At 36.6% G+C, this 108,473-nt stretch overlaps 1 protein-coding gene across 1 annotated transcript; it reads left to right on the top strand.

The window, feature by feature from the left end:
* The first annotated feature begins 1,957 nt into the window (after nt 1-1,957).
* On the top strand, nt 1,958-98,250 carry DPY19L2 (dpy-19 like 2). The gene is made up of 22 exons (XM_058724611.1): nt 1,958-2,500; nt 6,909-6,933; nt 8,273-8,360; nt 10,413-10,550; nt 22,774-22,894; nt 25,440-25,533; nt 30,038-30,095; nt 31,727-31,818; nt 33,003-33,102; nt 46,824-46,901; nt 47,722-47,808; nt 54,565-54,624; nt 59,783-59,863; nt 62,071-62,172; nt 63,250-63,321; nt 66,351-66,397; nt 77,268-77,292; nt 84,985-85,104; nt 86,030-86,204; nt 89,110-89,209; nt 90,539-90,664; nt 96,194-98,250. Exons 1-22 carry the CDS (start codon nt 2,125-2,127, stop codon nt 96,342-96,344), a joined length of 2,316 nt encoding a protein of 771 aa, XP_058580594.1. The 5' UTR covers nt 1,958-2,124; the 3' UTR covers nt 96,345-98,250.
* The last annotated feature ends 10,223 nt before the right edge of the window (nt 98,251-108,473 follow it).

Genomic DNA, 108,473 nt, shown 5'->3' on the forward strand with positions numbered 1-108,473 from the left:
ATTAAATGAGGAAATATTTTAAGCACCAAACACAGTGCCAGGAATGTAGAAATGCTCTTTGAAAAAAACTTACAAGACAACAAGTTAATAACAGTACTTACTGAATTTAAATAAGTGACAAGAGGAATACTATGGTCAGTAGTTGCTTTAGACCTTCAGAGAAGGGGGAATTCATGTGGGCTGGGGCTTGGAAGGTGACAGAATTCAGATTTGCAGGGAGAAATGGATGAAAAAGCTAGGGGATACTTTCTGGTATGAGCAAAGGGATAGATAGTTATAGAGTCTCATGCTCCGGACCTTACTCAAAATTACTGGAAAGTTTGTGTCCAGGAAAGTGGGAAATTAAAGTTGAAAAGGCAGATGGGGGCCGATTGTTGAAAGCACTGATGAGTAAGCCAAGAAGTTTACATTTCATTTGTGGGCTATGGGAACCATGAACTTTTTTTTTTTTTTTTTTTTTTTTGAGAGAGAGAGAAAGAGAGAGACTGCACTCATGTAAGCAGAGGAGAGGGGTGGGGGATGGGGAGAGAGACTCTTAAACAGGCTTCATATTCAGCACTGAGGCCCACGCAGGGCTCTATCCCATGATCCTGGGATCATGACCTGAGCAGAAATCAAGAGTCAGACGCTTAACGAACTGAGCCACCCAGGCACCCCTACCATGAACATTTTTGAGAGATGTTGCATCAGGAAAATTAATCTGGCCAAAATGAGCCATAGATTTGATGGGGGAGGTGGGGATTAGAGAGTTCAATCTGATCCATCATAAAACAGATGGGAAGTGAAGAATGTGTGGACTCCAAAGATGCCAAAGAACATGGAAAATGACAATGAATCATGTCCATCTTTGCCAGACGCTGTGGCATCGTGTTTGCCTATGTGGTGACTGTAGGGCTGGGTAGGGTCTGGTTTAGCAAGATGAGAGCGCTGAGGACAATGATTCTATGCCCAAGGAATTCTGTCTTAGCAACAATTATTAGTTGGGACACACACTTCCACTTGTGAAAATTAATAGAAGGAAATCTCATTTCAAACGGAGTCTAAAGGCCAGAAGGGGGAGCTACCACACTGTACCACTGGAGGTCAATTACAGACCCCAACAAAAGACGCATCAATAAGAAAGAATCATCAATTCCAAGTCCTAACAGAGAAAGAGGTACATTGTATCTCCCACAAAAAACATCGGTAAACAGCAAGTCCGCTAATGAGAAATCCTCATGCACTCTTAATGTTCAAAATAACCCCTCCCAACTGTCTCCTAATAAGTTCTCTGTTGCATTCACCTCTGGTTTTGCCTATAGCTTGCATTTCTCTGATATTCCTAAATCAGCCCCCCCCCCCTTTTTTTGGCTGACAAAACAACTTTAAATTTCAAGGTCCACATACTTCAAGAATGGATTCATAAATGCCGCCCTCCAAGGGCAACCGCGGTGTCACTGAACTCATGCCAACCTGAGGCCTCGAGGCTCAGCCTGCTCTGCCACATGTTGCCTATGGCCTTCGACCAATCCCCTCTCTGTAGGAGGCATTTAATGTCCAATGCAAGGTGTGCGTAGGAGGGGAGGAGAGATGTTCCCAAAAGTGCCTTACCTCCCTCTCTTTCTATGGTTCTTTCTTTCAACTAAACTCTCTTTCCCTTTTAATTACTTCCCGACGCACAAGCTTTTGGTTGAAATAACAAAGCTAATAGGAAAAAAAAATAATAATAATTAAATCGGAATTCCTCCTGCTTCCCCTCCAGCAGGACCATGGAGCCAAGGTGTGCGCAGGGGCGGCCAGCGTCCCAGGACGCGCGCAGGGATTTGAGTGGGGCAGTGAGCCTGTGCTGCGCGCGGGGCTGGTTAGGGCGACAAGGGGTGCTCCTGGGGGATGCGCGGGATGCAGGGCGCAGGGGCTGCGCGCGTGGGATGCGCGAGGGGACCGCGCGCGGGGCCAGGGCGGTCTGGACCTCAGGCCCCTCCCTCCCGGTTTTCCGGTCGCCATGACGACCGGGCGGCCCGCAACGGCGGCGGAGGCTAGTCGTTGAGGCCGCGACCCGAGCCAGGCCCCAGCGGATCTCGCCCGACTGGGCTGGGCCCGCGCCAGCCAGAGACCCAGCTCCATCTGAACAGGGACTATGAGAAAATGGTCGGGCAAACGAGGAGTAAGCTCAAAGAAGCGGCTTCAGAGCCGGTGCAGTCCTCGCGCTCCGTGCAGTCCCGGCGGCGGCGCCGGGCCACCGGAGCCGGGGAGCCGGAGATGGAGGAGCCGCAGGCGGAGACGGAAAAGCGGCAGCCGCCTTTGCCGGTAGGCGGGGGGAACCTCCCGGGGGGCTCCCGGGATTACTCGCCGCGGAGGACCCGAAACCTGAACGCGCAGAATTGCATGCAAATGGAAGTGGTCGCCAGGACCCTTCTTCTCGGCCGCTTCCAGTTCCTCAGCTGTTTGCTGGAGCAGCTCCGGGATAAGGTGCTGCAGTTTCGGAGACGACAGGTCAACAGCAGGACCTCCTTCGGCATAGGTGAGCAAAGGGGGGCGGGGGCGCCCGTGGCAAGGCCGGGAGAGCCTCTGAGCCCGGGTTTGAAGCGGTTTGGCTGAGTGGTCAAGATCAGTTTAACAAACAAGCTTAGCAGTTCTAATGACAAGGTCCAGCTCTGGAAGATCGCTGAAGAATTCCAGCCCCCCTGGTTCTTGTTTTAAAACAGAGTCCCGGGTTTGGGGGGGGGGCATCGTGGTCACCCCCTGTGCCACCACCAAAATGTCGTTTTAATCAGGGCAGCCATTTATCACGGGTTCTAAAAACGATAGGCTACTTCTTGGGGGCACCCATGTTCCTCTTGTACCTTAAAGCAAAATAAAGTGTTGGTTTAATTAGCTGAGAACCTTTAATAGTTTACTTCCATCTTGCTGTAGAGCTTCACTGCTTGGATTTGGGGAATTTTTTTTTTTTAAGGCACTTGAAAGATTGTTTATTTACATTCTTCATTTTCTGTAGTTTAAGAGTTAATTTAAATGTTGCCGTTTCAGTAAAATCAGATTTGAGCCTAGTCCTCGTTCAGATGGGCTACTGATGTAGGTTGAAACATGGAGAAATGTCTGCTAATGTAAGTTGTTGTGATTTCTTTTAGTCATAAGCTGACTGCTGATGTTAGAGAAGAATGGGTTTCCACATGTGGGGTATTAACAAATACGAGAGGAATAATAGATGGGAATTCACACTTACATTTTATCAGATGTGTAGTTGTGGCAGCACATACATCCCACATCCAGAATCAGCGTGGACACCACGCTGTTTCACCAACCCAAACACCAGCTCCTGAGCACCCATGTCTGGCACACTGAGGGCATTCCCTGAGTCCTGGGTGAAGTAAGGACTGAATATATTAAGTGCTAGGAGAGTTCAGAAGAGGAAACTAACACTTTAAGATGGGAAGTGGGAAATAAGGCCAGCAAAGACTTTTAGGAAAAAGTGGGATTAGAATTGTGATTCAAAAGTTAACATCTGGCTGTGTGCGGCAGAGGACAGCAAGTATTAGAGGCCCGAGGAATGGCATAATTGAAGTGGAGGGAGTAAGAAAATATAAAGGTGAAGTAAGACTGCAAAGGAAGGTGACAAAAGTGGGAAGTAAGTTCACAAGGTGGGCTGGGACGAGCAGTGGAGAGTCTAACCCAAAACTTGGGTTAAGGAATTTGAACTTCATTCTGTGGAAGCAACTGATGGATTCTTTAAGGAAAGAAAAACAAAACCAACTTTTTTTTAAGGAGATGAAATGCCCGTCATATAAAATTAACCATTTTAAAGTGAACAATTCTGTGGATACATTCACAGTGTTAGCCTTGAACAATTTTAAAATCGAGTGACACGATTAACATGGTAGTGGTTTGTAAAATGGACCCATGACGGATGGAGAAGAGCAGAAAAACATGATTGGAATACCAGAATCAAGGCAACAGTGGTCTTAGCGAGGGTGGCAACAGCAGGACTGGAGAGAGGAGATCTCGAGAGGAGGGGAGGGGAGGGGAGAGGAGAGGAGAGGAGGAGAGAGGTGAGAGTCGATGGAAGCATATTGTGAGGGCTGGGTAGGTGGTGAGGTAGACGAGGTGGGAGGACAGGGAGAGAGAAAGTTCAGCAATGAGGATTATAGATTTGGGAATTATCCATGTAGAAGTGAGCTGAAACTTGAGGATTGAGATTCCCAATGAGAGAAAAGTGGGCAAAGCAGAGATACTTGAGAAAACCCCTTCTACTTAGTTTTCAGAGAGGAGAGGAAAAGGAAAAGCCAGATACGCATATAAAAACAGAGGCCAGAAAAACTGGAAGAGTTGGTGTAATAAAAGATGAAGAAATCTAAGAATCTGGTCCGATGCTAGAGAGAGGTTTGAAAAGCATAAGAATTTAAAGAGGCCATTGGTCATTAAAAAAAAAAAAAAAAAAAAAGACCAGGAACATAGAAACATAAAAGAAAGACGTCGTGCAAGAATCTTGGCAGCAAATGGGGTTATGGGTGGGGGAGAGAATCTGTCATAGTTTGAAGTGAAGTGCTATTAGATCAACCAAAGTGTTTTAAGGCTTAGGAGAATTGAAGGCCGGAGGGAAAGATCAAGGGGAGAGGGTGAGATTCAGGTTCCAAGAGAGGAAGTAGTTGAAGTCTTGGAATCTTTGAGAAGAGTGGAATTAGAGGCACAATTTGGGAAGCTAACTGGAAAAGAGAGAGATAGTTGCTTTGCTGAGATAGATGGTAGAGAATAGCAAAGCAAGGATTAGTATATACAGAAATGTTAAAGTGGGTATAGAAGAAGTTAGGAGTGCTTGTATCAGATGATCTCCATTTCAGTGAAATATGAGGCTAGGTCACTTTCAGAGGTGAGATTGACAGGATACAGGATCAGGAGACATGCTTTTTATCACAGCTTTGGAAGGGACTGTGATAAGCACTTCATGCGTTTAGAATATTGGCTTCATCACACCTTATCATTTTATCAGGTGTGGAATGTGGGGTAAAGGGAAGGAATGAGAGGCATAAGAATATTTTGAAGATTTTTGGAAGGCTAGATGGCTCAAGTAGGATATTTGATCTTTTCCCTTTCCTTAAACACCATTTTTAAGAGTTTTTGCCACTATATGTAATTGCCTAGAGAGTGAGAAAGAGATTATAAATATAAGTTGAATGAGGTAGTATGTGTTTATCTTAAGGCTAATGAAACCTTATCAAAGGGGCATCTGTTTTAAGGTGAGAGAGCAGGTATAGGTTTAATTTCAAAGTGGTTCAGAGTATATTACATATGAGATAGAAAGAGCTAACATATGTAATAAATATATACTTAAAAAAATTTTTAACGTTTCTTTATTTTTGAGAGAGGGAGACAGAGTGTAAGTGGGGGTGGGGCAGAGAGAGAGGGAGACACAGAATCTGAAGCAGGCTCCGGGCTCTGAGCTGTCAGCACAGAGCCCGATGTGAAGCTCGAACTCAAGCCGTGGGATCATGACCTGAGCCTAAGTCGGACGCTTAACCGACTGAGCCACCCAGGCACCCCTGTACTTTTTCTATAAAGAGCCAGGCAGTAAATATTTCAGGCTTCACAGGTCACGTACAGTCTCCATTGCCTGTTCTTCTTCCATATCTGTACAACCCTTTACAACCCTTTAAAAATGTAACAAGCATTTTTAGCTTGTGGACAGTACAAAAACAGACCATGGGCTATAGTTGCTGATCATGTAAAATCAAGTAAATCTTCTGAGAAGTATTAAAGAGTGGTTGGGACCAGATGGTTTGGAACATGGAGAACAAGAGCTGGAGAAGCATGGCTGGGAATTTTTTTCAAAATTGCAATTTATTATTATTACTTAATTTTTTATCGACTTAATTTATTTTGTTAGTCTAAGTGAGTAATTTCTTGAATTTTTAAGAGGCTCAAATTTGTGGTTTGCTAAAATGATTTGCCAAGCATATTTGGGACAACCATAAGAAATATTATTATAAAATCTTGGAGGGGAGACAGGACATTAGGAATAGCTGAGTGAATTCACTCCTCTGTGACAGTAACAAAAGTACTTGGAAAATTGTCAGAATCAATTTTTCAAAAATTTACAAAAATAACCAAAGGGTTACAGTACTCTAGAGAACATGTATTCAAAAAACGACTGCAATTCTGTAACAACAGCAGAGTTTGTGGCGTTTTATTTAGGCCTCATCCCATGCCCCTTCCCCAGCTCCGTTGTATCCTTGAAAACAAGCAGTGTTCCAGCCACCAGAGGAATCATTGTTTGGAGCTCCTCAAAAAAATCTCCATACCCACAGGAGTGTCACTGTTTGACCTGTCTCCTCGCCCTCTGTTAAAGCCTCATTCATAGGGCGCAGACAGGGCGGCTCTAGATGGGTCTCCCAGGCCAGGTGTCTGGGAGCAATCAAGCTCCATTTATAGGGGCTTTCAGGTGTGCTGCTGAGGAAGGCATTTCCTGCATTTAACCATCTTCTGATGAGCGTGAGGGAAAGTGGTCTATGGTGGCTCCTGTAGGCTAGATTCACTTCTGAAAGGATTGAGCTGAGCATAGTGTATATATGCGCTTGTTTTCAAAATTTTATTGTAAAGAAATAGAGAATAAGAGGGAGAAGAGAGAATAAACTGAAAATCACAAAGAAGCACAAAATCAGTAATTTCATCACTCTTTTGCAATTTATGTGAATGAGATCTAGTCTTCCAAATCTTCCTTTGCTCCTCGGCCCTCCCTTGCAGAGGTGAGAACTATTCATAATTTGTTCTATGTCTGTTTGTAAATTTTTCCTATTTTATACAGATGGAATCATTTAGCCATCTTGCTAAATATGTGTGCTGTCCTAAGGCATAGAAGGGAATGCATTTGAAGTAGTTGTTTTAAGGGTATATTACGATAAAGCAGCTTTTAATGACTTTTTTGTTTGTTTTTCCAGCTGCCTTTGTGGGAGTTTTGCACTGGTAAGATTAGTTACAGTTTTAAAAGAATAAAAACATTTGGATTCAAAATTGACATTGCTGTTTGCATACAAACAATAAGACAATAACCGCTTGCTATGTGTATATAATATCTGTATACCAGTTTACACAAATTTGTTATTTAAAATAAAATATGTGAAGCAGCATTTACAAAATAGATGCATTAAAGGAATAGTACTTATGAATTAAAATATTTTTGTGTTACCCAAGGATTCACCACTATATTTCTTAAATATCTAGCTTTCTAGTGTATTATGCATGTTTATTTCATCTAAAAAAATTCCCTTATCTTACAGTAAATGTGTGTTGTTAGTGACGTAAACATAAGTTTCAAACATAAAACATAAACATAGTGACTAAAACATAAGTTTTAGTAACACTTGTCAGCTGGAAATCAGGTAGAAATGAAATTGAAGGTGCTACTGTGGTATTACAGAATTAAATGAGCACATGTACCTTATTTTACACAAGTGACCTGTCTATAAAAACTATATGTAATTTAATATTTTTCCTCTGATGTATTTTCATTTCTATAAGAGCTCAGGAATTTTTACTCTGAGGAAGAGTGGGATCTGCCTCACATATTTTCAGTGCTGTTCTGGCCAGTTTGCAGGGAGATTTTGATTTTAGAACTAAGGCTGTAATGGTAAGAAACATTTCTTATAGCTACTGTTACCCTGACATATGTATGTCTTACGTGTAAATCAAGGTACGTGAAGACAGGGTTGATATATAGAAGTTTGCTTTCTGTGTATTTGGAAAGCATCTACTCGGTAAGTTAAGGATAGCAGAATTGCTGACTAATTATTACCACACGTGCTCCTATTTTCACTACATGGCTGTTTTCTTGCGTCTCACTAATAAAATATCTTGACATACAGTTCTTTGTCTCTTTGGCACCTGAAAGTCGATCCCTTTTATAGTATTTATTTTAAAACTGCTTTAATCTAAATTTATTTTTTTTTTAATTCTGCATGCTTTTTGATAGTTACAGAGGCATTTCTCCAACCTGTTACATTAGAATCACTTGTGAAACTTAAACAGAAACTTGCCTCTGTTCTGATTTAGAGACCTGGAGTGGAAGAAGGGTGGTGCAGAGAGGGAGTTTTAGATATACAATTGTGGTTAAGGAATTTCACCTCTGTACACACTGAATTATAAATGCCTAAAAATATACAAATTATTAAGCAAATTATAAAATTATCTCATTTATTACAAAACTTTATTTTTTTCATGGTTTTTGTACTTTAATACTTTAGTAATGGTTCTGAAATGTTCTTATTCTTAGAATGCGGTGCATCTTTTTTTTTTTTTTTTCTAGGATGCATTTAGTAACACTTTTTGAAAATGATCGTCATTTTTCTCACCTCTCATCTTTAGAACGGGAGATGACTTTTCGAACTGAAATGGTTAGTTTCTTATAAATTAATTTGTAGTTTAAGAATAGTAAGACTATAAGGTGGAAATATATTAGGAACCGAAATGAATTTTTGTTGAATTGCACTGTTTCTCAAGCTACAACTTAGGTTTAATATTTAAATAGAAAATGTTTTAGGATTCTTTTACTTATGTCATTACCTACTCTTCTAATGCACACTTCTTTTAAAGATAGTAAAGATCACTCAGAAGAGCTGGGGAAGAAGGAAAACAAAGACAACATTTAAGAAGTGATATAGGCGTGCCAAATGTTACCAGAAATTTCTTATCCTCACCACCGTTCATTTCCAGAACTTTTTTTATTATCCCAAACAGAAACTATACCCATTAAAAACACCAACTTCCCATGCCCCTCTCCCCAAGCCCCTCATAATCTCTGTTCTACTTTCTGTCCTTGCAGATTTATCTGTATACAATTTTTACCTCACCCACTGCTTTTTGAATCTCACCCCAATAGCCTCCTTAAACCTTTGAAGAATTGGATACATTTAGCATATTTGTGGCATTTAAATTTTTAACATCCTCCAAAGGGAGGATATAAAATACTATTAAATGAATTGTGTAGCTGTGAGTAGGGTGTGGGCTTTGATGACAGTAACTGGATTCAGATAGCAGGTCTGTGCTTTGTTGTCTGACGGCTTGTCAGTCAACCTCTCAGATTCTCAGTAATCTCATCTGTCATCTAGAAATAATTCCAGCTTTACAGGATTTTATGGAATATGAAGGGAGATCATGAATGAAGCACATAACACAGTACCAGGCATAAAAATAACAGCTGTTGTTAACAAAAACTTATTTTTATATTTTTCTATTTCTCTAAGTATAAGACTTATGCATATTAAATATTCTTTCATTGTAGTGTTGTCTTGCCCTCCTAAGGAGAAAGGAGCAATCCTTATATGAACTCCTATTTTAGCAATCAGAACTATGGGGAAATGCTCTTTCAGACATCAGCTGAAACAGAACTTCAATCTAGTAGCCTCTAGCATTGCTTGATCTGTTAGTAACAAAGTTTTATGAAGCAGGAATGAGTGTAGAGTTGAAAATTATTTTTAATGTTTTTGGAAGCATGTACTACAAGCAACATGGCCCTTTATTTGCTTTTAGATTTTAGGAAGATAAGCAGGAAATTGATAAGGAAAGTAATATTAAACAGCATGCTTTTGTTAATCTCTGAATTTTAACTAAACAGCACTTTTGCTGGCCTAATAAAGTCCTTATTTCCTATGCTAGCATAATATGCTCAGATAATCCCCTTTTCAGGACTGCGTTTGTGTCATGAACGGTGGTCAGTTGACATTTAGTTAGCTTTCACTTTGTGCAGAGCCATTAGATGGAGCTAGGAAGTAAGTTGCAAGCCTGAATCCTGTCTCATCTTTGCTTGTGACCATTGTATGTTGTTAAGGGGTGGAAAAAAGCATATGCAAAGTTGTACAAGGAGATGAAGGCTTCTCTGTTTATGCCAGAATTCATCAGATTTCAGCCTCTAGGAATCTCATAATGTGGGGGCAAAATCAGGCTTGCTGGAATTACAAATATATTGTATTCCTGTTTTTGTTTTTTTAACATTTATTTATTTTTGAGACAGAGAGAGACAGAGCATGAACAGGGGAGGGGCAGAGAGAGAGGGAGACACAGAATCTGAAACAGGCTCCAGGCTCTGAGCAGTCAGCACAGAGCCCGACGAGGGGCTCGAACTCACGGACCGTGAGATCATGACCTGAGCCAAAGTCGGACGCTTAACCAACTGAGCCACCCAGGCGCCCTTGTATTCCTGTTTTAAACCATAGCCAGAAAAATTCCTTGCAACATTTAACCACCCCTCCACCTGTTTTCAAGCATACAGAAAATATGAAAGAATAGCACAGCGACAACCTGAAAATGCATGTCTTTTTTTTGAGCCCAAGAATGCAGTAGCAAGGAGAAATTAGGAAGTTTTACTATTGACTTTTTCCTTTTATTCAGAAGAAATTGTTCTAAAAACTTTCATATTTAATTATATCAATAATTTATACTTTTTAAAGGGACTTTATTATTCCTACTTCAAGACCATTATTGAAGCACCTTCATTTTTGGAAGGACTGTGGATGATTATGAATGATAGGCTCACTGAATATCCCCTTGTAATTAATACAGTGAAACGCTTCCATCTTTATCCAGAGGTGAGTACTATTTGGGAGAAAATATTTGTAGATGATCCTTTTTTTATCAGATAAAAGTAGTAAGTAAGCACAATGATGTCATAAAAGGAAGGAGACCTTTAAGGCTTGTTGACTGTGTGTCCTTATAGTTGAGCAGAGAATCAAAAATTCCTCTCCTAAATTTTAAAGACTCCAGAAACTAAGCTGACATAAACTCAAAGAAATGAACGTTCGTGTGGAAGTAATGAACAGCATACTTAGAGGAGCCAAATGGGAAGGAGTCAAGATGTGTCTAAATGGGGATAATCTGTTGGCTTTTGAGACCCTGCAAATGGGCAATACTGGTCTCATGAAGGGACACTGAAAGTCATGAGCACTAACAGCGACCTTGGAGTTACATTAATAAAGCAAGATTTATTTAGTTACATAGTCAGAGGTCTATGAATATCTTCTAATGCTTAGCTTAAAAGAGTATGGATTTTCTAGTCTGCAGATTCTAGAAATTGGAAAAACAACAACAAAAAATTAGTTCAATTTTTGAACTCTTAAGATAAATGCTAATTTAATGTCATGGTATGCACTACTTTTGAGTTATCTCAGAATCCAGCACGTTTGTTAAAAATTAGTGCTTTTTAAGCCTATTTCATATTGTATAGCTTTAAAAAATTATTATTCCTTTGATTTTGAAATGTTGAAAATTACAGAAATTTAGAGAAAAGAAGTGAATGTGTGATCAACCACTTAGAATAAATAAATGCTATTCTTTTGTAATTTTTGATTCAGGTATGTTAAAGCATTATAAATATAGTTAGAGTCATCTTTATTTTGCTTCCCAGTCTGGTTTGCTCCTTCACCACTCCCACAAGCATCCACTACATGAGCATAATGTGTGTGTCCATCATTCCTGATTTTCAAGGATTGCTTCATGTGTTTTTATAAATCCATACAAATGCTCTCACACTGAGTAAAGCACTCTACAGCTTTTTCCTCACATTATATTTTTGAACCCTGTGTATGTGTATATTTTTTCTTTAATTTTAACCATTTTATTAATTGCAAAATTATTTGTCCATTTTCCTCTTTGTGGATATTTAATTGTTTCCATTTTTTTAAATAGTCCCAAAGTATATATTCTTGTATATTCATAGTATATGTTCTCTAATTGTGTATAGGTGCAAGATTTTTTGGTAGGATATGTTCTAGAAGTAGAATTACTGTGTTACAGAGTATGTGTTTAGTCAACTTCATCAGATACTGCTAAATTGCTCTCTGGAGTAAATGTAGCAATTCACACTGCTATGTAGGAGTATGTACTTTTCCTCTATCCTTACTAGATTTCAGTTTATCAAAATTTCTGATTTTGCTCTTCTAATTGCTGTGATATGCTATTTATTTTAATTTGGACTTGTGGAGCTAAGAATATTTTCATGTTTAATAGTCATTTGGGTTTTTTCTTTGTCACCACTTGATGGATGTTTTCTTATTGCTTTTTTGGCAAAATTTATATATGTTGTAGAGTAATCCTTAGTAATATGTGTTATACATATATTCTCTCTGGCTATTTTTTGTTTATTTAATCAGTTTTGCTGAGGTATAACTTACATGCAATAAAATACATTCATTTTTGAGTGTACAGTTCTTTGAGTTAAACGTTTGACAAATGTGTAAAACTGTGTAGCCACCACAATTGAATTCTGAAACATTTTCATAATTCCAAAAAGTTCCTGTGTGCTCCTTTGTGCTCCCCCCACTGAGTTGTCTCATCAGAGGAGCAGTGAGATGGAACATCCTTACTTTGTTCCTGATCTTAGTGGGAAAGCTTCAAGCTTCTCCTCAGTAAGTATAATTTTGCTGTAGTTTTTTTGGTAGATATTCTTGATCAACTTAAGGAATTCCTGTATTCGTAGTTTACTGAGAGTTTTTTTTAAAAGTCTTGAATAGTTGTTAAATTTGTCAATTGCTTTTTCTACCTCTATTGATATAATCTTGTAATTTTTCTTCTTTAGCCTGTTGATATGTTGGATTATAGTAATTCAGTTTCAAATGTTGAGCCAGCTTTACATACTGGCAGTAAATCTCACTTGGTCTGGGTATGTAAATCTTGTTATACATTGTTGGATTTGATAAGCTGATTTTTTTTTTTTTGAGGATTTTTGCATCTATGTTCATGAAAAATGTTGTTTGTAGTGTAGTTTTTTTTGTAATATCTTTTTCTGGTTACCAAACCAAAAATGCTGGCCTCAACAAATGAGTTCATAAGCGTTCCCTCTGCTGTATCTTCTGGAGGAAATTCTAGAGAACTAGTATACTTTCTTCCTTAAATGTTCGGTAGAATTTAGTAGTAAACCCATCTGGGCCTGATGCGTTCTGATTTGGAAGGTTATTATTGTTAAATTTATTTAATAGATATAGTCCTATTCAGATTGTCTATTGCTTTTTGTGTGAGTTTTAGCAACATTGTGTCTTTTAAGAAATTGGCTCATTTAGATTGTGAAATTTATGTGCAAAGGGTTGCTCATTACTTTATTATTTGCTGAATGTCAATGGGATCTGTAGTGATGTCCTCTCTTTCCTTTCTGATATTAGTAATTTGTGTCTTCCCTTTTTTTCTCAGTTAACCTGGCTAGAGACTTATCAATTTTATTGATGTTCTGTTGTTAGATGCACGCATGGTGAGGATTATGTCATGTGGAATTGACCCCTTTATTATAATGTAATACCACTCTCCACCCGTGACAACTTTTTTATGGTAAAGTCTGCTCTGTTTGGGATTAGTATAGCTACTCCCACTTTCCTTTAATTAGTGTTAGCATAGTATATCTTACTCCATTTATTTTTAATATATAGGTGTCTTTATTTTTAAAGTTGGGTGTTTTTTTTCTCTTTTTTTTTTTTCTTTTTTTTTTTTTTTAATAATATATGGTTGTGGGGCACCTGGCTGGCACAGTCAGTAGAACATCCGGCTTTTGATCCCAGGACCATGAGTTGAAGCCCCACTTTGGGTGTTAAACCTACTTAAAAACAAAAACAAAACCCACGTATGATTGGGTCTTGTTTTCTGATCCTTTCTGACATTCTCTGTCTGTTGATTGGTACATTTAGATCATTGACATTCAAAGTAATAATTGATAAACTTGGACTGATATCTACTATGTTTCTTGCTATTTTCTATTTGTTGTCTTTGTTCTTTTTACTATTTTGACCAACAGTCTTTCTGTGCCTTTTGTGGTTTTAATTGAACTTTTACATTATTACATTTTCTCTCCTTTTTTAGGGTATCAGTTATAATTCTTTTTTTTTTTTTTTTTTTACTTTTTTTGGTTGCCATAGAGTTTACAATACACATTTAGACTAATCCAAGACCACTTTCAAATAACATTAAATCACTTCCACGGTAGTGCCAGTACCTTATAATAACAAAATAATGGTAATTCCTCCCTCCCAACCCCTGAATCCTTTCTGTCATTAATGTCATCTATTCATAAGCTTACACGCATTCATAATGATACATAGTTGAATACATTGTTGCTATTACTATTTTGAACAAAACTTATATATGTTAGATCAATTAAGAATAATAAAAAGGAAACTTTTTATCTTCACTTTTCTTATTTTGATGCTCTTTTTTTTCCTTATGTAGATTCAGTATCTGATCTATATCTTTTTCTATCCCCTCTAAAGAACTTTTTTACAAAGTTCCTCAATTTTTGTTTGTCTGAGAAAGTCTTTATTTATCCTTCACTTTTAAAGGATATTTTCACATGATACAGAATTCCATGTTGGGTTTCTTTTTCACCCAGCACTTTAAACATTATCAGTCCAGTTTCCTCTTGTTTGAATGGTTTCTGAGGAGAAGTCAGATGTAATTCTTTGCTGTACTCCTGTGTAAGTAAGATGTGTTTTTTCTTCTCGCTTCTTTCAGAATTTTTCCTTTGTCTTCGATTTTCTGTAGTTTAAATAACTATATGTGTAGATTTTTTTTCTTTTTTTCTTTTTTTTTTTTTTGGCATTTATCATGCTTGGTGTTCTCTGAGCTTCCTGGATCTGTGGTCTGACATCAATTTGAGGGAATTCTTTTCTTTTTTATGTTTGTTTATTTTGAGAGAGAGAGAGAGGGAGAGGGAGAGGGAGAGAGAGAGAGAGCACACAAGCAGGGGAGAGGCAGTGAGAGAGGGATAGAGAGAATCCCAAGCAGGCTCCTCACTGTCAGCACAGAGCCAGACGTGGGGCTTGATCTCATGAACCCGTGAGATCATGACCTGAGCTGAAACCAAGAGTCATACACTTAGCCTACTGAGCCATCCAGGTGCCCATGACATTAATTGGAAGGAATTCTGAGCCATTTCAAATATTTCTTCTTTTCCCTTCTCTCTTCTCCTTCGGGTATTCCCATTATATGTAGGTACACTTTTTGTTGTTGTCCCACGGTTCTTGAATATTCCAGGATGTTTTTTTGTTATTTTTTTGTTTTGTCTTTTTTTTATTTTTGCTTTTCAGTTTTGAAGTTTCTATTGAAATATATTCAAGCTCAGAGATTCTTTCCTCATCCATGTCCAGTCTACTAATAAGCCTATCAAAGGCATTCTTGATTTCTGTTATTTATTTATTTATTTATTTATTTATTTATTTATTTATTTATACATACATACATACATACATACATACATACGTACATACATACATACATACATACATACCTCTAGCAATTGTTTTTGGTTTTTTCTTAGGATTTCTCTTTCTGATTACATTACCCATCTGTTCTTGCATGCTATTTACTTTATCCATTAGAACCTTTAGCATATTAATAATAGTTGGTCTGAATTCCCAATTTGATAATTACAACATCCCTGCTATGTCAGGTTCTGATGCTGTTCTGTTTCTTCAAACTTGTTTTTGGCTTTTAGTACGGCTTGTAATTATTTCTTAATAGCTGGACCTGGGTGAAAGAACCACTGTCAATAAGCTTCCAGTAGCATGGTTATAAGAGGCATTCTATAATCCTATTAGTAGGTGTCAGTCTTTTATGAACCTGTGCCTCTGGGCTGTAAACTTCACAAGTGCTTCTCAGGTTTTTTCCTCCCACTTAGGTGCAACAAGATGGCTAGATAGGGCTGAAATTTGGTATTTCCCCCATTTCCCTGTGTGTTGGGCTCTGATAAAACCCTAGCAGGTTAGGCTCTAGTAAAATAATTTCTCCTGAGACAGCCTTTGTTAAGAAAAACACAGTGCTCTGGTCCTTTTTCCACTTCCCCTGCCAGAAGTGGGAGGGTATTTTTCTCTGATAGTCACTGTAAGAACCTGTTGAGCTCATAGAAGTAAAACTCATAAATATCTGGCACTTCCCTATTACTGGGTCTCCCTGGAGTTTGTGATTCTCAGACTTGTCTACCCTGTGCCTCCAGCAATTTATCAATTATAGTTTAGTTTTTCCTACTCTCCAACTGGTTCCCATGGAGGTTTTTGCTCATGGGTTTCTGTTCCACTAAGTTGTGATTCTCTCAATTTACCTGTCATTTTCAAATTTGGGGAGCAGGAGTTTGCCTTGTGACCTAACCTCTCTTATGGATCTAAGAATTACTGAACTTTTAGTTTGTTCAACTTTTTACTCGTTAGGATGAAGTTGCAACTTATGAGCTTCTTAGATGCTGGACTTGGAAACTTTGTATTTCATTTTTATTCAATTTAATATATATATTTTTATTTCCCTTGAGACTTTCTGTTTGATCCATGGATTTTTTAGAAGTGGGTTTTTTAGTTTCCAAGTGTTGGGAGATTTTCTTTTTATCTTCCTGTTACTCATTTGTGGCTTAAATTCGTTGTGTTTTTGATTTTGATTCTTTTAAATTTGTTGAGGTTTGTTTTATGGCCCAGAATATGGTCCTCTTGATATATATTCTGTGGGCACTTGAAAAAAGTATGTATTACATTATTATTGGGTGAAGTATTTTATAAATGTTGATTAGATGCTGTTGGATGATGGTGGTGGTGATATTTTCTCAGTGCTTGCTGATTTTCTGTCTAGCATCTATCCATTGTTGAGAGAGGAATGCTGAAGTCTTCAACTATAATTGTGGATTCATCTATTTCTCCTTTTAGGTCTATCAGTTCTTCATATATTTTACAGCAGTGTGTGAAGTGCATAGGCATTTAGGATTGCTGTCTTCTTGTTGGATTTTTATTATTATATGATAATCCTACCCCCTTCACTTATAAATTGTTTGCTCTGAAGCCTACTTTTCCTGATACTAACATAGTTACTTTTTTCTTTTGATTAATGTGTACATGGTACCTTTTTTCATCCTTCTACTTTCAGTCTGCCTTTCTCATTATATTTGAAGTGAGTTTCTTGTAGATAGTTGAGTTATGTTTTTTAATTGTCAATCTCACATTTTTTAATTTTGTATTTTACCACTTACATTTAATGTAATTATTAATTTGTTTCAGCTTGAGTCTGTTATTTTTTGTTTTCTGTTTGTCCTTGGGTTTTCATTTCTCTGTTTTTTTTTTTTTTTTGTCTTCGTGTGGGTTATTTGAAGATTTAAAAATTATATTTTGATTTGTCTATACTTCTTGAATGTATCTCCTTATGTAGCTTTTTTAGTGGTTGTTGTAGATATTACATATATGTAACTTATTACAGTCTATTGCTGTTATCATTTTACTAGTTCAAATAGTGCATAAAACTTACCCCCTTTTACATCTCTTTACCCTTCTCCCTTTATAACATCATCATCTTAAATAATTCCTCTACATCCATTTAAAACTACATCAGACAGACAGTACTATGATATTTGTTTTAGCCTTCAAACTTTTTTTTTTTTTTTTTTAATTTGAGAAGGGAAATCTATTTTATTTTAGTCATTAAAAATAATTCCCTCCTTGGACAGCTGGGTGGCTCAGTCAGTTAAGCATCTGACTTTGGTTCAGGTCATGACCTCACAGTTCATGGGTTCAAGCCCTGCATTGGGCTCTGTGCTGACAACTCAGAGCCTGGAGCCTGCTTCAGATTCTGTTTTTCCCTCTCTCTTCCCCTCCCCTGTGCTCCTTGTCTCTGTCTGTCTGTCTGTCTGTCTCTCTCTCAAAAATAAATAAACATTAACAAATTAAAAAAAAATTCCTTCCTTCTTGATGTTCTAAGATGCCTTCTTTTAGGGTAAGTCTGCTAGCAACATATTTTCCTAGTTTGTTGTTTGGTTTTTTTTTTGTTCCATCCCTCATGTCCAACTCCCTTTAATTCTTAAAGGCTGTATTTTGCTGGTTATAGGATTTTAGGTTGACAGTTTTTTCTTTCAGCATTTGGTAAGGGTGCCACTTCATTCTGGCCCTTCATGGTTTCTGATGAGAAATCTGTCATCAGTTGAATTTTTTCTTTTTCCTTTAGGTAAGATTTTGTTTTCTTACTAGTTGCTTTCAATATTTTTCTTTTTCAGTTTTCACAAGTGTTCAAAAGTGTGATGTGTCTTGGTGAGAATTTCTTTGGTTTTATACTATTTTTTGTTTGCTCAGCTTTGGTTTCCTCTTTTCTCTTTTCAAAACTTCAGTGATAAAAAATGTTAGATTTTTTTGTAATAGTCCAAGAGATCCATAGATAACCTTATTTTTTTCAGTCTGTTTTTTTTTCTGTTATTCAGATTGAGCAATTTCTATTGTTATATCTGCTAGTTCACTGATTATTCTCATCTATCCCCCTCATTCTCCTGTTAAGTTCATCCATTGAGTTTTTTTTTTTTAATTTTTTTTTTTTTAACGTTTATTTTATTTTTGAGACAGAGAGAGACAGAGCATGAACAGGGGAGGGTCAGAGAGAGAGGGAGACACAGAATCTGAAACAGGCTCCAGGCTCTGAGCAGTCAGCACAGAGCCCGATGTGGGGCTCGAACCCACAAGCTGTGAGATCATGACCTGAGCCGAAGTCGGACGCTTAACCGACTGAGCCACCCAGGCGCCCCATCCATTGAGTTTTAATTTTGGTTATTGTATTTTTCAGTTCTGAAATTTTTTGTTTGTTTCTTTCATATCTTCTATTTTTTTTGCTAAAACTTTCAATTTCTTGACTAAGACTTTTCTGTGTTTTTATTTGTTTCAAGTACATTCATAATTGACTCATTGGAGTCATCTTGTTACTGCCAGATGGGTATGGAAGTCCATATTCTTCCCCTGGCCTCTGTTAACCCCAAGGTGGGGGTACTCTTCATTGCCATTGAAGGGATCAGAATCTGACTAACTCTGTGATCTCTATAGACACCATAATGTGGATGGCTTTGTTACCCCTGGGTGGTAATGAAAGCCCTGACTCTTCACTAGGCCTCCTCTGACATTACCCCACTGAGAAAGGAAAGGGTTAAGTTATTTCTGGTTAGGGTAGAAGTCCAGGCTCCCTACATGGTCTATACTGACACCATGAAGATAGAGAGCTTCCTAGTTGGTTTTCTCCTACAACATCCCAGTGGGTAAGTTGGGGTGACTTGTTAAACCCTAAAGAAGGTTGAAGTCTCTTCTCAATTTGACCTTTGTTGGTAGGAGTGGGACCACATGTTTTTATTGTTGTTTTCTGTGGTTTTTGGTTGAGAGATATTATTGTCTATAAAATTTTTATGTATTCCTGGGCCTCTGCTTTCCTGGTCCTTTAGCTAGAGAGAGAAGGCTTTTGTTGGTTTTTTTTTTTTTTTTTTTTAATCAAATTTATTACCACGTGTATTCAAGTACTATGACCAAGGGTATGAGAATAGATTGGCTGTGTTTGCAACTTGTTTACAAAAGCCATTCAAGGAGTTAGGTTCACACATTTTCATTTTGACTCGAGAATATAGCTTTGCATATTACCTAGAAAGACGCCATGCATAAGCAAAGGTCATGATTTTTAAAAAGTGCTACATCTCCTTTCTCCTCATTTATTTTTTATTTTTATTTTTTCAATATATGAAGTTATTGTCAAATTGGTTTCCATACAACACCCAGTGCTCATCCCAAAAGGTGCCCTCCTCAATACCCATCACCCACCCTCCCCTCCCTCCCACCCCCCATCAACCCTGTTTGTTCTCAGTTTTTAACAGTCTCTTATGCTTTTGCTCTCTCCCACTCTAACCTCTTTTTTTTTTTTTTTCTTTCCCTCCCCCATGGGTTTCTGTTAAGTTCCTCAGGATCCACATAAGAGTGAACACATATGGTGTCTGTCTTTCTCTGTATGGCTTATTTCACTTAGCATCACACTCTCCAGTTCCATCCATGTTGCTACAAAGGGCCATATTTCATTCTTTCTCATTGCCACGTAGTACTCCATTGTGTATATAAACCACGATTTCTTTATCCATTCATCAGTTGATGGACATTTAGGCTCTTTCCATAATTTGGCTATTGTTGAGAGTGCTGCTATCAACATTGGGGTACAAGTGTCCCTATGCATCAGCACTCCTGTATTCCTTGGGTAAATTCCTAGCAGTGCTATTGCTGGGTCATAGGGTAGATCTATTTTTAATTTTTTGAGGAACCTCCACACTGCTTTCCAGAGCGGCTGCACCACTTTGCATTCCCACCAACAGTGCAAGAGGGTTCCCGTTTCTCCACATCCTCTCCAGCATCTATAGTCTCCTGATTTGTTCATTTTGGCCACTCTGACTGGTATGAGGTGATATCTGAGTGTGGTTTTGGTTTGTATTTCCTGTTGGTCTTTTTTGTGTCTGCGCCCATTGGTGTTTCTGTTGCCAGGATCTTTAACACCAATTCTCTGAGAAAATGAGGCAAAAAGAAAGTCCCGGAAACTCATCACCATTTTGTGCCTTAGGTCGGTCCTAAGATCCCTCTCTAGCTTGCCTTTTCTCTACTTTTCAAAGTTTTCTTACATTTGATTTATATAATTCCCAAGAGCTTTAGTCTCACTTAGAGAAATAGGAGAAAGTACATCTACTCCATCTTTCCCAAAACAGAAATTCATAGTATTTAAACATTTGTATGTTGTTTTTTCATTTTGGTTCTGTTCAAGTTATTTTTTAATTTCCAATATGGTTTTTCCTTTGACCCATCGTATATTTGGTATTGTGTTATTTAATTTTGGTTTCTAGATTTATTTTTCTTTCCTTTTCTTTTCTCTTCTTTCCTTCTTTCTTTCTTCTTTTCTTTTTTGATTTCTGTAAGTACTTCTCAATGTCATTTGCAATAGTAACAATTGTATAGTATGGACCTGCCTGAGATCTAAGATGAAAGAAGCAGTTTTCTGTACCAGCTTTGACTATTTCCCAGCTAACCCTTCAGAGACACTCTTCTGTTCTTACTTCTGTGATTACCTGTGTAACTATAGCATGAATGCAAAAATCAAAAGACAACCTATTTCTTGAATCTTCCACTTTAGTTGATGTTGACTTACTCTGTGTGTAGGATGAGGATTTAGTTTACTACACTAGCTCCCTTTCTCCCAGCGTTTGATACCTATTTTCACTTTTTTGGTTATTTTTAGAACTTTATATAGTAAAATCTCTGTTTCTTGTTTCCTTAATTTCCAACACTATGGTCTCTTAGCTAATTTTTTTCTTTTCACTTGTTCAGAGATACTTATTGAATAATTAGCAGTTTTCAGTTTCCTTGATGTTATGAAAGAGTAATCATGATAATGTGAACTTGATAGCATTATAAGGGACGAGGCAACAAGGAGTCATTCAATCTCATTTCCCGTTGCGTAGATACAATGTGGAGATTTGCATGCAACCTTCTCTAGTACTGCAGTGTTGAAGTGGACTTCCATACTTTTTGCGTTCATCAGGGGATTAATTTCTCACCTACAGCTGAAAGTGTTAAGTGTGGAACAATATGTTTTAAAAAGGCAAAGCATTTAATGCTTAACTGTATGCCAGTATGTAATTTCTCATCTCCCATCACTCTTACAAGATGGTTATCACTAATGTCCTTTTAGAGATGAGGTTTGTGAGGTTCAGAGGTTGAAGGATTGGTTACTTCAGACTATCAAAACCATAACTTACAGAGTCAGAATTTGAGTTTAATTCTGACTTCAAAGCAATGCTTCCCTATTATATCAAGCTACCTTCCAGAAAGGAGTATAATTCTAGATTTAGCACATGCATTTAACGTAATAAAGTTTTTGTACATGGGTGATAAATACACAAGAATATATAACTTTTTGCATAAGGCCAGTTTTATACAAGTAAGTGATAAAACAGTAAATCTATACTTTTCATATATGGAAAGATGTTTATTATGTTTGGTGATGCATATTACATTAGCATCTTAGATAATATATAATCCTGAATCACTTTAGCTCTGTGTGTGTTTTTGTATACCAAGGGGGAAACTGGAGGGATGATCACCAAAATACTAAAAATAGATCTAGGTGGTTTTCACTTTCACTTTAAACTCTTTATTTATTTATTTTTTTATTTCTTTTCCCAATGATTTTGTATTATTCCCAAATCTATAAAATTATTTTTTTTAAATCTCCCAACCATGAGCATTTTGTTGTAATTTTCTGTTGTTGTCCTTTTCCCTTGTCTTTAAACTTCACCAAAGTGGATTGCAGATTGGGAAGAATTAGTTAATTAAATCTGCTTGGTTTAAGTTTTGTTTTGTTTTTTTAATTTTTTTTTATTTTTGAGAGAGAGACAGAGACAGAGACAGAGTGTGAGCAGGGGAGGGGCAAAGAAAGAGGGAGACACAGAATCTGAAGCAGGATTCAGGCTCTGAACTGTCAGCACAGAGCCTGATGTGGGGCTTGAACCCACGAACTGTGAGATCATGACCTAAGCCAAAGTTGGACACTTAACCAACTGAGCCACCTGCTTGGTTAAAGTTTTAATGGGCGCAGGAGCTATTATCCCATATGCAGTTGGTTTTATATTTTGTAGACTATAAAGAAAATAAATTCAGTAAATGTTATGAAATATTCCCGTAAATCATTGTATTTTGCTATTAATAACCACCATATTTTAATTATGTACTATTATACTTGATTTTACAGCTACTGTTATTTATGTTGTAGAATTGATTACAAGAACATATTACAGAGATATTGATCATAACATACATTTTTGTAGATGTGCATTAATTAGTAATATACAACTTTAGTTTATTGTGTATATATATATAATTTTAAAAGGACTGTTTTCCAAGTGAAATGATTTAAATAAATTTGTCAAAAGTTTATAATGTCAAAGGAAGCCATCATAAAGTAGTATTTTGGAAAAAGTTTTCTTATGAAGATATTTTTCTCCATCATCTCTTTTTGTTTTTGTCTTTGTAGGTGATTATAGCCTTCTGGTATCGTATATTTGTGGGAATAATGAGTTTATTTGGGCTAGAAGCTAAGACCTGCTGGAATGTCACCAGAGTAGAACCTTTAAATGAAGTTCAAAGTTGTGAAGGCAGGTTTCTTTCTAAATGCTGCCATGTTGTCATTAATATTTACAAAAATGTTTTATAGAGTTGTGACTCATTTTAAGAATTATAAATTACTGTGATTGATTTGTTTTCTTTAAAACACTGTAGAGCTGGGGCGCCTGGGTGGCGCAGTCGGTTAAACGTCCGACTTCAGCTCAGGTCACGATCTCGCGGTCCGTGAGTTCGAGCCCCGCGTTGGGCTCTGGGCTGATGGCTCGGAGCCTGGAGCCTGCTTCTGATTCTGTGTCTCCCTCTCTCTCTGCCCCTCCCCCGTTCATGCTATGTCTCTCTCTGTCTCAAAAATAAACGTTAAAAAAAAAATTAAAAAAAAAAAAAGAAAGAAAAAGAAACAAAACACTGTAGAGCTGATTAAAAGAGTATAACTAGAATAAAAAGATTTAAAAAAAGTTTTGGGGTAGTTTAAATGTATAAAATTGGGGGGTGTAGAGTAAACAGTCAAATATCTACCTGTAATGGTTCATGTAAAAATTTGGTTATGCATACATACATAAAAATCAAATGTGCAATTAATAGATTGCTTTAGAAATACTGTTTCTTATATTCTCACAGTTCGTGAATAGTTCTACTTGAACTCTCCGTATACATCTTCATTGGCACCTTTGTCAAAGAACCCTGTTTGGCATCCTCAGTTTCCCAGGATCTATAATTGTCACTTCTATTTGAGATATTTGTCGTTTAGCACTTTTAAAGTCTAAGAACTTTATTCAAAGTCACATTTATCTACTTGCATAATGTTTGCATTTTTTATTTCTTCATATTCTCTACAACATGACTACTTAACTGTATTTTATAAATATATTTTTTAGATTTGTTTAACATTTATTTCTTAGAATGTCCGCTAAATCTGTGTTTTTGTATTTTCCTTACATTTTTCTAATTTTCTCAGCTGATCTTTGTAACATCTAAAATAGCATTGATAGGGGATAGTTGAGGGGCGATTAGACTTTTTTTGTACAAAGTAATCAAGAAAATGTTTCATAAAATGAGAAACTTTGTAATGACTCAGCTTAGAAGTTAACATTTTTTTCTGAAGGATGGGGAAAAATTGCCATATATGTGTGTGTGTATATATGACACATATATATATGTACACACACACATATATGATGTTTATTAAGTTGCCACTAAGTGATAGGTTATTGTTTGCACTTAGAACCCAGATGAGCCAGGTAGGCATAGACCTTACCCTCATAGAGTTTACACGTAAGAGGGGTGTTAGTGGTTACGACTGTGATGGATATCGTAAATAAGAAAATAAGGTTGCTGAGTTTAGGAGTAAAGGAGAAGTGTTTCAAGATTAGGAACCAGAATATTCAGAAGTCCTGAGGCAAGAGAGAACTGAAAGAAGGCTAGACTTTTGGGAGCAGAGAGAGAAACAAGAAAAAATGGTGTGAAGTGATGCTAGCAATGTAAGGAAGGGTCAGAAACAAAAGGCCACATGCTGGTTAAGGATTTTGTATTTTGTACTTTATTCATTGAAGAATGTTAGCAGATTAACATTTTAAAAACATTATTTTGACAGTTATATGGAAAATAGTAAAGGACAAAAGTGGGTTTAGTGAGACCAGGAGGAGACTATTAAGCTCTTAGCAAGTGATTGCGGTTGGGGGAGGCGAGGGGGGGGGGGGGAGGGGGCGGGGCGCGCGGGGAGATAACTGGGAAATGCAGAGATTTGTGGGATATTGGAAGTAGAATTGACAAGATTGGGTAATCGATTGATGGGGGAGGGGAAAGTGAGTGAAGTCCTGCTAACTTTGGTTTCTGGCTTAAGTGATAGTTTCTTTGAATGGAAAAAAACTTTTTAAAAGTAGCAGATTTGGGGTGCCCGGGTGGCTCAGTCAGGTAAGCTTCTGACTTCAGCTTAGGTCATGATCTCATAGTTTGTGAGTTCAAGCCCTACATCAGGCTTTGTGCTGACAGCTCAGAGCCTGGAGCCTGCTTCAGATTCTGTGTCTCCCTCTCTCTGACCCTCCCCCACTCATGCTCTCTCTTTCTCTCTCTCAAAAATAAATAAACATTGAAAAGATGTTTTAAGGAGCAGGTCTGAATTGCTACATTAGTTTGAGATACCTAGGAGACCTGAAAGTGGGGAGGTCAAGTGGCTACCTGCCTGGATACATATAGGAAGAAGAAAGTCACAAAGGATAAAAATAATGCAGTAGGTTTTCTCCTGTAATACATCAAGTGACTTTACAGAGAATTCTAGATACTGAACAATAGCAACATCACCTAAACAAAATAATACACCACCAACTAATCATTGCAGTATAATAATACTTCATTAGGGCAAAGTATAAATGTAACTACAATAAAGTGTAAAATACAAATGTAATAATACCTGATATAAGGGGAAGGTACTTATGTAACTATTAAGTAGAGCAGCAATCTGAAAAGCAAATGTTTTCAGCAAGTTCTGAACCCTTGAATCCAAGGCACTGAGACAGTTATGCCCAATTGCCTTATAGTCATTTATTCATGAAGTACTAATAATCTGTGTCTTTTTTAAAGGATTGGGAGACGCTGCTTGCTTTTATGTTGCTGTGATTTTTATTTTAAATGGAGTAATGATGGGATTGTTCTTCATATATGGTGCATACCTGAGGTAAGATTACTGTGTTAGATCTTTCAGTGGACCTATAAAGACTGGCTGACATTTTCTGATTAAATGAAAAGGAAAATTATGAGATGAATTGATTAATAGTATGAAATTTTATACATTTATTTTATTTTTTTCAGAAACTTAGTTAATATCACGCAACCAGAAACTAAAGCTGTCACTTAAAGGCCTCTCTTTTAATCCTTCTGGGTTTTGTTTTTGTTTTTTTTTTGTTTGTTTGTTTTTTTAAGACTAAGATTCCTTAACAAAGCCTTTAGTGAGAATACCACCAGACCATATGTAAAATTATTATAACACTAGAGGAATCTTTGGTTGGCATTAGTGACTGATTATTTCTAATTTTAATGGCTGTATATGTGAAATTAAGAAAGTATAAAAGAAAACATATATCACTATGGCAGACACTTATATTTGATAGCCTCTGTTTCTTGTTAATGGTACCACAATTTGGTTTAGGGTAGCAGTGTGTCCAGTCTCAGGTGATAGGTTGAAGTTAATTATGACAATCATGTAATCTGCTTCCCACTCTCCATTGCTTCTTGGGATGGCCATATGAGTTAGTTTTTTCATCGAAAAATACGATGAAATCAGTCTTGTTTATACTTAGGAAAGCATTTGTCTTTCTGACAGAAGGATAGATTTCAGCTGTCTTTTCTCTGTCTTCTGCTTTTAAACTTTAGGGTGATGCTTAGAGTTGCTGCACTCATCTTGTGACCAAGAGGGAAAGGCCACAAATATAGCACCTAAGTCTGCTCTAACATCCTTGTGCTGGTGAACCAATGCCAGCAGACACTTATCTTTCATTTTTTTAATTGAATGATATCAGCCACTTTTGTTAGGTTTTATTTCTTACAGCAAAATATATTCCTAACTGATCAGCAGCTTTCTTTATAATGTTATTCTTGAATTTAAAGTTGAAAATCTAGGGACACCTGGGTGGCTCAGTCAGTTGGGTGTCTGACTTCAGCTCAGATCATTATCTCGGGCTCTGTGCTGACAGCTGGGAATCTGGAGCCTGCTTTGGATTCTGTGTCTCCCTCTCTCTCTGCCCCACCCCTGCTAATGTTCTGTCTCTGGCTCTCAAAAATGAATAAACCTTAAAAAAAATAAAGTTAAAAATGCAAAGACCTAAAGAAATGCAAAAGACCTAAAATAGTGGAGACATTCTTGAAGAAGATAGGAGGACTTGCTTTAGTAATCATTTCTGTATTATAAATCTGATGTAAATAAGGTAATGTGATTGTGGTATGGGGGTAGGCAGGTAGATCAGTGGAGTAAAGCAGGTCTCAGAAACACTTGGCCCATTTAAAGACACTTGATGTATGCTAAGAGTGGATATTGTCCATCAGTAGGTAAGGACCAGCTTCTCAACACATGGTCCTGGAATCACTGGAAGATCATAAGGAACAAAGAGAAGTTGAAACTGTACGAAAATTAAATCCTAGTTAGAGTAAAAACTCAAATATGAAAGAAAAAAATATAAAATGCTTAGAATGAATATCAGTAACTTGGGATAAGAAAAGATTTCTTTAAACAAGGAACAAAAGTTTAGCCATGAAGAAGAAAACTAATAAATTTGATGGGAAGAATTAAATTCCTCAAGGCATTATAGAATGAAAAGATAATCTACAAACTGGGAAAAGACATTACAAAGCATATAACCAACATTGTATCCAGACTTTGCAATCACGTGGCACTCCAGGTGCCAGGAATACAAAACAACCTCTGTCCTTTTAGAATTTATATTCTAGAGAGTAGACAAGACTAAGAAGACAGACAACCCAATAGAAAAGTGCACAGAGTATTTATGATCAGACATATATGAGAAGAATTCCAAATTGCCAATAAACATATGTATAGTTGACTACCATAATTACTTATCAGAAAAATACAGATTTTATCCACAAGGATATTTCACATCTACTAGATTGGCAAAAGGAACTTTTTTCTGTGGCAAGTGGACATACAAATTAGTACAACTATTTTGGAAAAATAGTGTGCATTAATTTAGTAAAGTTGAAAGTGTAGATACTTTCTAACTCTGCAATTCCAATTTAAAATATATACACCTTTAAATACAGGGAACAAACTTGGTGTTTGCCACTGAGGAGGGGAATAGGGAATGAGCAAAACAGATAAAGGAGAATGGGAGATACAGGCTTCCAGTTACGGAATGAGTAAGTCACGGGGAGAAAAGGCACAGCATTGGGAATATAGTTAATGGTATTGTAATAGTGTTGTATGGTGACAGATGGTAGCTACATCTGTGAGTATATCATAATGTATAGAGATGTTGAATCATGTTGTATACCTGAAACTAACATAATTGTGTGCCAATTATATATATATGCCTAAGAAACTTTTACATGTGTACACCAGAAAGTATGTATTGCATGTGACACCAGCAGTGTTGCTTGTAAGAGCTGCAAGCTGAAAACAACTCTATGAACAGAGAAACGTACCCATTACAGTTTATTAATAGCGAACTACTACACAACATTGAGAATGAATGAGCTGTAGCTGTACACGTCAACATGGACAATTCTAACAAATAGAACGTTGAATGAATGAAGGCAAGCACAGAATTAAAGAAAGGCTGCATACTTCCATTTGAATACAGTTTAAAAACAGATTAAAGTAAATCATAGTATGTGTATAGATGTGGTTATATTAATACTCACAAAAATCAGGATAGTGGCTTTTGAAGGGGTGTCAGGTGGGGACCCAAGGCGTGATCAGTTTTCTGTTTCAATGATATATAGTGGTTGAAAGGATGTTCACTTTATAATTGTTCTAGAAACTAGAAAATTTTATGTACGTTTTAATATATGTTTTTTAGGAAAATATAAGCTCATCAATATTTTGATGGAAAAGAATTACTTTTAGATTATGTTGGCAGCTTTAAAATGTTCTATTTTTGAAATTATCCATATTATTCTTTTTTTATATGGAAGATGTTATACAAGACTAAAATTTTTCAAAGTTAATATTTTTCCCTGGGAGAACTACCCAAGAGGTTATAGTCTTCTCTGAATTGTTTACACAGTTCAGGAATATCAAATACATTATTTGGCTCCAGTCTTTAAAAAAAAGGATATATAGATAAAACATATGTTGGCTATAAAAGTGTTTACCCCCAAAATCAAGAGCACACTGTATATACACTGTATGTCAGCTAACTTGACAATAAATTATAAGTTAGCTGACATACAGTGTATGTATATATATATATATGTATATATGTATGTATATGTGTATATATATATACATGATTATATACATATATATACATATATATACATGTATACATATATACATATATATATATGTATATGTATATATGTATATATAGTGTCACCAATATTGTGACGAGAGCAGAAACAATGGCATATGAGAAACAAAGAAATAGGAAGCGGGGGTAAATTTATATTTCTTACCCTGGCTACCCTCGCCGTTGGCAGCAACTTGGAATGTAGCTATTCCATTTCTGTTCTTTTGGTGGTTAATAATAAAACATTAACATGCTTATCTGACTTTATCAAGTCTAAAATTAATTGAGATATTTCCCCTTCTTACAATACAAGGAATTTGAGGACACTTTGCTTCAAAGCAGCCCCTCATATCTTACAATTATTATCGTAGTTTAGTGCTACTATTTCCCCTCCATAGCAGTCACTGTTATCGCCGTTTATGTTGTTGAATCTTGCTCACATTTATATCCACATGGTCCTACTTTCTGTATGCTACAGTCTTCTGCCTCTCACAGGTTCCTCCTCGCAATTTCTTTCTTTTCAAAGGCATTCTTTGAATTTTCTTTCATGAAAATCTGTTGATGGTTTATCACTTCCTATTAGCTTTCCTCTGCTTGTTGTTTTGAGCTCATTTCGTTAGTTCTTCAGTCATTCGTGTGATATTGTCTTCCAACTGTGAAGCTGTGGATACAGTGATGACAATGTACAAAGAAAAGGCAACTTTAAGAAACAGTTCGTAATCTTTGATGATTATCAGCCATCTGGGATCTAAGTTTTGCATTTTGCATTGCTGTTTCTTTGGGACTTAACAAAAGAAGGTTTGTAGTAGTTTAGATAGTTCAGAGTTACTGCTAAGTGAAACTTTTGGGCTCTTCATCTCCCAGTCACTGAAATCCAATTTCAAAAACAAAACCTGGCCTCCACTGAGAAAATTCAAAGAATGCAATATAGGCTTTGAAATGCTGGCCTGTAAAAAACTTTTATGTTCACATGTATTTTGTTTAGAAAATATTTTAAATACAATAAATTATAAAATTCTGATTTCTTTATATGTATACTTTGTATGCTTGTACATTCAAGATTAAAATATTAACTACATGGGTACTTTTGAAATTGTTACTATCATTTTATATGGTTCAGTACTGTGGTGTCTTAAATATGACTTTAAATTGTAAGAGATAATTTTGTGAGAAACTATATTTTGCATGAATTATGAACGTATACTCTTTTTTTAACAGTGGGACTCAACTTGGAGGTCTAATTACGGTATTATGCTACTTTTTCAACCATGGAGAGGTTTGTTTTCTAGAAAATAATTTTTAAGAAATAGAAGGGGCTGTGTAGGAACAAGGAAATACATTCATCAAAACAATATATAATTGCATGTTACTTAGGACTTCGCAATATTTTAAAGAACCTTATGTTGTAAGTTTATATATTAATCATGTTAATCCACATTTTTACATAATTAGAATTCATGATGTGAAGTATCTTGCTTGGTTTTTAATATACCTACATTTTGTAGAAAAAGCAAATACTGTACTTATTGAGTTCAGGCACTTGATAAATATCTCATTTACTCATACCACACTTTTTTGGAAGGTAGCTGTTCTCACGGTAGAAGATGTGAAATTGTAATTTAGGCTGGTTGTTACTTATGCAAGATTTCACATTCAGTACCTGGTGAAGCTGGGTTTCCCATTCTCCATCTGTCTTGCTCTAATACCTTGTTTCTGTTATTACATCAGGCTGCCTTTTTCAGTTACACAAAATGCTGAATTCAAAATAGAAATTTACTAACTCAGTCCAATGGGGTATAGTCTACCTACAAAGAGCTCATAGAAACTTAGAGTATGATAGATTCATTCAACAAAATACTGAGTACATGACCTATGCCAGATTCTGTTCGATGCTGAGGATGTGGCAGTGAAAAGTGAGAGAATATGACTGCTAGCTTTTGGAAGCAAAATATGTAATATGTTTTGGCATGGGTTACATAGGGTTGAAGTTTCTGTTACTACTGGGAAAGGCGGACACTTGGTGAGTTTTAGAAAACTAGTTAGACAAGGGAATCATAAAAACTATACATAAATATCTTTAATGTATAAACTTAAACGAATACATTGTCATTCACCAGGTGTTAGTATAAAGGCAAGAACTTTTCTTTGAGTATGCCAAACTTTCTTAAACATACCATAATTAATCTTCCAAAGTTTATAGTTTTGGTTTCTTAGAATAGGAGTAATAAGAGTTTATAAGAGTTATGATTTTCTCTAGAATTTTAGAATTCTTGACATAGAACTTTTATAATATTCTCACTCGTGTCTTAGAAATGATTAGTTTTAAAGCCTGTACAAAATGTTAATACTTTCATTTATGCATCACATTAGTGATTTACAAATACTTCCAGTTGTTTTTAGAAATTTGCAGTTAACTCTTTTAAAGGTATATTTCACCAATTCAGAGACCATCTTAATTATTTGTACTGTGTGTCTGTACTCATTAAACTTGTTATGTGTAAACTCTCTTGGTGCTTGTGCATGCCCTTGGTGACATTTGGTTAAATATTTTTCTGGGCCACAGCCCTGGGATGCCAGGATCATTAGTGCAGAGCTAGAATGTGGATCTGGTTGTCAGTCCCAGAATCCTCACCACTCCTATGCCTGTCATCTTGTTTGTCCTTCAGGTTTTCTTATATTTGGCATGATACATCTTTCACTTGCTTCTGGACTTGCTAGTCAATGGCTCTCTACCTAATGCCTGTATGCCCATTAAGCGAGCTCCATAAACTGAGAAGCTATCCCAGCTATTCAGAAATCAATGAGTCTGGTATTAAAAGTATTAAAACCAGCCTACCCATGATTTTTAGATTAATAATGTTTACTGTAATGGAACATAAAGCAAAGTAAGCATTTTATTGATTTCAGGCTACTCGTGTAATGTGGACACCACCTCTCCGGGAAAGTTTCTCATATCCATTTCTTGTACTTCAGATGTGCATTTTAACTTTGATTCTCAGGTAATTTTTGTCTATAAACAAATCTAAATAAATTATGTAAGCTTTCTTAAAATATGCTTCAACTTATTAAGTTATAATTGTCAAATTTAGTTTTCCTTTTATTTATAGTTACTTTAAAATTAAATTGAGTATCTAGTTGAGAAAATAATCTAAAATTACGCAAATAATTGCTTTCCACTTGAGTCTAGACTACAGATTTTTGGTAATCTAAATTCCTAGAGAGATGGTTTCTTTTTATATTTTTGAAGTGATTTTAGTCTGACCAGTCAGGGGTTTCCTGGAATGAAATGTGTTACTACAACATTTAGGATTATACCCGTGAGTGCATGTATTATATACTCTGTACTTTAGCCAAGAGTCATTTTTGTTTGGTAAATATAACTGAGTACTTAGTGAATATATTTTGTGATAATATAACAAAACAATAGGAACATTTAAAGTTTTGCTTTTGAAAATTTATATAACATAGTGTAAGGATTTATCAAAATCCAGTATACCTTTTATAAAAAAGAACGGCTACAATTTTATGATTTACACAAAATGTTGTACGTTTCTTTTTCATATTCTAAAAGATATTAACACTATCTATGGTAAAAGGTGTTGGTTACTGATATTTCATAATTGCAGACTGGACAGTTTAAAACTTCAGTGTGCAGTAGTTTATAATTGCATTCCAGAATTCTCTTTAAGTCATCATTTTAATTTTTTTCTTTAAATTTTTCTCATTGTTAATTTATTACTTCACCAGCTTGTACACTTTTCCTCCATTGCTTTTTGAAATATAAAAATGGTGGTATATAAAACTGTTGCTGCTACTATAGGCTAAGTGTCTTGAGCTATGCAGGGTCAGTTCATGTTCTATTTTCTGACCACATTGCTGGAGTATTAAATTTCTTATGTCATGCACAGTGAAAGGAAAATAAACTTTTATGTTTAAAGTATTTTATTTACTGGTAAACTAGATACAGTATTTAAACTGCTAATTTAGATTGTTTTGTACTAAGCATTTTTATAACAGGTATTTTAAGTTCTTTTTAATGAGTTTTTAAATTTAACTATATTTTGTTGCCTTAGATCAAAGGTAAGGAGTCATTAGATTTTATCATTTTGCAGTTAGCTTTTCTGTTTAGTGATAGGCTTAACTTTAATGGTAAAACTTACTGGTATTAATTCTCTCTATTAAGGACCTCGAACAATAGCAGAAGACATTTTATTGCACTCTGTCTTTCCAATGTTGCTTTTATGCTTCCCTGGCAGTTTGCTCAGTTTATACTTTTTACTCAGGTAAGATGATTTCAAACTAATTTAAGTTGAATGCAAGATGTACTTGGTTGCTTTTATAGAAGTTTTAAAATGTCATGATGTTACTGCTCTAATAGTTTTTTAAAATATGGAATAACTATAGTTCTACCTTCTATTAATGTATTGGTTTAGTTAGGCAGATATTAATGATCAACACGCAAAAGACCTTTTCCTATTTAAGTCACAATTTTTCTTGTTTATTTTTGAGATGATCTCTATAAATTTGCCTGTAGATTTTCCTTTTATCTTAGGAATCATTTTGGATGCCAAGCTACCCAACATGGTAAGGGCCAATCCTATTCTTCATGGTAGGGGGTATCTGCTTCTAATCTAGTTTACCGTTGGCTGTTTTGTCTGAAGAGCAGAATCGTACTGGACAGCGCTTCTCAGAGCTTCAATCGTGGTATTATTTGAATGAATTGGAGGCCATATCCTGCCATTAAGTAACTAACGGCAAGAAACTGAGCTGGAAAAGCAGAGAGTAAAAGGTCAATTTTGATGAAATTTCATGATACCCAAATTTTCCATCAGAGCTCCTTTCTACCTAACTAACTAGCACTGATAATAATAATGTTCTCTATTGCCGATAAGAAATTGTACCAAGAAGACTGGTGTTGTCCATTATCTACAAGGAATGAAATGATAATCTCAGCTTAATTGGTGCTACATGTTTAAAGTATTCTCTGTGCTTTACTTCCTTAGAGTTGGCCCTTCCAGGTTGTAACACAGAGAGTCTGGTTTCCATTATGTGTACGTGCCAGCATAGATTTCTAATGTGCCTCACTTCCTCGCAAAAGCACATGTATTAATCCACTGGTGCTGTTGAGACTGCTTAAGTAGCTGTTTGGGTAATTTTGATATCGCTTTAATGATTTTTGATCCATTCAAATGATGTGCTAGGCTTTTCTTTCTTTCTTTTCTTTTTTCTTTCATTATTGAGATACAACTGATGAGCAATAATTTATAAGTTTAAAGTGTACAGTGTGTTGACACCTACTCACTTTAAGGCCACTGTCTGCAGAAAAGAAGCCCGTTGTCTACATTTTCACAACAGAATGTCGACTCTGTTGCTTGTATCTAATGAGAGGGCTCTCTTTTCAACCAGAAATTCAAACAGCAACATTTCAGCAACTGAGCAGAATTTTCTCCCCTTCAGTGTTTCTCTTAGCCACAGCTTATTTGTGATACTTAATAAGTGTGGTCCAGACTTGTGTATCCTAATGATACTGGTCTCTGAGAGGAAAGAAAGGGAGACTAACATATGCCAGATTTCAGTTTCACAGTTGATCATTTAATCCTCAAGGAGTCCAGTCAGATGGGTATTATAGATAAAGAGAGGCTCAAAGATCAAATTCAAATCAAGTCTATCCAACTGCAAAGCTCCAGCATTTTCCAGTTTATTTTTGTTGCATGTCTAAGGCCTTTGAACTCTTCTCTGTTGAAGGCTGCACACTTGGCTATATTATCTTACTTCCTTGCTAAAACGCCTTCAGCTTTCATGCAGCAGTAATAAAAGAAATATGCATTTGAAGAACATTTCTGTACCTTTTGTGAAACTATAATTAATTGAGTGTACTCTATTATCTAATTGCTTTTCTATATAAGTACCTATATGACACATTTTTCATAATTAGTGTCAAGATTAATTTTCCTCACAAGGTGAATTTATGAACTTCCTTTTAACCACTGTATCATATTAAATGAGCTGGACTCAAAAGGAGACCGGCAGAAAGCAACTGCATTTTTTCTCCTACTGCCTCTTAAAACCTTCATTCTAGACTTGTTTCTCCCCCATATTTAGATGAAATTTCAGGAGGTTCCATACCTATTACTTTCCTTTTCATTTTGAAGAAGTTTCATTTCAGTAAAAAAAAAAAAAAAAAAAAAAAAAAAAAAAATCTTTAAAATCTTGTGTTTTCTGACCACAAAACATGATATATATCCATTTAACTAGTTCTTGTTTAGTTTTCCTTAATAATGTTACATAGATTTTTAGAGACCTTACAGATCTTTCATTAGATTTATTCCCAGGTATTTTCTATTTTTGATGCATTTTAAAAGATTGGGTATTTTATATTTGTTAGGTATATAGTTCTACATATGTTAATTGGGCAAAGTTTCTTAATTATGCTATTCAATTTTTTTTTGTTATCTACTATTTTTGTTTGGTTATTTCAGTTACTAGAGGGGGAATGTGTTAAAATCTTCTACTTTAACAGTCGATCAATATCTATTCTTTAAATGTGTTGATGTAATATTATGATATGCACAGTTGTTAAATACTCCTTTTAGTTGTTATTTTTTTTAATATCAAATTTGTTGTCAGATTGGTTTCCATGCAACACCCAGTGCTCATCCCAAAAGGTGCCCTCCTCAATACCCATTACCCACCCTCCCCTCCCTTTCACCCCCCATCTGCCCTCAGTTTGTTCTCAGTTTTTAAGAGTCTCTTATGCTTTGGCTCTCTCCCTCTCTAACCTTTTTTTTTTCCTTCCCCTCCCCCCTGGACTTCTGTTAAGTTTCTCAGGATCCACATAAGAGTGAAAACATATGGTATCTGTCTTTCTCTGTATGACTTATTCCACTTGGCATAATATTCCTTTTATGTAATGTGCCTTCAAATTATTTTTTTTAATTTTTTAATGTTTAGTTTTGAGAGAGAGACAGAGACAGAACACAAGTAGGGAAGAGGGAGAGGGAGACACAGAATCCAAAGCAGGCCCCAAGCTCTGAGGTGTCATCACAGAACTCACATGCCATGAGATCATGACCTGAGCCGAAGTCAGACGCTTAACTGACTGAGCCACCCAGGCACCCCTGTGTCTTAAAAAATTTTAAGTGCATCTGTGTGTGGTAAGAACACTTAACATAAGATATCCCATCCTCACAAATTTGTTAAGTGTAGATAGAATACAGTATTGTTATTTATAGGCTCAGTGTTGTACAGATCTCTAGAGTTTATTGATATGTCATAACTGAAACTTTATATGCATTGATTAGCAACTTTCCATTTCTTCCCCCACCCCCCCACCCCCACCTAGCCCCTGGCTATCACTGTTCTATTCTTTGCTTCCATGGGTCTGTCTATTCTAAATACCTCATATAAGTGGAATCATGCAGTATTTGACCTTCTATGACTAGCTTATTTCACTTAGCATAATGAAATTATGAATTATCCTCATTCATATTGTGCCATATTACAGGATTTACATCTTTTTTTAAGACTTATGATATTCCATTGTATGTGTATGACACATTTTTAATCCATTTATCCATTGATTGTCATTTAGGTTATTTCCACATTTAGGATATTATGAATAGTGCTACAGTGAGCACGGGAGTGCTCGTATCTCTTCAACATTCTGTTTTCAATACTTTTTTGTTTGTTTGTTTTTGTTTTTATCTTGTTTTATTTTTTATTTTTTTTTAATTTGCATCCAAATTAGCATATAGTGCAACAATGATTTCAGGAGTAGATTCCTTAGCACCCCTTACCCATTTAGCCTATCCCCCCTCCCACACCCCCTCCAGGAACCCTCAGTTTGTTCTCCATATTTATGAGTCTCTTCTGTTTTCTCCCCATCCCTGTTTTTATATTACTTTTGTTTCCCTTCCCTTATGTTCATCTGTTTTGTCTCTTAAAGTCCTCATATGAGTGAAGTCATATGATTTTTGTCTTTCTCTGACTGACTAATTTCACTTAGCATAATACCCTCCAGTTCCATCCACGTAGTTGCAAATGGCAAGATTTCATTCTTTTTCATTGCCGAGTAATACTTCATTGTATATATATACCACACCTTCTTTATCCATTCATCCATCAATGGACATTTGGGCTCTTTCCATACTTTGGCTATTGTTGACAGTGCTGCTATACACATGGGGGTGCATGTGCCCCTTTGAAACAGCACCCCTGTATCCCTGGGATAAATGCCTAGTAGTTCAATTGCTGGGTCATAAGGTAGTTCTATTTTTAGTTTTTTGAGGAACCTCCATACTGTTTTCCAGAATGGCTGCACCAGCTTGCATTCCCGCCAACAATGCAAAAGAGATCCTCTTTCTCTGCCAACATCTGTTGTTGCCTGAGTTGTTCATGTTAGCCATTCTGACGGGTGTAAGGTGGTACCTCCTTGTGGTTTTGATTTGTATTTCCCTGATGATGAGTGATGTGGAGCATTTTTTCATGTGTCTGTCCGCCATCTGGATGTCTTCTTTGGAGAAGTGTCTGTTCATGTCTTTTGCCCATTTCTTCACTGGATTTTTTGTTTTTTGGGTGTTGAGTTTGGTAAGTTCTTTATAGATTTTTGGATACTAACCCTTTATCTGATAGATCATTTGCAAATATCTTCTCCCATTCTGTCGGTTGCCTTTTAGTTTTGCTGATTGTTTCCTTTGCTATGCAGAAGCTTTTTATTTTGATGAGGTCCCAGTAGTTCATTTTTGCTTTTGTGTCCCTTGCCTCCGGAGACGTATTGAGTAAGAAGTTGCTGCGGGCAAAATCAAAAAGATTTTTGCCTGCTTTCTCCTGAAGGATTTTGATGTCTTCCTGTCTTACATTTAGGTCTTTCATCCATTTTGAGTTTATTTTTGTGTATGGTGTAAGAAAGTGGTCCAGGTTCATTCTTCTGCATGTCGCTGTCCAGTTTTCCCAGCACCACTTGCTGAAGAGACTGTCTTGGATATTCTTTTCTGCTTTGTCAAAAATTAGTTGGCCATATGTTTGTGGGTCCATTTCTGGGTTCTCTATTCTATTCCATTGATCTGGGTGTCTGTTCTTATGCCAGTAACATACTGTCTTGATGATTACAGTTTTGTAGTATAGCTTGAAGTCTGGGATTATGATGCCTCCTGCTTTGGTTTTCTTTTTCAAGATTGCTTTGGCTATTTGGGGTCTTTTCTGGTTTCATACAAATTTTAGGATTATTTGTTCTAGCTCTGTGAAGAATGCTGGTATTATTTTGATAGGGATTGCATCGAATATGTAGATTGCTTTGGATAGTATTGACATTTTAACAATATTTGTTCTTCCTATCCAGGAGCATGGAATCTTTTTCAATTTTTTGGAGTCTTCTTCAATTTCTTTCATAAGCTTTCTGTAGTTTTCAGTGTATAGATTTTTTTTTATCTCCTTGGTTAGATTTATTCCTAGGTATTTTATGGGTTTTGGTGCAACTGTAAATGGGATCGATTCCTTGATTTCTCTTTCTCTCACTTCGTTATTGGTGTATAGGAATGCAACCGATTTCTGTGCGTTGATTTTATATCCTGCAGCTTTGCTGAATTCATGAATCAATTCTAGCAGTTTTTGGTGGAATCTTTTGGGTTTTCCATATAGAGTATCATGTCATCTGCAAAGAGTGAAAGTTTGACCTCCTCCTGGCTGATTTGGATGCCTTTTATTTCTTTGTGTTGTCTGATTGCAGAGGCTAAGACTTCCAATACTATGTTGAATAACAGTGGCAAGAGTGGACATCCCTATCTTGTTCCTGACCTTATCCTTCTGTCCCTACTTTCTTGAGGGTTTTTATCAAGAAAGGATGCTGTATTTTGTCCAATGCTTCCTCTGCATTTATTGAGAGGATCATGTGGTTCTTGTCCTTTCTTTTATTGATGTGATGAATCACATTAATTGTTTTGCAGATATTGAACCAGCCCTGCATCCCAGGTATAAATCCCACTTAGTCATGGTGAATAATTTTTTTAATGTATTGTTGGATCTGGTTGGCTAATATATTATTGAGGATTTTTGCTTCCATGTTCATCAGGGAAATTGGTCTATAGTTCTCCTTTTTAGTGTGGTCTCTGTCTGGTTTTGTAATCAAGGTAATGCTGGCTTCATAGAAAGAGTTTGGAAATTTTCCTTCCATTTCTATTTGTTGGAACAGCTTCAAGAGAATAGGTGCTAACTCTTCCTTAAATGTTTGGTAGATAGAATTCCCCTGGAAAGCCATCTGGCCCTGGACTCTTGTTTTTTGGGAGATTTTTGATTACTAATTCGATTTCCTTACTGGTTATGGGTCTGTTCAAATTTTCTATTTCTTCCTGTTTCAGTTTTGGTAGTATATATGTTTCTAGGAATTTGTCCATTTCTTCCAGATTGCCCATTTTATTGGCCTATAAATGCTCATAATATTCTCTTATTATTGTGCTTATTTCTGTTGTGTTGGTTGTGATCTGTCCACTTTCTTTCTTGATTTTATTTATTTGGGTCCTTTTTCTTTTTGATCAAACTGGCTAGTGGTTTGTCAATTTTGTTAATTCTTTCAAAGAACCAGCTTCTAGTTTCATTAATCTGTTCTACTGTTTTCTTGGTTTTGATAGCATTAATTTCTGCTCTAATCTTTATTATTTCCTGTCTTCTGCTGGTTTTGGGTCTTATTTGCTGTTCTTTTTTGAGCTCCTTAAGGCATAAGGTTAGGTTGTGTATCTGAGATCTTTCTTCCTTCTTTAGTAAGGCCTGGATTGCTATATACGTTCCTCTTATGACTGCCTTTGCTACATGCCAGAGGTTTTGGGTTGTAGTGTTATCATTTTCATTCGCTTCCATATACTTTTTAATTTCGTCTTTAACTTCTTGGTTAGCCCATTCATTCTTTAGTAGGATGTTCTTCAGCCTCCAAGTATTTGTTACCTTTCCAAATTTTTTTCTTGTGGTTGATTTCGAGTTTCATAGCATTGTGGTCTGAAAATATGCACGGTATGATCTCAATCTTTTTGTACTTACTTAGGGCTGATCTGTGTCCCAGTATATGGTCTATTCTGGAGAACATTCCATGGGCACTGGAGAAGAATGTATATTCTGTTGCTTTAGGATGGAATGTTCTGAATATATCTGTTAAGTCCACCTGGTCCAGTGTGTCATTCAAAACCATTGTTTCCTTTTTTGATTAGATGATCTGCCCACTGCTGTGAGTGGGGTGTTGAAGTCTCCAACCCTTTGCAAGAGGGTCTCACCGAGCAATGGCCGAATGCCAGCTGCACCCAGGAACGCTTGCGGAACCCTGCTGCTGCCAATGCCCTGAGGCTGCGGCCAGGTGCCAGCCCGCCCCAGAAAAAGTTCACGAGATAGTGTAGCAGCAGCGTTTCAGGGATTGTGGAAAATCACACCACACATCTGGCACCAGGCTTCACCCTTAATGACCTGGTTCCAGCACCAGCGAATGTGGTTTTCTGGGGTCTGCTGGGACCAGGTGGCTTCAACAGTCTCCACCAAATGTCCTTCCAGCAGTGGAACCGCTTTTCCCCGTGTGGCCTGGGAACCTCCCGGACCCCACTCAGTTCCTGGGGATTCGCCCTTCCCACCAGAGCACCGCTGGTATTGAGCTGTGGAGTTGCAGACTTTGCACTCCCCTTGTTTACAGTCTTAATGGAATTTAAACCTTCTCCTTTCTCCTTTCTCTCTTTTTAGTTTAGTCCCTGCGGCTATTTCCAATTTTCCACTTTCTCTCCAGCTGCTTTTGGGGAGGGGTGCTTTTCCCATATACTTCCCCGCCCCCCAATCCCCCGCCCCAGTCTCCATCCTCTCTCCGCTCACAAAAGCACCCTCCTTCCTGCACCTTCTTGCTCCCTAAGTTCACTTCTCTATGCCATTTACCTGCTGAATTCTGTGGTGCAGGTTGTGCAGATTGTTGTGTTAATCCTCCAGTCAGTTTTCTACGTGTGTAGGATGGTTTAGTGTTGTTCTGGCTGTGTCTCATGGATGCGAGACATACAAAAAACTTCCATGCTGTTCTGCCATCTTGGCTCCTCCCTGTTTTCAATTCTTTAAGATAAATACCTAGAAGTGTGATTGCTGGATTATATGATAATTCTATTTTATATTTTTTTGAGGAACCTTCATACTGTTTTCCATAGCAGCCATACAATTTTGCATATGTATCAACTGTGTGAACTGTGTGAAAGAGTTCCCTTTTTTCCATATCCTCATTAATACTTGTTGCCTGGTTGTTGATAATAACCATCCTAATGGGTGTGAGATAACATATCATTGTGGTTTTGATTTGTATTTCACTGATAATTAGTGACATTGAGCATTTTTTTGTATATATATTATCCATTTGCATATCTTTGGGTAAATACCTGTTCAAGCCTTTGCCCATTTTTTAATAGCATTATTAGTTTTTCCCTAGAGTATTAGGAGGTTTTGTTTAGTAATAAGTATTTTGGATATTAACCTTTTATCAGATATATGGTCTGCAAATATTTTCTCCCATTCTATAGATTGCCTTTTTACTTTGTTGATTGTTTCCTTTGCTGTGCAGAAGCTTTTTAGTTTGATGCAATGTTACTTGTCTATACATCTGACAAGAGATTAACATAAAAAGATAAGAGATAATTAGTGTTGGAGAGGATGTAGTAGAAATGGAGTGAATGCTTATGCTCTGTTGGTGTGAATTTAAATTGGTGCAACCACTATGGAAGAGTTTGGAGGCTCTCCATGTAATTAAAAATAGAGCTATTATATGATCCAGCAATTCCATTTCTAGGTGTATATCCAAAGGAAATGAAAAGAGATTATCCAAGAGATATTTAAATTTCCATGTTTGTTACAGCATTATTCACAATAGCCAAGATGTGGAAACAACCTAAGTGACTTTCAACACATGAATGGATAAAGAAGATGGGATACACACACACACACACACACACACACACACACACACACACACACAGTGGAATATTCTGCTATGAGAAAGAAGAAAATCCTGCATTTGTGCCAACATAGATGGACCTTGAGGGCCTTGTGCTAAGTGAGATATGTCAGGCAGAGAACAACAAATACTGTATGATACCATTTATATGTGGAAACAAAAACAGCCAAGCTAGTAGAGTTGAATGGTGGTTACCAGTATGTGGGGGTGGGAGATAGGGAGATATTTTTCAAAGAACACAAACTTGCAATTGGAAGATGAATGAATTTGGGAGATCTAATACACAGTAGAGTGATTACAATTAACAATATTGTTTTATATACTTGAAAGTTGCCAGGAGAGTAGATCTTAAATGTTCTTACTACAAAAATGAAATGGGAATTTGGTGACATAATGGAGGGAGATATTAGCTAACACTGAAGTGCTAATCCTGTTATAATATATAGGTGTGTCAAATCAACATGTTATATTATACACCTTAAACTTACATAATGTTGTGAGTTAGTTACATCTTAATAAATCTGGAAAAAATAGGGGGTTCCTCAGTAGAGATTGTAACCATAATAAAAAGGATAAAATTCTTAAGTCTAGTTAGGTTCTGATTATCCATTACCTGGTATATTGCTTGGAACTACATTCCACTTGTCTTATCTCTTCTGGGGAAGGAGGTGGGTAGTAAGGTATTTAGGCTGAGAGAACAAGAAATGACAAAGGCTTTGACAGTAAGATATTAGCCTCAAACTCCCAAGTTCTGGATAGTTGATTTATAGAATAAACTTGTAATAGTTTATGCATTCTTGAACTGTGAGTTTTGATGGTCACCTTCTGTTTTATGAGGCACTTGATAATGTGTTGAAAAGAGGTTTGCTGAGCTATTTGTATCCTTGCCTTTTTTTCCACACCACCAAGTAAGTACCTTTTAGGGTGGAGATAGCTTTGGTACTCTAGTATCCATTGATAGGATTTAAATTTATAGGCTTGTCTCTACAAAAAACAAACAAACTTGTATTTGAAGCTCTAAGTAGCTAAGGTATGACAAAGCACTGGAAAACTGTATTCAGGTAAATTGTTTAGTACTTGAAAGTATTACCATCTTCAGCTTTGTTTAACACAAACATCTCCTTGGCACTCTTGAATGAATTACTCATTGTTTCTGTGTTTACAAATTTTTTTGAAATTGTACATACAATGAACTCTTAACCTCTTTACTACTGAGTGTTAAATTGCATGGGACTTTTCTGTTCAAAGGCCCAAACTAAAGAATTCCTGGGCTCGGTCATAATAATGACTGTGAATACCATCCTCTAAAATATAAGCAATGGTAATACTGTACTTTGCAGTAGAGTTCTGCAATCTTTAATTGAATAAAGTATAACGAAAATAAAATGTCAAGTAGTTGGAATCATAGAGCACGTTGCCTTTTCACCCTAGCTTCTTTCACTTAGCAATATGCATTTAAGTTTCTCCATGTCTTTTCATGACTGGATAGCTCATTTTTTTTTTTTTTTTTTTTTTTAAATTTTTTTTTTCAACTTTTTTTTTTTATTTATTTTTGGGACAGAGAGAGACAGAGCATGAACGGGGGAGGGGCAGAGAGAGAGGGAGACACAGAATCGGAAACAGGCTCCAGGCTCCGGGCCATCAGGCCAGAGCCTGACGCGGGGCTCGAACTCACGGACCGCGAGATCGTGACCTGGCTGAAGTCGGACGCTTAACCGACTGCGCCACCCAGGCGCCCCAAGGATAGCTCATTTTTTAATACTGCTGAATGATATTCCATTGTACAGATTTACACAGTTTGTTTATCCATTCACCTTTTGAAGGACATTGTGGTTGCTTCCAGTCTTGGGTGATTCTAGAAACATTTGTGTGAATTTTGTATGCATATAAGAATGTAACACAATTGGGTACGTACTCAGGAGTGTGATTGGTGGATTGTATTGTAAGACTATGTTTAGTTTTGTAAGAAATTGCCAGTTTTATCAGGTTTTTGGATTTCAGCCATTCTTATAGGTGCGTAGCAGTATGTCCTTATTGCTTTAATTTACAGTTACCATTTTTATATGTGCTTATTTGCTATCTGTATATATTATTTGATAAGGTAATTGTTTGGATCTTTTGCCCATTTTTAAACTGGGGCATTGTTCTCATTGCCCCAATTGTTCTCTGGGGCGCCTGGGTGGCTCAGTCAGTTGAGTGTCCCGACTTCAAGTCAGATCATGATCTCACGGTCCCTTGAGTTCGAGCCCCATATTGGGCTCTGTGCTGACAGCTCAGAGCCTGGAGTCTGCTTGGGATTCTGTGTCTCTCTCAAAAATAGATAAACATTAAAAAAAAATTAAAAAAAATAAATTGGGTTTTCTTATTTCTGAATTTTAAGAGTTCTAAATATATTTTGCATACCAGACCTTTATCAACATGGGTTTTGCAAAGATTTTGTCACAGTCTCTTCCTTGTTTTTTAATTTTCTTAATAGTGTCTTTGCAGAACTGAGGTTTTTAATTTTAAGAATGTTCAATTTATGAATTTTTTTCATGGGTCATGCTTTTGGTTTTATATCTAAAAACTCATTCTCAAATAAAGTCACCTAGATTTTCTCCTTATGTTATCTTTTGGATGTTTTATAGTCTGCGTTTTAAATTTAGGCCTAAGATCCATTTTTTTTTTAATGTTTATTTATTGTGAGACAGAGAGAGACAGAGTGTGAGCAGGGGAGGGGCAGAGAGAGGGAAACGCAGAATCTGAAGCAGGATCCAGGCTCTGAGCTGTCAGCACAGAGCCCAATGCAGGGCTCAAATTCAAAAACCGCGAGATCATGACCTGAGCCGAAGTCGGACCCTTAACCGACTGAGCCACCCAGGCACCCCCCCTAAGATCCATTTTGAGTTAATTTTTTTGGAGAGATGTAAGGTCTAGGTCTAGGTTCATTTTTTTGTGTGTGCATGGACTTCCAAGTCTTCCAGCTCCATTGGTTGACAAGACTATCATTTCCCTACTGAATTATCTTTGCTTCTTTGTCAAGCTTCAGTTGCCTATAATTGCATAGATCTGTCTCTGGGCTTTCTATTTTATTGCATTGATTAATTTGTTATTTTTCCAATATCATGCTGTCTTGATTACTGCAACTTTATAGTAAGTCTTAAAGTCAGTGTCCAGATTTTTAAAGAATTTTTCTCTTTGCCTTCGGTTTTGAGCAGTTTTGACCATGATATGCCAAGTGTGGTCAAGTTTTTGTTTGTTTTAATGTATCCCTTGTTGGGGATTTGTAATACTTTATAAATCGATGCTTGATTTTTTCTGTAAATGTTTGGAATTTCTCCGATATAATCTCTTTAAATATAGTTTTTATTTCATTCCTATATCCTTTTCTGAGACATAAAGTAGAATATATTAGACCTTTACACTGTATGTTCTGTATCTATTATATTCTTTCATATATTTTTCATCCCTTTGTCATTCTTTTTTCTAAATGTTTTCTTCTGACCTACCTTCGAATTTATCACTTCTTTGGTTGTATTTAACCTGCTTTTAAATCCATCTTTCTTGGGGCACCTGCGTGGCTCAGTTGGTTGAGCGGCTGACTTCGGCTCAGGTCATGATCTTGCGGTCCGTGAGTTTGAGCCCCGCGTCGGGCTCTGTGCTGACAGCTCAGAGCCTGGAGCGTGTTTCAGATTCTGTGTCGCCCTCTCTCTGACCCTCCCCTGTTCATGCTCTGTCTCTCCCTGTCTCAAAAATAAATAAAAATGTTAAAAAAATAAATAAATCCATCTTTCTTAATATCGATTATTCTAATATTTATATTACATATAAATTTGTGTAATACTTATGTAATAAATTTATTTACATATTTACATATTATTTATGTAATCAATTTATATATTTCAACTTCTATTATGGCTTTCAGAACTCTCTTGGAAATTTGAAAAATTTTTAAAGTTTATTTATTTTGAGAGAGAGAGAGAGAGAGAGAGAGAGAGAGCGCACGAGTGGGAGAGGAGCCGAGAGAGAGAATCCCAAGCAGCCTCCGTGCTGTCAGCACAGAGCCGATGTGGGGCTCTAACCCACAAACCGTGAGATCCTGACCTGAGCTATTAAGTCAGATGCTTAACCAAGTGAGCCACCCATGCACCCTAGGAAGTCTCAATTTTATCTGTTATTTCCTTCCACATATCAAAAAGAAAGTTTATTTCTGATGATGCCAGACATGTTTTTGAGTAGTTTACAAGCTGACTGGTTTTTACATTTTTAAAGTGTTATTAAAGAAAAAAAAAATAGATGAAGAATATACAACAGAGACTGTACATGGCCCACAAAGCATAACACATTTACTAGCTGCTTTTTACGTAAAAAGTTTACTGACCCATAAAGTAGATTCTTTATATATCTGTTTCTATTATCATGGTGATAATAGATATCTCCTATATCTGGTTGGTTTTGATGTGGTATTGGATATTGTACATGAACAATCACAGAGTTACTTTGGGACTAGGTTGATATTAACTTCTTCCAGAGAAGATTGAAATTTGTTCCACTAGGCAGATAAAGGCACTACCAATCTTCAGTCACCCTCATACAATGAGAGAATGAGCTGATTCAAAGGTGGACTTCCATCTTTCTGAGGGCTGCTTGACTTCTGCTTCTCTCTTATATCCCAAAGCAAAGCTTGGGGACTTAGTGAGGATCTCGTTCTTTGTGTCCCCTGAGTACTGAGTCCATTGAGATCTTTCAACTACCTCTATTAGAATCTGCTTCTGTTGGAATTGACAGCTACGTCTGGGATAAAAGCAACCCAAAATGTCACCCTCATCACTAGGTTTCCATCTCTTCTCTGGTTTTAACTTCCTAATTCTTTTTTGCTTTGTTAATGATGTGTGGCTTTCATACAGGTTTTGAAATATTTTTTCTAGCTATTCTAGTTCTTAATAATGTTGGTTCAAATTATTTTGATTATCATTATTGGAAATAAACTCTACTCTTATATTTACTTATAGGTAGTGAAGTGTTTGTTTTCTGCTTGTTTTCACTTGTGCTTTTTTGCTATTTTTATTTCAGATAGCTTCATTATTTCCCATGTATGTTGTGGGGTACATTGAGCCAAACAAATTTCAGAAGATCATTTATATGAACATGGTAATATTTTTAACTTTTATAAGTCAAATATTAAAATAAGATTTCAGGATTGATAAAACAGAACTGACTCTATTTTATGGGGGTACATCCTCCAAGTAGTATTTAATGTATATGATGTTGATATTATCCAGAAGGAAAAATTATACTATTATATATCTACATCTATAACATCAGATAGATTACACTCTATCAACTAGACTATAGATGTTTTATGTTCTGTGAAACTTTAAACATTTTTAATGTTTTATTTATTATTATTATCATTACTTTTGAAACTGCCTTTTCTCCCTGAGATCTGAGATTTTTAGCACTTTGCATTAATATGACCCTGTAAATTTTATGTTTTTGCATTTTTAAAATCTTACTTTCTAAATACATTTATATATACTTCAGCTAAGAAAATAAAATATGGCCTTGTTAGTTATGGAAATCTTCAAGTAGTCCAACAAAAATAAGATTAGAAAATTAATACTTTCTTACTATATTCTTTCTATATTCTTACTATAGTCTTTCTTACTATATTATTCCATCATTGAATCAATAGAAACAATAGTGTTTTTTCTGTTTTCTTTATAGCAAGTAGCAAATAGAGTAATAAAATGAAATTCTCCCGTATATAATTTATGGTGTTGAAAATACTTAAAACCTATCAGTGTGTTGAAATTCTATTATCATTTGAACAAGATCTACTTATCTATTTATCAATCTTATTTATGCATATAACATTTGTATTAGAAATGACTATGCCTGTAGACAAAGTATGCATCATGCTGTTTATCTAATCACAATAAAACAGATGTTTCTTTTCCTCAATTTTCAGATTTCAGTTCTCCTTTGTTTTGTGTTGATGTTTGGAAATCCAATGTATTTATCTTCTTATTATTCATCATCTTTGTTAATGACATGGGTAAGTGTTTGCTAAGCTCCTGAAGATTTGTTTTTACCTGTCAAATAGTAGGTTTACCCATGTGATATAAGCTTAGGAGAATAAATAGTGCCCTTCCCGAATTATTGCTCACATGAAAAACTGTTTTCCAAATGCTTTCTATCTTATCCTTGAAAAATGAATACAATCCAAAATTTACCTCTTTAAGGCAATGCCCAAGTAAATATTTTAAAAACAATCATAAGCTAATAAGACTTACTTTAAAAATATGCCATCTATGATAAAAATTAGTTATTTCTTTCTATGTCAGTTTAGTACACGAATTATTGCAGTGACACTGCCGTTGCCCAAAGCATTTTTGAACTCCTCTGAAATGCCTTCACAGACACAGATGGTGGCACATTCTTTTGAATATCCTCAATGGTGGCAAATCTTCATCTTTCAAGGGTGGATTTAATTTTGGGAAATGACCAAAGTCTTGTGAACAAGGTGGGTGATTAGATCTTGGGTAATATAGATCTTGATCGAAATATGGTGTGACAATAAAGTAATTAGACTGATTTTCTTGCATCATAAATTATCTCTGGAAAAAAATTTATCTCTGAAGGCAGTTTAGAAAGAGGAGCTTCAGACTGTTTTAAGCAATGGCAACATGATGAGAATAATGCATGTGACTTACTTTCATGGGATAACACTCATCTGGATTATGTATTTGGAAGGGTGGTTCAGTAAATTCGTTTTATTACTTTAGAGTCACACTTCTAATATTCATGAGCCAGAGCATGGAGTGTTTTCCTCCACTGGAATGTTATTGGGGTATTCTCTTTTTGTAATGATTAGAAATGATATGAACCACAATAATACCAAAATGTGGCACTTTTCCACATATGGTGCATAGATGGACTCTTGGGATTTCCCCTATATTTTAATATTTTGGTCCCCAGCCTCTTTTTCCCCCCAAATAAGTAATCCCTACTTTTTCTCTCTCCCCAAAAACCTTTCAGCATTTTGTCAAATTTTGTCAGTATTACAACATAAAGTACTTGTAATCATCTACCCCTTTTTATGAAAGCATTTTGTTTTGAAATATAGCACACGTGTAGAAAACTACATAAAACAAATGTTTTATGTACTTAGTACTGACTAGTAGTGATAAATACTGACTAATGAACTGTTATTTGACAAAGTAACTTAAGCTGCCATCAAGTCAAAATTAGAACTTGACTAACCATTCTAGAAGCCCTCTGTGTGTCCTGCCCAATTATAACTCCCTTGCACTGCTCTAAAGCAGGAATAGCTGTCTTGATTATGGTAATTACTCCTAGCTTTCATTTATAGTTTCATCAATTAATTTTCTATTTTTACCTACAGCTTTTCTATATATCTTCCTGGTTTTGTTTCCAAGAAATTTATTTGTTAAGAATTCAGGTCATTGAACACAGCACAGGAAGGTGCTGTGTTCTAGGTTTTGCTCTTTGAATACTCATTGGGTGACTTTACGTCTTCCTTTGCCTTCTTTATTTATAATACAGTTTATCTTCGAACAGTGCAAGGGCTAGGGATGTTAAATCCCCACGCAATTAAAAATCCACATATAATTTTGATTCCCCAAAAACTTAACTACTGGTAACTAATGTTGACTGGAAGCCTTGCTGATAACATAAGTAGTCAATTAACATGTATTTTGTATGTTATATGTCTTATGTACTGTATTCTTAAAGTAAGCTCTAGAGGAAAGAAAGTGTTATTAAGGAAATCATAGGAAGAGAGAATACATTTACAGTACTGTACTCTACTTACCAAAAAAATTTAAGTTGACACATGCAGTTCAAACCTGTGTTGTTTCAGGGTCAACTGTATATTAGTAATTAGATCTAAAACTTAGACAGGTTCAGATTTGATTCCTTTGGCAAGTCCATAGTATTGTTTTTTAGCAGGAGGCACATAATATCTGGTGCCTCTCTTTTTATGGTGGCAGCCATCAATGCTTAGTACCAGATCCACTGATTAAATAGTGGATTTAGTGGATTGCAAAATGGTGATATATCAATCCCTCACTTACAGTTCATATAGGAAAATAAAGTACATGTCCAAATGAGGGAAGTTGGGAGGAGGTAGAAAAATATTTGAAGAAATAATGGCCAAAACTTTTCCAATTTGATGAAAATTACCAACTGAGATACGAAAAATCTTGTTGAATCTCAGTACAAGAAACTGAGAGAAAGCTAAATAAGGCACATGATAATCAAATTGCTCAAAATTAGTGATAAAGAGAAAATCTTAAGAACAGCCAGAGAAATAAGACCTATTAAATGTAGAAGAACAGAGGGTAAGGATGTCAAAAGATTTTTCATAAGAAAAATAATGCAAGCAGTAAGATAGTCAAGCAACATCTTTATAAAATACTTAAAGAAAAAAAAAAATTGGGAATTTGTAATTATATACCCAGACAATATATCCTTCAAAATGAACACAAAGACTTTATGACCAGCACATTTTCACTAAAATAAATGTTGAAGGGGGTCCTTCAGATGGAAGAAATAATATATTAGATGTCCGTCTGGCTCTACACAAATGAAGGGCACACGCAATAGTAGCTAAAGGTAAATATGTAAAGTTTTCCTGACATTTTTAAAAATATTTATTTATTTTGAGAGAAAGAGAGAATGTGTACGTGTAGGGGAGGGGCAGAGAAGGAGAGAGAGAATCCCAGGCAGGCTCTGTGCTCTCAGCATAGAGCCCTTGTGGGGCTCGATCTCATGAGTCCATAAGATCATGACCTAATGTGAGATCGTGACCTGAGCTGAAATCAAGAGTTGGACGCTTAACCGACTGAGCCACCCAGGTGCCCCCCTGCCATTTTTAACCACATTGTTGGACTTTGGGGGCATCATGCTCTGTGAAATAAGATAAATACTGTCTTTCAATTTGTGTCTTTAGTTTCTTTTAGCAATGTTTTGTAGTTTTCAATGTATTAAGTCTTTTACCTGTTTGAGTTTATTCTTAATACTTTTTTTTCAGAGGCTATTACAATTACAAATGGGATTATTTTCTTAATTTCCTTTTCAGAGTTTTCATTTTTAGTGTGTAGAAATACAAAACATATTTTTTCATGTTGATTGTGTGTTGTGCTTCTTTGCAGAATTTATTCCAAGTGTGTGTGTGTGTGTGTGTGTGTGTGTGTGTGTTTTCTATGTAGAAAATCACATCATCTGCAAACAGAGATAATTTTACATCTTCCTTTCCAATTTTTTATGCCTTTTATTTCCTTTTCTTGCTTAATTGCCATAGCTAGGACTTCCAGTACTATGTTGAATAGAAATGGTGAAAGTTGGCAACCTTGCCTTCTTCCTGATGTTAAAGTAAAAGCTTACAGTTTTTCACCATTCAGTATGATGATGTTAGCTGTGGGATTTTCAAATATGGCCTTTATTGTGTTGAGGTAATTTCCCTCTATTCCTAGTTTGTTGAGAGTTTTTATCATGATAGGACACTAATTTTTTTCAAATGCTTTCCCTACATCTATTGAGATGATCTTGTGATTTTTAATCCCTCATTCTGTTAATGTAGCATGTTACATTAACTGATTTGCATATGTTGAACCATCCTAGCATTGCAAGATCTCATTTAATCATGGTGAATGGTCCTCTTAATGTGTGCTGTTAAATGTGGTTTGCTTGTATTTTGTTAAGAATTTTTCCATTTATGTTCATCAGGGATATTGGTCTGTAAGTTTTCTCAGTGTCCTTGTCTGGCTTTGGTATCAGGGTCATGCTGGCCTTAAGAAATATGTTTGGAAGTATCCCTCTGCAGTTTTTGAAACAGTTTGAGAAGAATTGACATTAATTTTTCTTTAAATGTTTGGTAGGATTCATCAATAAAGTCATCTGGTCTTTGATTTTTTTCTTTGTTGTGAGGTTTTTGATTATTTGTTCAATATTCTTACTAATTATAGGTATGCTTAGAGTTTCTGTTTCTGTATGATTGTGTCTTGGTAGATTGTTTGCTTCTAGGAATGTGTGTCTTCTATGTAATCAATTTGTTACTATCTAACTGTTCCCAGTAGTCTCTTATAATCTATTTTGCTTGAGTTTAGTTATTTCAGATGGGAGAGTATGTGTGATTCCTGTTATATCAACTTGACCAGAAGCAGTAGTTCCATCCTGATTGATTTTAATTACTTACTTTATTTTGGGGGTGAAATATTATCATGTTTCTAAGAATAAGAAATATATAAAAAGTTGTACTCAGAAAATGTCACTCCCTCTCATTCCCTCTACCTTTTCTCTCCAGTTTTCTTTTCACCTTGGTCCTGCCTTTCCTGTAAGATATCTCATTGGTTTTCTGGTTTTCCCATTTAGTTGTTTTTTCTTTTTTACACTAGCAAATTATATATATATATATATATATATATATATATATATATATATATTTATCATATCTCCTCTTACTTACATGAAAGGTAGAATACTTAGATAGTCTTCTGCACTTTGGTTTATCAGCCTATTGTATATATCATGCAACAACCTATCCTGGATACAATCCCATATAATGTCATAGAGATCTTCTTCATTCTTTATATAGTTTCATAGTACTACACTGGGTATGTTCCGTAGATAATTCAAACACTGTCCTATGTCTGGGCATCTAGGTTGTTTCCTATATTTTGAGCTTACAAACAGGTTGCAGTGTGTAATTTGGTGCATTTATATTTTCTGTTGTTGGAAGCTCAGGAATCCTGGCTCACCTTGAGCTAACTAGATGCTGCAAAATTCTACTCCAAATCTAAGTAACACACAGGCCTAAGATTTCGGTTTCTTATAGGAAGCTTTTTCTTCCCACCCCAAACTCAAATACCTTGTGAGCTTGTAGCAATGGCAGGAGGAGTATTCCTAGTCCTTGAGTATCTTTGTCAGTTTGGGTTGCTATAGTAAAAATACTATAGACAGAAATTTATTTTTCACAGTTCTAGAGGCTAGGAAGTCCAAGATCAAGATACCAGCCAATTTGTTTCTTGGTGAGGGCTCTCTTCTTGATTTACAGACAGATGCCTTCACTATATTCTCACATGGTCAAGAGACAGACATCTCTCCCATGTCTCTTCTTATAAAAGCACTAGTCCCGGGGCACCTGGGTGGCTCAGTTGGTTGAGTGTCTGACTTTGGCTCAGGTCATGATCTCACAGTTTGTGGGTTTAAGCCCCACATCGGGCTCTTTGCTGACCGTTTGCTCGGAGCCTGGAGCCTGCTTCGGATTCTGTGCCTCCCTCTCTCTCTGCCCCTCCCCTGCTCACACTTTGTCTCACTCTGTTTATCAAAAATAAATAAGTGTAGGGGCGCCTGGGTGGCTCAGTCGGTTAAGCGTCCGACTTCGGCTCAGGTCATGATCTCGCGGTCCGTGAGTTCGAGCCCCGCATCAGGCTCTGTGCTGACCGCTCAGAGCCTGGAGCCTGTTTCAGATTCTGTGTCTCCCTCTCTCTCTGACCCTCCCCCGTTCATGCTCTCTCTCTCTCTCAAAAATAAACGTTAAAAAAAATTAAAAATAAATAAATAAATAAATAAATAAATAAATGTAAGAAAATTAAAAAAAAAATAATAGCACTAGTCCCATTCATGAGGGCTCTGCCATCATGGTCTAATTACCTCCCAAAGGTTTCATCTGTTACGTCAGAGTGAGGATTAGGGTTTCAGCACATACATTTGGTGGGGGACATAAACATTTAGTTGATAGCACTCAAGGGTATGATTTTTGAGGACCCCAGCTTTATTCATGTCTCAAGTCCAATTTCTTACCTTCCATAGCCCCAGGCCCTTTTCTGCTTTTGATGTAAGCTCATAGTTGCAACTTTATTCTGCAGTCCTTCTTGAAGACTACCCTAAGTTTTCTCCTACATGTTTGTTTTTTAAAGTCATCTGCTTTCTCTGGCATCTGGAAAATTCATTTTCTTTCTTATAAGTTCAGTTAGGTATGTTTTTAATATTTTGTTTTTATTTTTATTTCATCCCACTACAATATTCAACCCACACGGCACAATGCCTGGTGTCCAGCACCCATAGTCACTCTAGAGCACTTCTCCCAGTCCCCTTCATCTAAATAAATTTCCAGTTCTAACAGATTCTGTTTTTCCACAGCTGTGTGCTTCCCATCCCCAGGTACCTCTTAACTGTTTGTTTATTTGAGAGAGAAAGAGTGAGAGAGAGCATGCAAATGGGGGAGAAGGAGAGAGAGAGAGAGGACAGAGGATCCTAATCAGGCTCTGTGCTGACAGCAGACAGCCTAATGCGAGGCTCAAACTCACAAACCGTGAGATCATGACCTGAGCCAAAGTCAGACGCTTAAATGACTGAGCCACCCAGGTGTGCCCAGTTAGCCATTTTTTTAAAATTTAAAAATATTTTATTTAGGAATTTGGGGAGGAAGGCTTTTAGTGTTATTTTAGACCACTAATTTTGCTGGGCGACTTAACATATATCCTTGCATGGACACACCTCCCACAAACAACCCACACCCTCAGAGGAGTAACCTGCACAAGGCATCACAGCTAATTCAGTGAGGAATTAACTTGATTCTAGAAGCAACTTGCTGGTACATAAAGCATTGAGCTGTCACTAAAAGGAAATTTGCCATGTCCAAATTTTGAAAAATCAACAATTAAGAAGGAAAATGACTGGTGATAGCCAAGATGGAAGGGGGTGGCTGGGTAATTTTTAAAATGTATCAGTCATATAAAATGTCAATTTTATTTAATTGTTTAATTTTATATCATGTGCATTTCAGGTGATAATTCTAAAGAGAAATCAAATTCAAAGATTGGGAGTGTCTGAACTCAACTTTTGGGTAAGATTCAACATTTTTAACCATTTCTTCGAACTTTTTATTTCTGTAACTGAATACAGACAGTATACTTTAAAACTCAAATGACTTATAGTCAATAAATCTTATAAATACCTACTAATATGGGGCAAGAAATAGTCCTTAGTGACATCTACAAGTCATTATCAGAAACGAGTTCATCTATTTCAGTACCACTCTCACGCCTCTCTTCCTTTACTTTTCACCCTGCTATATATACCCTTACTGCCTTGCTTTCTAAAAGAATTTTTTTGCCTTGAGTTTCTCCCTTTAGATTTACTAACCTTCTCTTCAAAATAACTCAGTCTGTAGTCCTGCCCCCACTTTCTGTTTTTCTTTTCTCTACATCTGTCTGTCATCTATCTGTTCTTCTGCTTCCCATGTTAGACTATTATTTTTGTCCCTGTCACATTTTCCCTACAGTCTCCCAGCCCCTTCTTATATCAACTCAGACACCACCTAATCTTCTTTTGACTTCTTCCCACACATGCAAATGGATGGCCCACGTTAATTCTATGTTTGTGTGTTTTGTTTCCAAGTAAACTCAGTATGCTGTTAGGTAGACACTACAATTACTAATTCTCGTAATATTGGACAGGTGACACTCCTTTTTTATCTCTTGATCTTTGATGTAGATGTACAGCTATGAAAAAGTAAAACCTGCCATATTGAAGAACTATGTGATTACATATGATATATTAATAGGGGAAAGCTGGAGAAGTTATGGTAAGATAAGGTAGATTTCTACTCAGAATGCAAAAGGACAAAGTGGATTGAGTTGCCAGTTACTCGCTACTGGAGGCTTTCTCTAATGGTGAAAATATAGAAACATTTGTGCATTTGAATTAGTGGATGATATGACTCTTCTAATATATGATTTTTTTAGTTCACAAAAATTAGCAGTTTTTTCCAAGATGAAGCCAGGAAATTGATGGAAAATTCAAAGATCTTCATTTAATAACTGAACTCAAAGTCAAAATTTCTATTACAAACTGTTGAAAAATGGCAACAAACAGAATAGCATCCATGGACATTTAGGAAATTCTGCCAAAGCTGTACTGAGATTTATTCTCTTCTTTTCAGTTTTAGACTGGAAAAAGTAAAAATTAAGCTTTCAAGTCAAGAATTCAAAGAAACATCTAAGGAGAAAAAAGTTGAGATATAATTAATGTTCAAAACATTTATTTTGTTAAAGCTGACAGAATTGATGTCAGTCTTTTGCAAAGGGGAGAAATAAATTTTAGTTATCTAAACAATACAAAGGATATTCTGGCCTTTTATGGCTTTTTCCCCATAAAAGGCAAAAAGGAAAAGCAAAGATATTTTGTGAACTAACACTTTTTCTTGCAACCCCCTTCCTCCCAAAAAAGCTTGGCATTTTACTATTCCAAGTAATTCTTTCATACCTGTGGAATAAAGATTATATTGCATATCTTACTCCATATAGTATTTAGAAGCCAAGGTCTGAATGCTGAGTGTTCTCATTGCTACACTGTTTCCTTGCTTCTAGACCCATACTTCTAGACCGATATAGATACATATGCATACATACATCTAATATTTGTACCATTGAAATTCCACAAGGAGAGGTAAAAGAGAGTGGGGCTGAAAAATTTTCAATATGTAATGGCTGAAGACTTTCCAAATTTGGTAAAAGACATAAATCTACAGAGTCAAGAAATGGAGTGAATCCCGAGTAGGATAAGCCCAACAATATCCATGCCAAGACACATCATAATTAAATTTCTGAAAACTAAAGACAAAAAATCTGAAAAGCAGGCAGAGAGAAATGACATGTTGCCTATAGGGCAAAACTGATTTAGATTACATTAGCCTGAAACTATGGGGCCAGAAGGAGATGGCGTAACATTTGTCAAATGCTGAAAGATTTGTCAACTGCAAATTAAATGTCCAGGGATAGTGTCTTTTAGGAGTGTAGGGGAAATAAAAGACATTCTCAGATGAAGGAAAACTAAGAGAATTTGTTGCTAGCAGAGCAACCCTTAAAGAATAGTAAATGGAAGTTCTTGAGGCAGAAACTAAATGACCAGAAAGAATCTTAGAACATCAGGAAGAAATTAAAAAAAAAAAAAAAAAAAAAAGAGAAAAAGAAAATGGATACATATAAAGGAGTAAATGTAATATACTATTCTTGTGTTTTTCTTTTCATGTGTTTCCTCTTGGCTTATTATTTAGCTAGATGTTTGAATCAAATTTTAATTTATTTTTTCTCTCATTTTTATTGATATGAGTTTTTGAGGCCATGGATTTTCTTCTGATCATTGTTTTACCTGACTTTCTTCATTCCTAATACGTAGTTTTCATTATCATATTTGAAAAAAAAATTTTTGTTTCTCTTTCACTTAAGACCTGTTTTAATAGTAAGTTTGTTAATTTCCAGGAGGGAAGGACCTTTTTTTCTTCTTTGTTATTAATTTCTAGTTTTATTACATCACGATGATAGAAGATTACATTTTTAGTTTGTGGACCCACTGGATGCTTTCTCTCTGACCTAATGGATGATCATTTTTTTGTGAATATTTTATGTGTGCTTGATGAAGGTGTATCCTTTATTAGCAAGACATATTTTAATAAATTTATCCACAAAATTTATTTTTAAATGTTTTGGTCTTTTATATCTTTATTATTTGCCCACTGACCTCTCTTGTATTGAAAAAGTGTATTTAAGTCTTTTAATATTAGCGTGTTTCTGTTTCTCCTTGAAGATCCAGTAACTTCTGTTTTATAAAGATGGTTGCAATACATAGATATTCATACTTAATTATATTTTCGTCATGAATTGTGTCTTTTAGTGTCAAAATAATTTCTATATCTAATGCTTTTTGGTGTGAAACTTAGTGATGATAGGATTATAAGCTTTAGTTTCTTATTAGCTTTGGTACATTTTTGCCGCTGTTTCATTGTCACGTTTTTGAATCTGTTTCAGTACATCTTTGTATAGCACAGGTCAAACACCGCTTTGTGAGAATTTGAAGATTTTTATTTATGTTGCAAATGTTACATTTTTTTTTTTTGTATTTACAATTTCTCTACATATTTCATTACACATTTCTCTTTCATTTTTAACTTTCTATATTCAGGAAAGTTGTTCCCTCAATTATTGCATACTTGAAACTGTTTTTCTGTAATCTTTATACCTGAATGACAGATGGACTAGATATAAAGTTCTTGGTTCCCACTTTCTTGAGTGTCTTGAAAATGCTTCTACACTGTTTTATTGCTTTTATGTTTCTTTTAATATGCATGATGCAAGCCAAATTTTCTTGTCCTTCTAAGTTATGTGCTGAGAAGTGTTACGGACTTTTCTTCATTTTTAAGTTTTACTAGGCTATGTCTCGAGGTAGTTTACCATACTGGTCAATTTTCCCAATTCCTGGTGGGTCCTTTCCACATGTAAGTCCAGGTCTTTTATTTCTAGGAAGTTTTCTTGGATTGTAGTTTGAATACTAGTGTGAATTCATTGCTCAGTTTTTCTTTTTCAGGGACTCCAATTACAAACATGTTGCCTGTCTTCTGTTTCTACTACTTTCTATGATTCTTTTATTTCCTTGTTTAATCTCGTTTTTATTCTTTTGTGGGGTTTTTTTTTACTGTTTTCAGTGCTTTTTTTTGATTTTTATTTAAATCTCTGCTCCTTTAGTTACCTTGAGATTGTCTTCATTTTTCAATGGTTTCCCTCTTTTCTTCCATTTCTTTTTCTATATTTAATAAGTACTCTCAATTTTTTTCTGGTTTTGTCCATTTATGTTCTTAGTTTCAAAAAAAAAATTATGTCTCCGAATGCTTATTTGAGCTTACTTAATTCAGCTTTTAATTCTGCATTGTAGTTTTTTCTGCTTTGTAAGATTTTTATCATTCATTTGAATGGATATCAGCAGCTGAAATGTTTGACTCTCAGTTTTGTTACCTTCTTATAGAAGCTCCATTATAGATCATATAGACATCTTTCATCTCATTAGTTTGTGTTCAGAGCAGATATTTTCTAATCCAGGTGCAGCCTTTTGTCAATGTAACAAAATTTGGTTTTATCAATTATTAACTTCCTTCCTTCATCTTTCAGTGACAGTAGTGATTGTCTTTTGTTTGGTCCTCATTTATTTTTCTGGATACTTGATTTTCCTTTCTTCCTTATTTCCTTATCCACACATTCTTCAGAGGGTTTCTCTCTTTCTTTTCCCTTCCTCTCTTTCCAGAAGTAATGCCTTTCTGAGGTCAGTTCTTCTTATACTGAGCCCTTTAAGTCCCCGCTCTGTAGCTCATTCTCCAGTCACCTGGCTCTTCTCACATGTAAGGTGGACTTTCTCTCCCTCCGGTTATTTCAGTTCATTTTAGGACTCCTCACCTCCCTCTCTCCTCTTCTGCATGATTTTGAGACTCCCCTCATTCTCTGCAAAGGCTTAGATCAGGAACTTGAGGCTTAAGTTTGCTGTATATGTTGTTTCTTTCTATTTACAGGTAATTTGAAGTTTGTACTGTTACCTGTTTTTTGTATTTGTGATTGCATTGTCCTACTTGTTGCATGAGTGTGGAGAGATTTGGATTTAGTCTGCTATAATTTTCCTCAGGCTACCTAGAAGTCCACATCTGTGCTTTTTCTAATCAAGGTTAGCCAAAAAATAAACAAAACAACAGAAACCCCCATGTGAGTTTTAGTTTCTATTTCTCTCTTTAAAATGAAAGCTTAAGTTTTGAAATTTTCCTTTCTTGAGGAAGGACTCATATAATTCTATTTCCAAAAGAGTGGTAGAAGAATATTTTATAATTTAATCCTATTTTTGAAAAAAGGACTTTTCTGCTAGGAAATAATATTTGGAACCAAACATATAACTCCTTTCTTCACAGAAATTGAAAATAAATAACTTGAAAAAAATTCTTTTAGAATTTGTAGAACTCTAGTGTTGTTATGTAGTTTATACCAATGTCATCTGTTTCAATTCTTTGCCTTTAAACAAAATTTTCTAAAGGAGCAACCTTTTTTTAGACCACATCACTAATATAGTTTTCCATACCATGATTAAAATTTCCCATACCACTTGTTGATATGATTGAATTTTGTAGCTGGGTAACTTACGATTTTTAGTGTCTGACTTCTGTCTCTTTCTTTCTTTCACTTACTTTCTAGCTGATTCAAGGCTTTGCCTGGTTGTGTGGAACAATTATTTTGAAATTTCTGACATCTAAAATGTTAGGTGTTTCAGATCATGTAAGTACTTTCTAGTTAAAGCATAAAAATTCCTATAAATATGTAGCTGGATAAAAACTTTAAAACCATCTATTTTTACCTCTTTAGTTTATAGAGAGTAAGTGCCTTTTCAAGGTCCTGGAGTTAGTTATTGGCAGACTCAGTAATAAAACCCTACAGTTAAGTGATCTTTTCAACCCACTAAGAAAAAACTGTATCAATGAATGCTAACCTAGCCATCCAGAAAAAAAAAAAGAATAATATCTTAAGTAGTTATGTGTTTTTTTATTTCAGTTAAAATAGGAATTGGGGCACCTGGCTAGCCAGTCAGCAGAGCGTGTGACTCTTGATGTTGGGGTTGTGGGTTCAAACCCCATGTTGCGTATGGAGATTACTTAAAAAATAAATAAACTCTTAAGCAAATAACCTCATGTATTTAAATAAGTTACTCATTTATTGAAAATGTTAACATATGAGCAGTCTGTACTGAGCTTTGAAATATAATAGTCAAAATCTTAGTGTAGTTTTATTTATGTATAGTTAATAGAGTAAAATTAAGATATGACTTGATATTGTTAAAGCTTTTCTTGTTACATAAAGGAAAGTGGTAAATGTTAAAAATCCTCTATCTTTTCATCTTCTAGAAAATATATGGACCTATCCCTCATGTGTGGTGTGTGTTTGTTTCAAAGCTAGTGTCTTACATAATAGCCCTTGTCAAAGCTTAAGTCCCTACTTAGCTAATCAGTTTAAGGGACAGAAAACAATGCAGAAACTTACTTTTGATTCTTACTTTCTGTTTGGATATGAGCATACATGAGCAAATCACACAGTAACCTACTCTGAAATGTACTTCATCTCATACTATCCAATTAGAACCCTGTCTAATGCTGAAATTTCTTCATCTTTAACAACAGATTATGGTCCTTAGTCTCTAAAAGGTCAAGTGCTATCACTCTCCAGTAGAATTGAGCTAGCATACATGTTCAAGTTAAATAAAATTTCAAAGTATATGGATTTATCTGCCATTTATTGGTAGCTCTGTATGGTGATTTATTAGGTTTATTTGTTGCTGCTGTTCTCTGGTATGTCTGATATACTCCTTTTTTCTTTTCCTTTTTATTCTGTAGGGCTAAACATTTTATGGTGAACTTTATTGAGGCCTCCTAAGTCATCTATTTGTTAAGTTGGTCTATGGGTTTCTTTTCTGCCTTCCTCCACGTTGTCACCCAACTCATTACAAATCTTACACACACACACACCTATCCCCACCCCCCCCCCCACCCCACCCCCGGTACTCTTAAGTTGCTTCGTGTGTGTGACACTTGTGAGAAAGACTTGCAATGAAAGTGGTTTAGTTAAATTATTATTAGTCATCAGGCCCAGCCAAAATTAGAAAAATGAAGTCAATTCTAAATTATCCTTGCTACTGGTAGATAAGGGGAATCATAAATAAATGAAAACCACAGATAATTATTACACTTGATATAAAATAATTTCCTTTCTGTAAAATAATTTGAATTAAGGTTTACATACCAAATATTTTCTCTTTTCTGGCCTTCTGAGAATGCAGTGGAAAAACAATTGTCTCACTGACAGTGGGTAATAAATAACTGAAAATAAGAGTTCTACATTGCGTTTGGTTGGTGATGTTTATTTCAAAGGCCTTGGAGATCAAGTAACTAAATCAAAGTCGTGTGTGTAGTTGTTATAATTCTTATGATCAATAGCTGTTATATTTAATGGCTTGACTGTATGCCTGAAAAATTCAAGAAACACCAAAAATTGTAATCAGTGTATGAAACTTTGTGAAAATGACAACACATAGGAAATTTATTCATGTTTTTCACTGTGTGGTAAAAAGGGTTAATGTGAGATTGTTTTCTTCTTGAGAAATGATTATAAAATCTCATGATTAACTACATGGTGGTTTCTGCCCAGCGATTGTTGATCTTAACTCACTCTTTATATTATCATGTCTGCTTATTTTTTCTGACCTCTTTCTGCTTTTCATTCTTTTGATATTTCTCTTTGTTTTCAGTTTTCTTCATAATTCAGTATATAATAATGTATTGTTCACTGAATTTTTTGTTTGTTTTCTTTGAGGGCCGTCCATGTACCTTGGATTTATCTGCTCTGTAGACTTTGTTAATATTACAACAAATCAATTATTATTGACCATAATTATTAGTGTAATTTTAATTTCTTTTACTTTATTTTCTTCCCAGATTCGCCTGAGTGACCTTATAGCAGCCAGAATCTTAAGGTATACAGATTTTGATACCTTAATTTACACCTGTGCTCCCGAATTTGACTTCATGGAAAAAGCGGTATGAACGGTTTTTTTTGTTTGTTTTTGGTTTTTTTCCTTCTCTACAGGTATGATGGTCTTTTGCTCTTAAGTTTTCCTTTTAGTCTGAAACTCAAACTTTTTATTCAGAGACAACCAACTTTATCATTTTTTACTATAATTTTTACTAATCCTAAGCATTCCTTACCTGTTTTTTATTTATGTGTAAAATGAGTAAACAGTGACCCCTATCTTAAAGAGTTCTTGATGATGGTTGAATGAGATAATCCAGGAAGAGTGCCTACCATACTATTTGATCCACAGTAAATTACTATTAGTACAGTTCAATTACTTTTAATAGTGTATGTCACTTAGAAGTATGGGACTACTCACGAAAAATAAATCTAAGTTCTTGTTTTGGTTTTTAAAAACTTTAGTTATGTTTCATTTAATACATCAAATATTATAAAAATCTTTAACAAAATGGTGCCGAGAAAGATATACTATTAATCATACATTATTCTCTTATCTATCCAACCAGTCATACATTTACTCAAAAACTATTAGCACTAATTATCTGTGAGGCTGTTGGCTGCAAAGAGGAAAATGGCTTGGCTTCTGCCTTCAAGAAAGTATTTAATTTAGTGACATGGTAAATCACTCTGACCACATTAATGGGTCATGAGAATTATTTAGCTGCTGTCATTTCAGTACTTATTCATATTTACAGTAAGTAAGTAGGATGACTTTCTTCCTCTAGTTTCACCAGTGAAAATATTGGAACTTTGCAACCCAAGAAATGATAATATAGGGCCTGGGGATCAGTCAACACAAAATTTAAAAATTAATATATAAATAAAGGAAAGATAAAACCCAAAAGAAGGGGAAAAATAATATATAGCTAATTTTTGTTTTAATAGTTTTTACCGTTAAAACCTTTGGTGCATTTGTATAACTTTTTATAATTTTCATTCTTGTATTAGAAGATGAAGGTTGATAAATATACATAATATTAATGGCAAAAACATTTTTACCTTTATGAAATTTCGTTGTGACATAAGTTTTTACTCAATATAAAATTTAATAAATGACTTTTGAACAATTTGCTTTATTTCAGACTCCATTGAGATACACAAAGACATTATTGCTTCCAGTTGTTATGTTGATTACTTATTTTATCTTTAAAAAGGTATATTTAAAAATTTGTTATCATTTGCTTTTGGGTTCAAGATAAGGGCTATAATAGAATTGTAGTTCAGAATTCCATCTTATCAGAATTCCATCTTATTTTTAGGATGAACCCTTCCCCCATAAAACAGATTTCTTACTCAGATCTTTATCTAGTATTATATGTGTTTTAGAAAGCCTCATTAGAAAAGATATTCTTATTTATTCTTTCAAAAGAAATTTGTCAGTTACCTACTATGTACCATGAACTATATTCACATCGTCAGTCCACTGGAACAAATAAAACAGGCCTGCTTCTATCTTGGAACTTACATTCTTGGTGGGTGTGGGTGCAGGGTGGGGCATTAAGCAAATAATCACACAATAACTAAAGAATTACAATTGTTATAGGTGCTGTGAAAGGAAGATGACAGTTTGGTAGCTTTTAAATATAAAGCAGATTCAAGGAAGTCTTAATCTGCTTTAAGACCTTCACAGGAGAAATTCTACACACATTCTTTAAAAAGTCATTGTGTGTTCACTGTTTTCCCAACAAAAGAAAACATTATTAATGATAGAAGAAATAATATTCTAAAATACCTGTGACAGATTTTCTTGGTCTTGAAGTGGTATATCTGAAAGCCTAAAGAACTTGGGTCTTAGTTTTTTGCAATTTTGAACCATCTTTATGATACTTGTTTACAAGTCGTCTTAAGTCAGTATTATTATGCCCGGAATTCGTGATCCCAAAAGACCACCAGGGAGCCAAGTCCGATGTAAAAGCAAAAGAGCCTTTATTCGAGCTAGCTCGAGCTCAATCCCCTACCTGCACCGACGCAGCGGTGAGATACCGGAGGGAGAGAGAGAGAGAGAGAGAGAGAGAGAGAGAGAGAGTTTCAAAAGGACAAAGGTTTTATTGGGGCCTAGGGGCAGTTAGTGAGGTAATGGCTATGGCCTCAGCCGATTGGCTGGGGAAGGGTCCGAGTCCTGTTAGGCAGGTGAGGGGGGGGTTACTCAAGGGGAGGAGGTGTGGTCAAGGTGAAGGACACAGAACAAGATGGAGTCGGCCAGCATAGGCCCGCCCTTTCAAGTATGTATTTATCATAGACTTTTAAGTAGATAGCAGGAGCATCTCTCTGCCACCATACCAGGGGTGGCCCTGATCCAACTAGTTTTCTATGTGTAAAGTCACGGTGCATACCTTGTATGTGTGGTTGCAATTCCTACATTTTCTCATTCCTGTGTTTTCATGTAAAATGTGAACAATTTATGAGAAGCCTCTGTCTCTACCTTGATCTCTGTTGTTTCTCCCTTGACCCAGTTCCCTAGGGACCACTTGGAAAGAGGATAGAGGTAATGAGAAGGAATGGGTAAACTAGAGCAGTGTCCCCTGGGCTCTACCTAGCTCTCCACTAGCCTGTTTCCATTCCATCATGGCAAACGGTGGTATTCTTCCAAGGCTACACTTAAAGGGGTAATGCAGGAATTAACTCTTCAGTGAGGAGATAGCTGGCATCGGAGAAGATGAGAGCTATATCTACTATTACTATTTTTTAAAATTAAGATCCAAGACTCATAAACATAGTACTCGCCCCCAGACACACCACAGCTCAAATCATGTATGTGCATTAACATGTTTTCTCTCTCTCTCTCTCTCACACACACACACACACACACCCATCCCTGCAGCTTAACTCCTTTCTGCCTCCAGGTAAACCCCTCATCTTTATTTGTCCCATTGTGGTTTCTTTTTCACCTCAAGGATATTTCTGATCTAAATTTACATTTTCACTTGTGTGAAGTCGCTTCTGGGAAGAAAGAAAGAAGGCATATATAGTATGATTTTTCTGTGACACTACAGAATCTTAAACTCCCCTAAGTGCATATATTCTATCAACTATACCACCAAATAGGCTTCGTGCTTGCCTAAGTGACTAGAATCTCATGTATGTCACTTGAAACATTCATCCATAAAAAATGCTCTTGAACAAATGAGAGAAGTTAAAGATTCTAAACTTAGATTTAATTTTAAATTAGAGTTCAAATTTCACTCTATTTTTTTCATTGTTTATTTCTAAGTTGTAAAGTGCATATCCTTCACAGTTTAAAATTTTAAGTTCCCCATAAGGTTTTTATCTTACTGTTTAAGTTGCATAGGATTGTAGCTAAACCCTCCTTGGCCCAATTTAGCCCCTACCTTTCCCTTCACTCCTCCTGCTCTCCTCCCTCCCTCAGCATCTTGTGGTACATTGTCAGAGGTGCTCACTGGCCTTCCCAGTGCTCACTCGTGGCTGAGATCAGGGAAGCAGATATGCCATAACTAATTTTATAATAATCTGGAGTTTCAGTGAAGCAGGAGTATGGACTGCAGTGTATGGAGTATGGAGGGAGGTGGTAGGGGTGGGGGAGAGTTTCCCACTTTGCGTGGAAGGTTAAGATCGTCTCTGAAAGTACATGGGAGAAGCAGCCTCCTTTATAGAAACTAATTCCCCACTTTCAGCCCACCTCCCTCCCAGTAAAATACAAACTTAAACTCTAGTAAAGAGTTGTCCACATGTAAGGGCTTAGAATTTTAATGTTGAAATGGACCTTAAAGATTTATCTCAACAGCGGGGTGCCTGGGGAGCTCAGTCGGTTAAGCGGCAGACTTTGGCTCAGGTCATGGTCTCATGGTTCATGAGTTTGAACCCTGCATTGGGCTCTTCTGCTGTAAGGAGCCCACTTTGGATCCTCTGTCCCCCTCTCTCTCTGCCCTCCCTGTCCCTACTCCCCCACCCATCCCCTTGTGCACTCTCCCTCTCTCTCTCAAAAATGAATAAACATTTTTTTAAAAAAGATTTACTCCAACACTCCTTTCTTTTTTTTAATAGCAGAGGAACTTAGAACGGCAAGAAAATATTTGCCTGGGGCAAAGATGGGATTAAAGTGTTTCTGAGGACTCACTTTAACAATTAAGATACTTTTTCCTTGTGGGGGTGTTTACATTAATGAATTGGAGCATTTTAAATGTCACATAATTCCTTAGAAAAGTTTAATTTATTCTATTCACAGGCTACTCGTGATATTTTATGTGTCTTATCTGCAAACACCTATCAAAGGTAATTATAATTGTTTTTAAATCATACTGTCTTCAGTTACTAAATAACTACTGTAATATTAAATGAATGTATATTAAACCAGCATTTTGATTAAGAAAGACATGAACCAATCTTAGATGTTCTCTTAAAAGACTGAATATATTATTCTTAGAGATTTCTTTTATGTGTTTGGACTTGTTTTGGAGATACTTATATTTGAATTAATTTAAAGTTTAAATCAAGTTAAACTTTAATATATAGCTAGAATTTAAAGTCCATAAACAGAAGTAAGCTAAAGTTTTATTTGGGCAGGTTTTTTTTGACTTTCAGAGAAAACATAATTATTTGTTTTTCTGCATAATCATGAAATAGTTTATTCTCCATTTATTGTAAAGCCATTTGCTGTATCACTTTTTTTTTTTTTTTTGGTGGTTTTAGTGAAGTCACTAGAATTATGGCATAAACATATGTGAGTAAAATAACTCAGATCACACATTGCTAAACATATGTGAGTAAAATAACTCAAATCACACATTGCTACCAGACATGAGAAGTAGATTGTGAAGAAAATTTCCTTCTGAAGAATATCTTAAATTAAATTTTATACTTATAGCTGTATCATTAAATTTGATGTATTTAATGAAATTTATTTTTAGGACAGTTTTAGATTTACGGAATATTTGTGAAGTTAGTACAGAGAGTTTCCATGAGCTCCATACCCCATGCTTGTATTTTCAGTAAAGCATTTCATATGGTTGCTAGAAGAGCTAAACAGAACCCTATGTTTGAAATGGTTAAATCTTATTTGTTGAAATTCAAATCGAGGCGCTTAATAGACCCATGTTCTGGGTCTTAAATCTTAATAGACTTTGTTCTGGTCAGATAGAGATCAGGGAAATATGCCTTGATGCAGTGAAAAGAATGTTTTTAGAGCCATGGGAACTATTCACATAAAGAATATATGATGGCACCCGGGATATTTAATTGGATAATAGAGGATTGAGAAGTACTTTGTGACTGTCTTCAACTATTTGAGAGGGTACAGTGTGGAAGAGGACAGACTTGAGGGGACCAAAGGTTGGAAGATATTTAGCTCAAAGGAAGGAGTTGATTACAGTCCTGAAAGTGACAGCCTTGTGTGTGTGTATGGGCAGAGGAGTTTTTTAAATTACAAAAATAATACATGTGTACAGTAATACATTCAGATGAAATAATATTTCAAGAAAAGAGGAAATGTTTCCCTCCCTTAGAGCTACTACTCATTGGTGCTGATCGCAAATGGCTTCATATGTATCATTCTAGAAAACACTTCTAAAAACACAATAGTTTTATAAAAAATAGAATCAATATTATTGTTACGTAACTTTTAATTTTTATTTAACAGCTTATCTTGGGTATCTGCCTAGATATTCCTCATACTTTGTAGTGGTCTCCACATTTTATTGTTCCTCATATGAGTGATTACCAAGTACTTAGCTAGTCCCTCATCAATGGGCGTTAAGATTATATTTATCTTTTTGTCATAACAACAAGTGCTAAGAGTAATGAACATTTCTGTACATATTTCTTTGCATACTTATTTTAATATTTAGAATATTTAGTATTAGAATATTTGAAATGGGACTTTTGAACCATAATTTATAAATGTTTATAATTTGATAAATCCTGAGAACTTATGATGGGAGTGTCCATTTCTCTGTATCTCCATGAGCACCAGTGTTATCAAACTGAACTTTTTCTGACAGGTTAAAAAAAAAAAAAAAAAAAAAGGTGGGGGGAAGCGGGGGGCTCATTTTCTTTTATCGGTCTTTACCAGGGAAGTTTTACATCTTTCAAATGACTGGTGTATTTGTATCTCTTGACCATTTGAAAATTGATTTGTAGGGTATTTTAATTTATATTATAGACAGTAACCTTTTGCCTATTACATGTATAACATTTCTTCTAGGATGTCAATTTATAGTTTATTAATGGTCTTTGCTTTATAGAAGTTTAGAATTTCTGTACAGTCACAACTATACATTTTCTGTGTTAATTTGTTCCTTAGAAACACCCACATCAAAATCATTAAATTACTTCCTCATATTTTCTTTCATAATGTTTATTTTTTGCCAAGTAATAAGTATATATTTAAAGTGTACAACACAATGACTTGATGTACATATATATTGCAAAATGATCACCACAATCAAGTTAATTAATACATCTAACACCTATATCACCTCTCAGTTACCTTTTTGTATATGAGAATGCTTAAGATCCTTACTCTCAGCAAACTTTAAGTATACAATACAGTATTATTAACTATAGTCACTATTCTGTACATTCGTTTCTCAGAACTTATTCATCTTACAACTAAAAGTTTGTATCTTTTGATGAACATCACCCGCATCAGCCCCCACCCCACAGCCTCTGGCAACCACCATTCTACTCTGTTTCTGAATTTACTTTTTTTTTTTTTCTTTTTTAGACTCCACATATATGTGATACCATAAAGGATTTGTCTTTCTTTGACCTATGTCACCTAGCTTTAATGCCCTCCTGGTTCATCCATGTTGTCATAAATGGCAGAATTCCCTTTTTTTTTTTTTTTTAAGACTGAATAATATTCCCTTGCTTATATATACCACATATTCTTTATCCATGTGTTCAGTGACAGACACTTCAGCTGCTTCTATATCTTGGCTATTATGAATAATGCTGCCATGAACATGGAAGTGTAGATATCTCTTCAAAATATGGATTTTGATTCCTTTGGATATGTTCCCAGGGGTAGGACGGCTGGATCGTATGTCAGTTCTCTTTTTAGTTTTTTGAGGAGCCTCCAATACCACTTTCCATAATGACTGTACCAATTTACATTCCCACCAGCTGTACACAGGGTTTCCCTTTTCTCTGTGTCCTCATCAACACGTATCTTTTGTCTTTGATTATAGCCATTCCAATAGTAGTGAGGTGATATCTCCTTGTGGTTCGGAATTGTATTTCCTGGATGATTAATGAAATTGAGCACTTTGCATTTTTCCTGTTCTCCTTCAGAAAAAAAATGTCTCTTCAGGTCTTTTGCCCATGTTTAAATCAGATTATTTATTTATCGCCATTGGGTTGTATGAGTTCCTTATTTACTTCAGCTATTAACTCCTTATCAGATACACAGTTTGCAAATATTTTCACCCCTTCCATAGGTTGCCTTTTCATTTTGGTGATTGTTTCCTTTGCTGTGCAGAAACATTTTAGTTGATGTGGTCCCACTGGTTTATTTTTGCTTTTGTTGATGGTGCTTTTGGTGTCAGACTCAAAAAATCATTGTGAAGATCGATGTCAAGGAGGTTTTTCCCTGTTTTTTCTCATAGGAGTTTTATGGTTTGAAGTATTACATTTAAGCTTTTCATCCATTTCAACTTAATTTTTGTGAGTGGTATAAAATAGGAGTTTAATTTCATTCTTTTACATGTGAATATCCAGTTTTCTAAGCATCATTTATTGAAGACACTATTCTTTTCCCATGGTGTGTTAGTGCCCTTATCAAAGATAAATTGACCATATACACATAAGTTTATTTGGGGACTCTATATTCTGTTTCATTGGTCCATGTATCCACTTTTATGCATGTACCATACTGTTTTGATTACTGTACTTTTGTGATATAGTTTGAAGTCAATAACTACAATACCTGCAGCTTCATTCTGCTTTCCCAAGATTATCTTGGAAATTCAGGGTCTTTTGTTGTTCCATATGAAATTTGGGATCAGTCTTTCTGTATCTGTGAAAAATGTCATTGGAATTTTGATTGGGATTGCTTTGAATCTGTAGATTGCTTTGGGTAGTATGGATATTTTAACATTAATTCTTCCAAACCAAGAACATAGGGTATCTTTCTATTTGTGTAGTCTTCAGTTTCTTTCATCAGTGTCTTACAGTCGTCAGTGTAGAGGTCTCTCCTTGGTGAAGTGTACTCCTTCCTACGTGCTTTATTGTTTTTGATGCTATTATAAATGAGATTGCTTTCTAAATTACCCGTTCAGATAGTTCACTGTGATTGTGTGGAAATGCAACTGATTTTTATATGTTAACTTTGTATTCCACAAATTTACTGAATTCATTTATTAGTTTTAACAGTTTTTTGGTGGGGTCTTTAGGGTTTTCTGTACGTAAGGTCACATCATCTGCAAACATAGTTTTACTTCTCCCTTTCTTATTTCTTTTTTTTATTTTTCTTGCCTAATTGCCCTGGTTAGGACTTCCAATACAGTGCTGGAGGGAAATAGAGTGGGCATCCGTGTCTTGTTCCTGATCTTCGTGGAAAAGTTTTTGAGGTTTTCAACATTGAGTATGAAGTTAGCTGTATGCCTTTATTGTGTTGAGGTACATTCCTTTTGTACCTAATTTGTTGAGAATTTTTATCATGGAGGGGTTTCGAATTTTGTCACATGCTTTTTCTGTGTCTGTTGAGATACTCAGATGGTTTTTATTCTTCATTCTGTTAAAGTGGCACATCAAATTTATTGATTTGTATGTATTGTACTATCCTAGCATTGCAAAGATAAATCCCACCTACTCATGGTGTGTGGTCCTTTTAATATGATGTTGAATTAGGTTTCTGGTATTTGTTGAAGTTTTTTGCATCTATGTTCATCAGGGATATTGGCCTACAATATTCTTTTCTTTTATCATCCTTGTCTTCAGTATGAGGGTAATGCCAGCCTTATAAAATGAGATTGGGAGTGTTCCTTCCTCTTAAATTTGTTGGAAAAATTTGAGAAGGATTAGCATTAATCCTTATTTAAATGTTTGGTAGAATTCTCCAGTGTAGCCATCTGGCCCTCCACTTCTTTTTGTGGGGAGATTTTTGGTTACTTATTCAGTCTTCTTACTAGTTTTAAGTCTATTCAGATTTTCTATTGCTTTGTAATTCAGTCTTTGTAGGTTGTATGTTTCTAGGAATATGTTTCTTTGAGATGTCCAATTTGTTGGTGTATAATTGTTCATAGTAGTCTCTTATGATCCTTTGTATTTTTGTGGTATCAATTTTAATGTCCCCACTTTCATTTGTGATTTTATTTATTTAAATCTTCTGGTTTTTTTCTTAGTCTTACTAAAGGCTTATTAATTTTGTTTGTCTTTTCAAAAAAACTAGCTCTTAGTTTTATTGATGTTTTCTGTTGTTTCTTGTCTCTTATTTCATTTATTTCTATTATGATCTTTGTTATTTCTTTCCTGTCGGTAATGTTGGGCTTCATTTGTTCTTCTACTTCCTTGAGGTATATAATTGTTTATTTGAAATATTTTTTTCTTAATATAGGCATTTACCAGGATAAGCTCTCCTCTTAGAACTGCTTTTGCTTCATTCCATGTTTTGGTATGTTGTGTTTTTATTTCATTTGTTTCAAGATATTTTTTATTTTCTTTTGATTTTTTCTTTGATCCATCGATTGTTCAGGATTAGGTTGTTTAATTTCCATGTATTTATGAATTTTCTTTCTTTCCTACTATTATTGATTTTCTAATGTCCTACTATTGTGGTCAGAAAAGATACTTGTTATGATTTTAGTCTTCTTAAATTTATTGACCTGTTCTGTGACCTAACATAGGATCTATCCTAGAGAATGTTCTGTGTGCATCTGAGGAGAATGTGTATTCTACTGCTGTTGATGAAATGCTCTGTATATATTTGTTAGGTCCATTTGGTCTAAAGTGTAGTTCAAGTCCAATATTTACTCATTGATTTTCTGTCTGGATGATCCATCCATTGTTGAAATTGGTATTGAAATCCTCTACTGTTTTGCATTGCTTTCTCATTCTCCTCTCTGATCTATTTATATTTGCTTAATTTATTTAGGTGTTTTGATGTTGGATGCATATAGATTTATAGATATAGATGTATATATACATATGTATAGGTATATATGTATATCACACACACACACACACATATATATATATATATATACAGGCATATATATATACACACACATATATGTATGCATATATATATACATATATATATGATGCTTATATAGTATGCATATGTATGTATGATATGTATGAATATGCATATATATATATATATATATATATATATACACACACACACACATATATGATATATAGAGTTACCCCTGCTTTCTTTTTGTTTCCATCTGAGTGGAATATCTTTTCTCATCCCTTCACTTTCACTTTATGTGTGTCCATAAAGCTAAAATGAGTTTCTTTTTTAAAAAATTTTTTATTTAAATTATCTGTACACCTCATGTGGGACTTGAACTCACAACCCCAAGATCAAGAATCACATGCTCTTACAACCATTTTACATATATACGTCTACATCTATAAATCTGTATGCATCCAACATCAAAACACCTAAATAAATTAAATCATGTATAATTTGTTTAGCCACTCTCTGTCTTTGGGTTGGAGAATTAAATTCATTTACATTTAAAATAATTGTTGATAGATAAGGACTTGTTTTGCCACCTAGATGTTTTCTGTTTCATAGTTCCTTTCTTCTTCTCATGCTGTCTTCCTTTTCCATACTGGTATGCTTTGTTTCCTTTCTCTTAATCTTTTGTGTATCTACTGTAGTTGTTTGCTTTATGGTGCTCATGAGGCTTATTACATAATACATCTTGTAAGTGTCTCTTTTAAGCCAATAAAAACTTAACTTCAATCACATACAGAATCTCAGCTTTTTTCTTTCACTTCCCCTTTTTATCCTTTTGATGTCACAATTTAGATCTTTCTGTGTGGTATCCATTAACAAATTATTATGGCTGTATTTATTTTTAAATACTTTTGTCTTTTTACTTTTATGCTAGAGTTAAGTGATTATATACCACTATTACAACGTTAGAGTATTCCTAATTTGTGTAGTTAACTTTACAGTGAGTTTCATATTTTCATATATGTTTAGGTTACTAATTAGCATTCTTTCATTGTGGCATAAATAACTTCTTTAGCATTTTTTTAAGGCAAGTCTAGTGGTGATGAACTCACTCAGCTTTTGTTTGTCTGAGAAAGTTATTTCATTTTATCTGAGGGATAGCATTGCTGGGTAAAGTGTTCTTAGTTGGCAGATTTTTTTTAGATTTCTTATTTTTGCGAGAGAGGAAGGGGGAGAAAGAGAATTCTAAGCAGACTCTGCGCCAGCAGCAGAGAACCCAGCATGGGGCTCAGTCTCACCATGAGATGGTGACCTGAGCTGAAATCAAGAGTCAGGCGTTTAACCACCTGAGCCACCCAGATGTCCTGCTTTGTTGGCAGATTTTTTAGTGTGAGCATTTTGAATATAACATCTTAAATCAATTTAATTTCTTATGACCTGCAAGATTTCTGCTGAGAAATCTGCTAATGGCCTTAGGGGGGGTTCCCTTTTATGAGATAATTACTGCTTTGACAGTTTATTCTTTGTCTTTAGTTTTGACACTTTAATTATGATGGGTCTAGTGAATTTGGGAGGGTGGTTAATTTGTATTGGTACCTGGAGCCTCGTGTGCTTGGATATCTAGATCTCTCTCCAGATTTGGCAAGTTTTCAGCTGATCTTTAAATAAGATTCCTGTCCTTTCTCTTCTCCTTCTTGGACTGCCATAATATAAATATTGTTTCTTCTGATGGTGTTCCATAATTCACATAAACGTTCTTCACTCATTTTCATTCTTTTTTTTTTCTCTTCTCACTGGATAATTTCAAATTAATCACTTTTCAAGTTCCCATATTTTTGCTTCTGCTTGATCAGGTATGGTATTGATGCTGTATATTGCATTTTTCATTTAATTTATTGTATTTTTTGGCTCTAGAATTTGTTTGGTTCTTTTTATAATTTCTAGCTGTTGAACTTCTTGTTTTATTCATGTATTGTTTTCCTAATTTTATTTAGTTGTCTGCACTCTCTGTACTTCACTGATCTTTCTTAAAACAATTATTTTGAATTCTTTGGCAGTCCACAGATCTCCATTTCTGTGGGGTCAGTTACTGGAAAATTATTGTGTTCCTTTGACTGTGTTATACTTCCATGATTTTTCATTTCTTGTAGCCTTGCCTTGATCTCTTCAATTTGATGGAGCAATCACCTCTTTCAGATTTTAGGGTCTGGTTTGGTAAGGAAAGACCTTTACCTGCAGGTGGGTGCAAGGAGCCAGGTAAGGTGTGCTGTTTCCATTCTTGGGGAAGGCTCAACACTGTAGTATTTGTGCAGCTCTATCAGCTGAGGTTAGCATCAGTGAAGATTGCAGGCGTCTTCAATGACCAAGGCTGTGGATGTCTGTAATGGTGGTGATCTGCTGGGATCTGCAGTGGTGAAACTTCTGGGGACCACTTGATCTTTTCTCCCATGGTGCACGTTGTGGTCAAGGTATCTTGACCACCGGTATCTCCTTTGGCACTGGGTTTGTCTTGTGGGTGCCCTTGTGGTCATGGTGGCAGTGGTGTTTGATGCGTGGGTGACCATGGGACAGCTGTGTTGCTGGGGATTGGAACTCGTGTGCTTGCAGAGCAATGGTGGCTCTGGGCTCCAGCAGTTCTGGCTAGCCCCCTGTAGTGGTGAATCTGGTTCCTAAGATGTGAGTGTACGTGGAGCAGGCACAATTCGGGGACTGCAGCCTGGGCATTCATGGAGAAACAATGGCTTCAGGGTGCGGGGCACTGGCTGGCTCACGTTGGTGACAATTTGCAGGACACGGATGTGCATCAAATGACCGCAAGGCTGGGGTCTGGAGTGCAGGCACTCATAAAGCAACAGTGGGTCTGGGGTTCTGGCTAGCCTGCAGCAGCATTGGTTTCACACCTGAGTCATTGGTGTTTGCAGAGCAGCCACAGAGGTCTGAAATGCTGGTGTACGCAGAGTGGCCACGTCTCTCTACCTGATGTGCACAGGGCTTGTGTGAGGGCTTGTGCGGGACGGCAGCCCTGCCTCCGGAGTGGTGCAACGGCAGCTCCTGCTGGGAGTGGTGCCGCAGTGTTTTCCTCCCAAGGGTTTCTGAGTGCTTTCTTGTTTGAAAAATACCTTTACTTAGCCCTCACATTAAGTTGATGGTTTGTTTAATAGGTATTCCTGGGATTTTTTTCAGCATTTTGTAGATGTTGCTTTATCGTTTTCTAGCATTGAGCATTACAGATGAGAATTTTTTTAAGTTTGTTTATTTTAAGAGAGAGAGTGCGAGAGAGTGCATAGGCTGGGGAGGGGCAGAAAGGAAGAGAGAGAATCCCAAGCATACTCCATGCTGTCAGCACACAGCCTGAGCCAGGGCTCAAACCCATGAACGGTGAGATCATGACCTGAGCCAAAATCAAGAGTTGGACGCTCAACCAACTGAGCCCCTACACATGAGAAATTTTATATAAAGTTTTGCTCTCTGGAAATTTATAGGGTTTTAAGATATGCATGTGCATATGTACGTGTGGCTGTGTGTGTACTTTATATGTTTGTTAACTTGTAGGACATTTAAATCTGAACATTCACATCTTTCTTTACCTCAGAGAATTGTAGGGTCTCTTCATCTTGTGCTTAGCCTCTCTTTTTTGAAAATCTGTTGTTGCTTTTTATCAATTTAATTTCTTTAATTTTTATCTATTAATTTTTCTGTTTGCAGATTTGGTTGTATATTCACATTTTAAATTAGCGACTAGATTTATTCACATCAGTGGCTATTCTCAAGGCCTCTCCTCTGCACAAGGCAATTCACTGCAGCATTCTGTTGTGCCCAGATTTCAGGACCAGTGGGAAGCCAGACCCCCTGGCCCCTCCCTCCACTGAGCAAGTCAGGAAGGGGCCTCAATGGAAGCAGAGTAATTTGGTGATTGTAATGCTTTCCTGACAGGCCTTCCTCTGACCAGCCTTTAAAAATAAAAAATAAAAAGTAAAAAAAATCTCTGGATCTGTGTGTGCCCTTGAACTTCCCTTACTTCTTACTTTCTTACTTGAACTGTGTAACTTTTCTCTCCAACCCCAAAATCCATATTAGAAGAAGGCCTCTCTGCATGTAAAACTGAAGTCTCCAGTCTTCTCAGCAGAACAGTGAAATAGTTCTGTACCTGTTGTATGAGTCTAACATGCAGCCTAAGAGAAGAAGGGCAATGTTTATACTGTTTATGCTGTGTTCCCTGCACAGTGCCTAGAGCTCAGTAGGTACACCATACAAATCTTGTAAACTTTTAGACATAAGCTTTTCTAGAAATAAAAATATTTATATGATTTACCCAATAATGTTTATTCTAGAAATTTATCCTGAGGAAGTATTCAGGGATGCTCAGGGTTTTATGTACAAGGATGTTCATGGTACTTATAGTTGTCAAAAATGAAAGTAACTCGGGGCGCCTGGGTGGCGCAGTCGGTTGGGCGTCCGACTTCAGCCAGGTCACGATCTCGCGGTCCGTGAGTTCGAGCCCCGCGTCAGGCTCTGGGCTGATGGCTCGGAGCCTGGAGCCTGTTTCCGATTCTGTGTCTCCCTCTCTCTCTGCCCCTCCCCCGTTCATGCTATGTCTCTCTCTGTCCCAAAAATAAATAAAAAAAAAAAAAACGTTGAAAAATGAAAGTAACTCAAAAGTCCAGCAGTACTTACCTAAAACAATATATATGCTTGTCATGGTTGAATATTTAATATAAATTCTTTTTTAAAAATTCTCACAGAGGTACCATCTCCTGCAATCAGTAAAACCTATTTTATCTTAACCAAAGCATGGCTTTTTTATATACCTTAAATAGGATGACTGTCAATCCTGCCTTCATGTTGCTGTAATTTTTAGTGATATTGTCTAACATTTTTATTTTTTTTTATTCGTGTTACTGAATAGTTTAGAGAGAATCAAATTTTTTAAATCTAAGAACAAATAAATGCAGTTTATTTTTATGTAATCATAGTAGACATTCAATAAATACAGAATGTTTTTTATTCCAGAAAACAGCTCCTTGAACATGGTGAGGTAAGGCTTTCGTTTTAATCTCTGCTATATTTGTGTGTTAAATTCCAGTTCAAGGGTAATTCACAAAGGTACTGCCTTGCACTGTCAGCCGTGCTTCTGTGGTTCAGCACTGGTAATACATTTCGGCGACCCTTCCCATGCTTCCGTCTGCTCTTTTGAACAGTAGGAAGGATTTGAAAACCAGAAGGCTCATTGACAACCAAGGAGCATAATTAAATTACCTTCATTAATTCATTCATTCTTTTATCCGTTCAATAATAAAAGCATTAAATTCCTGGCCCACTGAGCCTATAGCTCTAGTCAGCTAGAGCCTATCCCGGTGGATACCCGTGGCCCTGTGACTGGTGGCCTGCTGCCACACATGGACTTGATGGTCAGTCAGCTACAATCTTAGCAGTGTTCCCGGACACAGAAGGTGGAATAGCAATGTTTCTGCCCTCAAATGTGTATAGTTTTTCAACAGACATGATGCAAACAAGACAACATTTTATATGGTGCTAAATTATTTTGTGGCATATGAAGAGAAAGCTCATCAGGGGCTAGAAATAAGATTTCCTAAGTATTAGCACTTTGAGTCTTAAGGGTAAGGTCAAGTTTACAAGAGAGGGCAATTGAATTTGAACCTAATGAAAACAGCCTATAATGATAATGAATATTTTATAGTAGTTACTATGTGCCATGTACTGTGCTGTTTAATTCTCATAATATTATCCCCGCTTTGCAAATAAGAAAATTATGTTAATTAGATGATAGTAGCTTTTACGGAGACAAACACTAACATTTCATTAACTTAACTCAGTAGAAGTTTAATTGTTGGCTGACATAAAGTTAAAACTAGGAGTTCCTGGTTAGCAGGTGGCCCTCCAACAAGCAGTGATTGAGGAACCCAGATTCCTTCCATTTATAGCTCTGCTATCTTCAGCGTGTGGCTTCTGGGGCCCATGTACTTGTCTGCCTCATGTCAGCACAGGAGAAGGAACAGGGAAGAGCCTGCACTGGAGGATTGATGCGCTTGTCTGCATTGAATCAGCAAAGGAGAAAGAAGAGGGAAGAGGGTGCTCTGGAGGTTTTGTAAGGGCCACTAGGCCTGGAAATGGAAATGTGAACTTCCTGCCTGCAGCTGGAACTCAGGCATGCGGCCACGCCTGACTGCCGGGGAGCTTGGGAAATGAAGTCTAGCTGCCTGTCTGAGAAGAAAAGCAAAGAGGTCTGGGCCTCGGAGTGAAGACCTAAAGAAATTAAATAGCTTTCGTCAGGTCTACAGCTATCTGTTACTAAAGCTTGCATTTGAACACTAGCAGTCCGTCTCCAATGTCCTCAAAGTAGTAGTCAGCCCTTACTGCTTCCTGTGTGCATGGCATTTTGGGGAAGTGATTTATGTCTCTTTATAATTTAATTCTCACAACAACCCATTGAGGTAAGTACTATTATTTTGTATATCTTACAGGTGAAAGAGAACTGAGGCATGGAGAAGTTGAGTAACTTAGGGTTGCAAAGCTGAAATGACCTTAGCTTTGTGGAACCGAGGGCCATGAACCCAGGCCATGTAGCAGCAGAGTCCGTGCTGTTAATCGTTCACCACATGCTACCACCTAATGTGAACTGCTCTTATGCAAGTCAGCCATGTCACATTGTCCACTTTACTTAGTGGTGCACATTCATACTTCATATTTTATCCTACTGTATTTAAAACCCACCTCGGGGCACCTGGATGGCTCAGTCCATTAAGCATCTGACTCTTGGTTTCGGCTCAGGTCATGCATGATCTCACAGCTCATGGGTTTGAGCCCCACATCGGGCTCCACGCTGTTGCCGCTTGGGTTTCTTGCTCACTCCCTCTCTCTCCACCGCTCCCCTGCTCACTCTCTCAAAATGGATAAATAAACTTAAAATAAATAGCAGAATAATAAAAAAAATAAAATCCACCTCTTTTTAGAAACAAAGTATTCCTTAATTTTCTGCCCTCATTTTTCACATTCTTTTGCTTTCTTCTTTCATTTCTCCATTTATCTTTGTTTTATCCATTTTAATTTTTTCTGTTAACTCTGTATACTAATCCACTCAATCTTTATTATGTGCACCTGTACACCAGGTCCGTGCTTTCATGGAATTTAATGTATAGTGGAGGAAGACAAGCAACGTGAACACCTCATTATATGTGCCATGACGGAGGAAGTAGATAGACCAGTAGCGAAGAAGAAGTGATTAAATCTGTGTGGAGGAGATAAGGGTAGTTAGGAAAAGATTTTATTAATGACCTTAGAGGAGGAGTTTTCCAAAGTCAAAGCATGTGTGTGTATAAGGAAGCTGTAAGGTAGTAAGTTATGTTCAGAGCTGCAGGCAAATCAGTATTGCTGATGCATGGAGAAGGCAAGAAGTAGCAGGAAACGACCCAGGTTCAGACTCTGGTGATTTTGTATGCAAAGACACTGGACTGTCCTGGACTTTATTGTTTAGGAGAGGTGGTATAGTCAGATCTGAGTTGTAGATATTTTCGCCCTGTTGGCAGTAGAGAGGATAGCTTTTTAAAAGGCAGTCAGAAGTCAAGCAGACTAAAAGACAGTGACAGCAAATCTGTTAATTTTTTTTAAACTAAAGAGAGTCTGTTAACTCCTGATACATAGATTAGATGTCTAAAAACTGTAGACTTCCGGAAAGAAAGTATGTTGAGCAGTGCCGATGTGGTCTTACGTCTGGCTGGCTCCTCATCCCACTCACACTTGAGAAATCTGTCTCCTTACAAGGCTTTAGAGATGGACTGTTTTCACCTTAGGGATGATAGGGCACAGAAGGCATAGCCCTGAGAAGGGTAGAGGGTGCATCTTACTCTGGATGTGATATGATAACAAAAGTTTCTACATTCCAGCTTGTTTCAGGATTAGGTAAGGAGTCCTTAGGATAATTAGGGAATAAGTTCTAAATTCCTTGCTTTGTGCCAACTCTCTGAATCCGGGGCAGTCCACAACCTTCACCTCATTAAATAAATCCCTGGGTTACCTCTGTAGTGTCATGATAATTGGCAAACTTTGTTAGATGAAAGGATTCTGTGGTGATTTTTTCCTCCCAATTTAATGTATTTATCTGTATTTTATTTATTTCATAAGCTGGTTTCTTTTAACCAATTTTTCTATTTTATGGGCTTAGAAATTGGTGGAGTACCTAGTAATTCGCAGGAAAGAAAAAGAGGGGAAAGAGTTAGAAACAATATTTATTGCCAGAATGTTATAGTATCAATGAGGAGCTACTGTGAAGATAGGCGAGGGAGGGATAACACTGAGGGTGTTCAATCCTGAATATTCTCTTGACCCACTCATACCTCCTTTTGTCCGTGATGGCCAGTCCTGTATCAGCCTTCACTCTTTTCCCAATCCCTAACCAATTTCATTAGTTTATATTTGATTCTTTATATTTTAAGTCAGTTGAGTTTGTGTTTTTTATCATAAGTAAAGTTTTTCTACAGCCGGCCAGAGAGTTTTTTGTGACATAACAGCTGAAGCTGTCTGAACCAATATAGAGATATCCTATTGAAGGAGTGAAGTAATATGGGGGGAGAATTACTTCTTTTGAAGAAATGGATTGAGTGATGTATGTTGGGGTCTGTACAAGTCTGTGTCCATGGACTAAAAGAGCCATGTGGTTGATAGTGTATTGTTTGGAGAGGAAGTATAGTGGTTAAAGACACAGACCTAGGATCTGGCTGGCCTCACATCCTTGTTCTTCCATTTACTGGCTTTGTGATCTTAGCCAAGTTACTTTACATCTTTTTGGGAACAACCAAAACAACAGCAGTAATAACAGCACTTAGCTCATGTGGTGGCTATGGGATTAAATGAGTTCCATGTAAGATACTTAGAATAATGCCTAGTATAAGTTAAACGCTGTGTAAATTCCCACTTTTAAATTTGTGTGCCTTTTGGACCTTTTGTCTGCCCTCTGTTACCTGTGCCGGTGAAGGGCATACCTACCATGTTCTCAAGACGTTTTTACATTGTTGTGGGAGGCAGTTTTGACCAGGACAATCTGCCATTTGGACTGGCCTTCCGTACTTAGTCTTTGTTTTCTTTGTGCTTGGTAGCTGCTACTTCACACTTTACCCAGTTGGCTCACTTTCTCCAAAGATGGGTAGTGAACAGTTCGCTGGGGTTCTCTTCTTTCCTTGTTTCCAGCCTCTAAAAGATGTTGTGGGGATTTTCCTAGTTTTTTATGTGGACAGAAGTACTAATGAATTGACGACACTGTACTTATAGTACAGATTTTTGGACTGTACTTTTTTTTTTTTTAAGTTTATTTATTTTGAGAGAGAGAAAGAGCCGGGGGAGGGGCGAAGAGAGGGATGGCCCCATACCCCCAGCACAGAGCCGGATGAAGAGCTTGAACTCACAAACTGTGAGATCGTGATCCGAGCCAAGATCAAGAGTCAGATGCTTAACTGACTAAGCCACCCAGGCACACCTGAACTGTACTTTTTAATTTTTTTTAACATTTATCGTTTTTGAGAGACAGAGCATGAGTCAGGGAGGGGCACAGAGAGAGAGAGAGACAGAGAATCTGAAGCAGGCTCCAGGCCCTGAGCTGTTAGCACAAAACCTGATGTGGGCCTCAAACCCACGAACCATAAGATCATGACCTGAGCCATAGTCAGATACTTAACCAACTGAGCTCCCCAGGTGCCTCCTGAATTGTACTTTTTGACTGTAACCTTCTGTCTTCCATTTGGTAGTTTAAAAGAAAGCTATTTGATAGTTTAGAAGGTCAAATAACTGGCAAGAGAGCTCCATAGAAAGTCGGTAGCCTGTGAGTAGAAGAGTGGTTGGAGCGTGTGGATGACCATAAAAAAACAAACATAAGTGGTGCCATTTGGGATGGCTGTTCTATGTCATGCACCCACAAAAAGCAGTATGCAGGGAAGATAAGGAAATGGTAGGGATCTTTCAGGTCTCCACATGAAAGCAGAGTCCTTTCAGCCTTTAGATGATAGAGGAAAGTCAAGAAGAATTATTACTTTGGATTTAATTTTGGTCACATGAGAAGTTGGTCCTAAGAAGAAATGATGGAAAAATAAAGTAGAAGTGATGGGATTTAGGAGAGACCATGATAGTCTCATCTGTGGCTCAGAATAACCAAAGGAAGGCGTATTGGGAGAAGTCATGTGTACTTGCATTAATTAGACCATATCTATGGTAGTCTATTTCTAGATGCCACATTTTAACAAAAACATGGGTAGTCTGTACCATGTCCAGAGCAAGGTAACCAGAATTGTGGCAATACAGAACAGCGATCCAAGTTTCTGAATGTTTAGCTTAAAAATAGAAAGCTTTCTAAGGGTAAAGGTGGGGTTAGTGCAAAGTCATGATTACAGTATTTGGATAATAGAGAACTGTCATGTGTGAATGGGTTTAGACTAATTTTGTGTAGTTGCAGAGATGTGGAAATTACTGGAGACACTGGTTCCGTTTTAGAAAAGATTTTCTAACATTTTCAGCTATCCATAATTATAACAGGCACTCCCTTTGGCATATTCCTTTTCAGGAATTAGTGAATACCCAGTTCTTAGATTTATAGAAGAGATCTCTATTTTGGATAGATGATTAAAGAAGATGGCCCCTGTAATCTACCAATCTGTGATTTAATGGTCCTAAACAAAAGGACCTATTCGGGTATGAAATACGTTGATGTCTTTTGTTCTGTCCACATCATGTCCATGATTTTGTCCAAAGAGGAGTTTGACTAAAGAAAAATGAAGGGGGCACCTGGGTGGCTCAGTTGGTTGAGCAGTGGACTTGAGCGTGGATCATGACCTCATGGTTTGTGAGCTCAAGCCCTGTATTGGGTGCTGTACTGTCAGTACTGAGTCGCTTCAGATCCTCTTTCCCTCCACCCCTCTCTGCCCCTCCTCACTGGCACTTCCTGTCAAAAATAATTTTTAGAAAATTTAAAAATAAATAATTTAACCAAAAAAAATGAAGGATTGATTTTTTTTTTTTAATGTTAAGTTTTGAGAGACAGTGCGAGTAGGGGAGGGGCAGAAAGAGAGTGGGACAGAGAATTTGAAGCAGGCTCCACCCTGACAACAGCCCTACGTGGGGCTTGAAATCACTACTGAGCCACCGAAGTGCTCCTGAAGGGTTGATTTTGAAATAAGTCTTCCACGTTCCAGCTTTGGGTTGAAGAATTATGAAAAAATTAGCAAATTCCATTTTTAAACATCTTTACTTAAAAAGGAAAAAAATACAACTTTGAGCACAGTTTTGCATTCTGTTTTGTATATAAATTATATATTTCTAAATATAAAAATAACACTTTAAAAATTTTAGAAAGTTCAGGAAAATCCCCATTCAGGAATAACCCCTGTTCACTTTTTAGGTATATATTTTTATAGTCTTCCTCCCTACCCCCCCATGCGTGTGTGTATGTGTGTGTATGTGTATATACACACACACACACACACACACATATATATATGTGTGATATATACATATATATGTGTGTATACATATATATACATACATACACATGAATGTTTTTCACAAAATTAATATTTTGTAAGTACATAATTATACACACTGAAACCTTTCCATGCCACTATATAATCTTCTAACATGTAATCTTTAATGGCTCTATATATGTGGTAAATGTGGTGATTTACTTCTCTATAATTGGTCACATAGATTGTTTCTATTTTTGCTGCTAAAAATTCACTTCAATGATCATCTTTGTAGAAGCATTTTTTTGTCTTGATTATTCCCTTAGGTTAGAATGGAAATTTAACTCAGGGGGGTTGGCTCCTTAGTAGGGTCTTGATAAATATTGCCAAATTACAGAAATGTACCAATTAATTATTTCAGTGTATGTTTCGTGGCATCTTCTCTAACACTCAGCATTGATTTAATATTTTTCAATTTTATAGATGAGGCTATCTTTAATATTTAATTTGAAAATTAGAGAGAACATGAATATTCAGTTTCCACTTTCGGTTGCATTATTTTTCTAGTGAAGAATCGGTTGATATTTTATGAATATGTCTGTTAGAAAAGTTTTGTCTAAAACCTCTGCTCAGTAGAACCCCATCTTAATAAAAATGGGGAGTCCTAATCAGTACAAATATTGATATATGTAATTCCACTACTTTAACAAAATTGTTTTGCTATGTGACTGAATGACACACAAGTTTGTGAAGCACTGCATGTTTGTATGTGTCTGTGGCTCACTCCTTCACCTTTTGTGGGTCTTGTTCAAATACCACCTCTCCCATGAGGCCCACCCTGATGATCCCACTTGCAGTCTCAACTGCTCCCACCTGGGGCCTTGCTCCACGCCGTGTCCTCCCAGTCTCTTTTCCTTGGTCCAGTCTCTTCTCCACTGAACTTACCACTTTCTAATAGACTCTGTAATGGATCCATTTAGTTGCTATGACCATGTTTGTTTCTCCTTAATAAATGTTCTAAAATGTAAGTCTCCCAAGGGCAGCAATGCCTCACTGTTTTTTGGTTCACTGCTGTATCCAGAGCCCCCAGAACAGTACCTGACATATAATAGGCATTTGATAAATCTTGTTGAATGAATTAATAAATATTAACAACTTATAACTCAATTAAAAGATCCTTATCCTAGCAAATGATAATAGTTTTAATATATTTTATGTTTATTTAAAAATATATAAAGTGAAATTGTCATTTTTTTTTGTTTTTACAGCTGATTTTTCACACATTGCAACTGTTAGCGTTCACTGTCCTTGCCATTTTAATTATGAGGCTGAAGTTGTTTCTAACACCTCACATGTGTGTTGTAGCTTCCTTGGTGTGCTCTCGACGGGTAAGGCATTCATTCTTGTGTAACTGTACTGTAGTAACTGTAGTAACAGCAGGGTAGTTGCCATGGCTTTGCTGAGTAATCCAAAACATAAGAAAACTTGGTTTAAATTATTTAAAATGTTATTTCATGATTAACTCTGAATAACAAAAGCAACTTTGAGTAGCTTTGAAAATTATTCTTAGATTTTAGCCGATACTTTTATGACAACTGAGGAGGCACACTTTCCCCTCTGTTAGTATTCTGTCCACAGACATAGTTTTTTAGAGTTCAGGTCTGTGCAAGAGTTTCTTGACGCATCAAAACTGTCCTCAAATGTTCTAATACTAGAGTAGATACAGGTGAATTTCTCTAGTATTGTCCTGTTTGGCTCCAAGGACCCCTAGGGAAAGTTGTCAGTTTGGGAGTTCTGTTACCATTATATACAAAGTAACTAGAATTTGGGGGCCAGTGCACTTCTAGAAACATCTTACTTAGCTTTGATGATAAGAGTCTTGTCTTAGAATATCATAATGCTTATTTTTCCAGGAGGAATATGTGTTTCTGCTAGTGGGGTTTCCATAGATGACCGCCCCCACCCCCCCCCACCCCCGCCCCGTGAAAGGCAGATGTTATTTAGTTCAAGGATGTTCCATTATTTTGTGATTTACTGAGCTTAATCCTTGGTGGTAAATCAGTACTAGAAGGATAAGGTGTATTTCTGCCTTAATTCTTTCGAGAGGAAAGAAAGTTCCATTTTTAGTGGCCCTCTAATTCCAAAATATTTACTATGTGTAAACAATAGGTGATGGCAGTTCCGTATATTATTAGTGCATTGATCCTATCAAATGGTAATCCACCTTGGTTAAAGTAGCAAGGTGAGAGTTTCTTATTGCCCTATAGCACTCTTCATATAAGAATTAAAAATAAACGGTTTCTTTCATTTCAGCTCTTCGGCTGGGTTTTTTGCAGAGTTCGCTTTGAGAATGTTATCTTTGGCATTCTAGTAGTGATGTCAATACAGGGTTGTGCAAACCTCCATAATCAATGGAGCATAATAGGAGAATTTAACAATTTGCCTCAGGAAGAGCTGATACAATGGATCAAATACAATACTAGACCAGGTATGTAGCTGTCTGGTTATATGTATAGTTAGTGACATACACACATTTAAAAATACACACACATGGTGACATTTATACACTCACAGATTTTGAGCATGCTAATTGCAGCATCCACCAAATCAAACCCTTTCAAAAAACAATTTTGTGCCCTCTTTAAATGCCTCCTAGATAACTCAGGAATTTTAATTAACATGAGGAATTAATGATTGTTCACAGTTATATATTATAACTCTGAGATCATTATTGTATTTTAACTCTACCAATGACAAATAAAAGAAATCTTTAATAACAAAATTCCACACCTAGTTACAGGCCATTGGAAAAGGTACTTCTGACCATGGGAATGTCAACAGCACTCCTTCTCCACTTCAGTCAGTGCTGCCTGTCTGATCCAACTCTGTAAAACCAGTTGCACACAAGAAGAGTTAAAATCTCAGATATTCTTTTTTCTTCACTAAATCATTTCAAGGAGATGACTATAAATCCTACTTTTAAATACTCTAAAATATCGTTTTTAGCTTACCTTTTTTTCTTCCTATCTTTATCCAGACCACCTCAAGCAAAGTTATTTATTTCATGTTGAAAAACCTTTCCAGAGAATAAGTGTTTTCTACAGTATTTTCTATAACTAATCTATAATCTTGTCCCAAACTATTTTTGATATTTAGTAATTTTTTCTGGCACTAGTTGTTCACTATGGCTTCTTTAAATTCATCCTGTGACTCCTTGGGTCAGTTTCCTCTTATCATTTATTTGACAGTTGCCATTTTACTAATTAGGCATCATTTAAGTAAGTTTTATAAGCTTCAGCTCAGATAGTTGGTTTTCAGAGGTGACAGTACCTAAATCGCCGATAGCTGCCAGAACGATTTAATCAGAATTTTTAAATTAATCCTCTTGTGAATTTTCCCTATAGGAGTACCAAGTGTAGGCACTCCCTTTACTCTCCCTTATCCCTTCCCAGTTAGATATTTTTCCCAAGCTTTACCAGGTACCTACTTTCTCAGTATTTTAGTGTGTCTTTCTTTGTTCCAGTGTTCATCTTGGGTTCCTGGCAGAGAGGGCCTACCTTTGGCAACTTCTTCTAAGATAACTCTCACAGACTCCCACCTCAGTTTTAGCTGTCTCTTCTTTGATCTTCTTATAAGTCTTTTTTTCATCCTCGTATTATGAGTTCTTTTATGGTTACCACATGTGTATTAAAATCAGCATGATGCTCCATAGTATGGGTGAGACTAGTGCTTACGTTCAGGTCCCCCATGTAGGGTTGTATAGTTTGTGCACTGCATAAAAGTGCTCAGTTGAGAGGACAAGTGAGAACTGAAATCCAGCCCATGGTCTAATCACCAAGTCATGTATTAGTGAGACTCTGTCAAGTCAGAAGGGATCTTTTTTCTAATATGGTCAGTCGAGTATATGTGGAGACTTCAGTATACATATAGGAAAATATCATATTCTTTCCCCCACCGTGTTCATATTTATCTCACCACCTAGAGTGAAGAGCATATAGAGCATTTCTCCCCATCTCTGCCACAGATCGTTTCTCTTCAGTGATTACAGCTCTTGCTGAACAGGCCTGCCTCGTGTCCTCCTGATTACTGTGGCCCTGGGCTTTGGGTCCCTCTCGCCCAGGTTTTCTCCACCTTGACACTTGATGTTAGGGAGTGTCCTGTGCATCACAGAGTTTTAGCAGCATCCCTTCCTCCTACCCACTAGTTGCCAGTAGTAGCACCTCTGTCCCGCACAGCGAGCCAACCAAAAATGTCTCTGGAAGTTGACCACATGTGTCTCTCGGAAACAAAATCATCTCTGGTTGAGAACCACTGCTCTGGCCTAAGAGCTTTCCATCATTAATTATTGAATCTTGTGATAATAAATACACATTTCTATATTGGTTGACTTAAATATTTGCAAATTTAATTCCTATGTAGAGATTTTCATTTGACGTTACATTTAGAATACTTGTTATATTTGCAAGCGAACAGTTATTTACAGTAGGCCTGAATGACCTGTCTTGTTCTTATTAGTGATTTTATTATGCTGATTAAAAATGATAATAAGCTTCAAAATTATATAATAATGTATTATACAACAGTGCCAGGAGGTCAGCATTTGGTCTTTTTGTCTTCCAAGAAACCACAGTTCACAGCCCATGAAGGTCATTTTAAAAGATGTAGCATGAGACTTGCCCTTTGTAACAGTCTCTGAGTTCTTAGCATTTCAGATTATCAGGACGAGATATGAAATTTTTGTAGTATCATCTTTACCTTGAGCTTGACCATGGCAGGAGGCTGTAGTGAAGCAGCTAAGAGGGTTGGCTCGGACACTGCCAAGGTGTGTCGTCTTGGGCCGGTCACTCTCCCCTGTGATGTCTGTTTCCTCATTTACAAAACAAGAATAACATATAGCCCACTTTATGGAGTTGTGCGGGCTAGATTTTTCAATCCTAGTGAAAATATTTCACACAGTTCCTCGCGCAGAGATAACAAAGTTGGTTCCTATTATAGTCGACAATATTGAGCAAAGAATAAGAACGGTGCCAGTGATGATTATTTAAATGTATTTTGTATTCTTAATTTGAGTTCAAATATTATAGATGAAAAAGAACCTTTGTTCTCTTTAAAATATGGCATTAAGGGGGGCGCCTGGGTGGCTCAGTCGGTTAAGCGGCCGACTTCGGCTCAGGTCATGATCTCGCGGTCCGTGAGTTCAAGCCCCGCATCGGGCTCTGTGCTGACAGCTCAGAGCCTGGAGCCTGTTTCAGATTCTGTGTCTCCCTCTCTCTGACCCTCCCCTGTTCATGCTCTGTCTCTCTCTGTCTCAAAAATAAATAAACGTTAAAAAAAAATTTTAATAAAAAAATAAAATAAAATATGGCATTAAGGAATATATTCTTGCTTTCCAGATGCCGTTTTTGCCGGCGCCATGCCTACAATGGCCAGTGTCAAGCTGTCTACCCTTCACCCCATTGTGAATCATCCGCATTATGAGGACGCAGGCTTGAGGTTGGCAACTGATTGAAATGTTTCAACTAGACACGCTTACAACTTATATCGGCTCTTAGAAATAGGGAAGGTTTTATACACATGCATATGTTCTCATCTTCATACTCATGATGGTAGTTAAAAATGTGTAATAACCACCCAGAAAGTATAATTATGTGCCTGTTGACTCTACAGGATGTTTAATAAACCTCTGAAAAAAGGAGAAAGGTTAATTTTTCTCAGAGTGAAGATGTCACATGACTAGCCTGCGTGTGCGTCTCTGTTGCAGTAGAACTGCTAAGTACTAGTCATGGCAGATGGGATGCATCCGGCCCATGGGCGTAGTTGGCTACCCTTGCTCTGGACTCCACAAGCCCCTCTGCCTGATTGAAGAAACCATTCTCCCTCTTATTGGTGGTCTATAGCTAGGTTAAAAAAAAAAAAAAAATACATGAAATTTGCTATATACTATATGCACTTATGAAAATTTAGGGTGTTTTTTTGTTAGCCAGTTATGAGAACTCAGGTTTTTACTGAGGTGTGAAAGTTTTGTTTTCCTTAAACAACTGACTTTAAAAATTATTTTAATCATTTTAGTAATTGTCAGGGTAATCTTTTCCTGTTAATGCATCTTTGGCCTATTGTTAGAGGTAACATTTTAAATTATTTAAAGTTTTATGTCTGGTTGTGGACATTGGACATCCCATATGCTTGAAATTTTAAGAAATTCCCAATGCATAAATGATAATTGCTTAGGATTTCATAAAAACACCTGTTTAAGGCCAAATCATCTTTCGTACCAAATTTTGGTAAATAATCCAGTTTCTCACACTTCCATTAAGATATTTTCTCTACCTGACTGTTACACTAGATGCCCTCTATCTCAATGTTGGATTGGCTACATTTCAACTTCAATTCAGATGCTTTTCAGAGCTTCTACAGATGAAATTATCTATTGAAACATCTCCACTCGTTCAGCCTCTATCTGAATGTGTTCCATGAGCAGATTAATTATTTTATGCATTATACAAAGCAAATTTTTTATCCTGAACTATTATCCTGCTACCCAGCTCTAGACTCTAAACCAATTTATATCTGTCTGTTCCAGTAAACACTAACAAGCAGTATATACAAAATTCCAACCACTGTAAGGTTTAGCACATGCACAATTAAGTAGGAATGTGGAAACTGCTATCCAAAAATAATCTATGCTATCCCCAAAACATTCATGCTGCTTGAGGTCATATATATGAATGCTCTATACAGTGAGTATTAAGATTTTGATTTGCTAGCAAAATTTCTCTAGTCTATTCTAATTTATTTTAAAACATTTGTGTTTTGAATGTAAAGGGCCCGGACAAAAATAGTTTATTCCACCTATAGTCGAAAATCTGCAAAAGAAGTGAGAGATAAATTGTTGGCGTTACATGTGAATTATTACGTCTTGGAAGAGGCATGGTGTGTTGTGAGAACTAAGTGAGTATGAGCCCTGTGCTATACAATATGGAATATCTTTAAGCCACAACTGTTTTACTTTGTTATAGTAGTTGTGATTCTTTAAGAATTTTTATTCTAAACAAATTCCACTGAAATACTATTGTGGTAGGGGTGCCTGGGTGGCTTAGTCAGTTAAGCGTGTAACAGTTGACTTCTACTCAGGTCATGATCTCATGGTTCTTGGGATCAAGCCCCATGACAGTGTGGAGCCTGCTTCCGATTCTCTCTTTCCCGCTCTCTCTGCCCCTCTCCTGCTAGCTTGCTCTCTCTCTCTCTCTCTCTCTCTCTCTCAAAATAAATAAACTTAAAAAAAACACTATTGCATTTAAAATCATTTCACGTAGAAAAGTAAATATCATTTAAAAACTATAGTGTGGGGGCACCTGGGTGGCTCAGTGCATTAAGCGCCCAACTTCGCTCAGGTCATGATCTCACAGTTTGTGAGTTCGAGTCCCGCGTTGGGCTCTATGCTGACAGCTCAGAGCCTGAAGCCTGCTTTAGATTCTGTGTTTCCCTCTCTCTGCCCCTTACCCACTCATGTTCTGTCTCTCATTCTCTGTGTCTCAAAAATAAATAAACATTAAAAAAAAAATTTTTTTTAAAAACTATAGTGTGTTTTACCTTCCAAATTTTTTCATTTAAATTTAGCATCATGTAGCTTTCTTTCATAGTGTTTGAAATTCTTATGATAATTTTTATTAGATGTGTGAAATAAAGATTTGAACTTACAGCAATAGAGACATTAGCATTCTGTTATTACAAGTGGATAACATTAAATTTATAAGACTTATGAAAAAAGTTTCAGATAAGAGAAAAGAGTAAAAAAACCTTTTTTTTTTTTTTTTAAAGTATTGTTTTTAACGTTTATTTATTTTTGAGACAGAGAGAGACAGAGCATGAACGGGGGGAGGGTCAGAGAGAGAGGGAGACACAGAATCCGAAGCAGGCTCCAGGCTCTGAGCCGTCAGCCCAGAGCCCGACGCGGGGCTTGAACTCACAGACCGTGAGATCATGACCTGAGCCGAAGTCGGCCACCCAACCGACTGAGCCACCCAGGCGCCCCTAAAAAAACATTCTTAAGTATAGTTTCTAGAAATCACAAAATTCTAATAGGCTATCTTGAGGCCTTTTTTAGATTCCTTGACTTAAGAGGTTCTTTGTCGTATTAGGCCTAACATTAAGAATTTTCATTTCTCCTGTAGGTAATTAGGAATTCAACTATAGAACATTTTGAAGAGCTAGGTTCACAAGTTTAGTAGCTAATTTTTATATCTAATTTTAATATCTAACAAATATATCTAGGAAGAAATGGCATCTTGTAAAAGAAGCAGAAACATAATGTATGTGCACATCCATTAATTTAAAATTTAATAAGACAAAGTAGACTTCAGGACAAGGCATATTACCACAGATAAAGATGGACAGTTTATAATGTCAAAAGAATTAATTCATCATCAAAAATATGTAACAGTTCTAAAATGTATGCATCTAGGGGCGCCTGGGTGGCTCAGTCGGTTGAGCGTCCGACTTCGGCTCAGGTCATGATCTCGCGGTCTGTGGGTTCGAGCCCCGCGTCGGCCTCTGTGCTGACAGCTCAGAGCCTGGAGCCTGTTTCAGACTCTGTGTCTCCCTCTTTCTCTGACCCTCCCCTGTTCATGCTCTCTCTCTCTCTCTCTCTGTCTCAAAAATAAATAAATGTTAAAAAAAATTAAAATGTATGCATCTAAACAGAGCTTCAAAGTGCGCAAAATAGAAATATGCATAATTAAAAGAAAAAATAAGCAAATTTTTAATCATAGCTGGAAATGTTAACTTTCTCTACTGAGAAAATTAGATAAAAAGAGTGCAAGGATTGAAAGATAGAAACAACAAAAAGTATCAAATAGCCTGACCTAATTGACTCTTATAGAACAGTACAGGAAGATATATTCTGCACAATACACATTCTTTTAAACGGCACATGGAATTTTCATCAAGAGAAAACATATGCTGGGCCATAAAAATGGCTTCAATATGTTTAAAAGATTTGAAGTCCTACAGAATTAAGTTAGAAATTAATAATTAGAAATCTAAATATAGATATCTAGTCCATCCATACATATTTGGAAATAAGGCAGTAAACTTATGGATAACTTATGGATCAAAGAAAAAATGCAGAGAAAATTTTAAAACAGTATTTTTTTTTCTTGAATGCAAAAACAGGTGTTTTCAACAATGTTGCTGATCTAACTGGATATCTATATCAAAGAAAAAGTGAACCATGACCCATACTACCCCATACACAAAAATTAACTTGACATGGATTGCAGAACTAAATGTAAAAGTTAAAATTAAAAGATTTCTTGGAACACAGATCACTAACCATTATAAAAAAATCAATAAATCGTTCACATCAAAATTGAAATCTTTTCCTCAAAAGATATTGTTAGGAAAATGAAAAGCCAAGCCATAGACTGGGAGACGATATTTGCAGAGCATGTATCTGATAAAGGAGACACATATTTTGTGTATGAAGAAATTTTATAAAATAATACATTTATAGCACAATTGAAAATGGGCAAAAGGCTTGGACAGACATAATTCACGAAAGAAAATATGTGAATAGTAAATACATGAAAAGATGCTCAATATTGTCAGTGTTCAGGGACATGCAAATTAAAACCACAGTGGGATACCGTAACATATACTGTAGAACAGATAAAATCTTAACGAAAGTACCAAATATTGGCAAGGATGCTAGAAATCTCCCACATTGCCAATGGGAGTAAAAATGATACAACCACTTTGGAGAAGTATTAGGAGACTTCTTATAAAAATTTAAGCATATCTCTGGCCTGTTACTCAGCAATTCTACTCCTTGGAATTTAAACGAGGGACATGAAAATATCCATAGAGGATGTTATAGGAGCTTTATTCATAATATCTCAAACTGGAAACAACCCAAATATCAAGAGAAAAATGAATAAACAAGCTGTAGTATGTTCATACACTGGAATGCTACTCAGCAACGAAAAGGAACAAACTACTGAAATGTAAAAAGGATGAATCTCAAAACCATACTGAGTGAAAGAAGCCAAACACAGAAGAGCACCTACTATGAGATTCCATTTTATCAAGTTGAAAATATGCAAAACTCATGGGAATAAAAACCAGAATAGCAATTGGTTATGGTGGAGCAGGGGGTGGAGGTGGTGGTGGGAATACTCTGTAAAGGGATTCAAGAACTTTTTTTCTTTTTCCTAGAAGAATGACAGTGTTCATTTTCTTGATTGACATGTTTTTTATACGGGTGGATGCATTTGTCAAAGCTCATGGAGCTGTACACTAAGATCTGTGTGTTCTTACTTATGTAATTATGTAAACAACTTACTCTAAATATACAAGTAAATATTTATGCAAAGAAGAACTCTTCTAAAATTCTGGTACTTAGAAAAACATTTTTACAACTATCACTAATAGCCTTCTGAGAACAGAAGGAATAAGTTGTAAAGAAGGAATAGCACATTTTCTCTCAAGGCAATCTTTTTACAAAATTGGCTGCTTTTGCTTTTCTTCACAACTCTGTTCTATTAAGTATCACGTACTCCTTACCTAAAAGCCCTAAGGCTGTGTGACATTTAAGGAAAATAATGAAAAGTGCGAATTGGATTTTCTAGTTTGGGCAAACTGGATTTAGGAGTTATTAGTCTGTCTAAGGCCCAAAGAAATTGAACATAAGACCCATAAGAAACCAGTTTTGGAAGGAGTTCAGTTAATATTGGCAGGAAAAGGTTGAGTTAATGCTCGCAGATATTACAGTTATAAGAAGTGGGTGAAAACACAGGTACTCTTCACTTTGCATGGTACTATATTAGGTGAAACTTGAGCATGTCAAAGCTGCGTTCTTGCTTTGCATGGTTCCATGGAGCTCAGCGTCATGTTAACTGATGTGTATTGGAACTGGGTCCTCTAAGAGTTACCATGGCACTACTCAAAGCAAGGACATAGTTCCAATATGCAGATGCTTCAGTTAACAGGATGCATGCAAAGTTAGGTTTAATGGTATTAAAAACAACTATTTGAAGTCTCTAGAAAGTGACACAAAAGCAGGGAGAAACTTGAGAAAAATTTGCTCTTGAAGAACTTCTCTGAATTTGTGACCTTCAAACCTAAATCAAACAACGTTTAGTAATCACAAATAAGAATGTGACTAAACACTCAAATCAGAAGGCAGAGATTCGTAGTAGACTGAATACAAAAGCAAAATCCAACTATGTGCTGCCTGTTAAGACATGCATTTTAAGTACAAATACATGTATAGATTGAAAGAAAAGGGATGGAATTGTTATCACGTGAGTAACACATGAAAGCTGTAGTGAATATAAATATCTAGAATATTCTAGAAAAGGCAAAACTATATTGCAGAAAGAAGATCAGTGTTTTCCTGGGCTAAGTTTGGGCGAGAGCACTGACTGCAGAAGGGCTCAAGGGAACGTGTTTCAGTGCTGGGGATTTTTTGTATTACGATTATGGTGGTGCTTACACACCTATACATATTTGCCCATATTTATCAAACTTAACTCATAAAATGGGTACATTTCATTGTATATAAATTGTATACAATATAGCTATTGAAAAATAAAAGTCAATTTGGGGTGCCCGGGTGGCTCAGTCTGTTAAGCATCCAGCTCTTGACTTTGGCTCAGATTATGGTATCACGGTTCATGAGTTCAAGCCCCACATCAGGCTCTGTGCTGACAGCACAGGGCCTGCTTGGGATTCTCTCTCTCTCTCTCTCTCTCTCTCTCTCTCTCTCTCTTTCTCTCTCTCTCTCTCTCTCTGTCTCACTCACTCACTCTCTCCCCCCCCACACTCATGTGCTCTGTTTTTCTCTCTTTCAAAATAAATAAACTTAACAAATTGTTTTTTTTAAAAAGTCAATTTCGTCTGACTTCTTCCCTTTACTGACTCTCATGTGGGGTTATTCTCTAGTGGGAAATATTATCCCAGGCAGTTGAATCATAGAGCCACCCAAAATAGGAAAGGGTTGAAGAAAACAAATCTGGCAAAAGAGCTTTCTTTCCTCACCTTGGACTATATGTTTTCATGGTAATCTAGGTTAGATTAAGCTCAAAAATATGAAATTCATCAGGAATCAGATTAGCTCTCCTTTAATTTGTCTCCTACTACTCATGGCCCTTATGCTTGGATGGTGACACCACTTAGTAAGTATATTTGAAAATAAATTTTTAAATATGTATTTCTGAATGTATATTGGACCTTTATTGGTAGGCTTAATAATATACTGATTATTTGCTTAAGTGGAACAGGAAAATGCAGCATAATTTCATTTTTATCTCTAAATGTTGAAGTGATATTTTTTTGAAATGATGCTTTAAAACCTTTATTAAATAAATTAGTCTCTAACAAACTTGGAGCTACTTTATAATTTACCTATTTCCCCTGTATCTGAATGCATTTTTAATATAGGTATATATGTGCCTTTTTTTTTTTTTTTTTTTTTTTTAGGCCTGGGTGCAGTATGCTGGAAATTTGGGATGTGGAAGACCCTTCCAATACAGCTAATCCTCCCTTATGTAGCGTCTTGCTCACGGACCCGAGACCCTACTTCACCACAGTATTTCAAAATAGTATGTACAGAGTATTAAAGATTAACTGACAACGAGACTACCTATCACACTGTGATGCAAAGAGGTGTGTAGAAAACCATCACTTTGGCTTATTTACATTAAAAGAAAATCACAAGCTTTAATAAGGGATCCTTAAAAAGAAGATGATAAAAATAGTTTAGTTATTCTGATTACTAAAAGGTAAATTGTTTCATTGTTTTCCATTGAATGTCAGCCTTATTAAGCTTGTTATTTAAAGGACGAAATCATCTCATTCTGCAGAAACAAATGTCCATCTTAAAGTTTTAAAGAAAAATACATGTAAAAGAACAATGAGATTTAATAAGTCAAGGGGAGATGTAAGTCCTTTTGCATCCAACTAGGTGAAATATTTCAGATTTTCTCTGGTACCAGCATGTACCAGCTCAAACTCTTTAAACCACTTAGAATAGACTAATGCAGTTTCTGAAAGACACTTCCATAAAATCCTGATTCTGATCACAACTTCTTTACCTCCATGAGGAAATTTGTGTGTAACCACGTGTCTGTTAAGGTTGTTTTTGCTTTTACTAACGCTCAGGAAAGATCTTTAATAGCTTTTAATATTTTTTTATCATTTCAGTTTAAATATTTTTAATAACAACCTATTTTATAATGTTTTGTATCTCTTGAAATTTATTTACCCAACCAGATAAGTATTTTCTATTGATTAGTTCCCAACCTTAGTTCAACAGGTTATTAATCTATCTTTATAATCCAGTGGTTTTTCTTTTAACATCCAGATAAAATAAAAATTGCTATGGAACATGACCAACTTTTGGGGTTAAACATAATCAGAAAAGAAAATCTAGTTAAATTTGTCATACGAGATTTTAAGATTCTAGATCCCGAATGAAGCAAAGGCATTTTCATCTTGACAGCCCCGTAGCTCATTGGACATAGTCTTTCTTTCCGATTACTATCTTTCCAATCACCATCTTTTGTAATAACAAATTTCTAAATCCTCATTTATGTTTGGGTTTGGATGAGGACATTGATGTTTTTATAAATCTTCTCCTCCAATATAAAACCTATGCAACAACAGTGCTTTGGCAGTGGGAAATAGTTATCTTGAAGATGTTGCCAAATGCAAACAAAGATTGTCTGTGCTTGATAGTAAATATGCCACATCTGTAGCATTTTAGTATCTATCTGCTTTAAGTTAATCATCTCAGAGTCTTTGTAATTCCCTTATGTCCTTGGCCCTCTACATTTGAGATAACAAATGACTTAATATCATAGATTAGTTCATATATGGTAGGTAGGAGATTATATTCAAGAAAACGAATAAAATTACTTTTCAACTTTTATAATTGTAAAATACTTCATTTAATACAGGTTACAAAACTGCTAAGAAAGCATACCACGTTTTATCAGTATTTTCAAGGAACTGGGGCCTAGGTATGAGACAAAAAAGAAAAGGGAGACTTAACACCTAACATTCGTAAAAATTAAAATACATTTGGATGATGTTTTCATAGGAAATATTTTTCAAACTTTGGGAGAATTTTTTTAAAAGAAGAGCTGTATTACCTAACAACATATTTTATACAAGTGTACTTACATGTATTTATTATTTTCAACTTGTATAGTTGTCAGATATTTTAACACAGGATGCAGAGCAGCTAAGAAAGTAAAATATTTTACTATTTTAGCATTTTCAAATAATTTTTCGGTGTGTAGGGCAAAGAAGGAAAAGAGACATAGCACCTGACATGCATAAAATTAAAGTAACACATTTTTGATGATATTGGCATAAAAATATTTTTAAAGAAGCTGGTAGAATTCAACAACCAAAACAGGGAAGAACAATATTAACTAATTAAATGTTTCATGCAAATATAATGTATTGATACGGATTTGTGTTACTTTCATGTACTATATATTTTTAAGAATTAAAAAAGCCCTTGAAGATCCTCTGTGTGTTTTCTATCTTTTCTCATCCTTTACTAAGCATACATTTTGACCTTGAAATAAATCTGGTATGAAGGTACAAATCATAGGTTCCTAAATTTATTAATCATGTTTACATTGGCAATGATCTTTCTTAGCCATTTAAAAACAATTCTGCATCGTCTCACACAGAAGTCGGGGTATTGTGAAGGAAATAGTGTGGGCTTTGTAAGCAGATAGGTCTAATTTTAAATCCTGGCATTTGTTTTTACTGGGTATATCACCTACCGTCCATTCAAAAGGTATTTATTGAGCCCTTACTATATGCCAGGCACTGTGCTAATTAAGCTTGGCCATGTCTAATGACTATGAACTTCAGTTTCTTCACCTGTAAGTCGGACTCTGTAAATCAGTTCCGTAAATGAGGGCCCAAACTACCCACTTGGTAGCATCGTTATGAGATAATGTAAGATAATGTAGTAAAGTGTTTGGCACTTACAGATGTGCACTCAAAAATGTTCCATTGCTCCTTCTCCCCGTTCACCAAATAACCAGCTTAGCAATATCAAGTTACATGGTTGGTTATTTCATCTCAACATTTCAGAGTTCTACCTTTATTTTCTGTCAATAAAGAGGAATACTGGGCTATGCCTTACTTTTGTACAAATAATGCTATTGGCCTCTCGCCTGCGTATATTGAATCGTTTATATCTTTGAAATGTGAAGACTGTGCATGAACACTGTGGGTTGAGTCATGGGTAGATTTTCCCCAATGCAGTGAAGTGTTTCCCTTAGTTTCCGATGATCATATTTATGCACATGCATTTGAAACTACGGCTACAAGTGATTGGACACAAGCTACAGCAATCCTCCCCGTCTTCCATGTCTCCATCTTCTGATTACAGCGTCAGTGACTGCTGTGTCTTCTACTCTTTTGCCGCTAACAGATGCCGCATTAAAAAGCATGGAGTACTTTTCCTGTTAATTTTAATAATAAAAATTATATTTCATTTGATAGGTGTCTATTATACAAGCCATGCAAACTCAGAATTTTAATTTTGAATAAAGATACCTGAAAGAAGGGGGGAAATACTCAACAAACTCAATTGTGTCATTGTTTTCTTCCAACTTTACTATCAGGGATGCATATTTTGCTTGTTTTCTTCTTTTAACATAATTTAAACACTTTTATGTTTTCTTCTTTATGCAATACATAGGGAAGTATTTTACAGAGACTATTTTCATAGTAGTATATAATACCCCGTGTGTGTGTGTGTGTGTGTGTGTGTGTGTGTGTGTGTAGAGACCGTGTATATAAATATGTCTCTTAAGCATTGTCATGCTATTTCCACTCTTGCTACTTCATGAATGTATATATGTAGAACAGCACTACAGTGAATATCCTAGTACCTTAAGATTTTTCAATTTTCAAATTATTTCCGTAGGATAGATTCCATAAAGTTAAGTTTCAGCCAAGAAATGTGGATACTCTTAAAGTCTACAATGCAGTTTGCCTCAAATCACCTTTGCAAAAGGATTATATACACCACCAGAAGTCAGTGTGCAAATCTGTGACACCTGAAATGTTATTCATTATTATTTTAATTCACACTAATTCCCTGGTTTCTGAGGTTGGGTACCTATTCACGTTTGTTAAATGGTTGCATTTCCCTTTGTGTATCGCCCCTTTATATTCATCCACATTTATATGTGTCCAGCTCAGCACTGAGATTGTACGGTACTGGTTTTTAGTGAGTTTTTAGTTTTTCACTGTTTAGTAATGTTGATGAAGATGCCATATGAGTTAGTATATTCTTACTACTGTGTAGGCTGGAGACCATGCGTCAACTGTCTAAAATAGTTTATCATTTGTACCATATTCAGTATGTCATATTTAACATTAAATATCAAGTTTTAAAATCTCAGTGCCTCAGCTGTTTAAATAAAGATGCAGTGATCATCATGTCATGGTTCGATACTATAAACTTTTTAAGTTATGTTTATGTCTGAAATTTCTTTTACATTTAAAAAAATTTAATGTTTATTTTTAAATGTTTATTTATTTATAGTAAAGAATGTTTTATTATTCAGAGCGTGAATGGGGGAGGGGCATAGAGAAAGAGGGAGACACAGAATCTGAAGCAGGTTCCAGGCTCTGGGCTGTCAGCACAGAGCCTGATGCGGAGCTCGAACTCACGAACTGTCAGATCATGACCTGAGCATAAGTCGGACGCTCAACTGACTGAGCCACCCAGGTGCCCCTATGACTGAAGTTTCTTAAACCATTATTATTAATCTAAACTGGGTTGCTTTTTGTAGGATACAGAAATTAGTAAATTTCCAACAGTTTTTGGCCTCGTGTGAACTAGTGGAGTTTTACGTCCAGTAAAAACTCCCTATATTTTTAATCGTTAAAAAGTATATTCTCTGGAGCTCCATTCATATTCTTTGATAAATGCATTGAGTCTCCTCAAAAGAGGTGGGGTAAGAGATAAGGGAGAAGAAAAATCCTTTTGAAAATTCTTCTTAACCATGAGAAACAAAAGGAAAATTTGAAAAGAACAGGTAAGTATATAACTTCATAAAAATAAAATTTATATGGATCAAGAACTTAAATGAAAAAGGCAGAACATTAAAACTTTTAGAAGAATATAGGAAAATACAAATTAAAACCGCATGACAGGGGCGCCTGGGTGACTCAGTCAATTAAGCCTCCGACTTCGGCTCAGGTCATGATCTCACAGCTCTTGGGTTCGAGCCTTGCGTCGGGCTCTGTGCTGACAGCTCAGAGCCTGGAGCCTGCTTCAGATTCTGGGTCTCCCTCTCTCTCTGCCCCACCCCTGCTTGCACTCTCTGCCTCTCAAAAATGAATAAACGTTAAAACACACACGACAAAATGTGCAAGTCTAATAATTGGTGAAAACAAGGAGCGACAAAATTGTTGCTCACAAAATTGTAGTAGGGAGGATAAATTGGTACAGCTCTCTTGGAAAATAATGTTTTATTACCTAGTAAATTTGAGAGGGTGTAGTCCCTGCAACCAACAATCACCCTAAAGAAATGTTTGTACAAATACGCCAGGGAAAACAATTACAAGAATATTTATGGAGGCATTATTTGTACCTCAGGAGAATAAAGGCTGAAAACAACCCAAAGGGCCACCAGTAGACCAGATAATGAAGAATCCCATACAATGGAATATTGTACAGAAGTGAAAATGATCCATTCGTGTATCAGCAGGACTCAATTTTAAATATAATGTTAAAAATAAAAAAAACTTGAGTTATCAAAGATGGGTGTGTGTATAAATATATAGGCCACTTCCCTTTTTTTAAGTTAAAAAAAAGGGGGGGGCTGTGCTAGCATATCAGTGGTTCTTAAACCTCAGATTGTCTTTCAGTGGCCCCAGGGTGCCTAAGCAAGCATCACGAGTTGTTCTGATGACCATAGTCTAGCCAGCCAAACAAAACTTCAGACTGTAGATTTTCTTGAGCTTCCGTTCGTGCGATTTCTTTCTTCAAATAGCAGATGATGTGACAGTGCCTTTATTGAACACCACAAACTTGGTAGAATTTTTTATAGAAATTTGATTCTTTTTAAAATGTTTCCTATGAAAGTAATTTACGTGCATTAAGGGAAAGTTGGAAAACCCTGAATAGTATTGAAAAGAAAAAGGAGTATAACTACTTAAAAATTACCACATCATGGTTCATTGGACTTTGAGGAAAGACATCATTCATAGAAATTATATTACAATTCATAATAATGAGCAATAATGTGACTTCTTCGTGGCCTTAAAATAGCCTCCACATGACAAGAACTCTGTTTTTGCTACCCAACACAGTATATGTGATGGCCTGTGTCTATTAAACCCCCGTGTTCTATAATACACAAGAAAATTACAAATTAAATTTGTTTTTATTTTTAAGGCCAAGATTTTTATTACTCAACTTTAAGTAGTACATTGCTTAGGACTTCAAATTAGGCTCCCTGTTTCTCTTGAATTGTGGTAAATTGCTTCTTCATCTTTTCTGGCGGTTAACTATCAAAATTAGAAAAAAATACACAATGTACCTACTTAACATTAATACATCCATTAAGAGGTTCCCCCCCCCCAAGAGAGCAAAATTTCTAGCCTGGGTTTCAGTAATATCGAACAGAAGACATTGCTTTTCTTTGAAATGAGGTCTAATCAAGCATTTTTTTTTTAATTTTTTTTTCAACGTTTTTAATTTATTTTTGGGACAGAGAGAGACAGAGCATGAACGGGGGAGGGGCAGAGAGAGAGGGAGACACAGAATCGGAAACAGGCTCCAGGCTCCGAGCCATCAGCCCAGAGCCTGACGCGGGGCTCGAACTCACGGACCGCGAGATCGTGACCTGGCTGAAGTCGGACGTTTAACCGACTGCGCCACCCAGGCGCCCCTCAAGCATTTTTTTTTTAAGTTTATTCATTTATTTTTGAGAGAGAGAGCAAGCAGGGGAGGGGCAAAGAGAGAAAGAATCCCAAGCAGGCTCTGCACTGTTAATGCAGAGCCTGATATGGGGTTCGAACTCACAAACCATGAGATCATTGACCTGAGCTGAAATCAAGAATCAGATAGATGCTTAACCGATGGAGACACCCAGGCACCCTGGTCTAATCAAGTATTAACATTTGATACTTAATACTCTTTGAATGCCCTACAGTTCTCAGATTCCTTCCTGTTTTTCTATTGAAAAACTACAGTCTGCTGTGTGGATACAGTGTGCAAGTCTGTCCACATCCCCTTTAAAGAACTATCTTCAAAGAGCTTAGAAGCTTGTGTGTGATAACCACTCTGTGACCAATGCCCTGGTCACACGATAGAAGGGACGCCTGAGCAGACCATGTCACTTCACATAAGACTTTTCTAGTACAGGTGCTCCTCGATCTGTATCCTAAAGGGAAGGTAGGAAGTAACCAGCTAAATGGACAGGGGAAGGGGGGAGGCACTTTCCGGGTACGGGGAACAGCATGCACAAGAGCCCAGAACCATTGAGGCAGATGGCTTAGTCCAGGAATTGTGTTGTGGCTCAACGGCAGCATGTGCTTGTTGAAGTACTTACTAGAAACTGAAGAGACAGGCAAGCAGGTCATGCAAGCAGTGGGGTTTAAAGGAAGATACGCCTCTGGAGCGGGAAGACCACACACGCGCCCTTACTCTCCAATCCGATAACTCTGGGCCTCCATTTCTTTGTAAGTTGTTCATAAGGCTTTCCTTCCAGAATTGAGAGGATCAAACAAGGTATTCCATGTGGAAGTGCATTATAAAGTAGTCCACATGCGATCCATTTTAATACTTCTAAAGACATGGAGTCAACTCTGAATTGGATGTTAACAAAAGGAAGCTCTGAAAGGTAGTAATAATCCAAAAGAGCAAATAACAAGATCATTTTTATTTGACTTTGAATTATGTTAGAGGAGCTTTTGCAGAAACTGGATTATTATGCTTGGCTGAGATTAAAATTCATTTGTATCCTTTGAACCCATATAGACAATGGCCTTTATTTGAAAATTTTCATAGAAGGGGAAAAATTCCATGGAAGAGCTACAGCTAACTCATCTATAGATACTGAGCTTATTCAAATGAAGCTGCAAAGCCCCTTCGTGGAATATACTGAATTGAACCAGGCCCAAGGACACAGGAACTAAAGTCTATACAAAATTAGCACCTCAGCCATCGGAAAAAACAAACAAAAACCTGTTCCCGAGGCTTCATCAGGGAGATCTAAGGAATACAAAGGGGATCTTAACAAGGTCCCCTTTTTGGCTGGGACCGTGTGGCTGTCACAAAGGCACACCACCCTTAGGATATTCCTCCAAAGAAGAACGTACTATTCAACTGCAGGAGGACAGTTAACTGATGGCCTCCGGTTATAGCACCTGCAGCTGCAGCTTCTGGCATGGCCATCAAGCAGTGGCCACACTCTTCTGGGCTGTCCAAAGCTAATGACAGCATGGTGGGAACTAGGGCCTGGCTGTTTCTACCCAGTGCTGGACTCTTCGGAATGGCAACCTTTTCTCTGAAGCTCCTGAGTAAGCCAAGACCCTGGCAGGTCTCCCTGGCAGTCCCTTGCCCCTCCTCTCCCGGGTATCAGATGGTCCTCACAGCCCTCGGGCTGCCGCACTCAGTCCTACCTCCTCCCACAGCCATGACCCCTTCCGTCAAGCCCCGTGCCCTCCTTTCTCCATCTCGGCTTCTATTTGTTGGAGAACCTGAGCTAACCTGGGTAGATTGCTGGCCCCGATCATAAGCAAAGCAAGTTCGGACTTTTGTGTCCGTCTGTCGGGTTGTCTGAGTGATTTCTGCCATTCTCTGTGTATGTGGGGGCTTACGAATAGAGAAAACCTGACTGCGGAAAACCTAGTTTGGCTCCTTCACCCACCCATGCTAGTTTCCCATGAATTTTCTGGACTACTCAGAGATGATGCCACCAAGGAAATTCCTCTCCTTTTAGAACCTTACCGGAGTCCCCAAGGGAATCCCCAGGAAGGTATCCCACAGCAGCTACTGTCAAGAGAGGGGACTGTATGCCTTGAGATGACCGTCTTTTCTCACAGTTCTGGACCCTTGTCAAATTTCAGAGTTCCCCAAATGGAGAAAAGTCCTTTGAGAACAGAAGAGGCCAGGCATTTAAACCGTTAATAGTACATTCACACTGTACAATTATATGAAGCATTAAATGCTGAAATTTGATCATAAAACTAACTAGCCAAGTTCAGCTATTTTAAATGAAGAGTTGGGCTTTGTTAGACTCTTTCCAATATTGTGAAAAGCAAAACTAATCTGAAATACAGACTTGTTTACTCCCCACACTTACCAAAATGGTTTACTGCATTATGAAAACTGGATTAATTTTTTTAATAGGAAGAGCCACTAAAAAAGGAGTGCGCAAAATGTTCATTTTGTATATACTTAGTGCCATCTGCTGGCAGTGACATATTATAACATTTGTCATGAAATAACCTATAAAAATTGTAAAGCCACTGGTTTGCATTTAATAGAAAGTGGGAGACATCCAGGGACAAACAGAACTCGAAGACACGAACTACACTTTTTTTTTTTTTTTGGAACAGAATAGGCTCTTCTTTGTTTTACCCACTCTATCTGCACCGTGTCCTCCATTTAGCTCCCTCCCTTCGTGTCTCAGGAGCTTCTCTTCGCTTTGGCCCTGCCTCCCTGTCCAAGATCACTGACACAGCCAACATCACGTTTCACTCCAGTAATAATGAACCACTGGAAATCTCCAGCCTCTCTTTGTCCCATCCGGCCTCCCATCCTCCCTTCAATCTATCAAGGTCTCACCTGCCCTCCCACTTCCTCTTGAGGCTGATCCTTCTAGTCTCTGCCCAGAAGTCCCCTCCTCTTGGAAACTGGTCCTGCCCAGCTCCTCCGTGGTTTGCTCACGGCACTCCACTTGCCATGTCGTTTGTTTAAAAATTGTCAGTTTGTGGGCACCTGGGTGGCTGAGACTCTTAAGCATCTGACTCTTGAGTTGGGCTCAGGTCATGATCTCATGATGTGGCTCTGAACTTGGCTCTGCACTGACAGTGAGGAGCCTGCTTGGGATTCTCTCTCCCTCTCTGCCCCTCCCCTACTCATACACATGCTGTCTCTATCTCTCTCATTCTCAAATAATAAACCTAAAAAATTGTTTGCCTTCAGGAGTCCCTTACTGAGCTATGCACTACTTAAATACAGGATTTGTGTCTTACTTATTTCTGTGTTCCTGCACAGTACCTGGCACATAATACTCAGATACCTAGATACTAGGTACTCAGTACCTAGATACTCAGTAAATATTGCATGAAGGAATAACACAGAACATGGTTAGGATATAGGAAAAAAAATAACGATAGGGTGCTTGGTAATCCCTTTGGGTCATTTTTTTTCCTGTTTTCTGTCTCTACTACATGGGTAAATTATCCAAAAATGGATCAACATATTCTTAATTTATTTTCTAGGTATCCAGCACTGGATCTGGGTGTTCTGAGGAACAAATACAAAATAGTAGTATGTAGATTAAGACTGGGTTGGAATCCCTGCACTCTCACTTACTAGCTGGGCAATTCATTTAAATGTTCACACGTTTTCTCATATGCAATATGGAGATATTAAACTGTATCCCTCAAAATGGTCTTTGGAAGTAAAAAATGAGGTAATACCATAAAGCATATAAAATAGAGTAAGCGCCCAGCAGGTCGCTTGCTGTTCTTTTTGTCATTGTTCCTGCTAAAATCGGATCAGCACAGGGCATCCGCTGACTGGGTGGGGTTTCTATTCACCACTCAATACTTTGCTTATTCTTTAGGGACCGTCTGTCCTCTCCGGAGTCTACTTTCAACACTTCACTATGCCAATTTGGGAAGCTTTACTATTGTGTTGTTTCTCTGATGAGGGCTAACTTATATCTTTAATTTTAAGAAGCCATTATGCCAGGGGTGCCTGGGTGGCTCAATCGGTAAGCATCCGACTTCAGCTCAGGTCATGATCTCACGGTTCGTGGGTTCGAGCCCCACGTCGGACTCTGTGCTGACAGCTTGGAGCCTGGAGCCTGCTTCGGATTCTGTGTCTCCCTCTCTCTCTGCTCCTCCCCCACTCACACTCCGTCTCTGTCTCAAAAATAAATAAAACATTGAAAAAAGAAATTTTTTTTTTTTGAAAAAAAATCCATTATGCCAGACACAGAAGATGAACACCATCTAAATAAATGACTATAGCTTCACCGGCAAAATAGCAGGTTGCTATAGTATAGTGGCATTTTAAGTTTTCAAATAACTTTGAATTTACTCAGGTGGTCTTTACCTCCAGGCACAAAATAAGAAACACAACAACACCAGGCCTCCAGAGTTTGCTTCTGACAAATTTCTCACCAGCAAAGGCAAAGCAAATTGAAAAAGATGGATAACAGCTTCTCAATTGGAAACAAATCTAGATACCATCATGGGAGTTGATGTGCTGTGCACAAATTTTACCTAATGTCACAGCCTCGTTGAGTGGAGGATGAGGGAAGGTGGCTGTTTGTGTTTACTCTTGGAAGGACTTTGTTAAATGCTTCTGCAAATTTCTGTTTTCTCGGCAGATGAATTTGTCTTGAGAGAGTCAGAAACCAAAAAGGTAACCAGAGGCAGAGGTTCATGGCTTGATTCTTTAATAAGTGAGTATGTTGCTCTTTTTCCTACCTCCTATTCCTGATGCCTGAAACAGGGTGAGAAGGGGAGGGATGGTGAAGAGAGAAGATGTAGAGGGAAATAGAAGGAAGTGGCGGCTGACACAGTAATTCTCCGGGTTGCGCCATGTTGCAACCGTTTTCCAGAACGTCTTATTCACACAATTGGGTAGAGCCATGGACATTTCCAGTAGGAAACTTGGGTTATGAGACCAATCTCTCAGATCATCCACATACATAGGTTGGAGAGTCAGTCTAACTGGACCCAGATTTCCTACACTCTGTTCCCTGTACTGACCATGCCTTTTACTCACCATAACAGGTGATTTTTCTCTGGGCGTTATTTTTCTACTACTACGACCTGAGAAAAACAAACTTAAGCTTCAATTTCAGAATAGTTTAGCTGATGCCACTTTCTCATCCAAGGTGGTTTATAATTACGGATTCGCATACACGCCTATGAAATAACATATTCTATGTGTAATACTTCCATACTTTTAAATCTCCTGACACACATACAGAAGCCCACACTCATACTCAGCATGTCCTCAGTATGCCAGAAGCAGGGCCATACAGAAGCAGGAGGTAGAAAGAGGCCCTCCGTGAAGAGACTTTTTGTCAGCATCACTCCCTCCTGCAGGCAAATTAACATAGGCACCACAGTAAAGGCAAGAATTTTGGTGTTATAACAAGTTTCTCAACTGAGTCTATGGATACGTCAGACATTAGACTATAGTCTAATGAGAGTAGAGTATACAAGGGCTTTCTACAAAGACACCTATTTTGTTCCCCAGATCAGGAAAACAGGCAAGGATGAAACTACTTCCTGTTTTAGGTCTCCACTCTACTGGTAATGACTCCCATTGCAGAATCAACAACATTTTGGTGCCTTTATGCTCCACTTTCTTTCATTTTCCTCAGGGGTACAAAACGTGCCTTAGTAAGAAAGCAGTTTCTTTGCATGCCCAAGACCAGGTCAATGCCTGGCTTCTCATAAGTACTTGGCACACGTTTCCAGAATGAATTTATCTATACAAACAGACCCCACATGCATG

Source organism: Neofelis nebulosa, chromosome 4 (assembly GCF_028018385.1).
Source record: "Neofelis nebulosa isolate mNeoNeb1 chromosome 4, mNeoNeb1.pri, whole genome shotgun sequence".
Lineage (NCBI taxonomy): Eukaryota > Metazoa > Chordata > Mammalia > Carnivora > Felidae > Neofelis > Neofelis nebulosa.

Bases quoted from the DNA above. Each gene is read 5' to 3' on its own strand.
- DPY19L2 (XM_058724611.1), top strand. From the start codon at position 2,125: ATGGTCGGGCAAACGAGGAGTAAGCTCAAAGAAGCGGCTTCAGAGCCG. The intron at 6,934-8,272 runs GTAAGATTAGTT...TTTTTTTTCTAG, and splicing joins TTTGTGGGAGTTTTGCACTG to GATGCATTTAGTAACACTTT. The intron at 59,864-62,070 runs GTAAGTACTTTC...TTTTCTTCCCAG, and splicing joins TGTTAGGTGTTTCAGATCAT to ATTCGCCTGAGTGACCTTAT.